The sequence below is a fragment of the Chroicocephalus ridibundus genome, chromosome 1, assembly GCF_963924245.1.
Source record: "Chroicocephalus ridibundus chromosome 1, bChrRid1.1, whole genome shotgun sequence".
Taxonomy (NCBI): domain Eukaryota; kingdom Metazoa; phylum Chordata; class Aves; order Charadriiformes; family Laridae; genus Chroicocephalus; species Chroicocephalus ridibundus.
Window position 1 is genome coordinate 14,264,457 of NC_086284.1, and position 110,533 is coordinate 14,374,989.

A 110,533-nucleotide genomic window follows, 5' to 3' on the forward strand; every position below is an offset into this window, starting at 1 on the left:
GCGCAGCAGCCCAGTTGGCACAGGGCATGCCCCAAAGAGACCTTCCTAGCGTGAGACAGGGCATTTGCAGGCTAAGGATCAACCCCAAATCTCCACTGCCCAGGAAAACTGCTTTGACTACTAAGCAAAACCCCACTGAAGAAGCAACAGTAGTATCACTTTTAAATAGGGTAACTTGGCTGTCATGTTTTACATCGAAGAAAATACAGTCCTTGTGTGATATATATCTAAGTTTATAGCTCACCTGGTCACTCCTCCGGGTGGAGGAGGAATGCCACCTGGTTGCATCACGGTGGACTTCTGCTTTCACAGAGTAGGCACTTACTTTCACAGAACAGAGCAATAAATAGAAGCCTCATTTGAAGCATAGAGAGAGATTCCAAGTCAAGTAGGAGCATGCCATCTCCAAGAGTAGGTTTTCTGAGGAACATGGGATTTTGAAGATTTCTTAAGTTCTTCCCAACTTCTTGTCTGTAGGCACTGAAGAAGTGTCCCTAGAACTCCTCCTGACTGCAAGGCATGGGATGTCTTCATAGCCCAGCATTTGTTTTGCACAAACACTCAGAGTGTTGGCTAAAAAGAAACAACTTCTCGAGATCTTGGCACAGGGAACGCTTGCATGGTGAATTAGATCTCTTAAATAGGGTGGTTGGTTGTTGTCAAGATGGCAATGGGAGTTGCCATTGCAAGGGGTCTTTGCAGTGGCATCTTAACTGGATCATTTGATCCAGCCACTGTTTTGCTCAATTCTTAGATCGAACTGGCCTGTGGTGCTATGCAACCGCTCCAGCATGTATATGATCCATTCCTGCAGATTATTTTAAATTCCATACAAAACATCTCCTAACTGTCATAAGTAGGTACAAAGGTCCTATGTGACTGGTTTTGTATATGTAGCAACAGTTTCTACTGCCTATTTATAAATGTCTATATAAAGTTTGGTCAATTCTGCAGCAAGAGCCATGTAAGGGAGTCTCTCAACTAGATTCTCCACACAGAATGTTAATCAACCCACTGAAGTATATAAATTGATATAGGGACAGCAGGAGCCGTCTGGGGAAATCTCTAGAACTGTCCAAAATTCCTACCCAGAGAGCTTGTGTGAAAGTCATAATTTTTAATTGTAAGGTGGCTGGAAGTCCAGTCAATGGCTTTATCTCAAGGCAGTCCATTGTTTCAAATCAATCTAAATCGTCGATGCAGGTGACTAGCTGGGGAGCTCCTAGACCCCCAGGGGATTCATGACTTAAGGGTTATGGGTCTGCATAGCCCTGATACCCAGCTATAGCACAGTTGCAACTAAAGGACAAACATGAGTTTTATACTTAAAACTTCAGCTCCATAACTTTTGCCATATTTCGTTAGCTCAGTGCCCAGTCTGTATGGTCAGAAACTCTTCAATTGCTTCAATATGTTTCTTAAATACCTTCCTCCTCTGGATCAGGATTTCTCAGAACAAAACCTCGAATTACATCCTTAGTAAGGGAACGGAGTATTTTAGCATAGAGATTAAAATACTATATCCAGTATGGAAACTAGCAAACAAACAAGAAACTTATGTTTTCAGTAAATCTAGGTATTTGTGCATCTCCCATCATTACAGTATCTGAATGAGTCTTTGCCTTTATGTATTATTAGTATTAACCTCATTTTATACTTGGGTAACTGAGGCTCAGATTTTTTGAGTCCCAGCCCGGTGTCTTCCACTAGCTCAGGCATTCTGTTCTTACTTGATTATTGTTTTTTCTACTAATGTTGCTTTTGCATGTAAGAAAAGAGATGTGAAAAAGAAAATCAAGAGCATAAGCGTTGTCTAGTTCTGTCTCCTTCATTCTTAAACCACTCTTCATTTATGTGGAATAAAATTTAACTTTTAGCAGAGGACTGAGCAATAGACCTAAGCACACTGACAAGCACTGATTGGCCTTGTGTGCGCAGAATTTAACCTTGGTCAATCCTTTTCACCCAAACAATATTGCTGTCTGGCACTGATGTGTGCCTAGCTGTTCTTTGCCACCTGCAGTGGAATGAGATGGCTGACCAGCCAGCCCAGCCCGCGTAAGAGGAAGCTAACAGATAAAGTGCAATAGAGCTTTATTTGTTCCCCAGTATGTGTTTACTGTGCATCACAGAAAATCCATTTGTCAAATATTAATTGAATTCACCAACATTTGGCATATTTGCATAACTATTATGAAATGGAGCATTATCTCCCTTGGTATTATACCCATTTCCCTTAGATGGTGTCTCTTTGATCCATTAATCATGTTTCCTGTATCCTCCCACAGAAGCTTAATTGCTCACATCCTGCAGAACCCACTCACAAAGACAGAAATTAGCTCTATGTAAATCTAAGGTGATTACCTTGCCTCTATAAATGTAAAACAATTAAATTACCCTCTAAAAAGGACAGTGATAAAATTACAGATGAGCATTGATCACCCAAGGAAGCAGATTGAGGCAATTTTATTGGACCAGAGGGAAAAAAAATGTTTTTGCTTTATCAAGGACGTTATTGGGGCAAATGATACTGCTATCTACGTCTTTCTCCACTACTGCTGCTGTCCCCTTCGTTGACTTCAGTATTACTTTAATATCTGAACAAAGGGCCAGATTCAATTGGTGTCTCTGATTTTGGGCTGATGCAGGCTCATACTTCTGGGTACGTCACCAAGGCATTACTGGAACCTCGAGGTACGATCTAAGGATGTGAGCACACCAATAGGAACCACTTAAAGTCCAAGGCGTAGCTGTCTAGCACTAGATTGTAGGAAATACTGAGAAAAGGACTATATCTTAAATTCCACCTCTCAGACCTGTAGGGATATGCTTTTCAGAAAATATATCTTTAGCCTCAAACCTCTACTAAATATAGGAACCCACATTTAAAAAAAAAAAAAAGCTGGGCAAAGATTTATTTTTTTTTCCCCAACAGGAACGGGCGGTAGGAACTGCATCGACTTAACAGCAGTTTGGTGGTCACAGCACTTGTGGAGGAAGTGGGAAAGATTCAATGTTTTTTCATACAAGTCAGAGTCAACTCCCACAGAGATGTTCTAACCACCAGGCACAGCTCTTTCTAGGAAGATGGGATCATCTGCCTCTTCCTGTGAAGCCATGCTGCTGTGCAAAATGTTATTCACTAGTAATTTGGCCATAGAGAGAGTGAGCAGATGACACTAATCAGGCTGTTCAAACAAAAATGTAGAGGCCTGGTCTCCAATTGCCTCTTCTTTCCGACCGCAAAATAAAATAGTAGCATGTTTTGTGCAGAACCCTGTGCAGTTGTGTTGCATGTACTTCATGAGTACACTAGTTGTTGACTTACATATATAAAAAAAAATGTAATTCCTGAATCTTGTTCAGGTTTAGATCTGAGCCATGCAGTCTTGTCAACATTAGAAGAGCTTGAGCATGTAAAGGTCAGCAAGTCTAGAAGCTCAGGGATCTTCAGGATTAAAAAATGCTAAATTCTCCTAGACTTTAGTGGCTTAGCAAGGCTTTTCAGGATCAGGATTCTGGGACTTAGTTCCATTCATCAGATCAATCCCAAAGAGACTAAGCCAAGATCACACGCACAAAAATCTATGGTCTCGCAGCAAAATGAAGCTCAGACTCCAGTTTACCAACCTAGCATCTAAGTCATTAATCATCTTCCCTTCCACATTTTCTTTTCTCAGACTTGTCTTTAAATTTACCCCTTTCTAATCACTAAAGACCCTTTGTTCTTTCATCCCTCCCTGGTTTCTATAATATTTAGCAAAACTGTGACAGAAAATGTCTCCATGTCTGAAGAGAGATTGGTTTCTGTTAAAAAGAGTAAAATGGGAACGATAAGAACCAATGTATCACTACCCCATGTTCATCGCTTTCCTCTAAACACAAGTTTGTTCACTGCAGTTTTTTCCACATTCCTCCTCTTGGTGCAAATTCATTCTCACTCCTTGCAAATTTTTCTTCACCATTGGTTCCTTTGAAACATTTCCTCCATAAAGCCTTTTAACAACTCCATCTATACAATCATTTTCTTTCTACTAAAGAAAACATCAAAGCTAATTTGTGGTAGAAATCTGGTATATCACAGGTCTGTCTGATCATATAGTCTGTTTGATTTTGACTGTGAAGGTCTTGATCAAACCAGGATCCGCTCTTTTACACTTGGAATATTTTGCTGGTATTTCATAAACGGTATTAAGATATAATAACAGATATCCAAGGATAATGACATGAACTTTCCTGGGAGGAGACCTGCATTCTGTGTCTTACCCTGTAAGTCACCCATTGTAGAAGTTGTCAGAGATGGCAGAAGCCAGCGGTAAGGAAAGGGTGTATCTAGCACATTTTTAATTGCTTTATGCATAAATGACTATTAAGACAAACATCAAAAGGAATTCTGATTGAATCAGTGATTAATTTGGCAGGACCTGACCATTTACTTGTTCTTTATGATTCAATCCAGAACCTTTAACCTATTCTTTGGCGATTTGTAGATTTAAAGCCTTCAGGATGTGCTTACAGTAATTTTATTGCTTACAGCCCAGCATTTGGGTGCACATCGGAGGGAAACTGAAGCTTGTGAAAACTCCAACACCTCCTGTATACAATGTAATAAACATAAACAATCAAAAGGAGGAGGCAAACAATACAAAACAAGCCAATTTAGGTTGGAGAAAAATTAATCATTTTAAAGTTAGAAAAAAATTAGTTTTCTCCCAGTTTCATCTGTACTACATGCTGAAAATATGGTGCTTACTACTAATGTAGGACTAAACTAAATAAGCATTTTTAATCACATAAGGAGGTCTTTTTTGACAAGGTAAAAATTTAAGCCACTTAAGAGATCTTGCTGGAGTAGAATCCCTTATTTAAAGGAAATACCAGAAAATTCAGCACCATTCTATTTTCTGCTTAAAACTACCTGCAATAAAGCAAGTAATTTCAGTATAATTTCTGAAATTGAATAAAAGTAGATATTACAAGAAGAAACAAAGGAAGGTTAGCCAAACAAGGTATGGCACAGTAGTTGAGAAAAGCAAGGCAAAGGCCAGCTGTAAAATTACTGGACTGAGCATAATTGGCCTATTTGTGCACATAGTTACTATGCATATTATAACAATTGGAGAAAATTCTGTGTCTGGTTCCAATATGTTTTAGAAGGCTGAACACAGATTACAAGAATTTTAGTAAATGAATGTGCACACACCAAATTTATCTTGTAGAATTCTGCATATGCTGGCATCACTGAGTAGTTAGGCAGACCGGTTCTGAGGACATGCAGCAGTGTAGATGCACAAGGCTCTTTTTAGTCTGTAAAAACCTGAATCCAGCTCACTTCTGTCGGCTTCAAGCTTTGGAAGAGAATTTGAGAGCCCCATTTTAAAATGACCTTCCACAGGACCATGGTTCATCCATGAATAATAAGCTCTTAAGCACGTGGTGCTGCTCTTACCATCCCAAGGCTCGTTGTTTTCCAGAGACACAAACCATTAAGCTGGGCTAAGGACACTGTGTGAAGTCCCAGGGACATTTGTGACAGAGAATGGGCATTGCTTAAGGTTGCTGTTGGTTCCCTAATAAGACCTTCTGAGTAATGTCATAAGAGGGCATGCATTTTCATTCCGTAAGACAACACCATTTATATCTAAAACCAGATCTGAATTTACAGCCATTTCTTTGTCTTTCCATAGCAATAATTTTAGGATATACATTGTATTTCATTTAATTACATGTAATTATCCCTTTACCAGCTACTTAGCTTTTTATGCCTTGTATTTTACTCCATTTTTTTAACTGTAGCATCTTTTTTAGGACTAGAATCCACAAGTTGAGAATTTTTACAGGCACAGCTCTGGATACAGTTGCTCCGGTAGTGGAAAGCATAGCTTTGCAGCCTTCTATTACACGTGATGGAGTATAATAACAAAAACTACTCTTCCACATCTGTCAAGAAAATTTGTCTCCAAATCAGTCTCGGGCAGAGACTATTATAAGGTGTGCTCACATGGGCTGATCACAGTAGATTAGTCAGTCTCAAAAATAAAGATTAGCCCTTTTTCCGTGTTAGGAAACTTCATCTGTGTTTGCAAAGCCTACATGTAAAAACCACACTTAATGCAAACTATTTAAACAAAAGCACTTTGCAGTTTTCAGACTGTATGAACTGTAGGATTACAAACCTTTGTAGAACTGCATCCTGTTAGTTCCTGGCGGTCGTGATAATTAGACATCCAGTGTCAGGTGCTAAAAGAAATAAAACAGCATGGGAGAAGTAATCACAGATCAAAACAAAAAGAACCATAGGGAAACATTTAAGACCATATGATAATGTGGTATGTGACATTGAGGAATACTGAATGCGGAAGAAGGCCAATTCAAGCTGAGAGAAGTTCTCATTTCAGTCAGATTCTGCAGTGATCAGCAAGGAGACAAGAAACAGGAAAGTGCATTACTGTCTCATGAGGTGTTAGAGGACTGGGGGCGGGGGGGTTTAGTGTCTGAATATGGCACTTTCTTTAAAGCTCTTCCTTCAGAGGTTTTCAAGGAGAATACTTAATTCTTGCAGGGTGCCAAGTCCTGCACAAGGGTGAGCTGTCAGGTGGTTGTACTGGTCCATTACTGGATCTCAGAAAACCTATAAAACCAGTGCTTCCCTGCTGAAGATGCAGAAAAGCCTGCAAGGTCATCCTTCCCCTGTGAGAGTGAGAGAAAGAAGTGGCCACTTAAGAATTTCTAATGAAGAAAGGAGCAAGTGCTCCTGCATGGCAGTAAGAGGTAGGGGTTGCATATGCTGGTCTACTCAGCTTGCCTATGAGACAGGGAATTTGTTCTCTCAGGGCACACGAAGGCAACTCCAGTCTCGCTAATCTTATGTCCAGACTTCACAGTCCCTCAGAGCACACCAAGACAACCTGCTGGTGCCAATAGCCCTTTCAGTGGTTCATCTGCTGATGGAATCAACATCCTCTGTGGCAGGGAAGTATGGACAGTCCCACTCTCAGAAGCCATTTTCTGGGACAGCAGAAGGCCCATCCTGTGATTTGAGCTGCTGACCACATGCTGCAGGCCACCTCAGCAGCAGACTTCACGGTCATACAACCCCACTTAAAACACATGAAATAAAAATAATTTCTTTAAAATCTGTGGTTTCATGTAGAGTCACACTGCAAGACATTTTTATGTGTGGAAAGCATTCTGTTCCTGAAAATAAATTCAGATTTTCCCTCAACTATCTTGGGAATTTGTAGGCAACTCCTCCAAATATCATTCTTTTCCCCCAGGGAGAAATGGGACCGGTAATTGAAGCACAGGGGAGTCATTATCTCCAGTTTTATATACGCCTGGCTAGATGCACCGATATTGCTGCATCACTATTCACCTTTTATAAGAGGAACACCGTCTACTTCACAAGGAGAAAGAATTAATGTGGGCCCATAATACTGTGATTCTAACAGGTGTAGTAAAAAGTAGAGCACATTACAGTATTAAAATTACTTGCTACATCCCTGTTTTTCAGTATATGTATGTAAATTAAGTGGTAGCAGAAACAATTCTGCAATACATTGACTAGAAAATACCCTTGAAACAAAATTCTTACCCAGCACCTGTAGGTTTCATAATATCCCTTTTTTCCAATGGTATAATTGAGGAGCGTATATTTGACCTCTTTCACATTTTATAAGTAGAGGATTCTAAAATCTATAATCTCAATTACTCTCTTAATATACTACCTTCAGTTCTTTTTTTACCTGTTGACCTGTGGGATAAAGCTATTTAGAAGAGATGTTATTGTGGAGAGCACTGCCATAATGAAAATGCTGAAGGACAAAAAAATCCAATAAGGAGACTGGAAAACACATTTGGAAGCACACCGCTCACATTTAATTTATTCAACATGCATACTGTGAAGCATCTGAGTGTCTTTAACGTACAATCAGGTATTATCTTGGTACCAGCTATTACAGTCAGCAGTTTGCAGCAAGTTGCAAGCACTTGACAGACAGCAAATTATCTTCCTAACTGATCCCATAGCACAGAAGTCCATGAATAAGAAGGCAGTTTAGCAGCACAAGGCAGAAGGCAGGGAAGAAAGCACATTCAGCTGCTATGTTACCTCTTCTTCCTATGCTCATGTCTTTTGTTTTGCAATCCTGTATTTTTTTTTAGTGTATTTCCCACGTGGCCATGCATCCGCATGCACCAAACCACCAAGTTTTATCAAGTAAAACTTTCAGTCCTGTAGGGCACAGCGTGGTGGGTTACTATGGCAGTTAGCTCCCGGTACGAAATTGTTTTCCCTTTTTTAGAAGAAACTGCCACAGAAAGTAGCTATGTTTTGCAGTCACCTTTCAGTATGAGACAACCGATTGTCTCCATTGTGCCTGATGGGGTTGTAAGTCACAAGCATTTCTTCTGTTTTTGCAGCAGCAGCTCGGGCCCTGGGAGCTCTCCCAGTGCAAAGAACCAGCCTGGCACAACCTCTTTTGCTTCTTCCCCTTGTGCAGCAGAACTGTTTCTCTCAACACAAATAACAAGTTTTTGCTCAGTTGTATGTTCCTCATAAATCAAGGCTATCAGATGTCTCCGTTTTTGAATCCCAACTGCTGCAAGTCTTGCACATCCAATAAGTGGTCCCTCTTAGAAAGAAAACTTAAACATAAGGATGAATGCAAAGAAGCAAACAAGGCTTACAAGGAGCAGAGATCAGTTAAAAACAGGTTAATAAAAGTTATGAGGTTGAGGCAGCAGCACAGATTCCTTGTAGAAGCAGCTTGGGCAGCTACGTGCAAGCTCAGGAGACAGGCAGAGCAGCATGAACAGTCCAGGGCTACCGTGAGTCCAAATTTACTCCTTTTACTCATACAGCGCATCCAAAGAGGGAGTTGAACAAGGAAATTACACAGAGGTGGAACTAGTGAGGTAAAATTAGCTTTGGTGCTTGGAAACCCTGACCGAGACCTGCCGGGTACAGTACTGTGAGAAAGTCACGATAATAAACGCCTTCAGGACATACCGAGATGTCCTGACTGAGCGGGCAAAGCACTAACCCGTTCAAGTGAGCCCTCAGGGAGGGTCTGAGGGGAAGGAGCCCGTTTTGTACTGGCCGCGTGCGGCCTCGACGACCAATCGCAGCTTTCCGCGGCTCCCATTGGTGGCCAGGAGGCAGGGGCGGGGCAGGCTTGTTGGCTGGCGTATGTGCGCTGTGGCGGTGGGGGGCGTGCTGTGAGGGGCAGGCCTGTCGAGCCGCTCGGTTTCCCGCCACGCCCGCAGCGATTGGCTGGTCAGGGTGAGGGCGGAGGTGACGCAGCAGGAGGCGGCGGCCGTTGGTGGCTGGCGGGAGGGCTCGGTCGGCGGTGGGTAGGTGCGGGCGGCCCCGCCGCGGGGTTGCTCTCTTCCCGCCTTCGGGCTCCTGGGGCCGGGACAGGGTGTTGCTTTCCCTTCACTTTCCCCCTCAGTTCGGGCTGATCGAGCCGCCACGGCCCGAACGTGCTTGGGGCCTCCCGGGTGGAGCCGGCTGCCGGTGGGGCTCTCCCTGAGGGCCTGGTTGTGCTGCGGCCTGGTCCACCCTCCTCACCGGCCTAGGGCATTCGCGCCGCCCGCCTCAGGCCTCAGCTTCCGGCCGGTGCGCTGCCCTCGTCCTTGCCTTTAGAGTGCTGCTTCCCTTCCCGGCTCGGGAGAGGTGCTTTTGGCTTAGCTGTCCCACCAGGGTAGTAAGATGTTAATGTTGCTTACAGGTACCTATAGTGCAGTGTTCCCGGCGAAGGCTGGCTTAGTTTTAACTCTTGTGTATTTGCTGAATCTGTGCAAGCATTGACTGCTTTGTGGTGGTGTTTGCATTATCTGCTTTTGCTCTAATCCTTTAAGTGTTAGATTTTCTGGCTTTCTATTGTTCATGCTCTAAATTTTCCTTTCTGGGGGGGAGAGAGGAATCCTAGAATCAGAATTGTTAGGCTTAGAAGGGACCTTAAAGATCATCTGTTGCTATGGGCAGGGATACCTCCCACTAGATCAGATTGCTCAGAGCCCCATCCAGCCTGGCCTTAAAAGCTTCCAGGGATGGGGCTTCCACTATCTCTCTGGGCAACCTGTTCCAGTGTCTCCAGAATGTAGTAATTTACTCCTTAATCGTGTGTATTGATAAACTTATTTTGTGCCTCATCAGCAGAATAAAGGCTCGGAGGAACATGTTTAGTCCCTATTTATCCTGTAATGAACCTGGGGTTCATTGGTTTAATAACCTTGTATCAAAAGTATCTTATGGATAAGTATTTTGTTTTTTCACTTCACCTGATTTCTCTAGAGTTTTGTTATTTTTTCATTATTTCCGATACTGAAAACAAATCTTTCCACATGTAACATGTTGGTTAAATTGTTAGCGCCACGTGGGTTGTTCACTAGTAATAAGCTTTTGATTTTTAGAGCTAAACAGTGGCTTTTGAAAGTCTTTGTTGGTTTGTTTTGGGACAGTATTTTCAGGGATATAAATACTTAAAGATCAAATAAATATTTGGGGGGGACAGTTTTGGACTAGTCTGCAAATCAGGCTGAAAAAGTCTTCTTGCTGTGCAGATGAAAATTATAATTGCAAGGAAAATGGGAAGTGATGTGTAGAACCAGCAGATCGCGGTTCTGCAGTAAAATACACATGGAAACATAATTTGAAATGGCTGCTTAAGAAAGGTCAAATAAAAATTTGTCAGTGAGCAATCTTAGTGTTCTGGTGAAATGCTTGGCACATAGGCTGTTGTCGGAGTTTCACAGTCCTCAAGGCACAAAACCTTGGACTGCAGTGAAAAATGTTAACAAACTCAATATCTTATAACTGTTATGAGAATGTTTCACTATAAATCACCTAAGTGACCATCCTGCTTTACTGTGTGGTGTGGGTTTCAGTAGTGTGTTGGGTTGGGTTTTTTTAATCTCAGGAGTGGAATGGTGTTTGCTATTCACTTTGCAGATATGCCTGTCTGGTCCACAGTGTTGAATGCTAATGTAATACTGTTGCAGAGTTTGCTACATAAGCATAATAGTTCAAAAGCACTACGTTTTGTGACTGTGACAAAGACAGTGCCAATGTTGTTGGGTACAGTTGAGCAGTTATAGCTCACATTCCTAGATACCATGGTAGATTGGTAAGATTATGGCAGTATCTGGGGTTATTTATAGCTGGTTTACCTATATCATTTATGCACAATGTCTGTTTTTCATGTTGTTCTCATAGAAGTTGATTATTCAGCATTTCGAAAGATGAAGAGGAAAGTTGCAAAAGCTGGGAAATTGCGGCTTAGTCCTAATGAAGAAACCATGCTTCTCAAAGAAGAATATGAAAGAAGAAGAAAACTGAGGCTACAGCAAGTATGCCTATATTTTTGCACATTGCGTATTTAATTTAGTGATGTAACAAATAATTTAGAAAAACTAACTGAAAAATTTATTTTGTGTAAATTAAATTTCAGGGTCATAATATTGTGTATTAGATTTCTGGTTAGTGTGTGAATTATTTTCTTTTTCTCATGTTTACTTACTACTAAGTGCATATTTTGCTTGTGATACTTTCTCTGTTTGTTAGATTCACAATCTCTTTTTCCCTGCCAGCTTCACAGTATCTGCCATTCTTATCTGGCTGTGAACATGCAGTTGTCTCTCTTCTGCTGATGCATCACTTATGTAAGGATTCAAACTTCTTACGGTGTTCCAGGTTTTCATAGTGGTCATGCAGAAGAAATTAGACACCTGTTGCTAATACAGAACTTCACAGCTTTCCAGTAGACAAACTGAATTGCTACAGTATGTCATAGCTCTAAGTGCTTTAAGTACTGCTCCTTTTAAAATGTCTGAGGAGAGTACCTTCATGTTCTTCAGAACGTGTCTGTTGATCATCCCATCTTTCTTCCATTTCTCTTCTGCTGACCTGCTGTTGGATCACAGGGCTGTTTCTCCATTTCTCTTACTCTTTTCTTAGCCTTCCTCTGTTTGTCCTACACAAACTGTTCAGGTCTTTCACGTCTTCAAAAAAATGTATGTCTTCAAGACATCTGCTCTGTACTAATCTTTCACCCCCCTTGGGCTTTTTTCTTGATATATTTTTCTCTTTAGTGAAGAGAATTTTACTGACAAAGTGGAAAACAAAAACTTAGTAAACAGACTTTAATTTAACAATATGGTTGCTGATTTTCTTTACACCATGTTGCATTGTAATAGGAGTCTTTATTAAATTATTATGTTGTATTTTTGGAGGGAAGGATATTTCAAGCAGTTTTTGCCTTTTGTTTTGTATATTGCTCTTTCGACTTTAACTGAAACATTTAACTAAGATTAAATTTATTATTTAATATATTAATTTTGGAAAAAGGTAATTGTAACTTTGAAGTATTTTCTGGACATATTGTTAATGGAATAGTAGATTAGATGGAAAGATGAAAGGAGGGTAGAGTATGTTGTGGAAAAACTTGCTGCAGAAAATATTGTGCTTTTTTAAGTTACTGACAAAATAAATGCTATTTCTACAGGTTAGAGAGCAGCAGAAGTATATCGCCTTGCAGATAAGACAGAAAGTAAAGCAGAGGAGAGAAGAACAACTACATAAGTTAGAGGAGGCACTGAGAGCTGAATGGCAGAAAGCACAGGATCAAAAGAGGAAAGCATTAGAAAAACTGTATTTATCAAGCTTAAGAGCAATTGGTGAGGGTCACCGACAAGCCAAGGAGAACGTAAGTGAAACAGCTGAATGTTATTGTCAGGGAAATTCTTGATGTTCTAGAAATACCAAGATTGCTCTTTGTTCTTTTTATATTCTTAATCTTTCAGCCCTAATATCTAAAATGACAGGTTTTTTGAAGAATGGAATCTTCTTTTAGATCTTCTTAAAACTTCTGTTTATGTACTTTTTTGCAGATGTCTTTCCACAAAACCAGGATTCAGTTGTCTATCAGGCCCATCTGCTAAGGTTTTTGCTGTGCAAACTCTTGAAGTTATTTTGTTTATGTTAGGTTGTACAGGTATATAATGGTGTATGTTTGTACTTGACTAAATTGCACGTGGTGAATCATTGTCTCAAGTATGCCATTGGTATAGTACCTTTTTTTTCCTCTACCATGTAACAGTATCTTTTCTATGGTTAAGAAAATACACTTTTTTTTTTTTCTTCAGTGCTCAAGTGATGTGGAATGTCTTGCCTTCTTGACATGAAGGGGCTTCAGAGGCCTTTGTGTAGACTGCAAACTGGTTTAACTTCTTAATTCTGCACCTATATAGGATTTTAAAAAAAGTGAAAATAGTTTTAACTTGTGTAGGCTCTCTTGAGAGATCATTGAGGTTGTTGGGTAGAAATTTTCCATAGACTTGATTCTGAACCAGGTTTATAGAAATCAGCAATGCCACAGATTTCTTGCATGAATTTTGCAGTCTAGCGTACTTCCTGAATTAGTCAGGCTTTTTAACCTTTTATAGTGTTAAACTTTTCCATATCTCAGTGTCTCTAAATTAACTACTTTGTGAAGTCCTTTCCGATGCTAGGATGGATGAATTTGTGGAAAATTGTGTTACCAATGCCCTAGGAGCAGTGAACTAATTATAAAGAAATGTTTCTGTTGATACATGATTGTTGTAATTAATGACTGAAAAGTGGTAACTTGCTTTCTCTGTACTGCCTAGTCAGCATTTGCTTAAATGTCTAAGTGTATTTATATTATTCTCTTTATCAAAGAGATGCAGAGAGAATCTAAGGTTTCTGCACCAATATTTAACTGCACTGGCCAAGGAATGTGGCAAATTTGCTGCTGGTGGTGGTAGAGGAGGGTAAAGAAGATGGCAGAGAAGGAAAAGTTACTCTTTGGAGTATTTTTACTGTTCTACAGTATAATGTAATTTTGAGTTTGTGATTGTTACCAGCAGTACTTAATTTGAAATATCACGTTGATTGTATAAGAAGTGAGTAAAAAAACCCAACCCTGTATTAAGTGCTTGCAATATTTTGTTGTTAAGGAACCTGACTTAGAAGCTCTGGCAAAGCAAGCAGAGGAAAGGAAGCAAAGAGCCGAGAAGAGACACAGGAAAGCCCTGAAAGAGCAGAAATACCAAAAAGAAAAATTACTTCGTGAGCAAGCCCGGTATGCAATAGTTACCTAGTTTTGTTAAGCATAGAATGTGCTTTATGATGTCAAAAGGTGATAGGCAAAAATCTTGATGCTTCTTGTTTGGAGCTGTTTTAATCTTTGAAATTTTATGGGTTAGAGAATTAATGCTTGTGGACAAAGCTTGTGGATTTTGATAAGAATTGTAGTTTTAAAACCAAGACAAAAATGTCAACTATATGAGCTGGCCTTATAGACTCTCAATGAGTGGGGAGCCTTTCATCTCTATATTGCTGTTCTCAGTCTAGATTGTTGACTCACAGCTGTTCAGTGACTTACAAAATAAAATGTTCTCAGGCCAGTTCCTGACAGAGAGTTACCCATTGGAAGAAAGGACATTTGCTATTGTTAAAGGAGAAGCTGCTGCCCGAGCATTCACACACCATTCATGGTGTTGCACACACACTTACTCTCGGGCATGTGTCCTTCTTCTTCAGGCTTGTTCTTAGGTTTCCTGCAGCAGAGTCTCAGACGTTGGATAACTAGAAGGTACAGCAGCAAGAACAGCCCAGGCTGGATGCCTCCAAAGAGAGGAACCCTGAACAAAGAAATCCCTGGGCAATTACACCCTTGTGATCCATACATCCGCCCCTCATGTGCTGTCCACGCGTCTTTCAGTCCAATGGTGATTTTTGGTCTGGGGTCTTCTAAAATTTAATTGGTTCTTTTTCTGTGTCCAGACAGGCAGGCTCTTATCTTTTTGATTTGTAGTTTATGTCAAGGGTGGGAGCCTCTGTATCTTCTGGTTTACATTTCTTGTGCAGTTGTCCTTGTTGGCAGAACATGGGGAACCAAAAAGTCGTGGACTTGAGAAGAAACACTATCAAAACATCAGCGTGATATCCAGTACTTTCCCATCCGAAAAAGTTAAATAACACTGTACCATCTGCTAGGAAAAGTACTGAGAACAGCAGTTTTCTCATGGCCTGAAGATTTCAGCAAATCTAGCAACTCATGCTAAGTAGAGCTAAGCAAGCAGCACAAATCACGCCAAATTATAATCCTAAATAATTTATTCTACTTAAAACTTACTTATTTATGCTAAACAATTAATATCGCTCAACAGCCATGATCTTCCTTCTTAGTGGTTTGATTTTTTTTTGTGTGTGGTTGTTTTGTTTTGTTGGTTTTCGGGGGTTTTTTTTTAAGTCAATTGGACCAAACTTGAGGTGGCATGAAAAATGAACTGTGTCCTCTTGGGAACAGTTGTGTTTGAGTAGTGCTGAGAGACCTATTAATTAAATACTTAGTTTTGTCCACACTTCAGCAATTAAAATACGTTGAAGCAATGCAGTGCTTTCTGAAAACTTAAGTGAAAAGCAGGGATTTTGCTTTGTTCTTTAGAAACTTGTTTGTATTAATATTTTTGCATTACTTCAATAAATTAATTTTCCAGTGCTGCCTTCCAGCATAAGTTCTGTTGACTTTTCAGTGTGCTTGTCTATCCCTATCTCCCAGGCATTCAATTCAGGTACATCTGAAGCTGTTTGGTTTTAGGTCTGCCTCTTACTTTGCACAGTGTTATCAATGCTGCTTGAATAATTTTCCTTCTCCTTTTTTGTGTTTGGTTTCGGGGTTTTTTTCCCCGAAGACGAATGAATGCACGTAAACATGCTCTGGAAGTGGAAAGACAAAGAGCAGCCAAAGTTGCAAGCCTGCCACCTCCTCCACCACATCCTCTTGAGGTACATATCCATGATGTGAATAGTGATCACAATTCCCGGGTACCACATAATGTAATGATTTATTTATTGATCTGACTCCTCACAACAGGGTATCTGAAATAGCTATTTGCATACTATAAGGAGAGCAAAAATCAAGAAAATTAATGAATTATGTATTAGCAGACTTCTTACTACTAAGCCTTGCTATTTGTTTATTTCTGATCTCTTGTTATGTGTGGATTTTGTTTCTTGTCATCTAAGATCTTATTTTTGTGGTAAACATGTCTTTTAAACTTTATCATGATCTGTTTTTCATTTAATAGCCACAGTGGTATTAAACTCTACAATGGTCTTTCTCGGCATGTACACACAACCTCATTCTTCTGTCATAATGATGCAGTAATAGCATTTTGTTTAGTTCTGTAATAAAGATAGTTCTACCTTTTTAGCTGTGGGGTTTTTTGTTGTTTTTTTTTTTTCTCCCCTCCAATTTCTTTGTTTCTTGTAGGGAATACCAAATGTAGGGTAAGCTGTTTAATTTTGATAGGAAACCTGTACCTAAAGCTATTGGGGAGTAAAGTAAAGAAAACCCATATTCTATGCTGTACCCTTTTTAGGGGATGACTTTGTGCTTCCTTCGTGCTGCTTTGATTCAGAGAGATTCTGCATAGGTCTAAAAGTTACTGTAGGATTGCAGGTCTGAACTGCAGGAAGAACATTATATGCATTTTTACTTTGGAATTAACTTTTAGTAAATTTAATGTAATGGAACTTCATTAATGTGGAGTTTAAGTTGCCTTATGTGGTGTTGTGCCGTTTCAGACTGTCAGGTTCAGGGATATTCAGAGCACTGACAAGAAAAGAAAGGATTAAAGTATACTAGTCCCCGTCAGAGCCAGTGAAGTTATCAAAGCTTTTCCGAGCTACATCCAGCATGTTATGTACAGGTTAGTGCGTTGGATGGTAGGGGTTTGGTACTGATGTATCTGGAAAAACTAAGTAAGGTTTGACCCTCGCAGTTTTCAGAATGATTAGGAGTGCATGTATACTTCAATTTGTATCCCTGGATTTTTATCCCTGGTAGCCCAAGGGTTTTCGTGTTGTGGAAGTTGGATATGAGTGAGGATTGTAAGGGAGTGATAAAGTTTGGGGTTATTTCTGGTGAAGTATATGCAATATTGGAATTTAGAAGAGATGGAATATGGTCCTGTATGGTACAGTTCAGGTAAATTCAAACACTCTGTCATGCTGCTGTTCCCCTCTACGTTGTTCCACGTGACGTGTTCCCAGTGTATCTGCTTTAGAGCAGATGAAGGCTTTATCAGTTAAAACTTTGACTCTGTGTTCCCTGGTTTTCAGATGCTTGTATTGCTCAGTTTGGCATTGTTGGAAAAGCATGAGATGTTGCAGCATTGCTTTTTGGTAACTGTTGCAGTTTAGGATGTGTTTTATGTTGCTTTCTATTAAAAAAAAACCTGCAAACAAATAACAACAAAATCCCCCAAACAAACAAAAAAAACCAACAACAAACCCCAAACAGGTTTGTAATTGGTGACCTAAAATCAGCTGCAGTTAACATGCGTATTTGTAGATGATATAACAGCTAAAAAGATGCAGTACTGCATAATACTTCTCATCTAACAACCTCAGTAATGCATCCCTCTCTCCATTTTACAAATGCAGAATTTTCTTCTTATTCTTTAGTCTTTTTTCACCAGGGCAAACAAGAAAACTTTGTTCAGGTTTCCCTGGGTTCTGGTACAATTGAATTTGTGATTGTGTTGGATGACAGGTCTGGGTTAGTACCCTGTTTAAGTATTGCAGAATCATAACCTCCTTTCCTGAAATTCTACAATATAATGCATTTCCACTTATGAACAAATGTCCTTTACTCACCTTTTCAGCAAACGTGATTTTAGCTGGTTTTAGCAGAGTTTGCAAACATCTGGATGTTCTACAATAAAGTGGGTTTTATTTTTTTAATAAGTTCATGCTCTGATAATGGCAAATTGAATCAGCAGTTCTGCAGACATGTTGAGGTTTTGTTGAGGAAAGAGATTGCGTTGCCTTGTTTAAATATAGCAAAGTGTGTCAGTTTGATCCATGTAAAGACTAGCTGACTTTGAGCCTTTTCCCTAGTTTTCATATCTGTATGAATTTCAATCCTTTTGTCATAGGCCCGTGCTACTGGGAGGGCCCAGGGTGAAGAATATAGGTATTTTCTTGGAAAAGTAACTGGGTGCCATGTACTGCATGGGGTAAATGCTAAGTAATTGAAAGATCAGAGATGGCTAGAGCTGTGGTTTATTCCTAGTTTTGTATAGAGGGAGAAAACAAAAGATGTTAACTGTCAGTGTCAGGGGGGAAAAAATCTGTGGCTTTGTCTTGCAAATGCATTACTGAGAAGGCAGTGAATTTGAATTGCTTAACTTTACTCTAAATCCTTTGAATTACAGCAAATTACATGGTCATCTGCATAAGCATGCTTATTTTCAAATCAATTTACATAAAGAGCTTATTAAACATAGCTGTAATCATAATCTGATGCTCTGTTGCAGTAACAATTGGATAAAATTTCACAAAATGGAGCTAGGGCAGTGTTGTTCATTGCAGGATTACTTAGAATATAAGAAACATTTCGTGAAGATACTCCTATTATTGTTACTTTACCCAATTACAAAAGAAGTGTTTTTACTCTGTATATATTGTCATAATCAAGTTTGATTCTCAGAAGGATGGCTTTTAGGAATTGAGACCTTAGTTAGTTAGACCAACTGTTAAGTTACTTAATTGAAGTTGAGCTGTAAACACAATTTTATTGACAAGTATCACAAAGTTCTTGTGAACTTATTTTTTTTTATATGATCTGTAAGATTTTTATGTAATGGAAATACAACCTAAAAATGTTATTGTACTCTTCTTGAGTATTCATAGAGTTAGCTTTTTTTGTTTTATTTTTTAACTTCATGACACATTAACATCGTGATACTACATGATACATTCCAGTTTTGCCAGATTTTAGTATAGAATTATTCACTTTTTTAGGAAGAAAAAGGAGGGAGGAGTTATAAACCTCTTAATGGAGCTATGAACAGATTCTTAACTGCAGTGGTTCCACCATGGGTATAGTAATGTTACAAGTATTATTTTTTTTTTAACCTGAATTGGTTTTGATATTAATTGGAAAACTGCAGTCTCCAACATAATTCTCACATCTTCACAGCTTTTGAATAAAATTCTGAGATTTGATTGATTAAATGTAATTATTAATTACTGAGTTGTTAGTTTTACATTTTTTAAATAATTCAGAAGTCTAAGGTTTAATTTTACATTCTCAAAGTAACACGGTATAGGTCAAACAGTCAGTGATCTGACTAATGAGATTTATGCTGGGACTTGTCTATTTTCAGAGCCATAATCAGTATCTACAAGTGTTTTGGTTAATATTCATCTGTTACAATTACTATGATTTATTGACTAAGAAAGTTAGCAATTTTTAAACAGCATTATGTAGAAATAAAAGTGAAATTCTTGATGGTGTACTTTTATTTGTGCGTGTCTTTTTTTTTTTTTTGTCTTCCTACTAGAATAACATGCATTTGCTTAAGAACCGTAAAATGAGATACTGAAGTTCTGTTGCGTAGTTGCATATCATAGGATTTTAATTTAAAGACTTCACTTTCCACAGACTTTATAAAATAGCAAGAGATAATTAGTATTGGTATTTTGTATGCCTCCTCTTAGATGGAGGCTTAGATGCCTTAGATCTTAGATGTCATAGAGATAAGTTCAAGATATTCCTGAGACTTAATACTGCCATTTGTGTGTGTGCGTTTGTTTACAGTCATATTAGTTTTAAACCACTTGGGCCATGAAACTTGATGTTTTAGTTAATATGGATAAGAATCCTTTTTTAGGAGAAAGTCTGGGGAAGAGGAAGCTGAGAGGAAAATTAATGGAGGAGATGTTAAAAGTACAAAGGCAGGTCCTACAGAATACTTGGTTACCTGACCTGGCTACCTCACTACTGAGGACATCAGGCTGAGACAAAGAGGGAGGGTCTCATTGCTCAGTGTGCAAACTCCTTCAGGCAGGAGTTGAAATGTGGTAATGTACCCAAAACTTAAAAAAAAAAAAAAAAAAACAACCCAAAAAAAACCCACCAGAAAAACCCCCAAAAAACTGTGTATTATATGAATAGACACTTTTCAGTGAAGTTATGGAAAATGCTTTTTTTCTCTGGTCATCTAATAAATTTGACATCACGGGTTCTGAGTTCTGTGAAGAAAAGTCTGTACTTTAAAAGTGTTCATTTTGCTGTTAGGTATAATTATATTGTGGTTCTGTGGTTGTCCCGCTTTGAGGTGAGCGTGACAGCTGTTGTAAGTGGGATTTGTATTAGTACATTAACCTCAAGTGCTTTTAAATTAAGGTATTGCTTTTGAAACATGAAGGTAGAGCTCTCTGATGAATGTCAGTTTGCGTGGAGGAGTTTGCCTTAGGCTGTTAGATGCTCTCAGTTGTTAAGACCTCTAGATCTGCCTTGTGCTGTTGTGATTTATTAATCATTAAGTGTATGTAAAGTTTTAAACAATATTTTCAGGAGAGAATTTGCAGGGGGTGGCTTTCTTTTAATACTGATTTAAGTGTACATGTCACTTAATGTTCTGTTTAGTTGCTTTGCTAGAGATACTGTTTTCTGATACAGCTGTACTTGTACTTTTTGCCCTAGAATTTTGAAATTAAAAAGACTCCTGCAGTGAAGCCCTATGGTGCTGACAACTTTGCTGTTACACGTTATCATATTTCCGAACCTTATGTGGACAGAGAATTGGATGGAGAGCAGGTGATTAAATCCAAGTGTTAGTGATACATGCTTCCATAGATTTTTCTTTATATTGCGTACAGTGTTGAGATAACAGCGATTCAGTTTTCTAGAACTTCTTTAAAAATACAAACTTGTATAAAGCAGCCGTTATGCAACTTACTAATCAGAATCCGAGCTGGGGAAACTTGCAAGGAAACATGCTGAGTCACTAGTGGGATCACACCTGACAGTGTCCCATGTGAACAGACCTCTGTAAGGGGGTAAGTTCCCAAGACTGACATAACATTAGGACAGCCAAATCTTCTGCTTTGTGGCTTATGCTAAATTAATAGTTGCAGTTGCCCTGCTTTTTTTGTCTTCCCCTCTTTTAGCTACATACTCCCAGTCTTTATGTCATATTTGCGTTCATCTGTTCATGCAGTGAAGGGTTTCAGCTTGCCAAAATGGCAGAAGTTTAATTTGAGGAAAAAGAACAATGAATAGATTTTTGCCAAATGGGAAAACTTAGACAAGGGGCAAAGTAAGATCAGAAGATAGGGAGTGCCTGGAAAAGTGTGAGACCGAGCAAGAGCATAGCTTTTGGAGGTGATTTTTGAACTAAGGTAATGCTGTTCAAAAGTGCACCAAACAATAGTCTGGTTTATCAATGATGTGAGACCACAATCAAGTTCCTGTTCTGGATGAGCCTCTCTTAGACTAGAAAAGTGTTCTCAATGAACACACGAAGATAGAAGTAGTCAGTCTGTAATAATGACTGTATTATTTACTTTACCTTGTATTTTAGGAAAAATAACCACTCTGCTATAACAAATAAATCCTACAAATGATTGTCCCTAGTACGGCTTGAAACTAGAACACTTTGACACCTACACTTATGGAATATGTAAATATGCATTTTTTTTTTTCAAAGGTAAAAAACTGGTTTGGTCCTGCTTGTAACTAAGAATTATAAACTTTCGAAGGTGTTCATGTGGCATCGTATGCTTTTTTTTTTTTTTTTAAAAAGTGCATTTGCTACAGAACTACTCGCTTATTTATTGTTAAGTATGCTTTAAACTACTACAAAGAACTTCACGGACTAAACTGTTGATTGACTACCAGCCAGATGCTCGGTTAGCTGCTGCAGAAGAAGGGAAGCGTTTGGAGGAACTACACAGAGAGGCAGAGAGGGAGAGAAGAGAGCAGCTTGAAAAGGCGCATCTCAGAGGAAGTCATGCCTTGAAGAAGGTCCATTTGGCTCAGGTAGGCAAAGTAGTTGTGCCTGGTTTTAATGTCAAAATGACCAGTGTTAAGTAAATTGTAGGTAGCTGATTAGTAAAGGAATTATCGTTACAAGAGGAAAATTGATGGACTAAATGGAGGAGTTTTCAGAATGCATTTAAAAACCGTCAAACTCTATTTGCTTATTTTTGGAAGGAGGGAGAATGAAAGCACGCAAATTAAGACCAACCTGAAGAAGAACATCTTTTAATTTTTGTTATCTTAATCAAACTTTTTTGATCGGTGATGAGCTCTACTTTTTCACATCAGCTTTAATTGGAGTTGTTTATTTTGTGCTTCAGGGGAAAAGATTAGTTTATTATTAAGAAGGCAACAGTTTATTTTTCATTTTTTGAAAACTTCAGAGTTTTTACTTAAAGACTGTTCTGTTACTGTATAAGTCTGGAAATAATTGGAATTGTTTCCTTTAAGGAGAAAAAAATTGAACTATTGAGAAAGTTCTTTACACCTAGAGGTACGCTCTGAAATTTGATTTATTGTCTGTTACCTTTACAAGTGTATCTGGAGTCTAGAAATAGCAAAAGCTTCCTGGTTTTTAGTTGAGATATGGTTGGCTCTGAATGAGTAACCTAATTAAAATGGGGGAACTGTGGAAATGTTACTGATGCTCCTTAAGTTAACAGGGGGGGAAAAAACCAACCAAACTTCAAATAAAGCTTTTTTTTTTTAATAGCTTTCAAATATAATTGTAATGCGCCAAGAGTATTTAGTTCATGTCTTAAAAAGTAGGAATGGATGAAGTACATACTAACAAAAGTAACTTGCCAAAGGAAGTACGCATTTAGCTTATAAAACAGAAGATATAATTCTGTTGAGGAAAGTCAGCCTATAGGTGCACAGTCTGATCTTTTATTTAACATTAGATCTTCTGGGTAGTATTGATGATTCTTGTGTTCAAAGGTCAACACAGCCTTCTCCTGAGGAAGCACCTTCTCCCTAGAATAAACTTTAAACGTGAAGGATTGAGCAAACTTCATGGTAACCAAATGGGAGTATTTTATAAGTCCTGACATATGGCTGTCTGAATGCGAACACTAAATGCTTATGTTATCCCTTCTTTATACTTGAAGGATAGGGAAAGGCTACTGAAAGAACTTGAGCAAATGCAGAATATGGATCGGATGCGCAGAAGACAGATTGTAGCGCAGATGCCACCTCAAATTTTTGTGCCTGCATACAAACGCATGGAAATAAAAGAAGAATGGCAGAGAGAACTGGAGTTTGCATTTGAAGATATGTACAGTGAAGACAGGAGTAAGTAATTCGTTGGAGGTTTTTGAATCTGGTAGCTCAGTAGAGAGGCTGCCTGTTTCCAGGTCCAGCTGGTGGCAAGTCTGTGTGTGTATTTGCAGTAGGCACACACAGGAACTGACTTCCAGCACACACACAGCTGGCCACACAGGCCAATGCAGAAAACACAGCGCTCGTTAAACACAAACAGCACAAATGGCCTCACCGTGTTCACTGCTCAGGATGAAGGCCTGTTAGTGGGATATGTGTCTGTATATGCAGCATGGGTCCCTCCAGCAGTTGGTCTTAGACACCCAGTCTACCCAGTAATTCATCCTGGACCCTGTAGCCTTCCAGTTACCTTGCATGTCCACATATGCAATGCTATGCTCAAATACGTGCTGTGGGTCACTCCGTAAGTGGCTTTAGACAGTCGTTCTACCTAGCAGCTGTCCCCAGTTGCTGGCTCCTGGGCATGTGAACCCCCAGGGTCTACTCCAATTGTTGCTACAAATCCAGCTGGGTTTGTGAACATGTGCACAGACATGCACATGCTATGGATCCCGGTGATCACTGACCTTAAATACCCCATCTACTCAGTGTCCCAAGCCATGACACATAGCATATTCTAGTGGGAAACCCTGTAGAATTTCTGAATTAATAGATGGCTAGTAATCTAAACGATTTTGAATCTTCTATTTTGGAAGACAAAATAGTTGGATTAAATCTGCTGTGAAACAAGCTATTGATACTTGAACTTCTTAGGGATTTGTATGATGAGTGTAGTCTTGTAATGTTGTTTGCTTTTCATTCCAATTGGTCATTTTATGTGGTTGTGTTATTTTAATTAGAAATGAAAGAAGACCTGATTTTGCAGTTTGAGCCACAACCTTTGCCAGCCCCTCCTGAGAGATCTCAAGATAATGATCTTGATGTTTCTTTGGAGCAAGAATCTGCTTGTGACACTCAACAAGAATCGGGACAGATGACGGAAGAGGAGGTCCCCAATGAATCAGAAAGTAAAGCTTTTAAAGCTTACATTTATCTTAAACTTTTTTGTTTTATAGTAGAAAAGAGATTTAGTTTAATATATCAAATAAATTAACTTTAGTATTAACTAAAATATCTGAAGTACTAAAATTCCTTAATGCCTGTGAAGTATTTAATTATCATCCATGATAAACATCATAAACCACTTGATAATAGTCTAATGATTATGAATTTAAGAAGGCAAATGTGGCTTCTTTGTCTAATATACTTCAGTTCCTTAGTATGCTGAGAATAATTTTCAATTGTTGTAAGAACTAGACTGTTAGTAGCCATAATTATTCTTATATAATTAGTATGAATTATTGGATGATGCCAGCATGTGAACTTAAATATTTTTCATTTTGTGTTTTGAAGTATTTGAAAGTTAAAGCTTGACTTGGTATGAAAGTCTACTTATTGTATGTCCTTTATGTTCAGGTTTGTGATTGAGTTGCTCCATATTGTGAGTAGGCTGCAACAGTTGCGTGTGTGTGTGTGTACTCTCTCCTTGTGGCACGTACAGGATAATGTGATGTGAACAAGAAGTGTATTAGTGAACTTTGCTGCTTAGCCAAGCATTTCTGCTGCATCCCTTTGCTGGCACAATCTGGTTTTTGGTCTGTGGTGCATTATGTTGCCAGTGCTAATAAAAAGCAGGCAGGCAGGGGGAGAATACTGCTTATTTTTGCAACAGTACAGTCTAGGAGTAGTCTGACTGTGAAACACTACAACTAGCTTAGCCCTCCTTTTGTAGCAAATTACTGCTTCTCTCTTGCAGGTAAGAGAAAATATTGTTAAGCTTTTAAAACTTGGTAATACAGCTGAGATATCTGTCCAATTGTGTGAGCAGTTAAAAAAAAAAAAAAAAAAAAAAAAAAACAAACTAAAAAACCCCAAAAAATCAACGAAAAAGAAGGATTTTTTTGGTTTTTTGATGTGAAGATGTTCATTACCCAAAACTCTTAACAGTATATGTTCTTTGTAGATCTTGAAGAAGCCAAAACTCACCAACCTCAGTCAAAACTTGCCTTAAAGAAGTTGCTGAACAAGATTAGAAGCCAAAAAGAGGAGTGGACATCAAGAAGTGAGAAAGAGATTCAAAGTGAAATTGAGACTATTGAATCGGGCACAATAGCTAGTGAAGAGAGACCATTATGTGATTTAGAACTTAACTGTGAGCAACAGCAAAATGCATTATGTGAAGCCAAAGGTACGTAATACATACCGTTTGCTGTTACGTCCAACTTGCCGCATTAAGATCTTGTGGAGGAAAGAGGTCCAAAATACCTTTGTATCTTTTAAATCTCGCCCAAATTGTTGTCACACTTGGTGTTGCCATGCCTTAAGAGGTGTTAGCCTCCAGGAGTAGAATTCTCAGTGCAAAATTGAGCATTGAAATTCTATACCTGGAAAAGCCAGATGCTTCGGAGATTCGCAGCTAGAAATGCACAAGAAAAGCATGAGCTGACGTGTCTGAAATCATGGTTCGGGGTTGGTTTTTTTTTTCTGCTTCTAGGCACAATTCTGAAAAGCCTCTGTGTAAAACTGGAACTTATAGCAATTAGACGTTCCGTTTTGTTTGGTAGCCAAATAATTTTGGCGTTACTTCTGATTTCTATCCTTCATGCTCTTTTGGTTATGCTAGTGCTGAAGGTGGTGAACTTGTACGCTGAGTGGGATTTCTGAAGTATTAAAGTGATCAAGTTGTGGCAGTTCGTTTTTTTTCTTTTTTTCTTTCATAGGGTGCTAGTTTTTTTAAACAAGATTAAGTGATTTAGTTCAATCGTGTACATGGATACACCAGCATAATGCCTGGGGATTGGAGACTGCAGCATGAGTGAAAACATGCCTCTGGGGAAAACTTGCTGCTATTTGAAGCTGATAGTACAGGATGAAGACTTACTTTTTGCGCAATAGCCAAATGTTAGATCATTTGCCCAGCGAGTGCCAGTTTTAGACCCTTTTTATTCTGGGAGGTTAATGTGTGGCTCTTGATTCCTCAGGATGATCTTGCTATTAGGCTACCAAGTAATCTTGGTAGAAGCGATCTTCAGTCCCACTGGAGCTGGGCACTTACTGTGTATTCAAGAGCGACACATGATAAAGGGCCATTAAAGGCTTAAATAACCATAGAATCATAGAATTGGTTGAATTGGAAGGGACCTTAAAGATCATCTAGTTCCAGCCCCCCTGCCGCAGGCAGGGACACCTCCCACTAGATAATAATACATATAGATAATACAAAAAAAAGGATTTTCCAGCTTATGGAGACAGGCAGAGTAGTGGCATGGAGATGGTAATCTTTTCCAGAGCAGCTTATGCATTTTGTTTAGAGAGGTTGGGAAACTGTAAAGCAAGATGTAAAGAAGATCCAAGGGCCTTTCTGACTGCAATTACAGTTAAATGACATGTGTTTTTTAGACTCTGTGAAAATGTTGGAAAATAAAGTTGTAGCTGAAAATTCAGTTCTAATCCATCCTCAAGAACAAGCAGCTAAAATTAGAATGGAAGAGGAGAGACGAAAGTGGGTAAGTGTGTATGTACTTATTCCTAACAGTTACGGTGTAAAAAAAAAAAAAAAAAAAAAAAAAAAAAGGTAATTTGCAGAAGACTTTAAAATGCTTCAGGTTATACAGCAACATAGACCCTTTTAAGATGCTTGTAACACTTAAATTTACTTTTACTGTAAATTTTCTATACTTGGCTTCTGTGTATTAATTTTTAAAAAATGACTGAACTTTAGCTGGAATGTAGAATAGAGTGGAAAACCTGTTTCTTAAAATCTGTCAGGTGCTATAGGCAAGGGATGCCACCCTATGATTACATGAGAATCCCAGTTGTAGATGAATACCTTTGCTTTAGGGAGGATGTAGTCAACAATACACAACTATGTGTAATAACATAGGAGGGTCTGTGGGATTGTGTTGAGAGTGACAGGGAAAATTTACAAACCTTGAGCGGGTTTGTTTGTTGTTTTTTAAATTAAGAGTGAAACAAATGCAGAAAGTCTTTGTCTATGGGAATGCTACGTTTATTATATTTAGACAATAATAATCTTGTATATTATTTCATTATATGTACTGTGTATATGCTACATTATATTTTCATTTTGTATTATATCTTTAGAGACCTACCAACTATTATCTGGTGGTTTATCAATTTAAAAAAAAAGAAAGCTGAAATTGTTGTCTTAGTGCAGCCTTAAATTGTGGAGTTGAAGTTCAGAAATTCAGGAAACAAAAATTTGGCAAAATAGTATTGTTTTGGTGTGGGGGAAGCAGCAGAACATATTTGAAAGTGTGGTTACTTTCTTTAATATTCATTTTCTCCCACTTTGCACCTGCCCAGGTGTACATATTGCCATATCCACGTTAACTGTTCTCAGGTCTAGCTTTTTCTCGGGTTGCTCTTCCGCATCCCCTTTCAGATACTGTCTCATTAAAGGCTATTGTCGACTTCATCTTTTCCAGTACTTTGAAATTTTTCTTTGCTTCCATTCTAAAATACATATGCTGTTGCTACACACGGATCTAAGTGATTTCTAGCTGATAGGTACATGGAAAGAGAATAAAAATAAACAAACCACTTCAGAGATTTATGGAGTGCTCTTAAAGTGGTTATACATTAGCTATTTGAAAAGTTTTGTAAGGCTTGTATTAACATTTAAATGTGTTGAACTCTCAATGAAAAGCTCTATAAAATGCAAAGTAGGTTTATGAATTCAATTTAAGAAAAGGACTTCTTTTGCAGTCACTGGAAAACGATAATGTATCTTGAGTGGTTAGATTCTGATTTTGTCTGTTCTATTAATTGGAGAATAGATAATAGTGCAGTAGTAAATGGATTCAGGGACTTTTAGAAAGATCTAGCTAGTAAACCAAAATTATTCTTGTAAACTTTGGAACTATTTTTAAAGGCCTCTTACAATTTGGAAATGCCTGTCACAAGCAATAAAATTTCTGCTGTAAGTTGGAACAAAGTGGGTTGTTCCCACACCCACAGTGAGGGGTCTTTGATTTCCTTATCAGTCAGTTCTGGAGATTCAACCTCATTTTTCTTCTCGATAGCATGAGCAAATAGAGCAACAGAAAAAGGAACAGCTGGCCTTGCTTAAACAACTTGAAGAAGAGAGAGCACGCTTGGAGGCTGATTTTCTGAAGATCCAAATGCAAACCTGTTTGGAGGAGGCTAAGAAAAAAAAAGAGGAGGAAGAGCAAGGTCAGCTGGTACAAAGCCACAGTGTTCCCTCTGCAGATCAAGAGAACAAAGTGGAACGTGAGGTGAAGAACTGTAGAAAATTGTGTGTAGTTTTTTAATTATCCCTATTATAAAAATCAAGAGCACCGTTTGCCAATTTTAAATTATATCAATCAAGACAATCAATTTTTATTTCTTAGGCTATGAATCGGATGTTCATACATACAAAAGCTTCCTTTTGTCCGATACAGAACCTTGTATTTCACATGTATCACTGGACTAGAAATATTGGATTGTCTTTGCATAGTCCCAGAGACAGCATGTCTGTTTAAAATACCTGTTAGTGAAATCCGATTAGAGTCATGCAACAATTATGGATGTACACATACCCTTTTTCAAGAAGAAAAGGAAAAAAAAAAAAGGCAGGGGGAAGACATAAAATGCCACCTCTGTGTTTCTGTCCGTCTAAATCTCAAGCAGCTACTTAAAGGAGAGGAATTTACTGAGAGTGTTGAAGGAAAGTAATCTTTTTTTAAAATCTTGAACCATTTGCACAACCTGTACTCTTCTGAGAATCTGATTGCCTTGAAAATGCAGCACGCTCGGATCATTGCTCCCTGAGTTTTCTGCTGGGTACATTTACCTCTTAGAGCTAAGCTGCTGTAAGCACCATTGACTCTGAGGGTGCGTGCTCCACTTGCCAAGGGAGACTGTAGCTGTAGGCCATCTGTTCCAGAAACGGCTTTAGCTTCATTGCCTCAGGCTGAAATCTCACAGACTTCAACTGGTAGTACAGAGTGGCTCCTGTAAACTTAGGAGAAAGAACATACAGCTTAATGTTGTTGCTTTAATAGTTTTCTGTGAGTTATTTGTATATATGCACTTAAAATTATTTTATTTTGCTTAGACTGGAAATACTACTGTGTCAGAAACCAGGAGTCCTAGAGAAGACGGCCATTTACAGATGATTCATAATTATCAACAGTGCCTTCTACAGCAAAACAGGTACATTTCTTTATGAAATGGAAGTCTGAGTTGCTTGTTTCAAAATAATTTGTGTTGCTTTGATTATTGAAATTGATGTTTATCTTTGGACCACTCTGGAAAGATTCATGTTTTCGTTCTGTTCAGGCTGCACAAACAGACTGCAGAAGAAGCTAAAAAGCATCTACAGGAGTATCAGAATAAATTGAAACAAAGATACTTGTCTACTTCTGCAACACCGCCAAGCTCTGTGGAAGCAAAATCAATTAATTTAAAGCCTGTCTCAGAACCACTTCTACAGAGGCAAGGAGTGCAACCAACACAATACCAGTCACCTGAACGAGTTCATGTGCAAGAGCATGCACAGTCAGTACCTGTGTTTTCAGGAACATTGTGTATGTTGGGAAAACCATCTTCACAGAAACATGAAGAACAAATGCATAACGTTTGTCCCGGCAGACATACACAGTTTTTAGAAGCATCGAAATTGAAGCATGGAGAGTTTTGCTTGCCATGTGATTGTCCTTCACAGGAACAAGTGGGAATGTTGGAAACCTCCAGTAATCATGTCAGAGAACCATCTCAGTTCCCGTTAACATCAGGGTTAGTCATGAAAGATGTCACTACAGTAAGAACGCAACCGGAAGCACGTGTACAACATGTTAGGTTTGTTTTGCCTGCAGAAGATTCCTCTGAGCCTTCAAAAGCAGTGCACTTTCAAGAGTCATCTCAGAAGATGTCTAACCATCAAACAGAGACAGAAGCTGGAGAAGAGCCTCCACATAAGACACCCCTTACGCCAGCAACAAAGGGATCTCATATAGTTGAGGCAGCCTCAGTTGATTCTTTGGCGTATCGGCATGGATCTGCAGAGAGCACCGTCAAAACAAGCCTTGAACGACCCCTCAGTCGTTCTGAACCTGTGACTTTATCTCATGAAGAACCTAAAGCCCGGGGTGTTGAGGAATCCTCAATATCAAAAACAGGAAGTGCATCTTTATTAAATTATTCTGGTATACTGGATTTAAGGGACAGAGTGTTGGCCTCATCAGAAAGCATCCAAGCTCAGCAGAAGTATTTGAAAGAATTGCAAGAGCAGCTAGATGCACAAAGAGAAGCTCTTCTTTCTAGACAGAAAATACAAGAACAACTACTTCTACAGAAGCAAGATAGACTGAAAGAACAGATGCAGAGACAGCATGAGGCTTTGAAAGAATTTCTGAACAAGCAGGTAAGCTTTATAAATGCTTTGCATGGTGAGTCATCTAGTAGGTGATCAAAACTTAAGAGTGAATCCTACCAATTAGCAAAGTATCCCATGGAGTGTTGATAGTTTTAGGTGATTTACCGTAATGAAAATTTTAATTAGGACTTGTGATTTGTAATCAGTAGTTCTTTTCTGTAAGCCCCAAGAGCGCAGTTTGGTTCAGTCTAACAGAGATAGTATGAACTTCTGTGCTTGGTCTCTGAGCATAATGCTGATTGAAATAGTTATGTTGTCTGAAATATCTCCAGCTTTCTTCAGCTCTAGAAATGCAGCTGTATGTAAAACAGCTCTTGTGTTAAAAAAAAATTTAAGCAGTACCTCAAAAGATATCATAAGCATTTTGAATAGACTATTTTTTTTTAAAGTTTGTCTTTTTATGTGTACACGTTAGGAAGTTGGCTTGACAGCTGCACTCTTGAGTTGGAATTTTGCTTGTTTGTGTGTAACAGAAGAAAAATCCAAGTTTATTTTTGAGTTTCTAAAGAAGTTCCTTTTGCCCTTTTTTTTTTTTTTTTTAAATAAACAGAAGCCATCTTAGAAAAATTATTTCTGCCTAGAGTCCCTCTCTCTTGCTTTTGCAGTCTCCAAACAGCTAAAATTCCTAAGTTGAGGAGCTGAAAAACTAAGGAGTTGTTTTCAGGAGCTGTTCCTGTTAAAAATGCTGAGTATTCTGATCTAATCTAACAAAGGCCCCTAATAATGTAAATAATTATGTTTTAGCACATTAGGCTTGTAGAGCTAAATAAAGTATCTGTATGTCCAAACGTTTTTGTAAGCTAAGCAAGTCTGTCCAGTATTTTCTCAAAGTGCTGAATATTGTTCTGCACGGAATACACACACAAGAAAATGCTGGTTTGATAAATGAGTATAAATATAATGTTATATACAGTTGCTCCCCCCCACTCCCCCCTCCACTAAGGTGAGACATTTCCGCACAAATGAAGAAATGACAGAGGCACAAAAGCCTGACTGGATTAATAGAACTGAGTTTTTCCAAGACTCAGAAAAGTACCAGCAAGAGAATTCTGGCAGGAGTAAATTTCATGGAAGTGAAATGATTTCACAGTGCATCGGTCCAGCTGAGCAAACTGGTAAGGCTGTATAGTACTTCTCATTACAATTTTTTTCATTTTGTAGCTGAGATGGAGTTCTGTTCCATCTCCCCAAGTTAATTTCATATATATATTATTGCAACATGCTAGAGGAATTTAAACGACAAAACTTCATTTTGCAGAACAGTCTGAGCAAGTTCTATGTAGAGAACAGAAACGGAGATCTTCCAAACCACCTGTGACAAAAGTCAAGTTAGGGCTTGATTTGGAACAACATGAACTTAGCGTTATACCAGAGGTAGACACACCGAAGAGTTGCAACGTTTCTTGTGCAGGTAATATATATATATATATGGATATAAAATATATAATAAATGCTGCTGTTCCTAAGAAATACAGATTGGAGAAATTAATCTTTTCTGAAGAGTCTTTCAGATGATTGATCATGAAATAAGAGCTGTGGCCTTATTTTAAGGTATAATTTATATATTACTGAAGTGAGTTATAGTTGAGAAAAACTTACTCTGTCAGTGTCTGTCTAGAAAAATGTAATCGAAACAAAAATTTGCCAACAAAAGAAAATTCACCATAATTCTATGACTTAAGTTCCCTGTTGCTTTTTCTGTTGGGCAGGTACGGTGTTAATAGACAATTGTACAATAATTGTAAAGAGAACTAGCAGAGATGATGGTAGGTGGTTAAAGGTTTAGCTTTTGAGCATACCAAGAAAGTGAGTGTGAGATCTTATAAGTAAGGAGTTAGTATCAAGTTTGTACAGAAATTTGTAGACCATCTTTTAATTTTTTTTTCCAAATACAAAACACTCTTTGTTTTTAAAAAAAAAAAAAAAAAAATCTCAGAGAGCAACTACACAATGCAAGTATTTTCTGTTTGTTCCAGTCTGCATGCAATGCTTTGTAATTCTCTGTAAGGAATATTAAGTAACAGATACAACAGACTGGTGTTTTCTGAATGTAAACATTTAAATTTACTATTTTAAAGTCTCTTCATAGCTAGAATTTAACGCATATTTTACAAAAGTTTTAATACTGTGTCAGTGTTTTTAAAAGGGCTAAGCAGAACAATCTGAGTAGGCCTGTAAAGCTGGCATTCATCTTGAGCAAAATAATGAAACAGCTGGTATGGGATATTTTTTAATTAAAGAAAAGTAATTAATGCTAGTCAGCATCAGTTTATGCAGAATAATTCTTGTTGGGCTAATTTGGTATCTTGATTAGACAACAAGTTTTGTTGGTGAAAGTTTTCATTGAAGAATATATTTATATTCTCAGCAGCACTTGACTAGTGTTATGCATCTTAATTTTAAAAATGATGAAAAATCAAAAAATTTTTCTGAAATATTATCCAGTGGAATTCTAGAGTAGGAAATACTCATTTGCTGTGTAATCCCATTATAAGCCACAGGTGATTTATTCCTATGTTATCTAACCGTTGGTCACGGTAGGTAATAAAAAGTTAAACTTGAGGTTTTTATTGGATTGAGTGTCCAAAAAGGGCTGGGGGGGGGGAGGGGTTGGGGAGAAAAAAAAAAATCTTTAAGCCAGAGCAGAGAAGTTATGTTGCCTCTGGATTTGGAAAAAATTACTGAAAGGTTTATTTTCAACTTAGCAAATCCACCAATTCGTTTGAATTTTTTTGGAAGAAATACTTCAGTTGAGTTAGGAATTATTTTTTGAGAAGTCTGTGACGTATATAATCTTTTAACCTGTATAATCCATAAACTGTGTAATACAAAGGTTTTTACTGACCTGATATGGCTAACTGTATTAGAATGGAGCACTGTATGAATTCAGCGGGTTATTTCTGTAGAATAGAATGTGCATCTTAATGTTTTCAATTCAGATAAAGCCGATTCTGTTGGTGGAAAATCTTCTCCCACTTCAACCATGGGGAAGTTTGCGTACAGGAAACGTTACAGTCATGCTTTTCATGAAGGCGGCAGGTTACCTCTGAGCGTAACAAGCTACAGGGAACAAATCTCTAATGGAAGTCCAAGGCAAAGTAAACAGTCAAGTCGATTGTTACAAGAGGTGCTGATGATGGCTGCTGAAAATTCGTACGATTCAGGTGAGGAAATAATCTTCTTTCTAGGAATCACGTGAATACTATTCAGCACTGCTAATTTTACTGCGATTTATTTGCAGCATATGACCTGACCTGTTAAAGGACATGCAGTGCTATTTAAATACTTTTTAATTTTAAGTGTAAAAAAGGGTGTTTCCATAACCACGTGTCTCAGAATGGCTGAGTTTATTACCATTCTAATAACGGAAGTCCACACTGCAGTAAACTTCATTGCTAGTCAACAGTTTCTCATCCAAGGCATGTTCTTTGTATCTGTACCTTGTAGAATGGCCTGTAAAGAAACAACTTCTGTATTACCTGATTTTCCAGCCCTTACCAGCTCAATACCATGCATGCATAGGGAGCAAACTGCTGCAGAAAGCCACGTGTATTTCTTCCTCCTGAGGGAGGTGTCTTCCTTCACAGCTTCACCAGGCAGAAACCTGTTGTGAGCAGACCGGTGGTGTGCCTGAGACAGTACCCAGTGATTCCTAGTATTGGCACAGGGGAAATTAATGCTTAAAAAGAACTCTGGAGCATTAACATGCTAATGTAGATGTCCACTGAAAGATCGGTGTATATAAAAAATTGTTTAAAAATACCATTGAGACAAAAAAATAGAAAGCTGAGTGTTATCCTTAGCTCAAAGAAACAACTTTTAAAAAATCAGCTGTAACAGAAATAAAAGTAGTACAATAATGTAAGGATTACTTTAATTCTGATCTTTTCTGTTCATCTGTGAAGAGCTTTTATTAGAGATCACACTTTTCAGGATAGAGTGTGGCTGTGTGTGACAAAGTTAGTCCGATGCCATAAATTAAACCAAGTTGGTTTGGTTATCACAAAAAAGTTGTTTCTGTTATAAAGTGTTTTGTGAATGTTCAAAATAGTTTTGTTACAGGGTTATTGAAACCTACTAAGTGTGTTTTGAGTAGCTTGACTGGCTTTCTAGAAGGACAAAGGTGACTAGGCTCAGGTAAACAAAGGAAGTGGGTTACTAAGCAGTTTTTCAAGAGATTGGACTAACAAGCGGATGTCAAGGTTTTCAATTCCTGCTGTTTTTTCCCTTCCTGTACAAATTTAGCTTGTCTCTCCGGCCTTGGAATAATTTTGACTCAAAGGTTCCAGTACTTTCAGTTGCATTGCACTTGCCTGTTTTCAAATTTCCTGCAGATTGAAATGCAGTTCATCACTGCTATAATCGAGAAATGCTATGCCTGACTTGCTGGGAACTGTTACCCAAAGTTTGCAAAACATTGACTAAAGCAACTTGAAGCTTATTACAAGATGAAAGCATCTCGTTGTCCAGTATTGTTTTCACTATCTATTTAAAATAAATACATTACTAGAGTTGCAAAAGTTTTCAGCAACTTTGCTACCTTAGCTGTATTACTTGTAAAGAGGTACGTATATGTAGTGCTTACCTCCTGTTTTTGCTGGAAATGTCACTGCTGCCCCAAATCTTAAGATAACTTTTAATTTAGTTTATGTTGAGACATCCTTTTCGATTCAATCAGGATTTACTAGGGATTGAAGCTGTTTATGAATAAGAACCTATAAGCTCATTTCCTTTCAACTGCTTTCTTTAATTCTCAGAATACTCTTTTTGAAATATACCTATATTTGAACTTAAATCTTTTTGTCTTTTTAAAAAACAGTTGAAGAAAAGGCTTGTATTTTTCTGAGTAAGTTGTAGAAGCATTGCTAAATCAGCTGTTACCAAATTAATATGAATTATCTTCGTGTAGTGTCTTTTTACATCAGCCAGTATTATATATGAACAGTGCAATGGTTTAGGTAAGAAGATGAGGAAACTTCATGTGAACATCTATATATATATATATATATTTTTTTTTTTTTAAAGCAAAGCTTTCTGTGATTATGTATTTAAGAGGATTATCCTCTTGAGCAATTCAACAACCAAAACTGTCAACGGTATCTTTGTAATTTGAAGGCTGTGAAGCACTCTGTGGTGCTTTTGGTAAGCAGTGTAGTATCTTCAGCAAGAAAATCTACAGTCCATGTTAAATGGGAAGTTTTTGAAGGGGAAACTTCAGGTGGATTTTAAGTTGTTACTTATGAGAGTAGCTTTGGTTATTTTCTAATTTGCGGGGGGGGGAGAGGGGTTAATATTTTTTGTTACTTGATTCTAACCAGAACGTGTTTGCAATTTTCCTGTGTTTTCAAGACTTAATTATATCTCTCAAGGTGAGAGCAAATGAGTGCTTTGTGTATGTGATCTTTGACCTTATTCTTTGAAGTTATGTTCTTGATGGTTTTTGCCTTCAATTAAATAACGTGAAGCTTTGGAACCTAGGAGTTGTACTGCTTTCGTGATTACAGAACCACTAGGTGTGCACAAATCCTATTAATCACTGATCACATGCTCTTTCAAAATAAACCATTAAAGATAATGTAGAAGTTATACAGGTTTTTGAAAATAGAAATTTGGTAGATCTGCTTGGATACTTTATCAACAAAGGTGAGTCTCACTTTGTGTGAGACTTGTCCTTAGGTAGCAAGCAATTTATTTTTTTTAATTTCTATAGTGACTTGTATTTCTTCCAATTATTACAAGAAAAACAGCTTTAACCCTCTAAAATTTAGAAGCAGATATGTCTGAACCTAAAATGGGTCTTAAGAACTGCTGCTGGTTAGTGGAGGATGAATCCCTGTACTCGGTATGGAGTGGTTACAAGGGCTGCACAACCTGATCAGCTGCTTGTCAGCCAGAGAGCACAGGTAGCTGTTCAGGTGATCATAGAACCATAGAATGTGTTGGGTTGGAAGGGCCTTTAAAGGTCATCTAGTCCAACCCCCTGCCATGGGCAGGGACATTTTCAACTAGATCAGGTTGCTCAGAGCCTCATCCAGCCTGGCCTTGAATGTCTCCAGGGATGGGGCATCCACAGCTTCTCTGGGCAACCTGTTCTGGTGTCTCACCACCCTCAGTGTAAAGAACTTCTTCCTAATGTCTAATCTATACCTACCCTGCTCTAGTTTAAAACCATTGCCCTCATCCTATCGCAACATGCCCTTGTTAACAGTCCCTCTCCAGCTTTCCTGTAGGCCCCCTTTAAGTACTGGAAGGCCACTATAAGGTCTCCCTGGAGCCTTCTCTTCTCCAGATTGAACAACCCCAACTCTCTCAGCCTGTGCTCATAGGAGAGGTCCTCCAGTCCTCTGATTGTCTTCATGGCCCTCCTCTGGACCTGCTCCAACAGGTCCATGTCCTTCTTGTGCTGAGGGCTCCAGATCTGGACACAGTACTCCAGGTGGGGTCTCATGAGAGCAGAGTAGGGGAGCAGAATCACCTCTCTCAATCAGTGAGGCTCAGATGCGGGTTGCTCCCTCTTGCCACGCCACTGATGTATGGCAAGGTGAGTTAGGAACTTTGGACACTCAATATTTCTTCTTCTCAATCCCAATTTGGTTAAAATGGGGTAATAGAATGCAAATTGTTAATATGGAATTGCAGAGTAACCCTACGGATGAGACAGGCAGTTTGATGGCATAAATCTAATTTCCCTGAAAAGTCAGCCTGAAAATAGTGACTAGATTTGATACATACATCTCTTTCACAGTTCTCCTTCATTACATATCAACAGGCTTTTCTCTCTTTATTCATCTTCAACAGCCCCCTTGAGCAGTGTCCCGGATGTGATTATTATCTTCATGCATTGCTCCCCTTTACAGAGATATTATTCCAAGCATGACTGGGTTTTGTGTGATCCAAGCTAAGCTAAGATTTCAATTTCTTTTTAGTAATCCCAAATATTTGTTCATAATTCATTATTGTGACAGATAGTCTTATCCATCACCAATTTAGCAAACTAGTGTAGAGTACGCCTTCTTTTGTTTGTTTACGTGGTTGCGTTTGGACTAATCCCTGGGTTTATATTGCCTTCATTGAGTGGTTTGTCATTCAGTCTTTTATCTTTCAAATTACACTCTACAGTAATTGCTGCTATTTTACTGAAATTTCTGTTGAGACTGTGATATCCAGAATGGCTTTTTATTCTCCACACCCCTCAATTTTTAAATACAAATTCTTTGTCACGGTGTGGTGGCCAGGAGGTTAAAATACAGAAGTCCCATGTCGATGTCAGGAGGCTGTGAGGAACAAACACCTGGCGCTATTATTTTGGAGGGAGGAGAGAAGAATAAAACCCCCTCCTTTATGAGTCAACAAATACAGTTTTTTAAAGGATATTAATATAACAAAGTCATGAGATATGAGCATGTTGTATTTTTAATTAAATAATTTGTGTTATAGCATGAAATTGCTACTGTTCATCCCTTCTATTAATAGTACAAGAACAGTGCAGGTTATTACAGTATATTAATGAAACATTTGTAGCGTAGCTCTCCATAGGATTTATATACAAGGGAGTATTAAATGTGTGAATCTCATCTCATATGTATCCTAAATTACTACCTGTCACTCTCATATCCTTTAGAAAATACAATCACTTCTTTCAGAAAAATACCTAATCTTGATGTAGAGGTGTCGGGAAACGGAGAATTCTTTGGTAGCTTGTTTCAGCATTTAGTTTTTTTATCAAACTTTTAAATAAATAGTCTATTTCCAGTTTCTGAATCTTGCAGCCATTTGTAGCCACTGCTGCTTGTTACTACTTTTTGAGTTTAGAAGTCTTTTGTGCTGTGCGTTTTTGCTCCTGTTGAGATACTTAAATACCAAGAGATGATATGATTGCAGTTTTCATGCTGATTCAAGGAATTTTCTTCAAGGCCTTGCTCATTTTCAGGATCCTGTCTCCTGTGTTCTGCTCCAAAGAAGAGGAACAGATTTCTGCAGCGTATCTAGACTCAGTCACACTACTGACACATCCAACCAAGGAGACAGGAAACCTAGATTTTAATTTTTATTTTTCCCCTCCTACCTGAATTAACTTTCAAAATATTTCATGTTGATTAAGATGTATAAGTATCACATCCTATAGATACTTCACTGGTGTTGCATCACAGAGGAAACCTCTCCCCCCTTTTTTATGTAGTTGGAAAAATGGAACAACTGGACTCCACCTTCCAGTAAGAAACTCGGGTTTAATTTTCTACAAGGTCTGAACTAGTGTTCGGATTCACAAAATGTTACAACATCTGCCTAAATATAGAACCTTACAAATGCTGGGGAGTTGAAACGTCTCTGTCACTAGCAGCCCTTGTAGAATTGGGAGAAAACATACCTGCCTAATTTCGGCTGTTTGATTTCAGTTTGATATTTAGCAGTTCTTATTGAAAATTATTACTGGAAATAAGAATACATATTTTAGAGTTGTTTTTTGGCAATTGATTTACAATCTTAGAAGAACTGTCAAAGTCCTTGTCAGCACTGAATACAGAAATTGCATTTTTCTGGTGCTGCTGTGGTGGTACTTTTATACGGCTACTGATCTTACATATTTTTATGTGTAAGAGCATTATGGCAAAAGTGGTTTGGTTCTGTGGTAGTAGTCATGCTATAGTGAGGTAATTCAGTATCTGATTTCTCTGATCGACTTAGAATGTCTGCTTTTCTTTGTAATCATTGTAGAGGGCAAAAGATTTCCCCCCCCCCCCCAATTAAATGGTTGTAGTAACATTAGCAAAGCCATGTTTCATTCTGCAAAGCCAAAGTGTGAATTTATAGCTCTTCTTGCACGCTCTGCAGAGAGCAGTCATGCTGGTTACAAATTTTAGGAAGGCTGATCAAGGAGAACCACTGGTTGCCAATTAAATTGGTGATACAGTGGAGCAGAAAGTATGTTGTAGGTGAGGAGAAAGTGGTAAGGATGGGCAAAAATAGTGCTCTAACAGTGAGGACGGCAGCAGCAGAGTATTACTGCCATCTGGTGTTCAAAAAAATATTGCTAACTATGAACTCAAAAGTTGCTTTCTATTCCTCATAGCTTTTATTACATTTGTGTTCAGCCCAGTCCCAGGATTCTCGAGTGGCGCAAGATTCACCGGTTCTTGCTGCTGAAGTTGGAGAGAGAGTTACAACACGTTCTGGACCATTATTCAGACTTGATAATACGGTTAGTCATATCAAAATAACCATATAACATAACTTACTCTTTATTTTGTGATGAAATCTTTCTGTCTCACACTGGGGGACTAAGACTGGGTGCAGTATTCTAGATGCAGCAGTATAAGAAGCACCAAGTAAAGAGAGGTAATTGCTGTGGGGGGTCTGCTGGCTGCGTTCCTCTTCACACAGTGCAGGATTCTGTTGTCCCTCTTCTCTGCCAAGACTCCTGGGTCCTTTTCCACAGGGCTGCTCCCCAGGCAGGGCCCAGCATGGGGCTCTTCCTTCCCAGGTACTGGACCTTGCATTTGTTCTTCATGAGTTTTGTAACGTTCCTGTAGGGCCAGCCTCACGAGGGCCTTCTAAATGTCAGCCCTGCTGTTTAGGGCATTCGATGGTCCTCCCACCTTCTCCCAACTTCGTGTTATCTGCAGACTTGATAAAAGAATGGTTTTGCCTCCCCTGGCTGATTGCCAAAGGTGTTAAAGAGGACAGGTCCTAGGAAGGAGCCCCATCACACTTCACTTGTTCCCCACCTCCAGGTAGAGTGTAACCTTTTAATCACTCTCCTCTGAGCCTGATTATCCAGCCAGATTTTTTACCCATCGTGTCGTCCATCCATCCAGGTTGTGACATCCAAACTGGAATAGAAGAATGTTGTGAGTGTCAAAAGCCTTGCCAAAATCAACGCTAGTGATATTCCCTGCTTTTCTCCAAAGTTCCCATAATTTTGTCAGAAGATAAAAACAGTATTTAAAAAATGCTATGTATAACGTATATATAATATCACTTTTAAACGTACATGTTATGTATATTTTTTGTACATGTTATGTACATTTACGTATATGTTAACTATATAAGGTAGTATATAATGAAAAGTGTGGGGAAAGGGTTTCTTAGTTTTTCTTAGTGTGCATTTTAGTTTGGAGTTTGGGAAGAAATGTTCACATCTAATTCTTCAAAATTTGGAAGTACAAGAACCCTCATTCTTTGTTTCGTGACTCTGTAGAGTTTACTTCAAAATTAAGGAAGATAATATTTTAGTATATTTTGTATATTTTTAGTTTAATTTCATAGAACTACATTTTTAAGTCAGTTTCTTGTCTCTAAAAGGCTCAGTGTTGCAAGTACTTCTAAAGTTCCTGAGTTTTTCATGTATTGCCTGTATGTTCCTCTGAGATCCACAATTCTACTGAAGTGGGTCTGTGATGAGAAATAGCCAAATCTGACCACCAGAAGATAATTTTATCTTCCAGGTGTCATGATTTGTATGCAGTTCTGAGAGGCTTTATAATTGTGTGTGTGTGTGCGCCCGCGTGTGTGTATGTTGAGGGGAGGGGGCTGCTGGGGGGTGACGTGTCTGGGACATGGGGTGTGAATGTTTTGTACTGAGCAATGATGAATCTCTATCTGCCTGACTGTGCAAAACGTGAAGGCTTCTACACTTGAACTGAGCTCAGAATAAAAAGTGTGGGTTTAAAGTTTGCGTTCTGGCCATCCGAATACACGGTAATAGGTGTTATTTCATCCTAGGAACTACTTTCTAAAGTAGTATCCACAAACTTAGGTTCAGAGGCTTCCATGCGAGGAATACCCTGCGACTTATCTTCAACAATTTCCACTGGAAGCTTTTTGACTAGTGAAACGTTGGATGTAAGCCCCGTTGACAACGGTGAGTGTCTCGGTTTTGTTGTTGTTCTTCTAAAAGGAAAATTGTGTATTCTCTTTATTTTATAGCGGAATGGGTCTAACTCACTGGCCAGAAGTTCTTCTGAAATAAGGTAATGTGGAACTTCACTTAAGAACGATTACTAGGTCTTACAGACTTGAGTGTAGCTAGAATGTTTCATTATGTATTCATGAATTTTTTTACTTTTATAATAATCTAAACTTATAACACATCTGCTTTTGGCAGAGAATGTTTTGAGTTTTATTAAGCAACTGTAACACTAGCAGTTTTCAAGTGGCAAATTCTTTTTAAAAAAACTGATCCCCAAATGATACACTCATGAAAGCTTTTTCTAATGAATATATATCATAGATTGTTACAGAGCTATGATTGTTGTCTTGCTGGTAAGAGAATTGTTCCAAAATCTGCTTGTCACCATAGTAATTCTTAATAACTTATTTGTAAAAATGTCATTTGAATGCCATATTGACTTTTAATAGGTTTCTGGGCAATACGTGTTCATACCCTTTTTTGCTTGCAGTCTGCCTCTTGATTTTGTTAGCTTTTCATAAAAATAAAAATAATTCCTTTATAATATATATACTTGCTCCTCTGTATACTGACATTATCACTTGTCAGCATGGGAAGTGGGTTTGAAAGTTATTAGAATTTATTTGCTCTAAGGCTTAATATTGTGTTAATGTGACACATTTGATGTCATAAACAACATAGGTGTGTGTGAGTTATTCCGTGTTTATGAATCAATTTTTGAAGACTATGGTTTTTAGTCTAATGTTCTAAACTGGTGTTATTTTGAGTAATAAACTTCATAACTCATGTGACAAATCTGTGGTTTATTGACATAAGAAAGCTAAAGCAAATTCTAAGGTCGTTTGTAGCTTTTCTTTTCTGTTGTTTTTTAGTTGTGGGAGGAAAATACCAAAGGTTTTGGTTATTCAGCTGCATGAATAAATTTTTCAAGTCTAGCTGTGTCTTCACTGTACGCTCGGTGATTAATAATCACCTTTTCTGATAGCTTTGCGCAATTCTTCTGTAAGCATATCGACAAAGAGGGGTTGGCGCGCGAACTAGGAACACGATTTCGGTTGCCTTGCCCCTCAGATTTCTTGTGTTGGTGTTAGGCAATTTCTATTAAAGCATGAATAAAACTACTGCATGATGTCATACTTTATACACATGATCACGTTAAAGGATTGACACATTTATATGCGATAGGAGGTAAAAATATGCTAGCTAGCATAAAATTATTATTACTTCTTTTCTGATTTTATTGTTTCAGTATCTCCTCAGTCTAGATACTCTAAAAGTGCTAAGCTGTACTGACTACTGCCGAATTAGATATTATCACCTTGAACTTGTGGAAATTTGTAAAGTTTGTGGGAATGTTGACAGGACACAATTAAGGAAACAAAACCCCAGAGCTCTTTATGAGTGTTTCGGGATATTAAGCAGTGACTTTTCAGATGACTTCATGTAAGTGGTTTATTTGCAAAACTGGGAACATCTGGCTTCCCATTTCAGGATTGTCTTCTGATAGTACGGAAGATCGAATTTTGAGAGAAACAGCAGCTCGCCCTTGGAACTCCTCGCTGCCTTTTACCTTGAAGCAGAGGCAAGAGAATTTATCTGGAGTATCTGGAACTCAGTTGCCCAAAGGAGAGAAGTACCTTTATAAAGGAAGTCAGATACAGCCGGTCTTGAGGAAACGTACTGGAGACTGGAACTCTTACTCAGAGGACAATACATGTTTCCAAGGTATTTGCCATTTTAAGGCATTTTTGTGCTGCACTCTAGTCATACAGAACGAGGAGGAGTTTACTCAATGTTATGTGTTAGTCTGTTTATATTCAATTTACATTTTAAAGTCAATAAGGACTGTACGTGCAAGAACTGCTGGTTTGATATTGTTCGTGCTTTGCTTTACCTATACGTCCACTTAGCGTAGTGTAGTGCAAAAAAAAAAATAAAGATTGTCCGATCAGGTATCTGATCACAGTCTAATTTTACACAGCTTCCTGCTGATGTGGCTAGGCTGTTCATCTGTGCCAATTTTATCGCTTCTTTGTGCACAACTTTCCCTTCAGGAAGGTAGAGACAATAATATATAATACTTCATTATTCACATAGGGTCACGTCGTTGATGAAACACTGAATAACAGACTGGTGGGAGTTCTGTGCTCTCTAGAAAAATGTAACAATTCATGAAAATAAGAGTATCTTTATTAGCTCTAATGAAGATAATGCCAGTATTTTAATTTGAACCACTTCCCCCTGGAACGTTTGAAAACCTAGAATCATAGAATTAAGAGATGAATCTCGACTAGGAAGGACTTCTAGTTGTGTGATCCGTATTCTCCTTCCTGCTCACAGCAGAGCCAGCTCAGATGAGGTTGCTTAAGGCCTTGTCCAGGCAGGTTCTGAATATCTCCAAAGTCAGAGGTCCCACACTCCCTTGGGCAACATTTTTTAATGTTTCTCTCACTGAGCAGTCCGAGGACTGCATCTTCTCTATGCTGTCTCGTAGGATGTAGTAGACAGCAGAGATTTCTGTACCCCTTCTCCCACACCCCAGGCCTTGTCTTAAGATTGAACAAACTCATTTTTTGGTTTCTCTTTGAACATCATGTGCTTCATCCTTCCTTTAATCGTCCTTGCGGCTCTTCGTTGGATTTCCTGTCACTGCATATTTTGTACTGGGAAGCCCACGCTGCTTCTGATGCAATCGCACAAGGGCTGAGCAGAGAGCTTATGGACTTCATCTTCCGTTAAAAAAAAATAAAAATTGCATCAGTGTAGCACTTTCTTGCTGCTTTTTGTACCTGCATTGTATCAGAGTGAAAGAAGTAGATGCTGTGGAGATTTCTTTTTAACAAGCTAATATTCGTATACTTGCAGAATTCTATATAATTTATTTCCTGCCTATAGAAGCAAGGTGTGATGATATGTCCTGTCTATTGTTTGTTTTTTTTGAGCGGGGTGTTTGGGGGAGGGCATGTTTGTTTGTTTTTAAAATAACCTCTTTTCTTACAGCTCTGGCAGCTGAACCTGATTTTCCTGAAAGAGAAAGACATTTTCCGAACTTGAATCACCAGCGCTTTCAGCCTTTGGAACCAAGCCTTGACTTTGATACTTCATCATCCTGTTCTCAGTACAGAACTTCACAAGACAGTAGAGAATTTAGCAAGGTACTACAGAAAAACTGTGATGGAGGGAAGTACTTTGGCTTAAGATTTCTGTAAGATTTAAATGTGTAATCTCTATACTATCTTCTGTTTAGCAGAAACACAATAATAATCTTTGGTATACTTAGAACTTGATATACTTAGAAGCATTTTTGCTAGTTGTAGTAGAAATGTGATCCAAAAATAAAATACTACCTTTAACTTTTTATCTTTCATATTTCTGAGAAAATGAATCTTAAATAAGGTGTTTTTTCTCTGCCACTAGACTTCAGAATTTTCAACAAGTCAAGACGTGTCTACGTTTCTAGAAGTGGGAAACTGCAGTTTGAATATACAAAGAAGCAGTCTGCCTTCTAGTCTTGAAACAGACGGGGCAAACAGCGTTACAGCAGAGGAAGAGTCTGTTAACGAAGATATTACTCTGGGTACGTAGAGCACAGTCCAATCAGTGCTTTCAGAATCAACCTACTGCCGGGATGTGAATACCAGCCCTTAAGGGGGGGTTTGCTGTGCTGAAACTGGGAAGGAACTTTTCACTGCTCTATCAGCTCTGCTTTGAAATGCCTTAACTCTGCTGCTGCGCTCTCACACGCTGTCTTCTCCACCACCTTTAATGGTAATTACATTTTGTGAAGTTGTGTGTTTCCTCAGCAGTTATGACTTTAATACAAAAGCAGACCTGCATAGTCACATAACGTAATGGATATTACGTTACTTATTGCTTGTGCAGTAATTATGGTGTCAGTGAAGGAATATCAACGCTGGCTGAAACTGTCAGTTTAAGTACATTTAGAAATGTTTGTTCTTGCATATCCATCATTTCGTAAGTTTGAGGAAATTAAGGAAGTTCCGTAAATTGATTATTTTTTTTGAAGTATATGTGTTAGAATCTCTCTGATTTTACTCATTTTTCTTTTATACATTGTATCCTTCAAAAAATTTTCCACTGTTAATTCACACCAATAGTCATTATGCACTGCAAGCTGTGATATTTGCTCTGATTATAGAATTGCTTTATCTATCTACAAAATAAAGGGGGAGGGAAGAGAGAGGAAGGAATAAACTTTTAAATTACAATGTAGTGATTAATTTAATAGATTAAAAGTTCATGATTCTACAGCAGCATTAACTGCAGCTTATTGCAGGAAAAGTATTATTTTTTTTAATTTTTTTTGCAGTTGAATGTAAATTAACTTGATATTTCCTGTATTCTAAAGCAAAGGACCAATCTGAAATTCCAAATGCAGCTAGTAAGAATCTAAATATTTCTGAAGCTCTTATTTACCAAGAATCAGGTGTTTCAGCATTTTAAGGTGCTCCAGCAGAAAGCTGAACAGTAACAGGAAATGCAGCGCTATTTTTTCAGTAATAGATGTATTATCATGTAAATGTTCCTGGTCAGTTATCTTTGGTTTTTGCATATATATGCACCCAATTTTTGGAAACACAGACTGTTCATGTTTAAAGCTGCAAGCAGCTATTCTGTATCTATTAGATTTCTCTTTCTCGACAGCATATGCTGTACTGCTGAAATGCCTCCCCCGTAAATAAAATGTTGACACATGATCTTTCTCTTTTCCAAGGGTCTTCTGGAAAAAAAAAAGAGTTGTGATTTATATGTGTACGTCCTAAGGGAAAGGTAGTTTAGGGTGCAATATGGTAATTTGTAGGAACAGCAATCATTGTTCTGATTTGGATGTTTTTTTCTACTTTGAAGAGCTTCTGCCCAAGTGATGGTGTTTTCGGATTGTTTTCTTCCTGTTTTAGAGCCTTTGTTGGGTGCCCAAAAGGAACTCAGCTTCCATTTACAGAGTATAAATTGTAAAATCCATTGACTTTCCATGTAGTTACGTCAGCACCATCACGAAGTCTGTCCCTAAACATGTTCTAAGAAGCAACAAAAAGTGTTGTTTCTTCAAGTTCTTTTCTGTGCAGTCATCGTTTTATGTAACGATAATGACTTGAAGAAACTTAAGCAGACTTTTTTTTTTTTTTAAACAAAATGTTTCTGGACTACTTATTATACATTATTAAAAAGGCTCATTATGGAGGGACTTTTGAAGGTTGAAATGCTGTTGTGTTAGTTAGAATTTTGACTCTTGATAATTTTTTGAAGCAGGATCTGAAGGATCTTTTCACCCACTGCGATTAGAATCAGCTCTGAGCGATTGCTGTCAGAACGCTGATCAGCCCGAGGACCTCAGTGCTGCGTTACAGAGATCTTTTGAACAAACCCCTGGAACTAAAAAACGGGGCAGTGAGAATTGCATTTCATCTGCCAGAGAATACGAAGAACTGGCAAGAAATATGGAATGTATTAATCTCCAGTGTTCAATGGCAGAGCTGCGAAATGGAAGTCTGAATCCACTGGAAGAGCAAAAAGCATTTTATCAGCTAACTACCACACCAGTTACCGTGGATGAAACTTTCCCTCAATGCTTACTAAAAGAGACACTGTGTTCTGAAAAATTGCCTGTGGAGGCATTTGATAAGAAGTATGTGATGCTTCCTGAAAAATCAGTTCACGTCCATGAAGCAGGTAAAGCTGTGGAGCTGGACTCTCAGTGCAATACGAATATAACGGAGCCAGACCAACGTTTTCCAGAAGTACAGAAATCTTCGAGGGTTCCCAGAGAAACCAGCCTGGAAGACTCAGACATCCATTTACAGGCTGTCATACAACAGAATGGTTCTTTCCTGGAAAGACATGAAAAACACTCTAGTTCTGTGCCTAAAAGCTCGTGTCGTATCCCGGTCTGGGTGAGTACAACAGATTTTCAAAAGCAGGAATTTGTGTAGGTTTTTTTCTTGTGTTTTTTTTTTTTTTTTGTTGTTGTTGTTGCACCAAGTTATTTTAGACTTTAATATTCGAAAGCTTGGCAAATGTTGATTTTTTTACAATTCTAGTTCCATGTTTCCTGGACTTCTGCCTTACTACTTCCTTCAGGTCATAGCACTGAAATAATTAGCGGTAGCTAAAATGAGCTGGAGTTCCCACAATTGTTGGAGGAGCTGTAACGTCTATTGCCTCTCCCTCTCTTAGCATCAGTTGGTGTAGCATGTGCATCCGTGTTACATGGCAGGACGTTTTAGAAGCCTAAAGGAGGTAAATAATTTAACCAAAGCATAAGCAAACTTAATGAAATAGCTTTGATGACGTGTTTAAAAAAAAAGTTTACTCTAGAACTAAGTAATTTAAACTTGAGGTGAGTGGAGCAGGGGTGGAGTTTTTGTTGTTGTTTGGTTGCTTTGTGTTATTTGGGTTTTTTTAACACTGGTGTATAAAATACTTTGCCTTGGATTGAGGTTCCAGAGTTCACGTACATCAAAACCTCAGGCAAAGCGCTCTCTCCGTATTTCATTTATTGCCTGGGGGCAGATTTTCTTTCTTCTGCATGTTGAATGAGCCTCCTCGTTCTGACAAGGTAACGGCTGTTCCTGTTGCTGGAAAGAGTGATTTATTTTTTAATTTTTTTTTCTTCCTTACACTGATGTCTTGTATAATTTATTTTCTAGGAGACTGAGTCAGGGCGTGGTATTATGGAAGAACCTGAACTCACTCTGATAAGCTCAAATGACATCAGTACTGCAGAATCAGACGTTGATCATCCTAACCCAGAGAAGATTAAGGAGGATAAAATCAATAACCCGGCATGCGTGGATCAACCCGAATTTAATGTTTTTACCGAGGTGAATCTTTATTATCTAACGTAATTCTGCTTTTAACTTAGTCTTAATCATAACAGAGAGAGGCCCCACTGTAGCAGTTAATCCCATTGCAAAACGAGAGAATGTTAGAGTTACCAAGCGTAGTAGCTGCTTGGAGCATCTTAGTTTGATGTTAGGTTTTCTGGTTTTTAAGATCTAATAGATCTTAAATTTGGGCTATTCCTTAAAATCGCTACCTTGTTGTATCGGTGTAGATAGAGTTTGGGAAGACTTTTGCTGAGAAACAGAACCATCTTGCTGGTGTTTGCAAGGCTAAATTGTATCCTATTAGTTGAAGACCTGAAGGAGAGGAGAGGGTGGGACAAAACTACAAACTAAACAGGAAAAAAAGGAAAAATCCCCCACCTGGTGGATGGAGCTCCACCAGGCCCACGCAGCACTTTGAAGTTTATGGGGAAAATACGATCTGCTCGTCATACTGCCATGCTTAATTTGCCTGTGGTGTGCTTTTTGCTGTTGGCTTGTATAGATCAAAGGCTGTAAATTGTAGAGGGACTGGTTTGTAACATGAGAGTATTTTGGGTGCTGCAGCAGTAACGTAGAACCAAGTAGTGTGTATCTGCTAGATGAATAGGTTAGATGATGGAATCGTGTTTCAATTGCAGGAGGCATCTAGAGAAGTGCCTCAAGTGCCTAAGGATGGGTCTGTATAAAGTAACTGAAATGTGGGTGAGGTGGAGGTTGGCAGCAGGAGGCTGTGCTTGGGCAGCGGGTGTCACCTTCCAGCTGACAACGGGGGAAAGAGCCAGAGCAGCGGGAGGGTAATGGGGGAGAACTAGAGAGAACAGAGGGGAAAAAACCCCATGTCCATTGAGATGAAATTATGCAGCCCTGCGTTAACAATGAGCAATTGAAATCTGGTGGGCAAAGGGTCTCTAATGGATTTTTCTAAGTTTTAAAATGTTTTTAGAAAGTAGCTTTTTAATACTTACTACCAAGGTCCATTTGTGATGTTTTTCTTGCATCTGCTATAAAGGCAAGAGCACGTCTTTTATTTGCATGCTGGTGGGACAGTACTACCACTTCACTCAAATTTGTGGTATATTTTAAGCATTTCCAATCACCGATTCCTTTTGAAACAGGAGACAGAATTTTTACCGCTCGCTCCAGATGCAGATTATTCAGTGGTTTTGAGGCCTGATGGTTCTTCCGAAGCTCAGAGTCCCAATGACAGTCCCGTTCCCTCACATCAGACTGCAGGTAATTACGTGTAACGTCAGCATACGGCAGTTGAGATGGAGAAGGTCTTTGTTTATAGTGTTAAAATCATTAATAAAATACACCTCTCCTTTGGAAAACATAGAGCTTCTCTTACCTAGGCAAGTGCATCTTGCTCTTCAGGCTCGGTCTGTAGTCCATTTCACCAGGTTTAATGTGTGTCTCATTGACAAAGCAGTTTTGACTTGTCTCTTGCCATGACAGGTTGTCCTTTCATGAAAGTTCCTAATGTCTGCGATACACTGCATTTTTTTTGTGTTGTAGTTACTTAATTTTGAAAAATTCTGTGGTGTTTTGTGGGTTTTTGTCGTATAGTTTATGCACCTTCACTAGTTTTTTTTATTTCCTGTTAGTCCCCAAGCTCCCTAGCCCAAGAATGTCTTTTTTTTTTTTTCTATTCTGATGATAGTGTGAAACATCAGTAAAATATTGAAATACTCTTTTGTCCAAGATGAACGGCAGTAACATGCAAGATGGGGATTGACAGAACTTAACCGTGGTAGGGACTTCTCAGATCTTTGATATGTTTTGAGGCATCAAGATGCCTCGGATGCTGTATGTATCACAGTGTTTGTCTTGGCAGACCTGCTCACAGTTATTAGGTTCCATAGGTCTGAACCACTGCTTGTTTTGCAAGATTACTCCTCATTCACAGTGTCGTTCTCCTGCGATTTACAAAGGAGTCACGCTCAGCGTTTTAGGAGAAATTCACTGAAATGTGTGGCTCATTAGAGGCAATATTGCTCGTTACTGAAAGTAAGATGCATTCAGGCTTCTCATTTTCTTTCACAGTGATGCTGCTGGAGTTTGCGGCTACACCAGGAAGTTTGCAAGAATCCTTTTTAAAAAGAAAGAACAACTTCATCCAGAAATCTCTGAAAAGAGTAGAAGAAATAAAAAAGAGAGAGAGAGAAAATGAAAAGCCAGAAGCCAGACAGTTTCAAAGAGGAAAGTCTGAGAAGTTGAGCAGGCAAAAGGCGTCTTTTCCTATCTCTGGTAGGTTCATCTGGGGACAAGACACAGCATTAGGTATCCTTTTAGTTGCTGGTTTATATCGAAGAATAGATTTCATGTTTGTTGCATCTTTGCTATTGCAGACTGGAATATTCTTTATTTCCTCAGGGATGTGGGAAGGGATTTTCCTGCTGTCTGGCTGCCTCTTTGCTGTTATAAAGGCCCTTACGGCTCCTCATCGTATTTTCACAATCTGCCCACACATTTGTAGTCATAAGGTGTCTCTGCATATAGTAGTTGTTTATCAAAGAACAACCATATTAAGCGAGCTGATGCATCTCTGATGTCTGCCAATGGGGCGTTGGAAGTTGGCTGTTGGGAGTACAGGCAGCAGCGTGAAGATTCCTTTTCAACATGAGATGTCATCACCATTGAGCCCATTCTGCCTGTTTCATCTTCTGTAGAGTCACTTAAAAATCTGTCATGCTTTTGAGTTAGCTGGACTAGAGGTTTAAGATATGCTTGACTTTTTTTTTTTTTTTAAAGAAAAACAAGCTGCCGTTGCCCATCAGTTGAAGAAAGTGGGAGAAGTGAAGGTGTCTTCGCCAGAGGACAGGAAGTCTGGAGAAATGGAAATGCACCAGCGTACATCAAGGTATTGCGTGAACACAAGACGGAGAAGTTTGGATTAAAAAAAAGTAGTTCGCCTGTGTCTTCTGAAAGCTACTGGTCAGGCAGAGCAGTTTGTGATTTCCAGTGGGACCCAACAGGGAGCAGCGGGGGGAGAGAAGCCAGGCGTGTTCGACGCAGGCACCTGCTGGGCAGTTCCCTTGCGGAGCTGCCGTAAGAAACTGCTGGCACCTGGCTCAGCTCATCCTGCCAGGGCGGCTCTGCCAGTTGATGCGTGGAACTGGATGGAATTGGAAGCAAAGCTCACAATTGCACTTGGGCACTTATTAACGGTAATGTGTGGGAAGGGCAGCTCCTGACGGGGGTGTGTTAGATGCAGCTAAAGAGGAATTTGAAGTGATTCTTAATTACTGGAGAGCTGAGCCAAAATTTCCTTTCTTAATTTCTAGCAATTGAGACCATATAAACCTTTAAACTTTGCCACTTTCTTCCTGACAAGACACAATCTTTTTTCTACTGTTTCAACAGACTTTATAATCAACTTGCAGAAGTAAAAAGCAGAAAGGAAGAAAAAATAAGGCAAGAAACTTATGCTAAGAACAGAGAAAAGGCTAAAGAATTTCAGAAGGTAAGTCTGCTACAGCACTGGCCCACTTAGTTGGTCAGCTCTTGAGATTTCACCGAGCTTCTCATCAGACTAGTTGAGACGGTTCTGTGGCCTAAGTGCAACTGAAACAGAGACCATCAAACTGGCCTGGATTTTAAGTGATGCCATTGGCCTATCCCTCGTAACAATTTCCTTGCCAACATTAGAACTGAGCTGAATTCTTCTCTAAAAAGTGCGTCTGCCTCAGCCTGAATTTTTCTGGTGACTTGCGGGTGAGCAGAAGGGCTGTTCAGGACTCCAGCTGCTAGGAACTCGACTTGGCAAAAGAATGGCAGGGCTTTCCTTAGGTCAAACTTGACTGAATTTCCATTATAACAGGCAGGGAGTTGGTTTAGTTTTTTTTTTCTGGATTCTGCCTAGCTGAGCACACCTGAGCTTAACGTTACAAGAACCCTGTCTGGGTTTGCCTGCAGTTGCTCTAGAGTAGGGGGTTAAACAAGGGGACTCGAGTTGTTTATTCTCCCTCTCCCCTGGTGGACCTCAGGCAGCTGGAAGGAAGGAAATGCTCCCTAATCCTGACATGCTGGGATGGCTGCTGGGGCCCAGGCCCAAAGCCTGCTACTCTAGTCTCATGGTTTGTTTTATTTGCAGAAAATGCTGGAAAAACTACGAGCCAAGAAGACTTGGAAAGCACCGTGACTGGTGGAAGACGTGGAGCAATAAGGAACACTACTGTGCCGGTACAATCCAAGAGACCCCTTCATTAAGTTAATTGTGGAGCCATTAGGAATCCTCAGCTTTAAGCTGTAGGAAAAGCCCTAGTAAACAAAATTTGTATAATACCCCCCCCCCGTTTTACTGAGATCAGATTGGCTGCTGCTTTAAATGTGGCTTGTCTCTGAGTAGACTTCATTGTGAAAAGACTTTCTTCATGTGCCTTAATTTTAAAGGGATGTCATATTAATTTTTGTAATATATGCATATAAACCATTTTAAAATAAAGTTGTTTTTTTTAAAAAGACTTGAACCCTCAGAATGCAAGACATTAATTTCTTCTGTAAAGCCGAAGTTTTTTTGTTCTTTGCACTATGTGATTTATCTCAAGAGGTACATCTTAAAGCACCTTAAGACAGGACTGTTACTGCTTCCAAATGTAGGTCTTCCATCCATGTTTCCTGAGCTCCAAGTCAGAGGTAAGTCATTACATCATCAAGATAAATCCAAAGCTCAACTTTTACTATAAATTTAAGTTATCAGCATTTCATTAAATCTGGCCCTGTTTAAAACGTTCATCAAAAACAAGTTTCCAATACTTTACTGCAATTAACTATAGCTTATGCTTGTTTTCACTTATTTTTTCAGTCTCTGTACTGCAGCAGCTGAAGCAAGTTGTTACCCCCCTGGTAAGTGCAGAGCACAAGACAAAACAAGCTTGGTGTTGCAAAGAGTAGAGGTGCAGCAGGCATAGTCCCTCTCATCCTTCCCCCCTCATGGCTCTTCTGTGTGAATATTCTTACGGTCAGACCACAAGCCCCAGCTGCTCACAGCCACGACTTACTGACTTCTCCTTTGTTTACTTACAGTGTAGCAACAGGAAATAATCCCAGGCTGCAGCTTTCAGACATCAGTTTTATTAAATGCTGTGACATTCTGTACAGAACGTACCTCTACAGAGCTTTAGTCCAGTTGAGTTCAGTATCAGAGAAGTGAGGGGCAACAGCTGGTAAGACCTTCTCCAGTCACTCAGTTTAGGTAGCTCTTCTGCAAGGCCAAGCAGGCAGCTCGGCCACATCTCCCAGAAGGGCAAAACGGAGACCAGTCACAACTGAACTGAAAGGGTAAGGGCAAAGGCCCCTCACACTTCTGAACTGGGTTTTAGACAACATGCACTATTTCAATTTACAAAGCAGTAAGGGAAGATAAAACAAATGTTCAATTCTTAGTTACTGCAATAACCACTCTAGATAAGGTTCTTTCTCTATATGGAAGAGCTGTGCAGTCCCTTGCAGCAGACTCGCAGCAACATCACCAGGGACCTGAGAGAGGAAGAGAATCTATTAGCACTCTTACTCGAAAGGAAAGTGATCTGAACTCTCTTCATGCTCAGCATAACATATTTTCCCCACCTCTGAAGCAGCTTAATTTCAGGACATGGTGCTGGTGTAAAAGCAGTGACACAGGGAACATGTGCATACACCTCTTACTGAAGTGGTAAGGGGCAAAAGCATGACTTCAATGCCAGCTTCAAGTATCATTGTTTTCCATTTCCTGTAACTACTCCCATCCATGCAGCTCTAGGAAGGTATGGTATTGCCCAGGGAAGAGGAAGCAGCAATTAATTACAAGCCTGCTCATACCACAAAACTGTATCAACCTGTTGTTCTCCAACTTCACATGCTGCGAAAGTCAACTGGCTTCAGAATGGAACTGAGCAGCCTCTTCCCTACATCAGCATCTCAAAATAAACCTCCTGTTTCACTCCAAGAGGCCTTACTCCACAAGGCATATCTCCTCATAAATAGACCATAGCACACACCAGGTGTCCACGGCATCCTGCAGAGGATTTCACTATGCGGTCACCGCGTTAAGAGCTGCTGGTTTTTCAGCCACGCAAACCCTCTTTGAAGTGACCTTGAATTTCTTTTTAGTACCACCAGTTTTGCTGAGCACTCTTACCTTCAGACTCACTTTGGTGGCACTTGGGCGGTGTTTCTCACACCTCTGAGATGCAGTGACTTAGCAGCAGACACTGTGGGTTGAAGAGATTTGGTTTTAGTGTCAGTAAAGTTACAACAAACTCAAGCTGGATGTAAATTGCATGGAGCAGCCTTTTCTCTCCTCTTTTTGCTTCTGGGTGTGTCACAACCATCCTCTCAGCAGCAGCTTCTGGAGTCCAAGTTACAAAGGCTCTAGCTAGAACTAGTGTTGGAGATGCCCAAGGATACAGCCACATACCTACACCTCAGCAGGAACCTGCTCTTGTCTTAACAGCCGAAGGAGGGAGTGCTGTGTCTGTGACCTACACTAAAGCTTTATTCCCAGCAGACTTGGTGCCACATCACGTGGCAATTAAAGAGTCTGATGGACTTGCTTTACGGTCATGTCCACAGCTCACCAGAAACAGCAACATCCCAGCAGCCTTGGTAATGACCAGCTATGTGCTCTCACTGCTATTACCAACTTACATCAACATTCAAGTTTTCCATCCCTTACCATCCTTCCAGTTAATCATGCCAATATGTAAGCCAAGCTCTGTACACCACCAAGCCTAAAAATCTGTTAAAAGCTTTTGAGTACGGAGGAATTCCTCACAACCAGCAGCCGCCTAATGCAGAAACTAGTACTACAAATCACTACGCAACTGTGACCTCCATTTAAAGTATATATATGCACACACGCAAGAATGACTCGCAGATAAGAACCTCTCAGATCCTGCCAAGATCTGGGGTGAGCCCTGCCCAGCAATCTCTGCTACTAGACAACCATTCCTACACTTGTCTGTAACAGTTCACTGAAGCCTCAATGTTCGAGAGCCATACCGAGTTAACACGCAAACTTCTGTAAAGTTGCATGAAACCTCCTCAACTGACAAGTAACCCAGTGCTCACCCATCAAACAGGTTGTCATCATCTTCCACAGCTCATCCTTTTAACACCGCAAAATTCACCTTCTTCTGTATCCTAAAGCACCTGCTTAAAAAAAGAAGAAAAATAAACAATGCACTTGTCGAGTTCCAGTTCTGGATACTGGCCAGTATCCGGTTCTCGCACTGGAACAGGAAAATAGGAAGCAAGGACAAGAGGACAAAGACTGTATCAGCAAAAATACCAGGTTTTACAGACACAGCAGAACGAAAACCAACGATGCCAAACGCTGAACTACTGTAGCACTGTTCTTTGAACATCCCATCAGGAGAACGCTGCTGGGTGCAGATACCATACAGTGCAAGAGCTGCAGTAGCTCTTCATCCACAACTGCTCACTTTAACACTCAAGCTTTCGTAGGCACCAGTTAGTGTCTAGCAATAAGCTACCCTGATGTACTCCTTGTTTCACAAAAGCTACCGTGCAACCGAAGAGGGAAAAGAGAGCACATGAATTTCACCTAATAGGAAGAGCAACCTCAGAATTCTTCAGAGTTTTTACATATTCCTGCTGTGAAGGATTTATCCTTCTTCCAGGCGATTTTGCTTGTTTTACCTTACATCCTCCATTCTGTAGAACAGAAGCCAGGAATTTTAATTGTATAGTAGTAACCTGGCTGAGCTGCTCAGAAATTAACTCTTTAAAACACTAACGTAAAGATCTGACCCCAATTTGCTGCTTAGTATGAAACTATCGAGCATCTCTTGACACAGAACAAAAATGCATGTTCGTGAGGTTACTTCAAGTTCAGACAGTGCTGTCTCTTACTTACAGACACCAAAATAAGAAATAAGCGTCACTCCTTCGTGATCAAGGGGGGAATAGACTGTTTCAAACCATCCAGAAAACTCAAACTACAAGAAATCATGTTAGAAATCAGGTAACCACACAAAAACCTGGCTGAAGAGCAAGTTCAGCCCATGCAATTTAATGTGTTGGTTACACTTTAAGTCCCAGCACACACTGTCTTTTGGCTCTTACCAAGGTCTTCCAGTTGAATCACTTTTTCATTTGTATCAAAAGCAGAAGTGAGCACCTGAAGGAGAACATAATGCATTATTACAGTTCCTAGGATGCTACGTCTGCCGAGATCTGTCTTGCAGTTTTATCCCACAGAGCTAACAGGTAGTTCAATGGGTAAAGCAAAACCACAAGTTTATTCTGTGAGGCGTTTCCAACGACACGAACCTACAGAGGAGATCCTATCGGGATAGACCTCAACATTCCTCATACTATAAATGAACACAAGAGATTAAAAAAAAAAAAAATCAAGCAGAGTGGAAAAGTATCTCACAGACCCTACTAAGTCTTTTTAACTGGTTTCAAGACATTTGGGGAAAGGAGGAAGGTAAATGATACACTAACATTCGGGGAAGATGAAGTAACTTCTTCATATTAGCAACAGTTTTAATGTTACCTGAAAGGCGAATGACACAGGGAATTAACCACAAAATTGTACTCACACAGAATCCTCCTTGTAACTTTGCTGCTAAGCATAACTTGTAAAACTATCAGTTTAAGCAATTATGCTGATCACCTCCTTTTTGACTGAGAAATTTGTATGACTGTTCTTTGGACAAACCAAAGTTAAAATAAATTCTTCATTTAACAGAGGGAGTACTACATTAAAATACACCAAAATAGTTTTGAAAAAAAAGTCCCTGAAACACTCCACAAGTCAGTAAGCTTCATCTGATACAGACTTCCAGCCGCTGAAACCAGAGCCCTCAGATCATTAAGGAACACACAGAACCTCAGATGCTGTACCAACCTAGAAGGGGCTTCAGCTGACTGTGAAATAGCATCCTCCATGTCTTCTCTCATTTTCTCTAATCACATACCACCTGAAAAAGCAGGGTAAGGTTACAAACTGACATGCATGTGCACACAGAACCTACAGCAGTACTTCGTACTTAAATGGTTCTAACCTCCACAGGTGTTACAGGCAGCCTGGATCTGGAATCACACTTAAAGCTACTATAATGTCTGAATATTACCCTGTTTAATTTGACAGCTCTTTTTATTTTGTTTACTTTTAAAATAAAGTCACATAGTCATGATCTTTGCTCACTGATACAAAACACCGCATGTTAAATACTCAGATGCCCTGAATAAAGTGACAGGAAAAGGACACTCATGTAGTAGATTTGTTCAGAAAGGCTATTTTCACTCACTCTTTTCAGAGCAGTTGAACATTTTGCCAATCATCACAACAATTTTCTCACAGTATTCCAAAGTCTGGGGGAAGATAAGCTCTTATGTTTTCTAAAGCAACACTGCATCTTCACAGTAAGAAAACCCAGCAATATAACCAGCTCACCAGGCTAAAAAGACAGCTAACCTGCAACAGGCAAGGGTTAAAAAACAGTCTGTCGCATTAACTTACCAAGATGCTAGTTCAGACTGGACCACATCACATGGACTTCCTAAACAGAAGTAAGTTGTTGCATCTGAGTAACAGTTCCAAATTTCTTCAGTATTTCAGTAATTTATTAAGACTTAGGCACTTTTATACTCAATATGATACAGGTAGATCATAGTCCAGTTACGCTGCCTGAATGCTGATGCTAAACCAAAGCATTTCTTGCCATGGCCCAGTCTATCACACAGCTATCAACAAAATTTATCTGCAATTTAAGAACTTGGAGCACTATGGCACAGAAGATACAACCAAGGGATTTACCCAACACTCAGCTGGTACTGTGATGTAAAGAAAACGCTTATGACATACTATTTTAAGACAGCTTACAAACATGCTCTAATAAGCCGTCTACGATAATGCAACACTGCAAGTATTTTTCCTCTACCTGCTAATTCTACTTGCTTTAGTAGTCAGGATGCAGAGTTCACAAAACATCAAAACAAGCTAATCCTTGAGATTTTACAGTAGCCGCATCTTTAACTGTGCCTGCGTAACTGTCCCACTAAGTAAACTTGTTACAGGTCTCATTGTCACCACTGCAATTAACTTTACAGTGAGGAAAGCACAACCTGTTACTCTTCTAGCCACGTTTTTCAATTCAGACACACAGCGAGTTGTGTCTATTTGCTGAATAACGAGGCATAACAATTAACTTTTCACCATGTCTGCAGAATAGCTTCTGGTTTTGAAGCCTAGCCAGTTAACTTTAACACATGTCACTAGCTGCCATCTGGTACTTGGATTTTTGTTTCAAAATAAAATATTGTTTCTTTGTAGAAAGGCAATGAAAAAGCTAAGATTTGAGCTTTAAGATCCTCATCCAACTACCTCCACATAGGAAAACTGCTTCCTCAATACTTACCCTTAAGTAGAGACTTTCCATTATGTTCCAGACATCGCAGAAATGCCCCTTTAAGAAGAAATATTTTGGAACAATGTCATTGATTTAACTATGCTTTTATCCCGTAACAGTTCAACAATTCTTCAATGCTGCATTTGACAAGATTCCCAGTAAGAAATTTTCAGGCTACTTGTTTCAACAGAAATACCAAGTTTAACCAGCACATCCGCATGAAAACCAACGATGCCAGCTGCTGAAGTGCTGTAGCACTGCTTTTTGAACACCCCATCAGGAAGATACTGCTGGGTGCAGATACCGTACAGTGCACAAACTGGTCTGATTACTTGCTGTGGAAATAGTACTTGTCTGAAGAAATCTAACACTCATGCTGAAGTTCAGGAGAACCACAAAGCTTACCTCTGCCGCTAACAAATTCCACTGAAGTCCACTGAAATAACGAATTTGTACATCAGAATGCCAGCAAACAGCCACTAAGAATTCAAGCAGTCCGAAAAAGTTACAACTGCTCCCTGTTGCCGATCTGGTGTGTTCCTCTGCAGAGTCTGGAAGGAAATTGATATGACTACACTTCTGCAAGTCTGCAATATGAAGCCCATGCCCTAGATTTATCAGTGTTCAAATGAACTGTAGTTTGAATGCATGCAAATATTGTCCCTTCATATAAGTAACACAACTAATATGTTAATCAGCTGTGGGTTGCAAAAAAGGGTTTTTTCTAAGCACTAGGTTCCAGGTTTTTGTCTACAGCAACAGACAAAAACTGAACACGTGCTAGAACAGATTCAATGCATCAGCTTCTATTTCCCCACTACTTTTGAAACAGCATTTGAAGCTATTTCCCAGTTTACTCTATACTCACCATTAATAACTGTCACCTTCCGCTACTTTGTTTTCTGTTTTTAGAGGCAGGTATAGTTTGGACTAAGGTTACTGTGCCAAGAAGTTCAGTATCGGATACACCATCATAAGAACAATTTATGCTGTGTCAAACTGGTATGTTATTTGGCCCATTACCCCTACTGCAGCAATGGCCAAATAAGATGCCCTGTTCCCATCCTCTTACTTAAGTATGTTCTTGCAAGGTTTCATTACTTGCCCAGCTTTAGCTCAGGGCTTCCCATGTTAAAGATATTTTCCTGTCCAGTAATCTTACACGGCATTGTCTTCCATGCCATTTCCTAGACTCTCCTGAAGCCACACAAACTTGGTTACAAGATTCACAGCTTTAGCAATACATACATGCAAGACTACCAGCTTCTTCCTGCCGTCCCTCTATTCTTGCATGGGACATGCTCAAAGATGAAATTTTACCAGAAGGACACGATCAGAAGCTGCAGCTGTATGATACACCCTGGTACAGAAAGTGTGGGTGAGGCACCACCAGGAGACTACACCTACAGTAGTTCAACACCTTCAGCAGAGAAGATCCCAGGTATTGTCCAAACCAAATCAGAGAGATTAAGCTGCCCTGCAGCATTCAACATCAGGTAAAAACAAAGTATTTCTATATGTAACTCCTAACAAAAAACTCAATTTAATACACAGGTATTCAAGAACTCCTAAGTTTTAATTTTCATTCAAGCAGAGGCTACAGGCTCTGATTTTGGTGAGACTGATAAAAGAGACGTTACACTGAATTCAATACTTTGAAAGCTCCACAGAGGTTGCGCGGTTATGGAACACTAATATATTTGCTTGAACTATAGAATACTGCTTTCCCAAAACATTTTGCGAAGCAAAAAACCCACCTGAAGAAAACAAGAACTGCAAACCAAATAACAGCTTACCTTGCACATCCGAGAAAACTGAGCAGTATTTCATCTCCCAAAAGCAACATAAACTAGAAGAAAAAAACCAAAGTGATAAGAACTATCAGATACAGTCAAATAACTGACAATTCCTAAAGCCAAAAGCTAGGTTTCATCAATCCATTTAACAGTTGTAGTAAGAGATTTTCATGTGTATTTATCCAGTTCTAATCAGAATTGAAATTTAGTTCATTTCTGAGTCACTCAGCAGTTGAACAGAAAAATTCATCACATGAACTGCAGAATGAGCGAGACTCCACATACCACCTCGCTAGGCCTTACCAAGCAAGAACCCCACTCCTAGATCCAGGATGAGTCTTTCAAGCCATACAGAGTATTTCTCAGGTAGATGCCTAAAAGAGTTACATTTAGCCATTAATTTTGGACCAATATTAAATGGGATCTTCAACTAGTGAAGAGTAATTTTTGCAGTCTTATTTCTTAGAGCTACCAAGTTGCATCTGGGAAACCCCAAACTTCCTTTACAAAGATTTGGGACACTAATTCGAGCATAAGGAATGCAACTTGACCTGCTCTCATTATACTGAGCACCTATTGTAAATCTCCTCTCACTGTCAATTCCATTTTGAAGGAAATTAAACCAGTAGATATAAGTCTTTTTCTGACAACATCCCTGTTCAGCGCAGACTACTTTTACCTGCTGAACAGCTGTTAGTTTGTTGCTGATAGAGATTTGGTTATTAGAGTATGTGAGTGATGCACATCACCCTTTGGTTATTTACATCTCATTGACTCACAAGGAAACTTTTCAAACATTTTTTTTTTATTTCTACTGCTACCAAGACAGCCTTGTTTCTAGCAGTTAGCCACATTCAGACCATTTTTCTAAACATTCACTAGTCATTGTTTCCATCTCTAAAAAAAACCCTTTTGAGAAAGGTATTTGCAAATCAGGCAAGGTTTGTTAAGTAATTTATAAAGAGCTTTCATCTTCTGCTTAGTCACATTCACATCAGACCCCATTCTGGACAGAAGATGGCAAGAGGGGAAACAGAATCTTTATGTAAGATTCATTATGCTGCTACAGTTATTAAGATAACTTCAGATTATTGTGTGAGGAGCAGAGAATTAGTTTTCTGAAAAGTTATTCTGCATGGAATAGACAACCTCAATCATACAAATTGATTTTATCATCATTCAAATGCATTAACCACATTTTGCAATAGGCTTTTGTCCAAGCTGACTAACGACTTTTGCATTTTTACTGTTGACACAAAAATTCGCATTAAGCTTCAATTCTGTCTTCAAGTCTTACTCAGCTCTTTAAGTATTTCGAAGTATAACCTGCATTTCCTTAAGATATGGAAAGATAGTCCCTCAAGTACCACTCACCCTCAAGTCAGCTATGAAAAGAGAAAAGGTGTTCAAATTGCCCTTTGTAACATGAGCATGTATATGTCTCTATGCAAATGCACAGACTTTTCTATACTGTGGCCCTTCTATGTTACAATATTTGGAACTTGTTTTCCTATTTTTAATTACATAAATTCTACGATCCATTGGTTAACCGAAGTCAAGTTGCAGAAGCTAGCGGTTCAGCAAGATTACCAGCCACTGAATCAAGGATATCATACACCCAACAGGACATCACAGAAGACACATAAAAGCTTAGCAAAAAGATTACACTTGTTTTGTAACAGTTTCAGACAGAAGCCAAATATACTCACCTTAAACCAAGTCTGACTAGATTGCTTGGCTGATAGCTCAACATTGACTTCAGACCAGTGATTTAAGCCAAGTAGCCACGAAAAAGGAATCTGAAGAGTGACCACTGCCACCTCATTCGTTAAGTTTTCTGTTCAGAGGTGAACCTTGTAGAAGCACAGAGTTCTCAGAAGCAGAGTTGTCTTCCTCCTCTATTTCGATCACTTCAATCGATTTTGCATGTTTTTTTTCTGGCTTTGATTTTTTTCTTACTGGGCATTTTGCTGCTTATAATGAAAGAGCTGTTCTCCTAAGGAAATGGAAGACAGAAGTATTCACAAGTCTAGCTTTGAGCTACTGAAAAAGTAAAATTTTTGTAGTAACTTTGCAGATTTTAAGAACTCTTCAGAGAACCCTAGAATTCCCATACATTCCAGCATTATTTCCAAGGAGGAGAGTCTGGACTCTCAAAACTACTCCCTTTTGCACTACAGATCAAGATTCACAGGTATCACACAGGTACCTTTGGACGTAAACTCAGGAATTAAGTACTGAAGACATTATTTACCAATTCTTTAACCTCAAAATAGGAAGAAGGTTATGGAGTTTCTGAAGTTAAGGAACATTTACTCACCACTACTCTGGCATCGAAGTCTTCTGGATTATCAGAATTCAGGCCGTCATCGTCATGACTGAAATACAGAAATTCAAATCAAGCTCTGTACTTTCATAGCGGTCTAAAACACGTGAACTATTTTCCCACTACAAGCCCTAGTTTCTCTTAATGCGTATGGAAGCGCTACAGCTTGTGGGTTTAAGTTACTACTTCTTCACGCGGTTGTTCTCAAATGATAGTGTCTGACAGCAGAATTACATCCCCACTAGCAATACTGGTAGGATGGAAGCAGCGCTTAGCAGCAGGAGAAATTTAGTAGTAGCCATCACTAGTGGTTTTGAGATATTTAGGATTACACTGGCAAACAGGCTAGAAAGTCAGCAAATTAGAAATCAAGCAGAATACAATGAAGAAAATAAGAGGCCTCAGCTAAGAAGACTACACAGCTGTCTTCCTGGTACTACAACTGAGAAGTATTCTCTCCAGACTGCCATGAAACACAAGTATGAAATCCCACTACCATCCACAGATTTTTCTCTCAAGATATAAAGAACTCCTCAGAAAGACATGAAGCCATTTTAGTACTATGGTTTCAACAAGCGACACCAGAAGGACTCGTCCCAAAACCTCAGAAGTCTTCTAGTACTCAAAGAACTGAGTGCCTGGATGAGCTGGCTTGCATTTATTCTACAGAACTTTGTTTCTTCTGCTCTTTTTTAAGCAAGTAAGCTAGTTGTTGTTACTCATTTTACAGGCTCACCCTAATACTTCCACTCATATAAATTAGCAGTGTTAAGTGCTTATTACTAAAGTGAACAGTAGCTGAGGGACAGCTTTGCACTTTTTCACTGTCTTTTAGGCTTTCTAGTTTTAAGGTGCTAAGTATATTTACGACATTAATTATTCTTCCTGCTTTACTGATCCGTTTAGCACATTTAAGTTAAATGACCATAAAGAAAGACCTAAGATGATACTTCAATGCTTAATAAAGTAAAAAGGAAATTAAAAAATATCTTTTAGCCTTTGCCATAAACACTTCACATTTTTATTTGGGATAACTATAGAGGGACTAATTTCAGGAAGTATAGTTTTTTGTTTTAAAACATTTCTACCATGTCAGTTTAATGAGACAGTACAAATCACCACTTGAAACAATCAGTCTTCAGATTAAAAATATCTCATTGTACAAGCAGTTCCAAGTCACATTTACAATCACAGAATCCCATGCAGCTGAGTGTTTTGTTCCCCAAAAAAACCCAGTGCTTTCATAAGCAGATATTCACATTTAGATCACGCAATGCTGATACAGGCTAAAAGGACAGCATAGGAACTGAACCCGATATACCTACAACTCTGTCACTAAATCGCATGCTGCTACAAGCAACTCTACTACCTCCCGAATTCCTCAACTGTAAGAGCAGCAGATTGTACTCGTCTTGCACAGCAGCCTGTATGGTACTGTGTTTTGGATCTGCAGCTAAAGCAGTCTTGATGCCCTCCCCAGGCCAGCAAACAGGCTGGGGGTGACCTAGAGCTGTGTCCCTCTGTGTGCGTGATGCATCTATCTGTATACACAAACTTATATTTTAGTTAAGAATAAAAAAGCAAGTTTTATACCACCGGAAAATATAAGGATGAACTTACTTCATCTCCTGAATAGGGGAAATGGGGCCTTCATCATCTAAATATTTGTGCTTCCGTACCGCCAGGCATTCTCTTTCTAGGTCTTCATTAGCCTGAAGGGCTTTTAAAGCTTTTCTAAGATGTTCTTCATATTTAAGCATTTCAATGTACTGGAAATATCCCTTTGCAGCTGCTTGCTAAAGAAAAATGCATCAGGTGAGATCTTAAAAATACCACTATAAAGCATTTATATTATGAACTGAATGGCAACATTTATTGACACCCGTATTTTACTTGTGTTTGTCTTTAAGTTATTAAACAGACAACATCAAGTGTCCTGTTTAACAGAAGCAAAAACTGTTTCACTGTTTTATTATAGCCTATCAGATAGAAGCCAATTTAAATTCACTTGGTTTTTAGACTAAAAAAATACTATATTTATCCCACAAAACAGAGAACTCACCTCATAGCCAAGAACCATCTTTAAGGGAATATGTTTCTTTCCATAATGTTTTTCAACAAAAGGGAAATTAAAGCCTCTGTGTAGAAGCCTTCTCTTTTGCTCTTGAGGTGAGGCTGTCAGTGGTGGCCTCCCTGTAGGCATCTGCGTGCTCTCATACCTCTTCTTGTTCTTGCTTGAGCCACACTTATATTTTCGGTGCGCAGCAGCCTTAAACTTCTTTCCCCTGAAGTGATATGCAAAAATCGCTTTCAAATTGAATTTTGACTTCTGCTTCGTGGAAGTTTCAGATGCTTTCACTGGACTCGGAGGGGACAGAGAAGAATCTGAAGAGCTTTCATTGTCAGGCATTGCTGCAGCAGATTCATCAGCTCGTTGCTTTGAAGATTGAGATCTCCTTTTTTCCTCTGAAGGTCCAATGGAGCACTTAGGATGGTACTCATTGCCACCAGCAGCAGAAACATCACTGAAGAAAAAAATATTTAAATTCAAAAGAATGTATACTTTTATGAATGACACAGGTTCTTCACATGAAAAATTCTAAACTAGAGATTTAAAAACTCACCTTTCTGAATCACTGCTGTCCAGTAAAACCTCAGCTGAAGAATTACATATACTGTTAAGCTCATCTGAAGACTCCTCAGGAGCAACATTCTTCTGCCTTGAACGTGAACATTCCAGTTGTTTATTTGTTTCACATGCATGTACCTTATATGGTTCTTTCTGCCGGCTGCATATCAGCTCAGGGTAATCAGCGTCAGAAGCCTGGGACTCATCTGTATCAGTCATATTTCAGTTTGCCCTAAAAATGAGAATTCAAGAAATTAAAGAAAATTCTATGTAATCAGGTTACAAGCCTTCCACCACTCCACCTAATAGGGTATACTTCCAATAAAAATCTGTGAGCAAACTTTAACAAAGATTATCCTGTGAACCATGAGCAAATGTATGAACCTTTATAGTAAGTTAAGTTGCAGCCACTTATCTCAAGATATTCATAGCATGATTTAGGTCAGAATGGATTTTTACAGCTCTTTTGGTCCAACTCCTGCTAAAAGCAAGGCTAACTTCAAAGTTGCATCAGATGTTCAGAAACTTGTAGAAATGACTTCTAGGAATGTTTTCCCTTATATAAGCACACATGCATGTGTGGGCCATGAAGACGATCAGAGGGCTGGAGCACCTCTCCTATGAAGACAGGCTGAGAGACTTGGGGTTGTCCAGCCTGGAGAAGAGAAGGCTCCAGGGAGACCTTTTAGCAGCCTTCCAGTACCTGAAGGGGGCCTATAAGAAAGCCATGGAGGGGCTGGTTGCAAGGGCATGTAGCAACAGGATGAGGGGCAATGGTTTTAAACTAGAGCAGGGTAAGTATAGATTAGGCATTAGGAAGAAGTTCTTTACACTGAGGGTGGTGAGACACTAGCACAGGTTGTCCAGAGAAGCTGTGGATGCCCCCATCCCTGGAGACATTCAAGGCCAGGCTGGATGAGGCTCTGAGCAACCTGATCTAGTTGAAGATGTCTCTATTTACTGCCGGGGGGTTGGATTAGATGACCTTTAGAGGTCCCTTCCAACCCAACAGATTCTATTATTCTATGTAGCCAACAGCTTCTTGTACTTCTAGGGATATTGTAGTTTTAAGTCATATACAAATACTCACTTCACTGTGGTTTACAACTTTTTTAAACTAATCTACACAGTGTCGTCATCAGAAGCAATCAATGCCATATTCCGTTCTTTTGCTAGCTACGTGATTACCTAAAGCCTCCTGCTCTAACAATCTATCAAATCTTTGTTCACTGGTTATCAATCCACATGGAGACTAGCCCCACAATCAAAACGTTCATTTTCAGTTAAATCTGCAATATAACCCAATCCACCCCTTTAGCTGCCCAAGTCTACACAAAAGGGACTGCAACGCACCGCAGAGGAACCTGTCCTTCCCTAGTAATAGCCTCGAGTTATTCTACCTGCTTGTTTGTCATTTACTAGCCCCGTAGGTCTGTATCTTTGTAATTTTACCATGCTTTTTACCGTTTCACAAACCCATCATCAGACTCATTAATATTTCAAACACACAATTTGGCACCTCAAGACACTATAGTAAAATTCATCTACTGTCCTCAGATAACCTGCTGTTGTCTCGATACTCTCAATCGGAGTACAGATTACTGCACAGATTCAGGGAGAAGGCTTCCCAAAAGCACACAAAGACAAAAGGGTATGTATGCAACAGCAAATTGAGAAGTTTGAAAATACAGCAGATACATATTGACTAGTAGTAAAGAATAGCAGGCCAGAACAAATGGCTACAGAACATGAGCAGCCATGACTGCTCACAATATTAAGTTTCGCTTCCTCTCTAACCCATACAGCTACAAGTGACCTCGAAGTTATTCTCAGAACAAAGATAAAAACATCACAAAATTGCTGCAGCCATACATCAGTGACTGAATTTTAAACAGTCTACGCTTAGATGACATTTTGCATCATCTAATTGTTCAAGACACAGCCTACCCTGTTGCATTTTTCACGATGAAAAGATTTCATTCCAAATGTGCATTAAACGCAGGCTTAGAAGTATGCTCGCTAGACCTTAAACTCATCCTAATGCACTTAAAAAAGCAACACAGGGACCCAATCTGTCTTTCGCTGTGAGAAAAGGTGATTTTTGACAGAAACTTGTAGTGCTGTGCCCTGGACAAAGCGCAGGCACACCGCTCAAGTCAGCTCACCCAAGACCGGGCAAACACAGCGTCCCGAGACGGAACAGCCCAAGATAAAAGCACGAACACGTGCAACAACAGCACGATTAACTACACCGGCTGTGGCTGGTACTTACAGTCGGCAGCTCAGCATCATTTACCGCCTCTCCTGCAGCTCTACTCGTAACCGCTGGCACGCCAGACACATCTTAGGGAAGAAAAACAACCAGCATGTAACCGGCCGATTATTTCAAACAATCTTCTCCCCTCCTAAAAGCAGCCATCGATTAATTCGCCAACATTTACCTCAGGTCGAAAGGCGCCGGACGCACCGCTCACCCCCCCACCCCGCCTCCACCAGCGCGCCGGGGCCGGCGCCACGGCGGACATTTTGTGTGTGGGCACCCACAGGTCGGCGACACCCCACCGCCATCGCTCCCCACAACAGCCTCAGCGGTGGCCGCCACACAGCCCGCTCCCGAGGACAACCGAGGCCGCTCCGCCAGCCCACCCCGGGCGCTTCCCCGCGGAACGGTTCCCCGGTCGAGGCGCTGGGCGAGCGGGCACGGCTCCATGCCGCCGCCCTCACCCGGTCCCTCGATAGCGCCGCGGATGGCGGCGGATGCTGATCGCGCCCTCACCTACCTCCCCTCCGCCTCACGCATCGCTGCCCCAAAGGGCGCGAAATGGCCGCCCCAAAGCTTAAATACCGCCAGGAGCTCGCGAGAGGTGCGCGGGCTGACGGGAGGAAGGGCCGGCGCCTCCCCACTGCCACCATGCTGGGGGTGGCGGGGCGGGCGGTCCCCGGGGCCGGCCCGCGGCGGGGGCGGGCGGTGCTGCTGCCGCGCAGTCCGGACGGCGGGGCAGGTACGTGCGGTCAAGGCGCTAACGGCGACCGGGTGCGGGGCTAGGCATCGTCCACCGGCGCGGGGCAGCTGCCGGCTGCCCCCCATTTCGTCCGCTCCCCGCCGCGCCCGCAGGGTCCCACTTTCCCTCAGGGCGCAGTTCCCGCTCTCTGTGAGATTCCGAGGGGCTGCTCCTTGCACCCGTCGGCCTCTCGCTACTGCTGTCCTGCCTCTCCTTCCCTCTGCCTGCGGCTCCGGCCTGGATAGCCTCTTCTTTCCCCCGCAGCGTCGGCTTTGGTGTTTCTTTGCTCCAGCGCTCTGCTGTCTTGGGCTGGCTGGGTGCTCTCCCTGGGAGTCCCAGTCTCGCCTCTGCTTGCCCTGCCATGATCCGTCCCCCTCCCCGAATCCCCGCCGCCCCAGCAGACGCCCCTGCTGTCCCGCAGCCTTCCTCTGCCACCTACGGGATCTCCTTGCATGGCCCCGGTTGAAGAATACAACCTTTGAGAATGCATCTGGGGTTTTTTTGCCCTTCTTGGTGTCATTGCTAGATTTCTCTTCTCTCGCTGGCTGTCATCTTCAATTTTTTTTCCCCTGGTATTTCTTTCCCCACCCCCCGATGCCGACTCATCTCTTGCCTGCCTGTAACCTCTCCTCTATGGCTTGTACACTCCAAACTAGTTTTGATTCAGACTTTTGCTACTAGACAACTCTCCTCACCCCATTAATATCGAGGTTTCCATTTCATCTGCATTCTCCTAGCCCTTGACTACTCTCTATGATGTTTTCTTACTGCTTCAAAAAGATAGACTTGTAAAGTCTTTTTAGATACTTGTTCTCTCCATTCTTGTTGTACCACCCCAGATCTAATAGTCTTATCCTTTTAGCATTTGTGTTCTTTCTTTGAAAGTCTTCTGTAGTAATTCAATGTCACTCAGCCTCACCATGATGGATCATGTCTGTTGTCTCCTTTCAGGCTCTCCCTCGCTAGACACACTCCCCTGTGAATGCTCTCTTTGCAGTGGTGAATCACGGATCTACTTCTCTTTTGTGTCCTTCCTGGTAAGGACTACTGTCTAGTAATCAGATTGGGTTCATTACGGTACATCGAGCTTTTTCCAGTCTTTCCCTCCTCTCTTGATTGTGAGGAGCCTGACTACTGTCCTTTAAACAGCAGGCAATGGTGTAGGTGCTATATCTGATCCTACTTAGTTGAACTGTGTCTAAGTCTTGCCTCTCTGCCTTTCGCACAACAGCAGTTCTAGCCTGTCTTCTCAAGCCTGTTTCAGGATTTTTTCAACTGGTGTCTTGAGTGCTGGCACAGCCTCCTGGACATGGCAAAGGGTTCTTGAGGGGATGAGGACCTTCTAAAACAATGCTGACAAAGCCATCTTCTCACTTTCTTTCTCTGACTGAATTACTCCCTTTTTGTGTTTGGTGCACACTTGCAGTCTTGGAGTCTGATTCACTCCATCTGATAGCAGGCTTCTACTAGAGGCACCAAATCCAGCCTGTTACTGTCTTCTCCGCAGCCAGAGGGGGAGGGAGTCACCTGTGGAGATGGATAAGACCAGCTAAAATGAGAATTAATGTACACAAGTAGCTGTCTTTCTCCCTTTCTCTACTACTTGCTACAGCAGTAATTTGGGGTGGCGGAACTTTGAGCTCAAAGACTTCAGTTAGGTGACTGCTATGATCTCCCAACTCTTTTTATTTCTTTTTCTGCTGTCTTTTTTTCCTTTGTGCTGACTTGAGAGGTCTATGGTATAAGGACAGTTAACGATTTTCGACAATTGTAAAAGCTAGGATATTTTTTAAATAGAAGGTGAAAGTGTACCATAAACAGCTAGCTCACACCATAGTCCTTCCTAACAAAAGCCCTGTCAGGTCTGAGAATGTAATTAGGCTTTTGGCTTTTTCCTCCAAGGCCTGAGATTTGGATAAGTGGGACCCGTTTCCTGTTTCTGCTCTGTGCAGCAGGCATGTGTCTAAGGAGTTAATGATTGCTGTGGCTGATTTAGAGGCAGTGTATAATCAGCTGTTTCTGCCCTGAGCTAGTGGTTTGCCCTAGTAGCTGACTTTGCTGTTGCAAGGCTGACTGAAATATAGTTCATTTGTAAAGGGGTCCTTAAACTGATGTTCAAACAAAACTTTTTGTTGCGGGCTCTGTACCCATCCAGAGCCTGATACTGCAGAACTTGCTGCTGTCATTTGCTATTTTGCTGCTATTTTATTCCCCTCCGGGATGGGAAACCCATGCCCAGAATCAATTGGGAGGCCATGTCAGAGCTGAAGTTGAAAGTCCACCATAGCCAATGCTGGAAAAGTAAACATTAAGGTAGGGAAGACCTGAGGAGGCAGTTAATGTGCTCAGAAAAGCCCAGTTTTCTTTCAAAAATAAGTTACGACTCCAGGCTTACAAAGGACGGATAGATCTCCTGATCTGTCCCTTGAACTGGATTCAGCGTGGGATGCGTTTTGCCTACACCCACCTGTAAGCCTGAGGACTAGCGTATGTAATGCTCTGAGCCAGATATGGAGACGACAGACACATCTTCTTCCAAAGTGCATAAGGAAATTAATATTGAAGCTGTTAGTCTTTCTTTTCATGGCAGGACTACAATTCTACTGTTGTCTATGTATTCTTGAGTCAAATTGAAAAATAAGTAACATATTGAAAAAAGCCTGTTTTAATGGTTAAACTGTTATCCTTGTTAACAGATCAGTCACTCCTACAGCGTGGTGTATTGCAATTTCTTACCTAAAGAAATCTGCACCAATTAGGAAATGGACAAAGTTGAAAGGTTTGCTTTTCACGTTCCAAGTCTGGAGGAGCTTGCTGGGGGTAAGTCATGCAGTGTGTAACTGTTTGCAAACTTATAATGTGTTTTTCAAACTTATCTTAAGGCTCTTATCAAAATCTAAAGTTCTTATCAAACCTACAGATAGTACATGTGGAATGTTCCTGCTCTTTGCACACTGAGGTGTAAAGAAAAGCACTATTTTTCTATAGGCTATTTTTGAAACAAACGATGATTTCTCCCCCGAACCCCAAGTGATAATTAAGTACACCACCAGGCTCTCGAACCCTTTAAAACTGTCTGCCGCATTTGCAGATTTGCGCAGGGGTTGTGAAAGTTTGACAATTACAGACTGAACTTATTTACACATCTGGGATCATCTGTCCTCCGCTACCCTCCAGTAATTCTTTTTCAAGACTACTCAAAACACAGCTGATATACAGCAGTATAGCCATGGCACGTCCTCTTGCTTGAACCTAGTTAGCTCCTTTTTTGGTGATTGCCTTAGAACCAGGCTGCAGGAAACATTTTATTTATTTTGTTTCTTTCCAAAGCCCTCACAGAATGTGCTCAGAGTAACAAAATGGTTGAGGTGGAAGGGAATACTGGAGGTGATCTGCTACAACCTCCCTGCTCATTAGCTTAATTCCTTGCCCTCCTAGAAAGGCATTATTCCTTCTAGCAGTTTGTCTCCTGCAGCAGATGTACTAAAGGTTTTTTTTTCTTTCAGAGAGGTCCTCAAGTTCAGTCTACTACTCTCCCAAATCTGTCAGTTTGACATTTCCATGCTTTCAGAAGTGTGGTCCCAGCGGCACCCTGGGTGTTTCTTAGTGCTTTTCTCACCCAGTAGCCATCAGGCTGGGGCCATAGGCCAGGGCTGCTATACACCTGTGGGCTCAGCAGAGAACAGCATTTATTTGCAGTAGAACAGCTTAAAACAGTAGCAGAAAAGATGGATTGTGAAGCAGAATTTTCCTTTCCCTCCCTCCCAGCCTGTCCTGAGGACCTTCTGTAGGCTGTGAATTTTGTTGCTGTTCAGCTCTTGAGTATAATTTGAGAAGTGCCCTTTTATTGTCCTTGTCTACTTCCAGAAGGCACTGAGATGTGTTTAGAAACCTGCCAAGTACCTTCTACTGACCCTTGTGGTCAACAGCTTGGTAAATCTGCTCACAAGAAGTAAGATAGGGCTGAAATCTTGATTGGAGGAAACAAAGGCATAGGGAAGTCTTCTGAGTAAATAAGGAACTGCCGGATTTGAGATCACAGACTGGATTTTCTGTTCCTTAGTTTGAGACATCGGTTAAAGCAGACCCCCAGGCATGAAAGAACTTTGACCCTTTAACACGGGGGATGTGAAGGCAATCCCACACTCAGTTGAGGTTTGGAAGTTGTTTCCAAACAGTGCACTTGTCTAAGTAAGAATCCTCCCTGTTTGAGTGATGTTGCAGGTTCTGAGCCTAAAAGCATTGATATGAAGCAAACCCAAAAGTTTAGATTTGGAGCTGTTCGTTATCATCAGCACCATTCATTATCTGTCCTGTACTGACGGTGGCACTTGCCAGAAAATCTCCACGTGAACGTAAATATAACAGACAATATCCTGTGACAGCAGAAGTTTCCAGACAGCAGAGAGTTTGAGATACATAGTTAATATAGTTAAAAAAATGATTATCACGTCAGCTGAAACTTACTTCCTCCTTGGCTCTCGCATGATGTTTGACCGTGATCATAATTGCCCGCTCTCGTGAACAAAAACCACTGCTGAATGTAGCTGAAGTTTACCTATGTTACTTCACATTGTGCTGCTCCTAGTGCTACCAGGAGCAGTCAGTTATTGTATTTCAATTAAAAGGTTTTTAAAATTCTTAAAATGAATTAGTGTGGTAGCTCTTCTCTGAAACTCTGACTCAGGAAACAAGTGCCAACAGATAGTAACATTTAAATCAATGGAGTTACTTAGGGTAAGCATAAGTCCTTCAAAGAATCTTGCTGAAATAAAGCCTAAACAGATATATCTATTGTTGTCAGTAACTTGTCAAACTCTTGGTAATTTTTCATTGTCAATAACTTTGCCATTATTCTTTATTATAGTTTTGCAGAAAGGGCTTAAAGAAAACTTTGCTGATGCTGAAGTCTCTGTTGTAGACTGTCCTGATCTGACTAAGGAACCCTTCCACTTTCCTGCTAAAGGTAACCTAGCATTCCTGTCCAGTTCTTCTACCTGATCCTACTTGGTTTTGATCTTCTACAGACGTTGGGAGAGCTTGAATTGTTTTTCAGGTAAAGAATACGCATGAGAGGAATGCTAGATTTTATTTCTGGATTTGCTTCCTAGTTGATGTATGAACAAGGACAAAGTCATTACCAAGTACTTGTCATAATTTTTTCCCTTAAGCTATGATTGCAGTACTCACTTATATCATAAGCTTCATTTAGTGTACTGAAAAGATTTTGAAATTAAGTTGTTACCTTCCAGATGGAGAAATTTTTTAGATCCATGCCAATGACTATCTGAACCTAAGGAGTTGTGCTTCCATTCATTTTTAAATTCCTGCCATTGCTGAAGTGAAACTTGTCTTATTCTGAGTGGGATTAATGTCCTTTGACATTAGCTGTCTGGAAGACAGGCATGTCATCTGTGCTCCTCAGATGAGTTCCCTTTGTCATCAATGTAGTGAAAGAAACACCTCCAGAAGGTGGTTCATCCCTTCTTAAAATGCATGTCCAAATAAATGGGATGAATATCCTAAGACTTGGGCATCCAGCACTGCTGAAATTTTGGAAGTGGAGTCCCAATGGGGGAATCCACTGTGTAGTGAGGGCGTCTTAACTGGAGAACTGGCAAATGGCAGTTGTTGCCCACCTTAATATTTTTTTGTGCTTAGAGAATGTTAATTTTACAACAGGTTGCCTGGCATTAAATCCTGCTGTGAATCATTTCAGGGCTTACTGTCCTTGGACTTCTTAATAGTGTAATATTTTATCTAAGCATACTAGGGTTCTCAAAGGGTTTTAGAAGTTTGAGGAACCAGTCTTTGGTGGGTTAGACTGCATGCTCATTTAAGATTTTTAGGGAAAAACATTTTACCAAGCTAACTGGCTGTATTCTTCCAGGAATTTGCGGAAAGCCTAGAATAGCAGATGTGGGAGGTGTCCCTTACCTCATACCTGTTGCACAGACAGAAAAGGTGAGGTTTTCCTGTAGCTGTGGGGTTTAATACATTTGTCTGAAGGAAAGCAGTATCTTGTTGAAATACAAAAACTAAAGACTAATGGATACTGTAAGATTCCACTTGTGAAAAAGACTTTTCAGTATTTTACGAGATCAATTTTGACGTGTGTTAAATACAGACTACGTCAGGTAATCTTACACACTGTAGCAAAAATAGCGTATCGTGGTTGATGGTTCATCTTCTCCTGCCCTCAAATATGAGACAGTTTTGGAGACATACCGTCTGTGACAGGAGACATGGAAGGAAGTACTAAACAAGGGGCTTGTCTGCATGTTTATATATGGCTTGCTGCATGCCTGTGATTTCAAGTCACAGCTATGCTTTTTTGTAAAAACTGTCTGTATTTGCATTTTCAGGCCAACACTGGATTCACATTACTGTCCTTTTCCAAGAATATCATGCCTCCTTTCTGACACCTCACCCCATCTGTCTACATATGATATTCCCTTCCATGTTTTATTTTATACAAATACAATTTTCAATAAAAACAATAATTCCGTTCTGGGTAAAATGGCAGGGGAACATACAGTCAGACTCTACCTTTCAGAAAATAGGTGCACACGTACCCAATTTCTTATTACCAAATGTTGTGTTGTTGAGAAACCAACCTAATTATCCAAAATGCGTCCAGAGGTTACAGTGAACAGAACTGCAATTCCAAATCAGAGCACTGCACAAAATCAAAGGATTGTTTCTTTTTTGCAGGTTTACGATCTAAATACAGTTGCAAAAGAGATAGAGCTGCCTGGAGCTTTCATTCTTGGAGCTGGAGCTGCTTCATCTAAGATTCTTGGAGTAAATGCTGAAGTCAGTAAATAAGTGTGATGGTTTTCAATGAATTCATGGAAGTATCTTAATAGTAGAGCAGTATCATGCTGGGTATTTCCCATTTACAACAAAATATTTAATAAACACAATTCGTGCCAAAAGCACATAAAACACATTACAAGGCATGGAGATGAGGACCATCCAATGAGGTGTGCATACTATTGAGATAATAAAGATTAATTTTTTAACTTGTAATTCTCCAGGAAGCATGTGGTTGTTTTGAAGCCTGCAAGAAGCATGATTTTTTTGAAACTGATTGATGAAGACCTGACCAGAGGTTTTAAAGACAAGATTTAGAAATGCTTGTCAAAGTTACTGGTAAATGCCTTTGAAATACTCCCTGTCTCTTGCCCTCTTGGATGGCTTTGTTTTACCATTGTAAATTTTAAAGATGCCACATCCAAAATGATCACCTGCAGGAGCGGCAGGAGACGAAAACTATTGCCTGTGGAGGCTTTTGTTAGTTAGAGTCTTTTCAAGCATAAACTTCTGGGCTTGCCCTCTCCTTTTGGTGCGTTTATTAGCAGATGAGATAGACCATCTCAGCATTAAATTTGAGTCGCTATAATACTGGTTGTTACTCTACACTGAGAAAGTATCACATAAAATTCCAATACTTGCATGCAGGCCTCAGGTCTCAATGGTTAGACTTTTTTCTCTACTTTTCTTTCATTTTTTTTAATACTAGTATTCTTATTCACATAACATTAAATTTAACTCTCCAGGGAAAGTAGTTTTCAATTACATTACAATATTAGTGCACTTTTCATACTAGTACAGACCTCATCCTGAGAGAGTGAGCTACGTGACGAAGGGGATTATTTCCTGGGATCGTGGTCCGAAGCTTAAATTGCATTTATATGAGTTCTGTTCATTTGACTGACTCTTACATATTCTGATCAACTTATTTGACCTATCCTTATATGTTCTTTTTCTCAGCTTATCGCTATTGTTCAAAGTAAGAGTGAAAAAAAGCCTGCTGTAAATGGGAGCTACATTGCTCAGATAAATCCTGCAGATAAAGGGTGCCTGCTTGAGAAGTACAGCAGTAAATATAACGACTGTGAGTTTGGGCTGTTGGCCAACCTTTATGCCAGTGAGGGCCAACCTGGTAAGGTGCGTACTTGGATCAAAGGTGACTTTGCTTGTAGACCTTTGTGGCTGAAGGGAAACTCACATTTCAACGTTCTCCTATCAGTTTTCTGTGGTAGTAGTAAAGTAGCAATTCCATGAAAGAATATCCAAGCATAAGGAACTGAAGCGGGTGAACAAGGGGAAGAATTGGTGCAGACAGACAGGCATTTGAATTTTTGAGGGATAAGTATTAGCTTACTAAAAATTTTCCAGTGTAAATTTTCCATCGTAAATCATCCATCCAAATCCAGTCCAAACGAGCAGTGATTTAACGTAATGGTTATACAATGACTGACTTGTGTAAATCAGGTCTGGGCAGTTGTCTACTTTTTTGTAGAAGTGCTTCCTCCAACACGGGTAGCACAGAGAGGTGTTGGCAGACCAGTCAAAAAATTTCTCTATTTCCAAAAGTTTCTTTAGAACAGAGCGGAAGCCAGCTGGTGGGCAGAAAGGGGTTGCTTCTACCATTGTCTCATGTGCGAGTAAATGACCTGCTGCCCAGCACCCTTCACAAGCAAAGCCAGCGTTGAACAGAAAGTCGTGAAAGAGAGCGGTCAGGTACTGGACAGATGCAAGTGGAGCAGCACTTGCAGGGAAACTCACATTTTTAAAAAGTAATCTTGGGTTATAAGCTTGGGAGAATTTCAGAGCAGCTTTCATAGACCTTTGCAGATTGTTGCAGCAGGAGACAGCAGTGACAAAGTAGCTTTATTCTCCAGGTCATTGAAGTGAAAGCCAATGGAAGAACTGGGGAACTTAACTTTGTGACTTGTCTGAGACAAACTTTAGAGAAACACTATGGAGAAAAGCCAGTTGGGATGGGTGGTACATTTATCATTCAGAAGGGGAAAGCAAAGATTCACATTATGGTAAGTTGTTCTCAATTCATATAACTTTCTTTATCCTTCTGAAAGCAGAAGTATAAATCAGGGTGTAACATCTTAGTTCCTTGACTTTCTTTTGTATTTTTAAATGTATGCATAAACTGTTAGGATAAGCAGGGTATTAAAGTAAGGAGCTGACATTACAAAACTGACTTTGCAAAACTAATGGTGCTGTATTACTTGGCCTTAATCCCTTCATCTTTTCTTTTGAAACCTGTGGGCAGCTGAAGAACTGTAGACCTATTGTAAAATGAATTGAAATCAAATACATGAACTGAGATGATACTTACAAGAAGCGATAGACTTTTTAAAAATAACCGAGCTTCTAAAATATATCAGGAAGAGAATCCTCACTTCAGTAGTTCTCCCACTGCCTTTGCAATGAAAGAAGCAATATTCTGGTCACTTCTTTTTCTGGCAGAAACACAGTAATGGGCACTGGTGAGCAAGAAGGAATGGGAACAGAATAGTGGGGAGGGGAAAAGCAAAGGAAAGTTGCTAGAGAAAAATTGTGTTGATACAAGTGTCTTCCTTTCACTTACAAAGCTTTTACTTTTGCTGTAGCCTACAGAATTTTCTGCCTGTCCTCTGAACACCGATGAGGATGTGAATAACTGGCTGAAATTCTTTGAAATGAAGGCTCCACTCATTTGTCAGACAGTATTTGTTTCCAGAGATCCAGTGAGTCTCTTTCTCATTTCTAAGTGAAAACTGAGGCTTGTTATGAATTTTGTCTTGGATGTGATTTTCTTTTTTTCTTTTCTTTCCTTTTAAGAACAGGGGTGTGTATATGTTGTGTTAAACTCTTCCAGAGGTGGTGTAATGAAACAGAAGCTCCTCGGTTCTGTCACTGGTTTCAGTTGAGGCTAGGTCAATCTGTTCTGAAACCTAGTGGCTACTCACAGTGGATTGAACTTAATGGTTCAGTTCCAATTGCAAGTGTTTGGGACACAAACACAACAGGATAGTTGCATTCAATGGCGGCCACACCAGGAGAGATGTCGAGAGCATGGAAGCTTGTTCAGCCATGTGCTCATGTAGTTCACTTTCATAAGAATGGTCTCTGCTAATGCTGTGTCGAAATATGTGAAGCATGTGTCTCATTGCTGATGCAAATTGAAGTCTGCAAGACCTCATGCTAGAACGTTATCTAGCATCTTTCACAAGCACTAAATTCAACAGCAAACAATTCAGGATAAAAAACAATCTGGTTTCAAAAGCCATGCTCACCATTAGGAAGACTATATTTAAAAGTAAACAGGAAACCATAGATGAAAATGACTCTTTTATAAATAATGATGCAGTAATACAAAAAAATTTTTTTCAGAGTAAAATGAGACATGCTGTAGGCTTGGATGTGTTCAAGGGTGTGACTTTATTCTGTCGTTATGTGGCAGCCTTTGGCCTAAGGCTAAATTGTGTGCGTCTCCCCAGAATCAACTGATGCGTACTTGGAAAACAGCCATCGACATCTGCTCCATTCAGAACCAGTGCAACTTGTGTAGTGGATGCAGCTGGGTTATTCCCATCTGTATCTACTGCAAGCTCAACAGCACTCGGCTAAGCCTATGGTTTTGGAAATGTCTGAGTGTCACTACAGAGACAGCAGCAGAAGATGGCATTCAAACCCTATAGCATTACTCATCAGTATCCTCTTGCAGCCCAGAAAAGCAGTCGTATCCTGGGCTAGATCAAAAGAAGGGTGGCCAGCAGGTCGAGGGAAGCAATTCGCCTTCTCATGAGATCCCCCCTGGAGTGGGGGATCCCCCTCTGGGGCCCCAAGAAAGACATGGACCTGTTGGAGCGGGTCCAGAGGAGGACCATGAAAATGGTCAGATGGGCGGGAACACCTCTGCTATGGAGAGAAGCTGAGAGAGTTGGGGTTGTTCAGCCTGGAGAACGCTCCAGGGAAACTTTATAGCAGCCTTTCAGTAGTTAAAGGGGGCTTATAAGAAAGACGGGGACAGGCTTTTCACCAACAGGTGACCTCACTAGTTGTTATTTTATTTGCTATTCTTCCCATTTTCATCTAAGCTGGCTCTCAGAATTGGGGGAGAGATTGCCTTTTTATCGCATGGGTCTGTGGCATTCAGTGCAGAGGGGTTCTGATGGTCCGGTAGGAGTTCTTTGGTGTGACTGCTTTATTTAATCCCAGTGGAAAGAAAGGAGAAAGAAAAACAACAGTAAATCTCCGTGAGATTGACAGCAGAAGTTGGGGGCGGTCAGGGTTTCTAAATTCTTTTCTCTCTGACGTCCTGTGGTGAAGCCTTGCACAGCTCCTCTTCTTCTGTCTTACTAGTTTCACAAGCATCTTGCAAATTTTCGCTGCTTAATGGTTGCGCCAGGCTCTAAGATGTGTAGAAATAAGCGTCTAGGAGGGACTAACCTAGGGCTTTTTAAATACTGCTCACATGAACGTGTGTTCACTGGCCTTTCTCTGGTGACAGGGTTTCGATCTGCGTGTGGAGCACACCCACTGTTTCAGCCACCACGGGGAAGGAGGACACTACCACCAGGACACCAGCCCGGACAGTGTGCAGTACCTGGGGTACCTCCTGCCTGCCGAGCAGCTCTTTCGCATCGACCGGCCCCAGGAGACGCACCTTGTTGGGAGAGACTGAAACGGGGAGGAGGCTCCGGTGCAAGCGCAGCAATTCAGTCTTTCTAAAATACACATGCAGATTTTTATAAGGCTTTTAATTATGCACATTTATCAGAGTCAAGAATAAACATGAGAGCATTAAACTGCTGACTTCGTAATTGTGTAAAAGGGAAAAATTCAGAGTGTTTGTGTCATTGAAACAGTTATGATTGAATTCAAACGGAATCACAGAATGGTTGGGGTTGGAAAGGACCTCTGGAGATCATCTAGTCCAACCTCCCGAGTCCAGAGCAAGTTCACCTAGAGCAGGCTGGACAGGAAAGCGTCCAGGCAGGTTTTAAGTATCTCCAGAGAAGGAGATTTCACAACCTGTCTGGGAAGCCTGTTCCAGTGCTCTGGCACCCTCAAAGTAAAGAATTTTTTCCTCATGTTGAGATGGAATTTCCCATGTTCCAGCTCGTGCCCGTTGCCCCTTGTCCTGTCACTGGGCACCACTGAGAAGAGCCTGGCCTCATCCCCTTGACATCCGCCCTTTAGATATTGACAAGCATTGATGAGGTCCCCTCTCAGTCTTCTCCTCTCCAGGCCAAACAGACCCAGGTCTCTCAGCCTTTCCTCCTAAGAGCGGAATCCTCCATTCCCTTGACCATCTCTGCAGCCCTCCACTGGACTCTCTCTAGTAGTTCCCTCTCCTTTTTTTGCTATTTTTCCCCTTTTTCTCTATTTGGTTAAGCTCCCTGCATGGTCATAGCTGGTCATGGGGAACCAGAAGTAAATTTATGGTTAAAATGGGGAATTAAACCACCTTGTGGTCAAAAATAACACTGTAAAAGGAAAATCGACACCTCTGACGAGTAAAATCGGCTAGCGGTTGCCTGCGCCGTTAGAGGGAAAAGGAAAGCAGCCGTGATATTGTCATCGGCGGTGGAAATGTGGCAGCAACAACGCAGGCCACCGCGCGGCTATCGCCATCCCCTCACACCCCTCCGTCCCCTCAGGGGGCGCCGCCACTCGCGCTCTCCGGAAACACCCGAGCCCTCCAGGCGCTGGCCCCGCCCACTCCCGAGCGCCTTCCGGAAATACCCGAGCGCTCCCGCCGATGGCCCCGCCCCTTCCCGAGCGTCCTCCGGAAATACCCGAGCCCTCCAGGCGCTGGCCCCGCCCCCTCTCGGCACCCGTAGCCGGGGCGGGGGTCGCGCGCCAGTCGGGCGGTGGGTGGCCGCACCAAGATGGCGGGGGTGCCGGCGGTGCGCATCAGCATCGAGTCGGCGTGCGAGAAGCAGGTGCAGGAGGTGGGGCTGGATGGCAGCGAGACCTACCTCCAGCCCCTCTCCATGTCCCAGAACTTGGCGCGCCTGGCGCAGCGCATCGACTTCAGCCAGGGCTCCGGCTCCGAGGAGGACGAGCCGGGTTCGGCGGGCCGCGCCTGGGCCGAGCCGGGCGAGGCGGAGGATGAGGAAGGTGAGGGACGGTGGGCCTGGAGCCTGAGCTCTCCCTCGCCGGCCTGCGGCTGAGGGAGGCCTGCCGCCCCACGGGCGCTTGGGCCTAGCCTGCCTTCCCCCGTGGGTCGGGATATTCGTGACCGAGTCCCAGCGTATCACAGGGGTAGAGTGGAAAAGGATAGATCCAGACGTTGTGCTGTTATGTTATATTTCGTGCCGTTATGCCCCCTGTGTGGTTTAAGAATGAGCCTCACACGGTATCTTTTTACAATCTTTTGTTTTCCCTTATTCTATGTTTAGGGTTGGTAAAGTTTCAGCCATCCCTCTGGCCTTGGGATTCAGTGAGGAACAACTTAAGAAGCGCCTTGACTGAGATGTGCGTGTTGTATGATGTTCTGAGTATTGTCAAGGATAAAAAGTTCATGACTCTAGATCCTGTTGTGCAGGATCCCCTTCCTCCAAAACAGGTATATTCTACCTAGTTGTGTAGTTCTTATGACTTGGTACTGAAGATTTGATTTCACTGGTGTGTTTTGTGTATGATATATGCAAGATTTAGTAAAATGTTCCTTGCAATGTGCTTTATAGGAGGTGAGGCTGATTTCAAAGGCCTCTGCTGAAGCTGTAAGTCAAAATGCTACTTGTAGCTATATAATATTGTCATGAAAGTTCTTCTAAATATGTTACTGAACATTGAGCTAAATTAAGTTATCGGTCACTGTCAATTAGTTCCATTAATAATATTTGGTGAATTAAGGTACAAAAAGTTTTTCTCTTTATTTGTTACTAGAATCCTCAGTTTCTACAGTTGATTTCGAAAAAGAAGTCATTAGCTGGAGCAGCTCAAATCCTGTTGAAAGGTGCAGAAAGATTATCCAAATCGGTTGCAGAAAACCAGGAAAATAAGCGACAAAGAGACTTCAACTCTGAACTGCTAAGACTGAGACAGCACTGGAAGCTGAGGAAAGTGGGAGACAAAATTCTTGGCGATCTGAGCTACAGAAGTGCAGGTATACAGTAGAATCTTTTGTTTTTCTCAAGCATAGGTATTTATATTTTAAGAATTTTTTTTTAACTGTAAAAATAGATGGAATATTTTAAATAAAAAACAATATCAGACAGTAAAATATTATTATAGTTATGAGACAGAATTACAAAAGGCAGAAACTTAGTTCATTATCAGGGAAAATATCCCGCTATCCTCAACTTAGAAATTGATTTCAAAAGCTAATTGTGAAGGATTATAGTAAAGATTCCTTTACAGAAGCAATTCTACATAGACAATGTAGTTGGTCGGTTGACAGGTAGCCCTTGTGAATCTTTGGCTTTTATCTATATTTAATCTGTAAAGCATTTTTAAAAGATTGAGGAGGATTTTGCATTTTTCTCTGAGTGAAGACAGATTTATTATACCTATTATTCCCATGTTTATGAGAAATGATACTGAGAATAGGCATTATTTCACGGATTTCAGTAAGAGTGGGTAACCAGCCCAGAGTTCTAGAACCAATTATGGAGTGAATACAGAATCTCGCCTAACTTAAGATGTGGATACAAAGCAGGCATCTAAACTGGTTATGTTAGGTTTCAGTTGTCATCGTTGTCAAATTTAGGGTTATTAATCTTGTGTTCATGAAGAAGCTGTAGATGTAACCCAGGATATGTCTCTTCTTAGGTGATTTATCCTGAACTAGATGTTCAAGGATGCTCTGGATGTTAAAGGGATGCAACTAGGACAGATGTGGGCATCTGCCTTTATCGCTCCCACCTGAATCACTGGCTGTATGGCTGGTTTTTACAGACTGAACACTGTCATAGTTTAAGACTGCAAGCCAAACATCATCAGTGTTCCTTTAAATCCATAGGGGTGTTGCACCTTGAGCTGCTTGCTTGCAAAATGTTGGGCAGTGAATTTTTTGGTCTTGTTTTAACCAAACATCTTTTTTTCTTCTTCCTTGCTTCTGCTGACACCGTTTTGAAACACTTGGTTTTCTCCCATAACCATTAAATACAACTTGCTAACTTACTGTAAATATTGCACATCAGACACTAGAGGACTGAGATGTTGGTGTGCTGAAATGAGCTTTCTAATTTACCTGTTTTTTAAAGAATTCATTAAGACATTTGAGTCGAGCACAGCTATGGAGGTTTGGAGACTTAGAAATACATGTTCTTCCAAAATGGAGGTATGGGCTTCAGTATTTGCAGAAGATGCTTTATAGTATGTATGTCTTTGCTTTTCGTTTCTTAGGCTCCCTTTTTCTTCATCACGGCACTTTTGAAGTGATAAAGAACACTGACATTGACCTGGATAAAAAGATACCTGAGGATTACTGTCCTTTGGATGTTCAAATCCCAAGTGATTTAGAAGGATCAGCCTATATAAAGGTTTGTGAGAGAAATTTTAATAATACAGTGTGGGGTTTGTTTTGTTCTTTGTATGCGTTCAACAAAGAACAAATAGCAAATAACATTCTCTTTTCACCTAGGTTTCTATTCAGAAACAAGCTCCAGACATTGGTGACCTTGGGACAGTCAATCTTTTTAAAAGACCCATGCCGAAATCAAAACCAGGTATAGCTAGCTATATGTTGTTTTCTGAGCAGATTATCAAGAAATGTATTTGCATCTGTTGTTTATTTGAAAAATCTAGCTTGAAAGAAGAGTGAGCAAGAATATTCTTATTTAAACTGTAATTTTCTGTGTAGGTGCTGCTTGGGCTTTGGAACGATGATGCTTTCAAAGTGTACTTCCATTTTTCATATGTGTTTACTCAATTCTTAAATAAAATTACTAGGATTATATTTCAGGTATTCTGGAGCGCCTTTCGTAAGTCCTTAAGAGTTTGAGCGAGTGACCAAAAGCAAACCAAGATTTTGTGGCTCAACTGGACTAAATGTCTATTTGCTCTTAACTTTGCCCAAAATGTATCATTTGTTTCTGTGGCTCGTATGTTTTCTATGAATCTGAAAGTGTGTTGGCAGCACGTGCATTGATTACCAACAGCTCACCTGGCAGATAGTAGCTTGCTTCATTTGATACGTGACGGTATCTGAAGGTGTAAACCTTTGGGATTAAAACTTCAATCCTTAATTCTTTAGGGTTAAAAACAACTGGCAGGCTTTTAATTCATGGTGATCTGTGACACAGCTGATTGTGCTGTCTTGAACATAGACAGGATGTTGTATTAAGCAGATGTTTCATTTGGTATTCAGGGTACAGTATAGAGCTTGTGTACCTACTCAGACCAGAATCTTCCAAGAACGTTAGGCCTATAAATCCTGTGAAAGCACGGACGTGAATTAAACATTATTTGGTGGTTTGTTGTAGAGTGGATTTAATAAAGCTGAAAGTATCATTGAAAGTAAATTGCAACTTAAGAAGCAGGGGTTCATAAGCAGAGTTCACAAAAGGCCTGGGAAGGTAATAGGGAGTTGCAGTTCACAACATACATATTTGTAAAATTGAAGTAAAGTGCACTAGTGTTATCTTAAAGTGCTTGCTTAAACTGAGATAAAATTCTGAAAATACTCAGTTTGGATAGAAGATACTGACTGCCTTATCTTAGCGATTACTCATAGATACTCTGGTATCTGAAGCTACCTTTGTAGCTTCTCTTGACTCTTCTGCAAATGTTGATTTGTATTTTCAGGTTCTCCACACTGGCAGACAAAGTTGGAGACTGCGCAGAATGTTCTTTTATGTAAAGAAATTTTTGCCCAGCTGTCACGAGAAGCCGTTCAAATTAAATCACAAATTCCTCACATTGTTGTGAAAAATCAGATAATCTCCCAGCCTTTCCCAGGTAGGAAACTTTTTAAGACTTCTTAACCTATGGATTACTTGCTTAAACATGAACTGAAAGTCTGATTGATGTGACCTTTTTTAACACTCTGTTCTTAAAAAACCCTAAAAGTTGAATTTTGCTTGCTAAGTATAGAAAAATTAAACTAATGCACTTTAGTTTCTAGTTTACTCATGTTTTATTGTGTGGATTTTCGATTGTTTTTCTTCGTGATTGTGTTTTTTGTCAGTAGCACTTAAAGCTAGCAACTGTAATGCCATGTGCTCGTTGCAGTTTGGAGCTGTGCGTAAGTCACCGCTCCTGGATTGCATGCAGGTGAAAGTTAAGACTTGAGTTAATGAGTCTTCAGAAGAACGGAGGCTAATGCTCCTCAATGAGGATAAGTAAACAGCATAAAGGTGGCTCAGAGTCGACTGGTGAATCCTGTGTTCACACAAGGGGTACACAACTGATTATATGATGTGAAGAACTGTGTTTCTGGATTGCTTAAATTTTATATGGTGGTAAATCATTCCTTCATTGGGGAAGAAACGGGTTCCTGGGGACTCTTCTTTTTGTGTGGGGTTGAGCCGTAGAAATTGGTGTGAAATGTGAAATGCACCTAGTGAGTTAACGGTTGGCCTGTCAACACTTCAGTGACTAGCAAGTCTTACTTGCTTTTGGTGCTGTGCTCTTCAGCATCATTCTTTGGTTTTTCTCTGATGTGGTGAATACTGGTTGTAAAACTACTGACTATAAAATGTGAAGAAAAAGCAGTGCTCAGTAGCCTGCTTGAAAATGGTCAGTGTCCTCATTTATTATTTATTTTAATCTGCTTTGTACAGGTTTGCAGTTGTCTATTTCTCTGTGTCACTCCTCCAATGACAAAAAATCACAGAAGTCTGCTTCTGAAAAACAGAATCCAGAGGATCATCTCTATGTTCTGGAACATAATTTGCATCAACTTATCAGAGAGGTAATGCATTTACGGTCAAGTACTGAGGAGTCTTTGGGCTTCTGTTTAGACTTCTACATAGTGTGCGGCGCTGTTGTAACAACGAGTGCCACTAGAGGCCAGGCAATTTCTATCCATTCGTGTAAGGCAACCTACCGGACAGTTTTAGTATGTGTGGTCGGTTAGGGAGTTCCTTACTAAGTAAAGAACATTCTTTACTTAACCTCAGGCCTGGCTGCTCACTCCAGAAAAGCCATGCAAGGTTTTTCCAGTAGAGTTCATCAGTCTCCCTTTTTTCTTTGTGTCTAATTAGTGCTTGTCAAGTACTTTAAGTGAGCATCTGTGCAGACTGTACTCCCAAGAAGAAAGAACCATCAGTTACCATAATAACTTTGCTTCTTTTGAGGTCCATTTCTCTGCTTATATGTTTGAGATTCTCGTATAATCTAGCAGAAGGGCCTGGGGTAGAAGGTTGAGGTTGCGTCTGATCAAGAAAAGAGCACAATTTTAGACGTCTAAGCAGTTGTGAAACCACGTTCCAGAGAGCGTCCCTCTCCTTAGAGCATGGCTTTGCAATTCATGCAGTCATGTGGAATAGTCCAGTGTTTGAAACGCTGAACTAGGTTTCATGAAGCTTTGGCTCAGTGCCCAGCTCTGTTGTGAATTTTCCTTTCTTGCCTTCCAACAGGTTGCTAAATCTTTTTGTACCTGGGTTTTCACTTCTAAAATGCTTCCGTTATTTTTTTTTTTTTTGACCATTCTGTCTGTCTGCAGAGATGTATACAAGGCAGACTTACTAGTAGGAGCTACTGCCATATTACCAAATTTTTGTTATGTAGCATCTTTTTTAAAAAAATCACTTTTCATAAGGTTTGAAAGACCTGCATAAACAGTGGAGGCAAAGTACGGGTGTAAAGCTGGCTTTAAAGTGCTGTCAAGTTTATGAAGTCAAAAAGTTGCACTTCTTGAAAGTATGTATGGTTAAAAAACTTGATGTGAAGCAGCATATTGTAGTATACGTATTATTTCTTGCAGACATATTATTTGGTCACTTCCTTTTATGACATCTATTGTTTGTTGCAGTGTCACAAGCAAACCCTGAGCTCCACAGTGATGCCACATCCAGCTAGTGCGCCTTTTGGCCATAAGAGAATGAGACTTGCAGGACCCCAGGCTTTTGATAAAAATGATATCAGTTCTTTACAGTCGAATGAAGGACTTCTGGAAAAGATAATAAAGCAGGCAAAACATATCTTTTTGAGACGCAGGTAGGTGACAGGCTATTCTTGTCAAAGTTACAATAAAATGTGCCATTATGTAGAATACAACTGATCTTTTTTTCAGTGTTCTTAATCCAGCTGCTTCTTTCCTGGTTAAAATAGCCTTTATTTTTAAGTACTAGGAACTAATAACATATCACGAATATGAGGAAATAAAAAAAAAAGGCAAAAAAAAATCATTCGTTGAGATCTCTGTGACAGTTGTGATGTAGGCTGCTGATAGTTGTCCCTACTTTTCTTAAACTACATAAATCCATTTTAGTATTCTTTGCTGTGTAGTAGCTGATACTGAGTAGTAATATCACTTTAATACTTCTGCAGAATGCATGTGAAATATGCAGAGTAAATAAGTGTGCTTCATTAGCACCAGGCTGGTGCTGAAATAGAACTTTTGATCTACATAGTTCTGTAAAATTTATGATTTCTTTTTTTTTTGTGTGTGCCACAAAAACAAAACCCCACCCAACCCCGAACTAATAACCTACTCATTTAATTTAAAGAAGATAACAGCACAAACTGTCTAGATTATTGTGGCTGGAATAAATCTTTGTCTTCTAGAACTGCTCGAACCATCGACAGTCTGGCTAGTCGTATTGAGGATCCTCAGATTCAGGCCCACTGGTCGAATATAAATGATGTTTATGAATCCAGTGTTAAAGTTCTAATAACTTCTCAAGGATACGAACAGATATGCAAGTAAGTATGAAAATGCATGTATCTTTCTAGTTGTAGAAGCACGCAACGATCATAGAATCACAGAATTGTCAGGGTTGGAAGGGACCTTAAAGATCATCCAGTTCCAACCCCCCTGCCATGGGCAGGGACACCTCCCACTAGATCAGGCTGCTCAGAGCCCCATCCAGCCTGGCCTTAAAAAGCTTCCACCACTTCTCTGGGCAACCTGTTCCAGTGTCTCACCACCCTCATGGTGAAGAACCTCTTCCTAACGTCCGGTCTGAATCGACCCATCTCTAGTTTTAATCCATTCCCTCTAGTCCTACCATTCCCCGACATCCTAAAATGTCCCTCCCCAGCTTTCTTGTAGGCCCCCTTAAGATACTGGTAGGCCACTATAAGGTCTCCTCAGAGCCTTCTTTTCTCCAAACTGAACAACCCCAACTCTCTCAGTCTGTCCTCATAGGAGAGGTGCTCCAGCCCTCTGATCATCCTCATGGCCCTTCTCTGGACATGTTCCAGCACATCCATATCTTCCTTTTAGTAGGGGCTCCAGAACTGGACGCAGTACTCCAGGTGGGGTCTCACGAGAGTGGAGTAGAGGGGGAGAATCACCTCCCTCGACCTGCTGGCCACGCTTCTCCCGATGCAGACCAGGATACGATTGGCTTTCTGGGCTGCTAGTGCACACTGATGGCTCATGTTGAGCCTCTCGTCCACCAGCACCCCCAAGTCGTTTTCTTCAGGGCTGCTCTCAAGCCAGTCACTGCCCAGCCTATATCGGTGCTTGGGATTGCCCCGACCCAGATGGAGGACCCTGCTCTTGGTCTTGTTGAACTTCATGATGATGGCAATCTGTATTCAAGTTGTGTTTTACAGGTTTAGGTCCTCTTCAGATAGGCAAGTAGGAGCCCATTATTTGTGTGCGAGTGTGCGTTTTCCTGAGTTGGGGAGAACAGCCACCCTAAGAAAATTCTTCACCTACTTCATACTTTAATGTAGAAACTTAGTAAGTAGTTAACTAGCACGGTTTCCTTTCAAAGAAGGAATTGAAGGCGAAAGTGGACGTTTAAGGGGGGATTTATTTTGGATAGAGATAGCTGAATATAAAGTATCTTTGTATGTGCTGGATTCTAAACTTCCAGTCTGGTCATGGAGAGATAGTGCTCAGTCCTAGCCTGGCTGCATACGCACTGAAATGTGGAACTCCTCTAATTCATGCTATTAGTTACATACATTATTATCAAAATACGAGGTTTCGTCTTCTGGAAATGAATGTCTGCATGCTGACCAGCAGTGAATTAACTAATGCGTTGACAGTGGATGAACCAGTTGTTTTTTCCATTTTGAGAAATCCTCCCTGGCTGCGTCCAGAGTGTGGAGCAGACTGCGGTCACTGGTGCAGTTTGCAGTCTCAGTTCCAGAGCACACATGCTGCCCAAGTCTTGGCTGTGGGATGGAAAAGGCCCTGAGTATACACCATTGTCCTCCGCACCTCTGGAAGGAAACTTGGGCACAGTGACAGGGAGGGAGCTGTGAGGCACCTCAGGAGGCTCCTTGACCTGAGCAGTGGACCAGCTCTGGGAACACGCCACAGAACATGTTCCCTGCAGTATAGAGGGAGCTGTTGTGGCGAGTGATGAAACCGAAACGTTTGGAGTTGCTGTTATATTCCATAGGCTTTGCACCATCTTCATCTTAGAGCTCTTGTCAATGAATGGGAGGGATTCTGTAAGTGTTGTAATACATTTTGAATAAATATCTATCTTGTCTTCAAAGATCCATTCAGCTACAGCTGAACATCGGGGTTGAGCAGATCAGAGTCGTGCATAGAGATGGAAGAGTTATTACGTTGTCCCATCAAGAGCAAGAACTGCAGGATTTCCTTTTATCTCAGGTAGACTCTCATACATTACGCTTCCCTTTCTTGTGGTGTTTGGGGAACAAGAAGTTAGAATCTCACCTTTGTGTGGAAAATGTTAGAAAACTTCAAATAAAGATAGCGAAAATAGGAAGGTGGATGCCTGAATTTTTCAGTATGTTTGTATAGTGACCTTAGCAACTGTTAATAAAATATAATGCCAGATTTTACTAAAGTCAGTAGTAATAATAACTTTTTGCCTCCCACTTAAAATACATTTCCTTATGCTCTGCATTATGGGAGCACTAAGATTTTTGCTTACTTCGGAACAAGTCAGAGAGAGTCATAGCAGACAATAAAGTATTCAATGTATGAAACTTACTGTAACCAGGTCCTATCTAGAGTAGAGATCTTAATGAGCCCACAATGACTGTCATTTCAACGTTGTCTTGGTAATGTTCACTTTGCATCAGCCATTACTAAATCAGCTGATATTTGAATGAACCGTGTTTTCTTAATTGCTTAGAGCAAGCTGCTGGTTTTAGTCAGAAGTGACAGTTTCCCTACTATGCATTATAAATAGTAAAAATACAGGTCTTTAATAACAGCGTTTGGCCTGTTGCAGTTATACGAAACTCCATGACACACAAAACGAGTTGAAACAGATTCTGCTGATGGTATCTCTTTTTGGTCAAGTATTTTCAGACTCGTTCACAGAAAACTGCTGAATGGTGCTAGAGTCTTCCTTGTTACAAGTGTTAAGTCTTGATACAGAAAAACATTAGCATTTAAACTTTTAAGCTGTTAAACTCCAGTGCTTACACTTGAGTATTAATGGAGATAATCATGTGTCTGAGAACCCCATTTTTTTTTTTCTGAGTTTGCTATGGTAATGCTATCACAGATTTTACATATTTTACAGCAGAGATCTCACTTCCATTCAAAGAAAGGATTATTTCAAAATCCTGTTTGTATCTCTTGAATTAGTTCTTGAGACCTAAATAAAGGTTTTTGTAAATTGAAAGCAACAGTTAAATAAAATCATAGAATTGTTAGGGTTGGAATGGACCTTAAAGATCATCTAGTTCCAACCCCCCTGCCCTGGGCAGGGACACCTCCCACTAGACCAGGCTGCTCAGAGCCCCATCCAGCCTGGCCTTAAAAACTTCCAGGCATGGGGCTTCCACCACCTCTCTGGGCAACCTGTTCCAGTGTCTCACCACCCTCATGGTGAAGAACTACTTCCTAACATCCAGTCTGAATCGACCCATCTCTAGTTTTAATCCATTCCTTCTAGTCCTACCACTCCCCGACATCCTAAAAAGTCCCTCCCCAGCTTTCTTGTAGGCCCCCTTAAGATACTGGCAGGCCACTATAAGGTCTCCTCAGAGCCTGCTTTTCTCCAGACTGAACAACCCCAACTCCCTCAGTCTGTCCTCATAGGAGAGGTGCTCCAGCCCTCTGATAATCCTCGTGGCCCTTCTCTGGACACGGTCCAGCACATCCATATCTTCCTTGTAGTAGGGGTTCCAGAACTGGACGCAGTACTCCAGGTGGGGTCTCACAAGAGTGGAGTATAAGGGGCGAATCACCTCGCTTGACCTGCTGGCCACGCTTCTCCTGATGCAGCCCAGGATACGATTGGCTTTCTGGGCTGCTAGTGCACACTGACGGCTCATGTTGAGCCTCTTGTCCACCAGCACCCCCAAGTCCTTTTCTTCAGGGCTGCTCTCAAGCCAGTCACTGCCCAGCCTATATCGGTGCTTGGGATTGCCCCGACCCAGATGGAGGACCCTGCTCTTGGTCTTGTTGAACTTCATAAGCCTATATACCTGTGATAACTGCAGAAGCCCATATACCTATGAAAAATTCATCTGACTATATTAAGGAACTAGTCTAAATTCAAGTAACACAACAGTTTCCCAGCACTTACATAGCGTGTATATTAAAAACCAAAAAAAGTTCCTCTGAAACTAGAGAACCTATAAGACAAAGTCACTTTTCTAAATAACTACTGTATGGCAGAAGGAAAAAGGCTTGGTAAAATCAATATGCAAGTCTTTCTGTGGCGTGCAGTACTGAACAGAAGACGAACCTCTTGTTATCTTTCAGATGTCACAGCACCAAGTCCATGCAGTTCAGCAGCTTGCGAAAGTTATGGGATGGCACGTGCTGAGTTTCAGTAACCACGTTGGTCTGGGGCCAGTGGAGAGTATTGGCAATGCATCAGCAATAACTGTAGCATCACCAAATGGAGACTATGCCATTTCAGGTAGTGTTTTCTATTGCAAATGTATGGAAATACTTAAAAATCTTTAACAAATTCTCCAGGCTTTGTAAGTCTCTTCCTGAAATAGTTTCTAGAATTTTTTGCTGTAAATTGCCATTATTTTATAGAAGTCTAGAGTCTGTCTCTCTTGTGTATGGAACTGAGACCTAAATAGAATCAATACTTTGCCCAGAAAGAAGTGGGAGATAAGAGAGGGGAAAATTCAAAGAGAAAAAGTTAAAATAAAAAAAGTTAGGTAATTTCCCTTGTTACTTTCAGCGTGTTTGTAATTGAAATAGGAGTAATGTATAGCATACATGAGGAAGGATATTTAATATGAGGGATTCCTACAGTGTAAAAAATGCTTATAAAATTCTCTGTTCATCACAGTACGTAATGGTCCAGAAAGTGGCAGCAAAGTCATGGTTCAGTTTCCACGGAGTCAGTGCAAGGATCTCCCCAAAGGCGACGTACTGCAAGACAACAAGTGGAATCATCTCCGGGGGCCCTTCAAGGAAGTGCAGTGGAATAAAATGGAAGGGCGTAACTTTGTGTATAAGATGGAACTCCTCATGGCCGCCCTAACTCCATGCTAATAATCTGTCAGCCTCTCCGTGGGGGCTGTGAATCATTGCTGTGCTGCGAACCATCACGGCCCGTGCAGCAAGGGGAAACGGAACTATGGGGCAACACAAGAAAGCAAAAGCAAATTTATTCCTGTACAGATACATCCATTGTAGTTGTTTATAATAAAACTTTTTTTTCAATGACATAAAATACAACTTTTTGAAAAAGTTCCTTTCAGCTGTATCTTTGCGGATTCCTCTACCTAGAGTAACATAGCTGAGTAATTAATGTATTTTTTCTGTGATAAAATTAAATTCAGTACCCTTTCCTGCATGAAAGTGTCTGCTCAGAGTCATTCCCTTTCCCCCGGTGCCCCTACTTTTGTCAATAGATCTTTGCAAATATTTCTGAAAAAAAAGCAAATTATTACAATAGACTTGTGCCATCGGTAAGTGTTTTAGTGGCGTATACCACAGGGAATGGCTGTCCTGGTGGAAGCTAATGGAGTCATTTGATTAGAAGTGGGACAACAGTGGAGAAGCAGAGCTCCCTTGTCAAGAATTAAGGCGAAACAAAACTTAAGATTCAAGGAACGGTCTTCACCGCGTGACGTTCTTGAGTTGGTGTTTGTACATTGATACGGCTTCTGGGTTACCCATTCCTTTTTAAGAGATGTATTTACTTGGCGATTTGTTTAAGTTGAGAGTTTTACAAAGTCACAGCTCGTGGCAAATGTCGTCCCTCTGATGGCTGCCAGTGAGCCTACGTGGTGTCGGTTACTTTGCTGGTGTTTTCTGTCCTTGTTTTTTGGAAGCATGTAGAGGAAGGGGTCTTGCTCTCCTTGCAAAATTCTCCTGATAATTTGAGTTTGTGGGTGATGTGTAAATTCATGTCTGGATAGAAGCAGGTAACTCTCATGCAGTAGACCTTGGATCTCCACGCTTGTGCTGTTCTTTTTTCTCTCTTTTATTTTTTTTTTTTTCCCCCACTGCGCTGGAACTGATTATCATCCAGAGAAACAATAATATCCCAATATCAGCTCTCCTGAGTTCTTTTAAAATAATAAAAGCTATGTTTTCGTCTTTTTTGGTTGTAATTGTAGCTTTCTTGAAGCTTCTAGTAAGGTGTTGCACAAAGCTTTTCTTATGCTTGATGATTAATTGCTAAAGGTCGTCTTGAAAGCTGTCGGTATGAAGTGGTTCAGACTTATGTCCATATTGTGTGTTATGAGGTTTTTGTGTGTGTGTGTGTATATATATATATATATGAGAACTTCTTGCACATAGAACAGGTTTGAATTGAACATCATACTTGTATGGTGACAGTTGTTATTTTGCTGCATTCTTGAGCAATAAAGAATAGTCGTAGGAAATATATATTAAGCAACTTCTTGGGAAGCTGCTGCTCCATGCGTATCCAAAGCAGCTGTTCTACTTCACTGTTCTTAACCTAAATTGACAGGTCTGCATGCAGTGATGGCCTTTTCGACAAATAAGCCCTTCGTTACCAAGTAATAGGATCTCTGTGGAGGTACTGGGGTCTCGTAGTTGCAGGATTTTTTCCCCTTCTGAAAAGAAACAACGGATGCAAGAGGACTTCTGTGTTGCAGAAGTGCAAGCACCGCACGTCAGCAGTGAAGGCGTTTGGCAAGACTTTCAGGCCTAGCTGCAAAAAAAACCCTAAAAAAAAAAAAAAAAGGTTAGGGACCTGGCGAGTCTGTCTTTTAGTGTTGAATATGCAGGGATTTCTAATGTTAATGGAAAACAGGCTGATCAGGCTTCTAACAGAGGTACAGTCGTGAAAATCTTGGTAGTGCATCTTTGAACACGAAACGGAGACATTAATGGATGATTAAGACCTTTACAATTGATTGCCAAAGCAATCTTGTGAACTTGGACATCTCTTTAATTAAAATTTAAATGGGAGATGCCTTAGTTCCTTTGATCGTTTGGAATGCTCTAAATAATAAATTTGCTGCTGTTCTGCATGGAGTTGACAACTGGGGTAATAATAGCTATTAATTTCTAAACGCCCACTTCAACAGCTTGCCGTGAGACTTCAGATACTTCAGTCACCTCCAGCGTAGCAAACTGCTCCAGCCAGCTTAGCCTCACGTTTTGGGTATCAGATACCGATGTTAATAGCGCGTATCGACAAACTCCGGTTTCAGAAAATGTGAGCCTCGTACAGGTGTAGAGTAAGCGTGTCAAATTCTGGATAAAATTTGTGGGTGAGGAACTGCCTATGAGAACAGCAGTACATACGCTAACTGTACTGGGTGTCCTGGCTGAATATTCCTTGAATGGCCACCTAAAAGCGAGGCTGGCCCCGGCGTCGGGAGCCGAGGATGGGTGCCTGAAGTTGCTGTGCCTTTAGCCAAGCTGAGAGAGGCAGAACGACTGTGCTAACGGGAAACTCCCTACTGCGGTTACGCTGCATCTTAAATGGAAGAATTTTAAACTGGGCACTTCCTACTTCCATCCCAGCTTTCTAATATTGTAGTTTAAAAGTGGAAGTGATCTCTACAATTAGAGCAGTGCGTTCAGAAGGTCGTTCGCGCCTGCATGCCTTGCCCGTGACGGTGGCAATTGCAGCATTCAAGTCAACGTTGCAGATAGTAACGGTGTTACGTGGAAGCTGCGCTTTTTGTCCTTTCTGAAGAAGTCTGGCAGAGCACCTGGGATGTACTCAGCTCAGCCTAATGCGTAACTTAGCATTCAGCTTCTAAGATTTAGGGTTTAAAAAAACCCAAATCTGAAATAGATAAGCAGAAAAAAAAAAAAATAATAATAATGGTTTCTGTATGCCCTATGGATACTTTACAGAGTACTTCAAGCTTGGTGATTTAAAAGATGCACTTACAACTTCTGTGTTGTCAAAAGATACAGAAGACTGGTAATACTTAAAGTGAAGAATTAGAACAAACTGTTACTTTCCCAAGATGTGCTGTAGCTGGGATGATGATTATTATTATTCTAAATTTCTCACCTTTTTTGACCCCTCTCCTAGATGAGGAAGGAGCAACCAGCTGAATCTGGTACCCGAATTTATGAGTGAGTGAGAGGCCCTGGGCAAATGGATGGTTCAATCCGGGGATGACTTTTTACAGGAACTGTGGACAGGCTGCTTTGGGAAAAGCCTGTCTGCATCGTTACGCGCGTGGTGAGAAATTCTTTGTTTTTCCAAATCTAATCCATTGTACCTCCTGAGCGTCGTAGTCCCTGGCCAGAGGGGAGGCTCTGGCAGCCTGTTTTGTAAAAGCTTTTTGCAAACAAGTGAGCTAAAGCGCGAGAGAGGCGGTAGAAGAAGTTCAGTTAAAAAGCCCCGTGGCAATCTGCAGACGCAGACGAGTCCGTGGTCTCTTATGTTTTCAAAGTTTATTTCGCGCTGCAAAATTCTTCTCTTTACAAAAGCAAAACGGGACAACTTGAAGGTCAGTCGGTGTAGTGCTTTCGCACTCCCACAAGGAAATGTTATTCCACCAGCAGGTGGAAAATCTAAGTGCAATACGCAGATTCAAGAAAACCCTAGTTAGATCGCTTCGTGTCTCCTTACGACACAGGAGAGCAACGGGGGCTTCTCGACAAGAGCAGGTTCAGAACTGTGTTTGTAAATGCTGAATTTCAAAGTACTGCTGTTTTAACTTTTCTTCCCAGATAGCCTGCTGATGAATAGCCTAACTTTGCAAAGGACACGACATCTTTCACAATGAAACTCTTCAGTATTTCCGCCACCCCACTGTGTCAGTATTTTATCTGACCACTCTAATTGTTACAGACAGCGTCCTCTTCGGTGCCCGTGCATAGTTCCTTGTTTTAATAACCTTCTCTCGTAATGTCATAAAATGTGTGTGAATATCCCCGGGCAGTGTAAACAACTGGAAATGTCAAGGGGGGAACTTTGACCAGCTCGGCGTTGTTTCAAAGTCAGTTTTGTCTCGTGAAGAATTACAGTTTGTCTTCAGAGCTTCAGGAAATTCCTTACGCCCAAAAGTAGCAGCATAGGCGCAATAAACAGGATTCAACACTTGCAATTAATTTTTTTAATGTAATACTGTAATTAGACATTAAATTTATTATGTTGAAGGATGCTAATGGCTGCTCTGTCTGTAATAGGAGACGTGCTGTAGCCAAAATACAGGTATCCTTCAAGACCACGACTATTTCCTTTATGGGTTGATCTCAGAGGCTTGGTTGGTTGGTTAAGAGTGGTAGAGGCCGTAGATTTTATTAATTAGCCACAAAAATGTATTTGTGCTCAGCATGAAAGCATACTCTTTTTGACTTTGACCTTAGCTAGCAGAGCCGAAATCTTAACAGGTCAACACAGCTCCATCAGACACCGCTGATTTCATGTCTGATTAATTTGCAAGTCAGGATGTTTCTACAGTAGTCACAAACGTTTTACCTTTTAGGTTTCTTCTTGCTTCCCTTGCCAATATTTTCTCCTGAGGTAGAATTGTTATTTTTGTTATGAGACAGTCCTTGGCTAACACTCAATGGTTTCCAGTTCAATCTCTTCAGTTGTACTCGCTGCAAATAAAAGGATATTATTATTGATTGGCAAATGGATTGGAAGGCCAGCATTCCAAAATTAACAACGCTGTGTTAATAGCCGAGACATTTTGAACTTTTTAATATTAGCTCAAGCTTACTCATGTACAATTAGGTTTTAAACACAACTTTTCCAAATATTTAACTGCATAAACAGTCCCTCACAATCTTTAAAGTGACACTGGTTTCTTCCAATACAAGACTAAAGGCACTATGAAAACTAAAATCCATAGGGCCCGTCCTTCTACGTGGCTTTCGAAAGGAGGGCTCTTCTAAGGTGGAACTGGGGCAGAAGTTAGGTCCCTGCTTTGGATCATGTGCTGGGAGAACATGATCTCTGGTTCTGTAGGAGGATTGGCTTTAACTGGAGGAAGGAGAGGCTTTATCCAAACAAAAGCCTGTGTATTCTGGCATGACAGTAAAATTTTTCGGTAGCTACAAAAGCTTGTGAGCGGCGTGTGCACCGTGAAAGCCGCAGCAGCCCTTAAGAGCTGTAGGTGAGCAGCAGAAAGGAAGAGATAGCTCGAGCCAAATTAATCTCCTCTCCTATTAGATTTTGCAGAGTTGACACAAAGTCTGAGCTATGAGGCTCAGGATTCTTGAGTGTCTGTGTTGGTCTAGTAAAGTATTGATACTTAGACTGCTTTTTGTGACGTAACACCTTAAGCAGCACTCATTAGGGAAGAAATACAGACCTTTTACCTACAGGGCAAGAAACCACTAGTGGTTCTGCACTTACAAAGAAGGGAGGTAAACGCCTGAAATGTTTTGAAGTGGTAAAAGAAACCTCCTGTTCCAAGGCTGTGCCCAGAGCTTGAGCCCAGGCCCGTAGCGTGGCACCTTGTCTTGCTGCCTCGGCCGAATATCCCTGGCTGTGGCTTGGAAGTGTCTTCTCTAATATGTGAATGATCCCTTTCAGTGCAGCCCTTCTGTTTTTTCAGGACTGGTGTCTTTGGTGCGCGTTAGGAGTCTGGGTTTGTATTAGTCAGCGGTCACTGGAGTCCAGGACTGGATCAAACGCGAGGACAGATGAGACGGGGTTTGAGGGGAGAGGAAGGGCTGCAGGCCTCCATGAAGTGAGGTGGGGGCCACTCCCAAGGGACTTCTGAGTATTTTCCCCCAGGAGATGCCCTTCTGGTGCAGACCTTGAGAGCCTTGCTGGTGCTCTTGACTTTGACTCACGCCCTCTGACTGGGGGGTTATTGCAGCTCTGGCCTTTTCTCCCTAAGTTTTGCAGTTCACAAGCTGGGAAGCGTTTCGTGGTTTCTGACGTAAAATGTATAAGGCAGATGTCCTGCAGATTGTTCTGCAACTAATACCTATTATTCAGTTGCCTCAGGTAGTAAAGAGTTGAACAGGCTAACTGAACTGAGCCCTTCCAGTCCTGTTTCTCAGTGTCCCCCCTTAGCACCTTTATGGCTCACATCACAAGTGAATTTTGGGCTCAAGATTCAGACTTGAAAACCCTATGCCTTGACGGCATTCTTAGAGAGATACCTGTTAGTTTGTGTGGCGCCTTCTTCTGACACAGATGCAGAGATTTGTTACAGAGCCACATGAAGCAGATCAGAATGGCAGATACTGCAGCCAGAAATGCAAAGACGACTGCTACAAAATGTAAATCTTCATAGATAATCTCTGCAGGGAGGACAGAAAAAAAGAATATTGTAAAATTGACTACGAGCAGATTAATGTTTAAACACAGGGTAAAGCCAAGAACTCCCATCTAGTTTGTACCGTAAACGTTGACTATGATGGTGCCGTAGGTGTTGGTTCCATACTCCTCTGTTACAGTGATAAAATAGTAGCCGGCGTCTCTCATGCCCACGTTCAGAAGCTGTATAGAGCCATTTTCAAAAGTAGTCACTCTGCCCTTGTACACCGTGGATATGTTGACATAATTCCCGCTTTTCCACTCAGCGATTTTGGTGGTGCCCCAGCTTGACACGTGCTTCCACTCAATGGTGGCGGCGCCTCTGCAAGAGTATTCAACGGAGAGCAAGATGTTTTGTGCCACTGTTGCGTTGATGTTGGGTTGTGGGACAACCAACGATACTCCTCCGGGTGCTGAAAGACAAAGGAGGGCGATGAGTGTGGAAGTGATGCTGCTCCAGCTGCCCTGGGCAGGATGGGACCTTGGGGAGTGATTCATCCTACCCATCACGTGGCCTGCTTTTAGAGAGGATGGATTATGCTTTGCAGTTTCTCTCTCTTTCTGCTGACCATAAAAGGAACATACATACTTAAATTAAAGACTAAATACACACTTTTAATTGATGATAGTCAGGAGAAATGTTTCCACCATACAGAACAAGTAACTGCCTGTATTTCAGTGTTTCGATACCCAAGAGGAGAGAGTTTGGAAGAGTCTTTTTGGGTAAGGGGGCATAACCTTTTCTGAAAACTGAGAAATGCTTTTGTGTTCATCAGTAACTGGCTTTCCTTTTAAATGGGAAGTTTAATCACTGTGGCCAAGGTAACCTATTATATGAATTAATTACCATCCCCCAAAAGCAAGAACTGTAGCAGGCTTAAGTGTGTGAACACTTGGCAAGAACTTTATCATGTTTTCAGGATGCGTAATCAACATCTGAGACAACAGCTTTGTAAAGGCAGCCAGTTATGTGCCAGTGCAGATAAATCGCATGTAATCAAAGGTACACAGGTTCATGCGGAGTCAGGGATTTCATGTTCTTGACGATTTCCAGGCAAAAATGCATATGAAAGAATATTTAATTCTCACCCAGTTCCCACTGATGTGATTACGAAGCTGCTCATAACACTGTGAAACTGAACCGACCGTTTAGTTTAATGTCTAACTGCAATAATTTCTGCTTGCGTGTGGGTATTTCCGCATGAAGATTTGGATGAACACCAAACATCTGACTTTCAATCTGCATACCTTTTTTTTTTTTCTTTATAATTAGTGGCACGTTTGAGACACTTGGCTAGGGACTGAAATCCTGTTATCTACCTGTAAAAATCAAACCAGACAAAAGGCAAATAAAGCACAGAAAATAAGCCTCGCCGCTGAATGCCTTTTCCTAGTTTGGCTTGGAGCAGCTCCTCCGCTCTGCTCCCATACTGTGGGAACAGCCTGACTGCAAGAGCAGAACTGAAAAAATAATGCTGAGCTGCAAATGTCTGTAACCCATCAGGGAGGGAGGACGAGACCCTCAACTACGCTGAAGGAGTGCAAAGCAGCACCCTTGGGGATGCTCCTGGAGGTTCCGCAGAGTCTTCAGGGAAAAGAACGGTTTAAAATGGGAAAGAAAAAAAAAAAAAAGAAAAAAAAAAACTTCCAAGGGAAAGAAATTCTTTTCAAAAATCTTATCAAAAAATAAGAACCCACCATGGCCAGCAAACCCCAGCGCAACCACAAATTGGGAGAGATGGGTAAATGAATTGCAAGCTGACTTCGCTCTATTTGGGATCTCTAGCAGAACTCAGAAACTCTGCTGGTCGAGACAAGGCAGGGAAGCTCGAGAAGCCAGTTTGATTCCCAGGTCCTCACCAGGACCAGCACAGGAGAAAGCCCAAGCCACGCTAATTTTTTTTTTAACCAGACGGGATCAAGGCTTTTTCCAAGATGACACTCCTGGGATTCTCCTTTCGTGGGCATCTTGTCATGCTGGTGCTTCCCAGTCCCCTTGCAGGGACACCACGCTTTCTGGGCAGCCCAGCACGTCCTGGGCTGAGCTGTGGTCTGCCGTTCAGCAGCAGAGACTAACCAGGGCCGTGAAAAAGGGGTTTGTGCCAGCTAGAGAAACAGAACAGACGGGAACCTCTGGTAATCACTGCAAATTGTTCTAATTGTTTTCTGCTCCGTGTGTTTATTTAAAGGCCTTTTGCTCTGTTTCTGACTAGACAGGGGCTGAGTGTCTCACCACGGTGACCCTTTTATGTTTTGATAAAGGCATGGCTTTGTTTTGAATATGTGATTGCAAGGTAAATGTTAAAAAAATAATAATAATAAAACCCTTCCATTAATGTATTTGCAAACTTGTTCTGTCCCTCTCCGGCACACAAAGCCAAAAAAGGCAACGCAATAACCATTCAAAACCATTTTTAATACGCGGCCCGCCTGGATCACCCGAACCCGTGTAATCCAAACAGAGCTGCATCAGCCCTGAGAGCAAACATCGCACCCACCTGCAGCGCCCTGCGCGGGGCCACTGCGCTCCGCTGCTTGCAAAACCAGACCCTTCACGCCCAGTAAAACGCGCACCCAGGAGAAGAGAGGGTACGGGTGAGTTTGGTGCCGCTGGCACGCCTCTGCGCTGCGAAGCATTCGCCTGGCCCAGAGTCAAAGCTGGACGCGCGGCTCTGCGTACCCAGACGTGGCTGGAGCAACGCAGCCGGGCCCGCAGCGTGGCGGGGAGCGGGTGGGAAAGGGCTGGCAGTGAGGAGCCTCCGAGCAGGAGCTCTAAAATGGGGGGTGGTGGGTGGGGGTTTGGGGGGGAAGCTCTGAAACACAGCTCTCAAAACTCTGGGGATGGTTCCTCCACTCCACTGAGGGTTCCCCCACTCCACGCCTGCTTGCGCGTCACCTTGACGATGAAGGAGATGGCGCAAGGTGTCCAAACCGAACCCACTGGGGGCACTGCCCACCCCACTTCCCAGGCGTGGGGGGTGGCTGCGGCCTCCTCCAGCCCCCGCTCGGAGGGGACCGGCGGGGTCTCTGCGTTTTGCCCGGTCCCCGCTCGCCCCCCCGCGGGGCGCTGGCTTGGAATCCACCTTCCGCCGCCGCGCTTCCCAGCCCGACCCGAAGCCCTTCGGGCTGGTTAACCGGGATTTGTTTCCTCCTCCTTTGCCTTGTCCTCTCCTTTGTTGGGAATTCAGGGGGGGAAACGGCGGCTGCTCGGGGCCGCCCCCGCCGGGAGCGGGCGTGGGGGCTGGTCGCCCCGCGGCCGCCGTTCCTCGCCCCGGCGGCCGGGCTGCAGCCCCGGGCTGGCACCGCTCAGCTCCCCCCGCTTCCTCCGAGCAGCGGGAGCGGGGACGAGCCTTCCCAGGCCACTGCCAGCCTGCCTGACACCCCCCCCCCCCACGAAGTCTCGTCCCCTCCCGGCAGCCCAGCGTGGGGAGCCCCGGGGGAGCTGCCGGGGACACGCCGGGCGCTGGGGCTGAGCCGAGGGCAGCGCCGAGGAGGAAGAGGAGGAAAAAGCCGAGGGAGGAAGCGGGACGGAGGAAGGGACACTTACTCTGCAGAGCCCACCCGGCGGCCAGGCAGAGGGTGACGGTCCCCACGACGACGCCCCGTCCCCGGCAGCCCCGGAGCGGTCTCATCGGAGAGCAGCCGATGCCCCAGGGGTTGCATTTAAGCGACTGGGCCGGCCAGCGCGGCCCGACCCCGGGGGCTGCCCGCCCGGGGGCTCTTCCTCCCTCCTCTCCCTCCTCTTCCTCCCCGTCTGGTGGCAGCCCCCGCCGCGCCGGCCCCCGGGCTCTCCCTGGCCTCACACCCCGCGATCCTCCGATGCGGATCGAAGATGCAATTGGCTGAGGAAGGGAAAGCGCTGCCCGGCCGCCTGCCATCGCCCCGGCCAGGAAATGAGCGGCGATGGGCGGCCGGCGGGGGCCGCGCAGCCCTGCCCGGCTCTGCCGCCCCCGGGGAGCCCACCCTGCCCCGCCGCCCCGGGGAACCCGGGCCAGGCACCGGGGCACTCGGACGAGGATGCTTTTTTTTTTCTTGACTTTTTTTTATTTTTGTGTGTGCGGGTGTGATTGCTTAAGGAACACGCATCCGCGAGGGAAATTTCCCTTCGGGGTGTTGAAAAGAACTTTATTGCCCCCGAGGTGTCTGGTGATGCTGCGGGTGAGGTGGTGGGGCTGGGCAGCAGCACCTCTGCGTCCCCAGGGGTCATCTCGGATGACCACGGTGGAAAATGAGCCCAGTTCCCATCCCACCACGCCAAGCACAAGCAATGGGTGCTCCTCTCTCCCTTCCATCATCTTTCAGAGACGCTCCTCACAGATGTTTGTTCTTCTTTCAGAGAGCTTGGGACAGTGTGAGTTACTGGGAAACACGATTAAAAAAAACACGCAACTGCCCCAATCCTGAAAATTCATCCTTGCTCAGGGGCAGATGCTGCCAGAAGCCATATGCCCTCCCAGGAGAGCCACCCCTCTGACCGGGGAAAGGGTTACCCACCAGGGTGGCCCTTTTGGCAGATCCTCCATCCCCCTCTTCCTCCAGTTTCCCTCTCCTCAAGTTTTTCTAGGGTGTGGATAAACAAGAGACGCCTCAGTCTGCAGGTCAGCCCAGGCTTCTCAGGGTGGGTGGGAGGAAAGGGCAATTCCCTATGCCAGGAAGGACGGCCGGGGTCTGCCAGAGCCCTCTGCGCTGGGCAGCCACCTCCCCTGCTGCACTGTATGGACTAGTGCAGGTTTCCCCACGCACTGCTTGTCTGTGAGGGTGGCAAGTGAGTCCCGCGGGGGTCTGGGTGGCCAAAGCCGAGCCCTGGGCAGGGGGCTGAGCAGGAGTGGGGCTGGGCTTGCCTGTGACTCAGCTGCGGACACCTGCTCCCGCTGGGGCTTTCCAACAAGTGTGACGCTCTGATGTGCGGCAAGGTGAAAGCCTCCCTGTGACATTAGGGTTTCCTACTTGCAAACCTCAGAGGGGACTTCTAGGACTTAGGTCAGGCCTTGGCAAGAGAGGGTGCAATCTGCATGGACTCCAGGGCCCATCTTTTTTTCAGGGTGCTATAAGATCTCCAGCTTCCCTGACTTCTGGTGCATCTCTTGAAGCTGCAGCAATGGGAGTCAGATGAAGGGACAGGAGAAGACAGTGAGGACATACTGCCTGAATATTTGATCTCACGTAGGTTTTGCAGCCTGCTGTGGTGCTGGGGGCACCTGAAAGCATGGTTGCACTTTATCTGCAAAGGCAGCTTACAAAGGTTTCCCCTCCATCCCATCCGTCTGAGCTGCTCCTGCACTTTGCCAGATTCCCTCTGCCACGTCAGGCCAACATTGTGTCTTGGTGTCCCTGCTGAAAATGGGATCCCAATGCCAAAATTGCCCCCTGACCCCATTGCTTCATGGCAGTTTTAGTCCTCAAAGTGTTGTAGAAGGACTCGATGGAACAGGTTGCCCAGAGCAGCTGTGGATGCCCCATCCCTGGAAGTGTTGAAGGCCAGGCTGGATGGGACTTTGAGCAGCCTGGTCTAGTGGGAGATGTCCCTGCCCATGGCAGGGGGGTGGAACTAGATGGTCTTTAAGGTCCCTTCCAACTCAACCCATTCTATGATTCTATGATTCTACGATTCTACGATTCTATGATTCTATGATTCTATGACTCATGGTAATGTAAATTTAGGTCATTTTCCTTTTTAATTTCTTTAAATCTTTATTTAAATTATTTTTGAGCTCTTGGCCCAGTGACCTATTTTGGCAGCACAACATATGGGTATGCGCTTTTATAAAATGAATTGAACTTTGAGTAATTTAAAATGTATCACACTGGTCGCATTGATTTAATCAACTCTATTGGAAGGACAGATGTTAGTCATGAAATTGAAATCCAGGTCTGGAGTTCTTCCCAAATATTGGCAGTTTTGGCTTTGCAGCATAGGTCGAATGTTCATTTCTGGGATAAGAAATGAGTGTTTGTCCCAACATCAAAATTAACAGCAAAGACCTTTCAAATTCCTTCTTTTTAAAGGGAAAATTATAAAATGTCTAGAGGTTGTTTTTGGTTTTTTTTAGTATAAACTGCACCTCAAGAAATACAGTGACACATACGACAAAATGCCCGGTATTAAGAACTCATTTAATCACATTTTCATAAATCCTATTTATCTGAAAGCTGGCTGGTTCCTCTCTCCCCGACAGCCCACTGCAAGCAACGCTTTCTCCCTGCTGTGCTGCAAATGTCCCCTCTGCAAGGGAGAAGGTCGCTCCTAAGCAGAAATGCTTAGGGGTGTGAGATGGCAGCAATGGGTGGGCGCTTTGGGGAGGGCAGGACGCTGTTGGCAGGGCAGCGGAGCACCGCAGGGCAGGCCAGGGGGGGATTTTGGGGCAGCGTCCCTGCTAGCAGCCTGGCTGTGGCAAGGAGGAGCTGGTGTTGGGGACCACGGGGTGCAGCCCCATCAACAAGCAGAGCGAATCACTCGACTTCAAGGAGTACTGATGATAGCTGTATCAGTGATTAGCAGCCAATCTAACCAAATTTAACCTTGGCGCGTGGCCCCTCTGAGTCCCTCAAGTTCTCTGCCTGCCTCCCGGCACCCCAGATTCGGTGGCGGAAGAGCTTCAGCAGATCTCACTCCTGCTGTTGGGGATGGGGTTTGAAGAGGATGCTGTGGACCAGGTGGTGGGTCCTGGGCTTTGGTGCTGCGGCGCTTGGGCATCAGCGCAAGGCTCCGGTGGTGGAGCTGTTTCTGCTGGGTGGGAGCAAAGGGGCACGTCCTGCCCGGCCCTTCTGCAGGGATGCTGATTTAGTAGCTAACTCAGAGCACATTTCCAGGAAAGCCGGATCGGAGTGTTAATCCTGATATTACTTACCTCGGCGTATTCATGATGTATTTTCCTAACAAAGCTTTTTGTTGAAATCCTGTCCAACCACATTCAGATGAGTCTAATGATATGGCGCTCCAGGTTACAGACGTTTTGTCCATTAATGTTGCTCTTCTGGTTTTCTTTTTCTTTGCTTGTCAAACAGCAGTTCTAGGAAACACAAATGTATCAAGCAACATAGTACAGGCTGTAAGAAATTAGTTTGGGCTTGGTTAATTACAAAGTGCCCTTAAACTAGCAGGCTCTGGGAATGATTTACAAGCTTTGTAGCAGATTGGGTTTACCACCCCTACAGTGCTACGGACACCTGCAGGTTTTTATTGCTTGTGCGTCACCTTTATTGCTTATTTCCATTATTTTAAAGTTGGTTGGCTTTTTTTTCCCCCCCCTTCCTTCTCTTTGCTGTCTGAGAGTCTCTCAAGTTTGTCTGGAAGGCCTGATTTCTCTTTCTGGTGTCATTAATAATGGAACAAAACCACATTAACAATTGCAACAACCGCCAGATAGGAGCCAGAAAGCTCCTTTTGCTCTCTAATATGCTCTATAAGTACTCTGAAATGCTTTATACAGAGGCTTTGCTTTTTTTTTTTTTTTTTTTACTCACCCTTTTCCTTTGATGTGTTTTTGGACTCAACAAAATGCTTGACCTTGGCTTTTGCTGAAGAAAAGGAAAAATACCCCAGAGTTAAAAATGCACAGTTTCCAGACCTGCGATAGCGCTTGAGAGGTAATTTCATCCTGCGAGAAACCACGGGAGAAAATTCAGCAAAGAAATGCTACCAGGGATGGCAAGGCATTGCGTCCGCAGGGTCAGAGGGCTGCGGAAGCTGCTCACCTCTGCCTTGAGATGCTTCTGGTCGATGCGGTGAGCTGGCAAATCGCCGGCAGAGAGCAGGGAAGAGCTGCAGGCTTCTGAACCAGCAACAGAAAGGTACCCCAGGCACAGGTATAGAAGAAAAATAGGTGACATCCTGCTGGACTGTCCTCTTTCATGTGAAGTTGGTGGTCCAGGCTCACCTTATCCTGGTCTTCTAGAAGTGAAAAGGCATTCACTGGGAGGTCCAGTGTGTAAAAACATTTCTTCTGTCCATGTAAGATGAAAAAAAAGCCCTTTTCAGGATCTGAAGTAGGACCTGGCCAGATCTGCACTTTCTTTGTCACTGGTTTCTTTTTACCCTTTAATTTTTTGGCAGAGGCACAGCACAAAAGCCCTCCTTTTAGCCCATATTGGTCAATAGCTGTAAGAGGAGAGGGCATGGGTAATCCTGGTCTATCAGCATTCCTCCACTTTTTAAGCTATCTGGGCTTCCTGAATCTCCTTGTGGTTTTGGTCTGTGGTTTTGGGGGTTAGGAAAATAGAGGGAAAGATGAAATGAAGTGAAATTCAACCTTGAATGATGCAGAAATGTATATATGAGGATGCACAGATGCTTAGTGGAAGGGAGACGTTTGGAAACAGCTCTTATCAAATGGGAGGTAGTCAAAGCACACCTTCCAGTGAGGGTAGCCGGGTGATTGCATTCACCCACGAGGCACCGGTCAGTGTCAGAAATTAAACAGGCTTTTGCTATGTGGCATTAAAACCCTTCCAAGAGGTTACACCCTCGGCCCTCTACGCTCTTATGCCTTTACAGAGATCGCAATACCCTCAGGTTCTTTAAACAGGAAACCAAAGCATGAGTTGCTTTTTTTCTAGGAAGTTTATGGCAAAATAGAGAAAAAAAGCCTGCCTTTCTTGAGTCCCTGAGGCTGCCTTTATCCCTTCCAGATGGTGTGGCAAGTGCACAGGGCACAGCCAGCACGGGGACAGTGGCTGCGGTAGCAGGACATGTCATATCACCACTGCAATTCATCGAGCTCTTCATTAGCTGCTCTTTCTCTCCCTCTGCCTTCCTTCCTCCTTCTTTGTCCAGTTCATCATGCTCAATGCACCTGCCTGCAGATGATGCCTAAGACCTTGGGACGTTCCTTATTGACACTAGCTGCAATTTTTGCGCCACAAGCAATGCCAAGGAAAACAGCTTGACCCCGAGCAGCAGCTCCGGCACCAATCAGGGCAGGTGTGACAGCCATGAAAACATACTCAAAGCCTGCAAAATCAGAAGTAAATGTTGTAGGAGTTGGCCACAAAGGCTTTCTGGTATAGCTCTGCCATCAAGATCTTACCAAAGATCGAAGCAAGGCAACGGTGGCATCCCTGCCTCACTTTTATGACAACTACTGTGTTGGGATTTCCAGCCTGGTGCAGTGGGTGCCTGTCTCTGGGGACCTTGGAGACCCTGTGTTTAGTGACACAGGCAGGCTGGCTCTGTCAGGAAGCTATATATGTGTCGCTCGAAGGCTTGTTTCTCAGATTTTATAGTCCATCTCTATAAATCAAAGAGGCTTAAAGAATCCCAGGTATCACCCAGTAGGTAAATATATTATCAAAAACTTGTTTTGGTTCATCTAAAGCTGCTCAAGAATTTGAATCTTGTTTGCTGAATATTTTCAGGATTCTTTTCCCAGGCCCATGAGCAGGGCAGACTGCCTTTCTCCCCCTGCCTTGTATTCAACAGCTCAGGGGTAGAAGCTCTCACCCAAGGAATGGGAGATGCGGGTCAAATGTGGACACTTACGGGGAGGTGGGAAGGGGAGAATAACTGGATGCCCATTTTTTTTACTCTGAGCTGTTAACTCCACAGAACAAAGTAGGCTTTAATTTCAGAAAACAAGGACAAAGTAATACTAGCAAAATAATAACATGTTTCCGATTAAATAAAAATATTTGTGTTCCAGTTTGACCGGGACACCAGAAGGTCAGTCATTCATGTAAGCCTTTACCTCACCTCAGTGTTTAGAAAAGGGCCTGGTTAGTGTTACACCGTACAAAGAAAATATAAAAGGAGCTTTTATCACACGTAAGAATCACCTGACCATTTTGCAAGATACTCTAGTTCTACTTTGCCGATCCGTGGTACTTTTCACTCCTGGCTGTTAGTGGTGTGAAGAATTTCAATTGCAGAATTCAGCAAAGCAAATGGCACATCTACCCACTGCGTACAGAATGAAAACAATCTCAAAAAGGGGAAAATACACAAAGGGACTCTTGTGTCTTTCCTTTTCCCCCTGTAAGTTTTGATTTTCTCCTCTCCGTTACCACAATAGCACAAGGTTTTGTCATCCCACATCTTGGGATGCCCCCGGCGCTCAAGCCTGTCTCCCACCTCCAATTCGGTCACAGTCCCAAGATGATAGCAGTCTTACGTAGTGATATGTACAGATTGGGTGAGAATTTAAATAGAATTAAGCATGAGTAATAACTGAGCAAGGCAATAATTAAGCATGATTAAGTTGGTCTAGTTGAAACGGACCATTTAAATATCTACACTTGAGTCTCAAAAGCTCTTTTTATGTGGATCGCCTGAGCACCTCTCCATTTCATTTGGGGTAAATTTGGTGCAAAGAATGTACCGTGACCTGCACTGTCAGCACAGCCGTGTCCTCGCACGGTCTAACTGAGCTGCCGACAACAGAACCCTCTTTTTCTACCACTGTTTGAGGCTCTCTCTGAGTTTGCAGAAGGACTGAGCAGGGGCTGCCCACAGAGTCTCTCTGGAGAGCCAAGCTTGATACTCTTGGCTGTGGGCAACCTCGCTGCCCGTGTTGGCTCCCGTGCCTGGACACGGTGCCTGTGGGGCAGCCGGGAATACACAGCTCCGAAGCAAATTGAGTCAAGCCCATCCGGCCCCGCAGACTGACTGCTGAAGCATTTTAGGCATGTTGCCTTGCAAATAATGACCAAGATTGAGCAATGGTGGTGCAATTATACTGTCTTCTGTGGAAGCAAGTGCAGGTAACTCAGCGCAGTCACAGCTCAGACCCTTGCACATGCACTATGGGTGATTTACTCCTGGAGCATCATGGGCATCAGAATGTCAATTATAGCCTTGTCCCCAGCTCCCCACCTCAGCCTGTGTGTCGGAAGGACTTAGGAACTGCTCCAAACATATCAGAGATGGAAACTTCCTTTGTTATTTGCCTGTAATTTTCAGGAGGATGGTGTGGGTAGGCAGCTGGTGGAGGAGGGCTGCAGCACCATCACTGGCAGCAGAAGACCTCTCAAGAACGTTAAGGGAGGCACCTGGTGCATGGTGACCTGGGATGGGCTGCACGTACTTTGCCAGGGCCCAAAGGCCACTGGCTGCTTGGGGAGGTGTGTTTCTGACTGGCAAGTGGCAGGCAATGGTGCCTGGTGGCAGCCTGCCTCTCCTGGTGAGGACACTTCTGAGGAAAACACCTGAGTGATTCTATGATTCTGTGACACTGGGAGAGTCGCATTTAGGGCACAGGGAAAGGCGTGCTCCGAAAGGGCTTGTGTTGGTTTGTGTTACTTGGGGCTGTACTTAGGTGGTGCTAGAGAGTAAATAATTAAAACCTCTCTGCAATTTGGGTGTTGGAATGGGGAGTTCGTGGACATTTGTCCCTAAAATATTTTGTAAAGAATAGCAATCAGGTGGACTTAACACTGCCTGATACAGCACATGTCACAGGACATGCCAGGGTGGCAATGTTTAAAGAAAAGGAAACTTAAATAGTCTTGCCTTTTAGTATGTTCTCAAAACTTGATTTGAACAGGAGACCCTGTAGTTTTATCCAGTGACAAAATCCTTGCCTAAAATTCCCACCAGGAGGATATTTAGAGTGATATAGTCCACATAAAAATTTGCAGACGAAAACG

The 110,533-nt window shown here is 41.4% G+C and overlaps 5 protein-coding genes and 10 non-coding genes across 27 annotated transcripts; 4 read left to right on the forward strand and 11 right to left on the reverse strand.

The window, feature by feature from the left end:
• The first annotated feature begins 9,223 nt into the window (after positions 1-9,223).
• CEP295 (centrosomal protein 295) lies at positions 9,224-53,008 on the forward strand. 7 transcript variants are annotated; one of them, XM_063329197.1, is made up of 29 exons: positions 9,224-9,354; positions 11,219-11,352; positions 12,507-12,707; positions 13,981-14,105; positions 15,721-15,814; positions 20,526-20,639; positions 21,723-21,863; positions 22,973-23,156; positions 23,984-24,151; positions 25,147-25,371; positions 26,583-26,689; positions 28,229-28,441; positions 29,266-29,363; positions 29,490-30,573; positions 31,529-31,700; positions 31,844-31,996; positions 33,525-33,749; positions 39,678-39,784; positions 41,308-41,446; positions 42,986-43,219; positions 44,495-44,649; positions 44,912-45,071; positions 46,763-47,406; positions 48,163-48,336; positions 49,458-49,575; positions 50,386-50,589; positions 51,094-51,202; positions 51,706-51,805; positions 52,436-53,008. In XM_063329197.1, exons 2-29 carry the CDS (start codon positions 11,245-11,247, stop codon positions 52,481-52,483), a joined length of 5,604 nt encoding a protein of 1,867 aa, XP_063185267.1. In that variant the 5' UTR covers positions 9,224-9,354; positions 11,219-11,244; the 3' UTR covers positions 52,484-53,008. The 7 variants fall into 7 exon arrangements, with proteins under 7 accessions (XP_063185267.1, XP_063185300.1, XP_063185277.1 ...); XM_063329230.1 differs by having other exon boundaries at positions 9,310-9,358; XM_063329207.1 differs by lacking the exon at positions 9,224-9,354 and adding an exon at positions 9,365-9,704.
• On the forward strand, positions 40,975-41,058 carry LOC134510500 (small nucleolar RNA U2-19). Its single transcript, XR_010069638.1, has one exon. It is a non-coding gene; the product is annotated as a small nucleolar RNA U2-19 (small nucleolar RNA).
• Positions 53,009-53,395: 387 nt separating the features above from the next.
• Positions 53,396-68,297, reverse strand: TAF1D (TATA-box binding protein associated factor, RNA polymerase I subunit D). Of its 3 annotated transcripts, XM_063329257.1 has the most exons (17): positions 68,235-68,255; positions 67,727-67,797; positions 65,450-65,686; positions 64,888-65,350; positions 64,446-64,621; positions 62,820-62,877; positions 62,209-62,495; positions 60,803-60,873; positions 60,500-60,552; positions 59,109-59,254; positions 58,713-58,760; positions 57,815-57,854; positions 57,200-57,272; positions 56,410-56,464; positions 55,393-55,473; positions 54,461-54,533; positions 53,396-53,820 (listed from the first exon to the last, which is right to left on the reverse strand). In XM_063329257.1, the coding sequence occupies exons 3-7, from the start codon at positions 65,671-65,673 to the stop codon at positions 62,412-62,414; spliced, it is 1,005 nt and encodes a 334-aa protein (XP_063185327.1). In that variant the 5' UTR covers positions 65,674-65,686; positions 67,727-67,797; positions 68,235-68,255; the 3' UTR covers positions 53,396-53,820; positions 54,461-54,533; positions 55,393-55,473; positions 56,410-56,464; positions 57,200-57,272; positions 57,815-57,854; positions 58,713-58,760; positions 59,109-59,254; positions 60,500-60,552; positions 60,803-60,873; positions 62,209-62,411. The 3 variants fall into 3 exon arrangements, with proteins under 3 accessions (XP_063185327.1, XP_063185310.1, XP_063185319.1); XM_063329240.1 differs by lacking the exon at positions 60,803-60,873 and having other exon boundaries at positions 68,235-68,297; XM_063329249.1 differs by lacking the exon at positions 60,803-60,873 and having other exon boundaries at positions 55,393-55,476.
• LOC134510494 (small nucleolar RNA SNORA25) lies at positions 54,288-54,417 on the reverse strand. The gene has a single exon (XR_010069632.1). It is a non-coding gene; the product is annotated as a small nucleolar RNA SNORA25 (small nucleolar RNA).
• Positions 54,815-54,937, reverse strand: LOC134510496 (small nucleolar RNA SNORA32). Its single transcript, XR_010069634.1, has one exon. It is a non-coding gene; the product is annotated as a small nucleolar RNA SNORA32 (small nucleolar RNA).
• LOC134510492 (small nucleolar RNA SNORA8) lies at positions 55,593-55,731 on the reverse strand. The gene has a single exon (XR_010069630.1). It is a non-coding gene; the product is annotated as a small nucleolar RNA SNORA8 (small nucleolar RNA).
• Positions 56,519-56,650, reverse strand: LOC134510498 (small nucleolar RNA SNORA18). Its single transcript, XR_010069636.1, has one exon. It is a non-coding gene; the product is annotated as a small nucleolar RNA SNORA18 (small nucleolar RNA).
• LOC134510490 (small nucleolar RNA Z40) lies at positions 57,574-57,646 on the reverse strand. Its single transcript, XR_010069628.1, has one exon. It is a non-coding gene; the product is annotated as a small nucleolar RNA Z40 (small nucleolar RNA).
• On the reverse strand, positions 58,361-58,492 carry LOC134510495 (small nucleolar RNA SNORA1). Its single transcript, XR_010069633.1, has one exon. It is a non-coding gene; the product is annotated as a small nucleolar RNA SNORA1 (small nucleolar RNA).
• LOC134510493 (small nucleolar RNA SNORA8) lies at positions 58,880-59,018 on the reverse strand. The gene has a single exon (XR_010069631.1). It is a non-coding gene; the product is annotated as a small nucleolar RNA SNORA8 (small nucleolar RNA).
• Positions 59,360-59,485, reverse strand: LOC134510501 (small nucleolar RNA SNORA40). The gene has a single exon (XR_010069639.1). It is a non-coding gene; the product is annotated as a small nucleolar RNA SNORA40 (small nucleolar RNA).
• LOC134510507 (small nucleolar RNA SNORD5) lies at positions 60,687-60,758 on the reverse strand. The gene has a single exon (XR_010069645.1). It is a non-coding gene; the product is annotated as a small nucleolar RNA SNORD5 (small nucleolar RNA).
• Positions 68,298-68,323: 26 nt separating the features above from the next.
• On the forward strand, positions 68,324-80,067 carry C1H11orf54 (chromosome 1 C11orf54 homolog). 3 transcript variants are annotated; one of them, XM_063329271.1, is made up of 10 exons: positions 68,346-68,456; positions 69,408-69,493; positions 71,153-71,276; positions 73,324-73,422; positions 74,347-74,420; positions 75,171-75,272; positions 76,233-76,409; positions 77,147-77,296; positions 77,876-77,992; positions 79,759-80,067. In XM_063329271.1, the coding sequence occupies exons 3-10, from the start codon at positions 71,219-71,221 to the stop codon at positions 79,930-79,932; spliced, it is 951 nt and encodes a 316-aa protein (XP_063185341.1). In that variant the 5' UTR covers positions 68,346-68,456; positions 69,408-69,493; positions 71,153-71,218; the 3' UTR covers positions 79,933-80,067. The 3 variants fall into 3 exon arrangements, with proteins under 3 accessions (XP_063185358.1, XP_063185341.1, XP_063185350.1); XM_063329280.1 differs by lacking the exon at positions 68,346-68,456 and adding an exon at positions 68,482-68,606; XM_063329288.1 differs by lacking the exon at positions 69,408-69,493 and having other exon boundaries at positions 68,324-68,456.
• Positions 80,068-81,054: 987 nt separating this feature from the next.
• MED17 (mediator complex subunit 17) lies at positions 81,055-93,831 on the forward strand. The gene is made up of 12 exons (XM_063329302.1): positions 81,055-81,374; positions 81,656-81,822; positions 82,146-82,365; positions 83,607-83,743; positions 83,845-83,929; positions 85,008-85,160; positions 85,985-86,115; positions 87,178-87,362; positions 87,933-88,070; positions 89,829-89,946; positions 92,023-92,182; positions 92,570-93,831. The coding sequence occupies exons 1-12, from the start codon at positions 81,143-81,145 to the stop codon at positions 92,773-92,775; spliced, it is 1,932 nt and encodes a 643-aa protein (XP_063185372.1). The 5' UTR covers positions 81,055-81,142; the 3' UTR covers positions 92,776-93,831.
• A 153-nt stretch (positions 93,832-93,984) lies between these two features.
• On the reverse strand, positions 93,985-102,857 carry VSTM5 (V-set and transmembrane domain containing 5). 3 transcript variants are annotated; one of them, XR_010070332.1, is made up of 5 exons: positions 102,501-102,857; positions 99,037-99,366; positions 98,797-98,937; positions 97,154-97,278; positions 93,985-94,425 (listed from the first exon to the last, which is right to left on the reverse strand). XR_010070332.1 is itself a non-coding variant. In XM_063329333.1 (4 exons), the coding sequence occupies exons 1-4, from the start codon at positions 102,829-102,831 to the stop codon at positions 97,235-97,237; spliced, it is 846 nt and encodes a 281-aa protein (XP_063185403.1). In that variant the 5' UTR covers positions 102,832-102,857; the 3' UTR covers positions 95,709-97,234. The 3 variants fall into 3 exon arrangements, 1 of the variants encoding a protein (XP_063185403.1); XR_010070333.1 differs by having other exon boundaries at positions 95,949-97,278; XM_063329333.1 differs by lacking the exon at positions 93,985-94,425 and having other exon boundaries at positions 95,709-97,278.
• Between the last annotated feature and the right edge of the window lie 7,676 nt (positions 102,858-110,533).

Excerpts from the sequence above, each read along its gene's own strand:
- MED17 (XM_063329302.1), top strand. The coding sequence starts at position 81,143 with ATGGCGGGGGTGCCGGCGGTGCGCATCAGCATCGAGTCGGCGTGCGAG. Across the intron at positions 82,366-83,606 it reads TCTGAGCTACAGAAGTGCAG|GCTCCCTTTTTCTTCATCAC; the intron begins GTATACAGTAGA and ends TTCGTTTCTTAG. Across the intron at positions 86,116-87,177 it reads TGCATCAACTTATCAGAGAG|TGTCACAAGCAAACCCTGAG; the intron begins GTAATGCATTTA and ends TGTTTGTTGCAG.
- C1H11orf54 (XM_063329288.1), top strand. The coding sequence starts at position 71,219 with ATGGACAAAGTTGAAAGGTTTGCTTTTCACGTTCCAAGTCTGGAGGAG. Across the intron at positions 75,273-76,232 it reads TTCTTGGAGTAAATGCTGAA|CTTATCGCTATTGTTCAAAG; the intron begins GTCAGTAAATAA and ends TCTTTTTCTCAG. Across the intron at positions 77,993-79,758 it reads TATTTGTTTCCAGAGATCCA|GGTTTCGATCTGCGTGTGGA; the intron begins GTGAGTCTCTTT and ends CTCTGGTGACAG.
- VSTM5 (XM_063329333.1), bottom strand. The coding sequence starts at position 102,831 with ATGGCAGGCGGCCGGGCAGCGCTTTCCCTTCCTCAGCCAATTGCATCT. Across the intron at positions 99,367-102,500 it reads CGCCGGGTGGGCTCTGCAGA|CACCCGGAGGAGTATCGTTG; the intron begins GTAAGTGTCCCT and ends TTTGTCTTTCAG. Across the intron at positions 98,938-99,036 it reads CATCATAGTCAACGTTTACG|AGATTATCTATGAAGATTTA; the intron begins GTACAAACTAGA and ends TCCTCCCTGCAG.
- TAF1D (XM_063329240.1), bottom strand. The coding sequence starts at position 65,673 with ATGACTGATACAGATGAGTCCCAGGCTTCTGACGCTGATTACCCTGAG. Across the intron at positions 62,878-64,445 it reads TCCCCTATTCAGGAGATGAA|TCATGACGATGACGGCCTGA; the intron begins GTAAGTTCATCC and ends TCTGTATTTCAG. Across the intron at positions 62,496-62,819 it reads ACTTCGATGCCAGAGTAGTG|GAGAACAGCTCTTTCATTAT; the intron begins GTGAGTAAATGT and ends CCATTTCCTTAG.
- CEP295 (XM_063329181.1), top strand. Across the intron at positions 12,708-13,980 it reads ACCGACAAGCCAAGGAGAAC|GAACCTGACTTAGAAGCTCT; the intron begins GTAAGTGAAACA and ends TTTGTTGTTAAG. Across the intron at positions 26,690-28,228 it reads AAGAGGAGAGACGAAAGTGG|CATGAGCAAATAGAGCAACA; the intron begins GTAAGTGTGTAT and ends TCTTCTCGATAG.